Source organism: Anoplolepis gracilipes, chromosome 2 (assembly GCF_047496725.1).
Source record: "Anoplolepis gracilipes chromosome 2, ASM4749672v1, whole genome shotgun sequence".
NCBI lineage: Eukaryota > Metazoa > Arthropoda > Insecta > Hymenoptera > Formicidae > Anoplolepis > Anoplolepis gracilipes.
This window is the reverse complement of record NC_132971.1, coordinates 4,126,434-4,251,351: the sequence shown is the minus strand read 5'-3', so window position 1 is coordinate 4,251,351 and position 124,918 is coordinate 4,126,434. Positions and strand designations below refer to the sequence as shown.

Below are 124,918 nucleotides of genomic sequence, written 5' to 3'. Positions count from 1 at the left end.
ATTTTTGTGCGGTTTCAACAAATTAAAAAAAGTATATCGCGCGTATAAAACAATAGTTCCTGACGTCCCTTATAATCTGAGAGGAGGAGGAGGCCTAGGAGAGGCATCTTGCATCGGTGGAGCAACCCCAGGGTAAATATTATTTGTATATTAATTAATAAATGCCTTATACGAAAAAATTCGATTCTTTTAGTTGAATGATTTAATCAAAAGAAATTCAGAGATAAAGATTTTTGTATAAATCTTATAAAAGTTTCTATTTAAAAAGAAAAGTTTTTTTAATTTACAAAGTTATTCCATATTTATATATATCTGCTTATTATTGTACGCGTCAAATATAAATTTATTAAATATAATAATAAATTCTTTAATATTAATTATTTAAAATCGCTGCTATAATTTGGATTTTATTTTGTATGTTACAGATAACATAGCTTCAATATCAACAACTCCGCTGTTGCGCATCAGTGTCGGTGAGTGACAAAAAGCTTTTATTATATTTTAAAGCAACGAATTTATGTAGAGATTCTGGTAGATAGAGATGTACATTGTAGATAAATCCGTTGCTTTAACCCTCGGACGGCAGGCTAACGTATTTTAGTGAGTTCTGAGTCAATTTTAAATCATAGAAAAATTTCTTTTGTATCTTTATTATATGTAAGATAAAGTTTTATATTTTTTATTCATTTTTTTTAATAGTAAATTTTGTTAAGATAAAAAAGATATACATATAAATTGAAAGAAAAGGAAAAATTTTATTTTAGGAATAAGAATATGTAATATTTATTCCAATTTTATGCAAGACACGTATATAAAATGTATATGATGAATGAAATATACATAAATTATTTATTTTAATTATATATATGTATATATGAGTTTTATAAAACAATTTTAAAGATACAGATGTTAATAACCTGCCGACGGAGGGGTTAGCATATATGCTAATATATTTTATATACATCGAAAAAATTATATTCCCATCTTAAGAGTATTTTACTTATAATATCTTCTTTTAAAATAGATATCAAAAGAATTTTCTTAATATTAGTTTAAAGGAGAAATCTTCTAAAGAGTAGAGTAATTTTAGATATTCTTAACATGTAAGAATGTATATTATAAAATGGATATTTCTTTACCATTATATTATTTAATACTTAAGATCATTAATTACATTTTAATAATTACAAAAAAGCAATTTTATAAATTGTTGACATTGGCTATTTATTAAAACTTTGACAAGTTAAATATATGTATATATATATAAATATATATACATAAATAAATGAAGTGCTCTCTTAAATATAAATTAAGAACGATAAATAACAAACGGCCTTAGAGAGCAAACCTGTGTACTGATAAACGAGTTAAGTGATAATTATCAAACCATATAATTAATCGACAAAGTAAAATGTGTATTATAATTAATATCAAAAACTTCAACTTTATCATACATATGTCGTGAAATCACCAATGATAAATCTATAATATCACAATTATATATCGCACTATCGCATCATTACCTAATCTTATATTAAACGATAAATGTTTAGAGAGATTAAATTAACAATTAAATATAATTCGAGCGCGATAGTGCGATATATAATTGTGATATTATAGATTTATTATTGGTGATTTCACGACATATGTATGATAAAGTTGAAGTTTTTGATATTAATTATAATACATTTTACTTTGTCGATTAATTATATGGTTTGTTAATTATCACCTAACTCATTTATCAGTACACAGGTTTGCTCTCTAAGGCCGTTTGTTATTTATCGTTCTTAATAAATATATATATATATATATATATATATATATATATATACATAGTTTTACTTAATTTATATAAGATATGTCAAAAAAGTATTATGTAAAGAAAGAAATATTCTCGTTTATTAAGAATATATCTATAAGGAGAGTTTATAAAAGCATATATTTCGAGAATATAATTTTTTCGGTATATACATGATTATATTATCTTTTGCGACTTTAAACGACTGAATGACGTACAACGCGTCTAGAAAACGATTATAATATCGTACGATCCTAAACAAATATAGGTCGTCTTATTTGCCGGCGATAATAATTAACCGGCAATAGGAAGAAATTATTTTTCTTCTTTGATCTCTGGCTAAAAATCGAGTCAGAATGAATATGGCCAGGAGCAACAAAGACAGGTCCACCTGGCTAGAAAAGTACGTGGTCAAATACTGGCCATAATGCGCGTAATGAAATCACCCCGCGCCCTCGTTACCCGGCCAACACTCGCCGGAAGCTGCCGTTCGGCGAACACCAGCCGGACAATGGGCAGAGGCGTAGAGCGCCCATTTTTAATCATATCCAAGCGCTCTACGAGCCTCGAGCAACGACTAAGTCCTTTCCGCTCCTGGCCATCTTGTCGGCCACCTGAACGAACCGACGAAACCGCGCCCCGCGAGAAGTCGCCAACCGCGATCCACCCGCGGATCCATACCCGAATCGATACGCGCCGGCATAGATCGATCGGTCAGTCCGCCCCGCTACACGACCACGATCAGCGATACACACAACACCCACACGCACACGCACCTAAAGCGTACGTTCACGCCGGCCCCACCCACACGCACACACACATTAACACACACGACACTTGTAGTATATGATAGGTATTTATAATAAATTAATTTAACATACGAACTACCGATCTTGTCTCGAAACCAACCCTGTAATCCCGGCTATATGCGCTCGCGAAGACACGCTCGCAAGAACGCGTTACATACGTAAAAGGTATATGTAATCGTGAATTACCAAATCTCGCGTTATCGCGAATTCCTGATTAGGACTTCTCAAATTTGGTTTTATCAGATTTTTGCTTGTATAGTCAGCAAGAAATAAAAAAATAACAAAATAAAAATATAATAAAGTAGGAAAACAAAATTATAATAAAATTATAGGAAAATTAAATTAAATTAAAAATTAAATTATAATAAAATAAAATTTTATAAATAAAATTATAATAAAATAAAATAAAATTTAAAATTAATTTAAATTAAGTTTTAATATAAAATCAAATTAATTTATAAAAAAGAAATTACTGTAAAATTTTGTAAGTTGCGCGAAATTGAACAAACATACACAATAATACGAAATTTATTGAATTAACATGATTCGATAAAAATTCAATTTTGATGATGAAGTAACCTTTAATATTAATAACAGTTAAAGGGTGTTTTTCAGCAAGTAACACAGGCGACGCAGTGTCCATTAGTGTGAGGGAGAACATTCGTTGTGTCTCACTTACACTAATGGACACTGTGTCGTCTGTGTCGTTTGCTGGAAAACGCCCATAGTTATTAAATATTAACCTTTTATTCTCGAAATTTGTCAGTCGCGCTTTTAATATTGATATCGATCGCACAAAAATATAAGTATATTCTAAAGTAAAATATTACAAAGTTTAGAATTAAATATTACTAATCGCGTACAAGTATGTCAATTGTATAATCGGCATTAATTAACATTAATTAATAAAGCTTCTTTTCCCGAAATTAATATATCAAACGTCCTGCTTAGTTGTTACAGAAAGTGTCTCGCATCAACTTTTTTATTAGTAATACAAGAATTTATACGATTATAAATATTTAGCGGCCTTTTTTAGCTCTAATGCTTTAGCTATATAAATTAAAATGCTTGTCAAGTAAAAATTAAAACTTTAATTTCTATTTTATCTTTTTTAAAATAATATGTATATAATGAGAATTAATGTAATTTTTACGATTATGACAGCGAACACGATAATTCGGACAATTTTTACTTAAATAAGTAAAAAATTAACATTTTTCTCTAATTAAAAAAATTTTGTATGTTTACATATCATATATATATATATATCTGATCTTTATTTCATTTAATTGAATCTATCGATATCTGAAAGTTTATTATTGTATTTGTAGAACAATATAATACTATAAATTATTAAATTGTTGAAAGAAAATTTTTTTTTCATATAAAATAAGTTTTAATTTATAAAATGTAGAATGTAAAAATAGCGTTGAATAAAAGAAAAAGAATTACAAAAAATCAAGATATTATTGGCAAAATTAGAATATTGACAATATTTACTTGGTTATTTGATATTAAAAGTAAATTATTGCCAGTGTGGAGAAATAACAAATTATTTTTAGATAAAAGTGAATAAGTAAAATGTGTTAATAAATTTTGTGGACATAGCACGGATCGCAACCAAAACTGTGCATATTATGCGTTATCCATTGAGAACATTCGTGGACATTGGCTATGTAGTTCAATGTTCACGGTTTTATGTCCACAGAGGGCGTATCGCTTTCACGGATTACATAAAACCGGGCCGTGGCGTCTCTCAGGCTTTTCTCTGGTCTCTGGCATGAATGCAAATTTATACGCGACGTAAAACGTTCGCTACTTGTATGTACAATGTACATACAACACCATTGACCAACCAACAACCGATAGGACGATAAATATCAAAAGTGTTTAAATACAACAATTAATCTTTCTTTATTCATTCTTGTTATGTTTTCATATAAATCGAATAAAAATATGAATTATATCTCTCCCGCGGTGCGAGAGAAAATGAATGACAAAAATATAAGTTGCGAGTGCGAAGAAAATGCAAGTTGCGAGTGCGGAGAAAATGCAAGTTGCGAGTGCGAAGAAAATGCACGAGTGTCATTGTTGGATCTCCCAGTCGAGGTTTGTGGGAAAGGAGGCCAATTTTATTTCTGCCATACGCGAAATTCGCTCTTCTTTGTTGTCATTGTCAATGTTCCATTTCCAATCGTTTGTCGATTATCGATGTAGTAAAGTGTTAAATAAGTGATATGTGTGATCTCTTCTTTCTTCTCTCTCTTTTGAGTATTTATTTTATTTTATGTGTGTGTGTGTGTGTGTGTGTGTTTAATTTTATATCAGACTAATTTATTCATATATTATTCAATTTATTTATGCTACGTTTCAGATATTCCTGCATATATGTTCCTTTTTAAAGGCGTCAACATTAGTACACAGTTTAAGCCTAGTATGCAAACAGTTCTATCTTATTTTAAAGGATGACTCATTATGGAAAGCGCGAATTAATCATACATGGCGAGATGCTAGCTACCCGCTTTTGCGTCCTGGTTAGCTCAAATTGATAATATTACTTATTACTTTGCAGGACTAGTTATGTTTGTAACTATTTTTATAAATAAATAGTACTGTCTACATAATTATTTTATTTTAGTTTTATAGTAAAAGTGACATATAATTTCAGCAAAGCCTGATAAACTGTTTTGGAAATTGTCATGCATTGCGATTGAGAAACAAAAAGCACTATGGGCACGAAAGGAATATTCTATGGTGAAAATATTACATAAGCAAAACAGCACAGTAGATGCTTTATTATTGATGCACGTAAGTAACAATATTTAAGCATCTTTAGATATCTCTTCATAAAAATTATAATATGACTCTAATGTACAGGGTGGTACTGCTTATATTGCTGGTGCGAGAGATCGCAGTCTTACTTATAGAAAATTTACAAAAGACACTGGATTCTGTAACATAGATTCTGCACATAATGGATGGATTTGGGATTTGACAACAATAGACAACATTATCTACAGTTGTAGTTGGGATCAGAGTGTGAAATCATGGGTGCTTACTGATAGCGGTCTTTTGCAGCAGAAAACTTATAAGACGTACATAATAACAAAATGTTGATCTTCTCATAATGAAACAACTGAGCTAGAAGAATAATTTCCATTTCTATAAAAAAGAATTGTATCTTTATTTTATTTATTCAAGTATAAATACTGCAAACTGCTTATCAAACAGAAAACTGATATAATTCTAAAATTTATTTATTCTATTAATTACAGTTCTTGCAATTTCCTATTACTATTTTGTGTACATTTTTTAACATGAAAAAAAAACTTCCAGTGTATCAGGTGCACTGCTTTGTGTGTCATCATGTCCAGAACAGGCTCTGTTCGCAACTGGTTCATATATGAGGACAGTATTCGTCTTTGATTCGAGATCGGGAGAAAAGCCGATTAAACAATATCGACCGCATGGAGGAGCTGTTATTAAACTGGCAATGAATTCCGAATACATCTTGTCTGCGAGCGAGGACAAAACGGTGTCTGTTTGGGATCAAAGAGCCGGACGAACTATGAAATATATCACAGTAATATTACTTACGTATTTCAACACATTAAGAAACAAAAATATATATGATATCAAGTAACAGATGTTTTGTAGATTCCAGGCGAAGCATTTCCCATGTGCATGAATGTACAACAAGACTGTATTTGCGTTGGAGATAGTATCGCTAAGTTACATGTATTAAATCCAAAAAATGACTTTGAATTAGTAAAATCTTATTCTACTGGACATACAAAAGGGATAACGGGAGTGCGTTTGACGCACGGAAATCTGATAACAAGTTCCAAAGATGGCACTGTTAGAATTTTGAGTCCTACGGATCCACCGAAATTCATGGCTACTTTATATTCATCTTTTGGAGAGATTGCAAGAGTAAGTATTACACATTATATAGAAAGTATTGTCAAAAAGGAAAAAGTCATTATATGCCTTTGCGTCAAATGTAAAATAAAGTTTGAATACAAATTTCTATTTACACTTACATTTTGCAATCAGGTTTTGTCTATGAAATATTAGCGAATTTTTTATGAAATCTTTTACAATGTACTTTAATTTATGATATTTAATGTCGATGTTATAATAAAAATCTGGGTTGGGCATTTATCCATAAACTATAATAGTCTATACCTGTGCGTAAACAATGAAAATTATGTGTAACTTGTAATCTATACAATATAGCCTATGAAAGACTTTTTTTATATTTTGTTTTTCATATTATATGCTTTAAAGTAAACATAACAATTTCTTCTTAAATTAACTAAAATCACATATATAAATACATTAACTATTTTATATTATAATCACTTTTTTACATTCTGACATCTAATTTATAATAGCTTATATAGTTTACATTATCGTTAATAAAGTTTATGTTAACAATATATACACAAGACGTAACAATTCGTTTAGACATAATTTTCAAATCTAGAACAGAATCCTGACAAAAATATATTTATTATATTTTTTATTATAACATCATATATATGTAATTTAATTTTTAAATCGTTTTAAATAATGTATGAAGATTTTTTTTCTTGCACTATATAATTCTTACATGGCTCTTATTTGCCAGTTTTATTAGCATATTATATTTTTTATGATAATACAATTTTCATTTTACAGATGGATTACCAAAATGACGTTCTTGCGATATCTGGAAGTGAAATCGCAATATATCGGCCAATAAATAATGTGTTCAATAAATAAAATTAATTAATTGATAATTTCTATAAGCATTCTATAAGTGTTATATAGATAAATTATTTTCATATATTTATTTGCATCAAGACATATATATATATATATATATATATATATATATATATATAATGCGTGCGCGATTTCAGTCTATAATATAATATATATTGTTCCAAATTTAGAAATACTTGATTTGATGAAAATATTCATATATATATATATATATATATATATATATACACAAAGGTTTTTTATTTAATAGAAACATATTTAAATATCTCGAATTTTTTTATTACATTACCTTTGTATTACATTATTATATTACTTTAATATGTTATTTGTTTGTAAACTTTATGACAAAATTATTTGGATGTAATTTATTTCCTCTGCTCGAATATCCGACAATCGTCTATAAAATTTAAAAATAGAATTTATAATCGAATAATTCTATTTCTATTCATTAAAAAAAAATCATTTTTTTCAAATTATTATCTTTTCATGTTTATTCGTGAGATTATTGCAAGAGTTCTTAAATTTGAACTTTTCCAGACGTCACGTGACGTGTCGTTCAATGTTCATGCGATGCAATTTCAAGTGATTCATGTAGCATTTTTCATAATTCGCTGTGTGTTGTGTCTGCGCCGGTTATTGTGCGTATTTTATGCAAACGAGCTTAGCAAACCCAGTTTACGATCACGCGTGTGCGTAAATTCGCAATTTCGCGATCGGGTTAGTCATTTATTCTGTTCGCTTCATCGCAGTTTATTTCTGAAAGAGCCAAATGAGTTCGTGATCGCGAGCGAAGAGGTTAGTGCTTGCCAACGTGATGGCGCCAAATTCGTGATCGATAATGTTAAATTTAAATCGTCGATAATATCGTAAAATAAAATTGATTCTTCGAAAACACGATAGAAAAAGATAACAGCAAGTTTCTTCGTGGTGCAGCGGAATTTCTTGTTGAATTGGTGGCATTGCCAAGATAAACGGTGAGTTTTGAAATTTACTCAAATAAAAAATAAACATTTTGAATGTGTAACGAAAAATACATATTAATATGTAACAAAACTCTAAGAAAATAATAATTTACAATGTCTAACACATATATTCTTGACAAAAGAAAATTAAAATATAAAACACTTATATGTAATACAAATAAATAAAAATGCTATCGTAATTACAAGGAGAGGGAAAGGGGAGGAAAAACATGACGTTTACAGTAAAATCTGTAATAATGACATTTGATTCACCCGTTTATTCACGCAAAACAAGAATAGACTTAGATATTCGTGTCGTTTAATTGTACTGATGTGTATACATCTGTCCATATACATACAATATCGCGCGTTATACGCATCTTCGAAATGCATATACGAAATGCGCGTGTATACATTACACACACATTTTACATATTATATGTATATATAATATAATTTTACATTAATTGTGGATAGGATACGATTCCTCAGCCCTTTCTCATCTTCATTCTCGTATGCTCGAATTTAACAGTTGCGCGTATGTACGTATACTGAGTATACGTGTATGAGTATTTTCTTTTACATTATATTTTCTGGACTAGCGCGTACTACATGACACGCATGCCTGTCTGTATATTTTAATATGTCCGTGTGTATATCGTCGTATTCCCACGTGTATAGATAAATCAACATCTAAATGCACGCGCGTGCGTGCTATCGTCATTTACACAAGTGAATAAAAAAAAAAGAAAAATTATCTAGCGAAAGTCATGTTTCGTAAAAGTGTATCGTCTGCTCACGTGTTGCGTGTCCTTTCGTACCGGAAAGAAAGAAAAAAAAAAAAAAGCAGAATAACTAGAAACACATCCGCAGAGACACGCACGCAGCTTTCCCCGCGCACATCTACAAATGACGCGAATCGCGCGCGTGATTGCAGCTTATATTATTCGCATCGACAGGTGCGAAACGGGAAGCGTTCGTTACACATGATATGCGTCTCGCGAAGCGGTTGATTAATGTTCTCAAAGGACTCACGAACTTTCAACGTTCAGTCAATGTTCGTTTCGCGATCTTTCCTCCCAGAAACTTCCTACTTTACGAAGAGACTTTAAAAATATATGACATTTTTACGGAATTAGAAGTACTTCTGTCAGGATGCAATAAAATATACATATGAAAAAATGTGAGAAATATTCTCTACGAGACAAGTATCATACGCGCAGGTATGTACTGTATTTTTTCAATTTTATAAATATATTAATATACATATAATTATGACATTTACAAATGACAAAACTTTAAAGATTCGCACCTGTCAATGCTGCTATGCACAATTGCGTGCGTCATTCGAACGATTTATTTACGTTGCATAAATAAGAATGCTGATTCTCTCAGATGTACTTTAGAATCAGGTCGGCTTCGGAGTAAGCACTTCAGAGTATAAAAGTCAAAATTGCACGATGTATATATATTGTTTTTTTAGCAAATAACGTGGACTGTACGAAAGATCCAAAGTAACGTTATTTAAATAACATATGTTAAATAAGTAATATTTGTTTTTTTTTTTTGGCATAAATAATATATGAATTTTTAATTCTTTTTGCAATATCCAACAGGCGCACACACACACATATATTCATATACACATGAATGTAAAATAAATGCAATCATTGTAAAATAAGTAGATGACAGAGTACTTATATAAATCTGAGCCTTGCTTCAAAGTATGCGAATTTCCGAAGCCAGACCTGAAGATCGCAAAGATGGAATGATTTCAATACTGATTTTGGAATGGTTCGTGATTCTCTCTCGGTCGGAGTGGCGATGATGTCGTAGAGCACGGCGAGATTTTCGTGACGCACGTTTTAAAAATCAAGACAGACATGTACAGAAGAAATCAGGCTGCAGGTTTAGTCTTGCTATAAAGCCGATTAGTTTTAATTTTAATTCGGTCAATCTTTCTCGTATCGTCTCTCTGTCTCTCCTCTCCTCTTCTCTCCCGGAAGAAGAATTAGAAGAATATTAAAATCTCTGTATCTTTCTAGATCTGTCTGTAGTCTACAAATTCAATTATAATCTTATTTTTGTTTCCATATGGTTTTTTTTTATTTTTGAAATAATGTGTTTGAAAGTTTATTCCTTCAAAGTTTAGTAATTCTACTGACAATTAGGCAAAATTTCTCGAAATTTTGACGGTTTTCCACGTATAAAAATCATTCTTCTGTACTCGTCTTGCCTTCGTGGTAGATAAGTAGTCTCTGATCGGATCGACTTTCCCCCCTGGGGTTGTTTTGCACATCGTACACTCGGGCAATCATCCAATTGGACGTGGCTTTGAGGACGCGCTTGCTTCCCCGCCGCGCCCGTTGCTCTCTCGGTTAGATACCCGCGCTAATACTTTTGCTTCGTTTTATAGGTCGCTTATATAACTTAAGAACGTGAAAAAATAAATAAATACTACGCGTTTTATGCGCAACCGGCTCCGTCCATGAACCGCCGAACAATCACGAAGGAAGAGACTACTGTAAAACGTTTGCGATGTTGTCTGTATTTAGCAAATAAATTACACAGAGACCTCTTTATTTCTTTTTCTCTCTCGAATGACATTATTGAGAATGTGCACGCGCAAAATATGCACGCATATTCGACTCACGTAATTAAATATTGTTGAACATTGCCAGTGTCTCTTCCATTGTGCTGTCAGTGCGTTCACCCGGGCGGAGACGTCGCGATATAAATTGCAATAATAACAACAATAATTCTACTATATGACATCATAATATTAATAATAATAACGCGGTCGATTTTATAACCAGTGGTCCTTTGACCTGCTCTCGCTCTCTCGCTCTCGCTCTCTCTCTCTCTCTCTCTCTCTCTCTCTCTCTCTCTCTCTCTCTCTCTCTCTCTCTCTCTCTCTCTCTCTCTCTCTCTCTCTCACACACACACACACACACACACACACACACACACACACACACACACACACACACACACACACACACACACACACACACACACACACACACACACACACACACACACACACACACACACACACACACACACACACACACCCTTGCTTCAAAAAAAATACTTAAAAAAAAGAGGATAATCTTGTCATTTTAACTAAATTCACGCGTTTATTTTTTTGCTAATTTTTTTTTCTATACGTTACCAATGTGTCCCCGTTATGCAATTTTTTCCACAGATTCCCCGATTTAGGCAGCTATCAATATCCTCTTCGTCTATCACGCGCACGTCATCTATATAAACGACTAAAGGCCCAATCTAACTAAACGAATAGATGAAGGATGGCGATAAAAATATAATCGTAGCATATATAATAATAATCGAATAATAATAATAATAATAATAATAGTAATAATAATAAAAATAATCTAATAATAATAATAATAATAATATAGAATACTACCGTTATTACTATAGTGATGAATGACGACGATTAATGATTAATGATTAATCGAATTAAAACGAGTGCGTTGTGCGCGAGAGCACAGATATTTTGTCGACTAGAATTCGTATGGATTCTGTGTGTATGTGTATGTGTGTTTGCTTGTTTGTTGTATAACTCAATCGTATCGTCTCGCTTCTCATGTCTCGTTATTTAATATGTTATTGTTTAACTTCGTTCTCCATCGTGTCTAGCAACGACGCGACTCACCGCGAAAGATCGCCGAATCTTTCTTCCACGAATTCTCTTATTCATGCTCTCATCGCACTGCGCGAATATTCGCCGATGTTAACAGAACGATATCCAGCTTTCTACTCACAGTTAGGTACTAAAATCACATATTGAATCGATAAACGAAATCGCACGTCCCAAATGCAATCAGAAAATCTTCTTCCGCATGTCTTCTTATACCTCATGAATATCGTAAGAGTCGAAGATCATTCTCGAATATTCTTCCAGATGACACAATTCGCAAATTTCTCTTTGAAATTCGCAAAATGATGACGATCGGCGCATCAGAATCCTTTCATCGTTCTCCTCTTTCGAGACAGGAATTCCGTCGATCTCCTTCTTGATTTTACAATATATTCGTGTGTGTACCGCGTGATGTTTCTCCTTCGTGGTGCGGCATGTCGTTGCTTTGACTATGTCCCGTTTACTTCTTGCGACCTAGGTACTCGACCATCTCTTGCAACCTTTCCTTCTCATCCTCAAGCAGCAGCGCTTGGATGCAGCTCGTGAAGTATTGTGTGCTGAAGCAGTCTTGCCTATAGCGAGGACAAAAATTAAGAATAGAAAGATCGATTAGTCTATTAATAGCTGCAGAGTAATCACCGACGTTCTCGGTGTCAGGTGTGAGGCATTATTCACGGACCTGTTCGGGTCTCCGATAGAATTTTGAGTCAGACAACGTGAAGAAAAATTTTACGTTAATTTCAAAACTTTCTAAGTGAATTTATATTGATGTAGCCTCAATATATATTTAGCATACTTGATCGCATCTTTATTTATAAATCTTCAAAGATAGAATAAGAGTTTCAAATTTTATTTAAACAGTTTAAAAATTTTACATATAATATATAACGTGATATATAATGTTTTCGGGCGAAAGAAATGAACAGGTCTGCGAGTTAGCAATTGTTAGTACATAGGTAAATATCGGGAATGTGTATGGAAAGGTATCGATTGTTTCGCACTCTACGTAATATCAAGAATTATACAGCACAAATAGAGTGCGAATTGTTTTGGATTGAAAAATCGTAAAAACATTCAAAAATATTAAAAACTGCAAAATCACTGATGATATCATCACCTAGAAAAAAGTATTCTTACATCGATCCGCCGTTTTCTCTTTCAATCAGCCTGAAAAAACGACGTTGCAAAAAAAACCAACGAGTCGCAAAAAGTGTTGCATCAAAATGTAAAACAACATTTGCTTGTAAACTCGCCGCCGAAAAAGAGCCCAAAATCGTCATCGACGCAAAGGCAAAAATTCACGTCAGGATGGATGAAGTCGGAATGTACGAGATGATGCTAAATATTACATCGCTAGCAGTGCTGCATTTTTGTAAAATTAAATTAAACAAATGTATATGTTTTAAAATGGATGTTACATCTATATTTTATATTAATTTTCCAAAATTTATAAACTTTTATGATATCTGATTCGCTAAGATTCTTTAAGAAGACGCAAAGTTTGCATGCATATAATTTTATAGACTGTGACAAATTCTAAATGCATCGTTTCGACATTTCATCCTTCTCTATATTGCAGCATTGCTCGCTAATACAAGATTACGCAGAATTACCTAATTTCTCATACTCATTATCTCGATGTGAAGATACTATAATACGCGCGAGTATTCGTCCAGGGGATGGCGTTAAAAATGCAACGCAAATATAATTAAAAGAAATTACAAAGAGGAATAATAAAAAAAAATTAAAACAATAAATAAGTATAAATTCAATCAATTCGTGACATCTGTTTCTTATATCCAACACTTCAATTTCTTTCTTGAATTACTAATATATACATTCGAAATGTGTTTGCTAGATATTTTCCTAATTAAAATTAATTTTAATTGCATTTTTATTCGATTTTTAATTGCGTTTTTATATTGCCGCTTATTATCAATCGTTTGTTTGAAGCATTTGTACATACGACTTTCGATCAAAACATATTGTGATTTACGAAACCAATTTCAATCGTTTAATTATGTATGCACAATTTTTACACACTCATTATATATCGTGTAATAAGAGAAAAGGACGCGCCAATTTTTTTTTCAAATTTTACTTTGTAAATATAACATACATTTAATTTGCACGAAGATTGTGCAAACAAATCGGAAATTTCCGAGTAATATATCGGGACGAGAGCAGATGAGGAAGGATAATGTGGAAGAGCAAGCGGACACGGTTAGTTCTTTATATTTGCGAAAAGCGGAAAAAAGAAAAGGGTGCATAAAAGGAAAAATCATAAACTAAAGAGAAAAGGCTACCTAAACCCCCGGATCGGCTCCGTGGAGTTGCTTGATCCACATTTGGATCTTTCCGACTTCGTCCGTCAGCAACAGGACATCTAAGCATCCTTTGAAATAGTCCGTGGTGAAACATTCCTTCCTGCGAAAAGTTAAAAGGAAAAAGAATACGTGAATTATTTTATAATACAATAAGGATTGATTTCATAAGCAGCAGCTCGTAGACTGGAAATCCTGAAAAAATATTCTGGAAACGTGATATCACACTCATTGTTAATAAATGAATTCCAATCGTTTTACGATTGAATTGCGACTATGAAAGGATAGATACATCAATCAAAAATTGCCTCAAAATTTTATACAAATCTTAAAACGTCTACAATTTATTATAATTAAAGTATATTAATAATAATTTAATATTTTGTTTTCACAATATTAAATTTTCTTGTGCTCTTCCTATATAAAAAAAAATCAATAGCATTTAAAAATTCAATTTCAACATTAATTTCTATCTTTCAGAAAATAAAAATACATACAGATACGATACTTTCATACATTTGGGGCAAAAATTCAATTGTTATTTAAACCGATAATTCACCGATGCATCTGCCCTTTCTCGCCATCGTTGATTTTTTCGAAAGGGCGAATTTGTTTTCAAATACAGCGTTGCTGTAAATGCATTCGTGTTAGCCCGTCAATCCACCCCTTTTTCACGTTGTAATCCCACTTGCTGTCGTGCAATAGCTCTTACGCGACAGCCGTTAAGCGGCTCGGTACAAACGGCAGGTAGCAACGGATGTACGTTGGCATTCGCTCGTACGAGCTATAAATAGAAGAGAAATCTCATTCCATTTCGATACGCGTGCCGACATGTGTGGTGTACGCGCGCGTATGTGGCAGTATCGAGAGCGAAGCACGTGTTCGCACAAAGGTATATGTATATCCGTGCATCTACCTTGGCCGTTGTTCACCGATATTTTTCAAGGTAGAAATTACACGGTGGAAGTCGAGTTCGCGAAATTATTTCGTTGCTTACACACGGAAGCTTTTCCTCCATGAATTTTAACCCGTGGGATAAACTTTGTACATTATATAGAAGATGAGAACGTTTTAGGAAACCTACACCTAATTTGGTTTTCTTTATATTTGCTCATTCACCGGAATTTCGGAGATTAAACATAAAATATGTATTAACTAATCTGTCTTCGCTGGAATCGTGAGAGAAATTTTTTTAGAAAATAATGAAAAAAAGAATATCTTCATAAATGGATTTCACAAAAAAAAAAAAAAAAAAAAATAAAAAATATCGGAGAGATTGATGATCTTTGATTATCAATTAATTGAGTCTCTGAATAAACTGCAAATATTTATATTCGAGTTAGATAATAACATGATAATATATTATTCAATTATTAACAATAATCACAAAACTTTTTATTTCTGTGAAATTGTAATAATTCTTTTTTACAAAATCAAAGTTTTTATATTTCACTTTTTCTACACTAGAACTTTAATGATTTCTCCGTTCTTAATTAAAGATATCATTTATCTATCCGGATTTATTTTTTCGAATCAATTTTAAAACATATTAATAAAAAATATTTGTCGCGTCTGAACCGAAGATCAAATAGCCTTATTTTAAATTTCTTTCAATCTCAAGATTATCTAGTTTCTATGATTTACATTATTACAAATGATAATCTCTCATCTCATGAATGGAACTCATCTTCTAATGTTTTGTGCTCCAAATTGCTACATAGTAACGTAGCTAATACAACAGCACGTGCGGATTTTATCTGTCAATCATTATTGCATAGGAACATTATCAGGGATAATTAGACGTACTTGCAAAGCATGTGCAATTGCGGTTCCCGGAATAGGTTGTAGCAGTCTTCGCAGATACGATCCAGACGAGCAAAGATACTTTTGTCGTATACGCCCTTGCACTGGATGTCGAAGAACGACCTTTTGCCTAGCGGATGGGCGTTGAGAGTGGCGGCGTCTGCGCCCAGGCCGATGCAAGAGGAGATCAGCAAGAACGTCAGCGACCACGTGAGAACAGACAGCAAGAACGGGCAGGTCGTGGACGACGACCTCGACGACGACGACGGCGTCGACGTTGATGAAAGTAGCGTCGAACACGAGGAATGATACACGGCTGACGGATACATCGCAAACTCGTCGTTGGACGATGACGATTGGCCGTTTTGCTCTCGATGCATCATCTGAAAAAAAAAAGTACCCAAAGTCATTAAAGATACCGTAATTTTCCTTATATTTTTTACTTTCCTAATCGTGTAATAGAGGTGTGAAAAAGATATCACAGATCCTTTGAAGGAATTTTTTATTATATTCATCAGATTTTAGAGTTATTGTATTTCTCTCGTGACACGAAAAAATGAGATATAAATATGTTTTCAAATCTATTTGTTGGACATTAAAATCTTAGCGACACTAATCCATAAAAATGCTACCCCCGTTAAAGCTAATTGTATGCTCCTTACAAATTTCACACTTACTAAATGTGTTACAACAGAAAGAGAATTTTCATGTACAACTTGCTTACTGACACCTGCTGCTAGTAGCTCCATATTTATAGAGATTGCACTATTTACTTCTGTACACCTGTCCGAATTATTGGTATGATTGATAGATAACGAAAAAATATAGATTTTCTCTTCGTTTAATATCAGATAAAATTTTATTTATGTTTACATCATATTTTGCATTATTATTATGGAAAACTATTATAGACATAGAGTCATTGCAATTAATATATCTGAAAATTTAAGTTGTAGAAATAATTACAGAGGGAGATGAAGAGTGACTGTTAATATTTTTTTTATATATAATATCATTTTTTATTAATTTCAACGAGCATTTTTCATTTTGATTAGTTGCATTTAATTTCGTGTATCATATTATTAAAAAAAGAAGATATACACATGTATATTTATATTTTTTTAATTTAAACACTTTTTTTACGTGATATTTAAAAGATAGGTAAAAGTATAAACTCATACGCGACTAATTAAACGTCACAACAAAATAGTTCACTTTTTTCTTGATGAGAAACAAGAATAGTAAATTAAAACGATAAATTCCAGTTATTCCAAATGTAATCTACATATTCTTCGTACAGCTAAAGAATTATTTGCGGTTTCAAAGAGTGTATTTACTTCCGTCGTGATTTCCAAGAACCGGTTCTCTCTGGTGACGAAAGTGCGAGCGCCGTCCAAAATAGATATCTTAGTTAAATAAAGTTGTCTTGTTAGTTAAATAAAGTGCTCTCTTAAAACGTCCTATAAGAAAGGTGAATGGGCCTGAGTTGAGCGGCTCACGCACGTGTATCTGTGGGGCGTCAAATAATAAATCATAGTTTTAGTGCCGACGTCAGATCGCTCAGCATAAGAAATGACTTTTCGAGTTCTTTCAAGAAATCTCTTCACATTTTCCTTTGCATTCCTCTTTCATTTTCTATTCCCTTCAATTAGGCCGATATCACGCTCGTAACAGAACAACACGAAATCATTCGAAATGACGCCTTTAAAAGTTCCACTTGAGAGAAATCGAAAATGTGACTTTGCGCACATTGTTTAGACGCGAAGGCGAGATCGCTTGTTTTATGAACGTAAAAGATGAACACACGTACACATTTGGATATATCGATATACCTCCCGTCACCTTTTCATCCTCCCTTTTCTGACTTGCATACACAAAGTTGAGATGTAAAGCAACTCTTAACCAGTCCTACAGCAGTCGCTGTGAATGGACCACACGCAGGGTAGGCCCCACCTGTAAACGTCCTCAACCGACAACTTCATTAACCGGGGTTCCAGCGCACGATCCACCGCGAGAGGGGAGGGGGGGGGGTCTACCTTCCTTTCTCACTCTCTTTCTTCTCGTCCTCTCCCGACTTCCCTCTCTTACTCTTTCTCTCTCTTCGTCCGGGTATCATCGTACCATCGCCGTCTCATCTCCCGCCTTTCTTCCTCATCCCATCGCCACCTGCACACACGAAGAGAGCGAGCGTTTCGCCCGGTTCTTCTTTTTTCGGAACATAATCACCGCTCCCGGGTGGGATCTTATTTTTAGCCGCCAGGACGATTCTTGGAACTCTCTGGCAACCGCTCTCCTCTATATATCGGCGCCTCCACCTGGTAATTGGCCGTAGGCCGATAATTTGCCCCCAAAGTCGTCCGGATCCCGAGATCGTTAAGACTCTCCTCTCTTTGTATCTCTCGTTTTCTCTTTCTCTCTGTCTCTCTTCCTGCATAAGGATTTGCAAAGGCCTCCGCGAGAGAGAATACGTTCCGAGATCTGTCTCGTTCTTTTTTCTCGGAACGGATACGTCCGGTGTGAATCAAGATCAGCGGCGTCGTATCAAAGAAACCCGGACGATTCTCTCCGTCTCTTTCTCTTGAATTCTACTTAATTGATTTTGCGAACACGAATCCGTCGGTCACCGCAGTTATCGCGTAATGGCAATGGTTCAACTAGGATTGCCAGGTGAAAGTAAATTATTTGTATGCCCAAGAGACAAATGTTATATCTTATATCTTAGTATTTACTTCATCAATTTACATGTCTAGTATTCTTATGGTCTTCCATCTTAAAATATTTATATGATATGGGATTTCTTAAAGATGTATAAAAGATGTAGAAAATATTGTTGATTTTTAATCAGAATTTTATATAACAGTATAAGTATTAAATAAAAAATATATTAAAACTTATATTAAAAATTATCAATCCAATAATATCGTTCTAAATAGCAACTAACAAACGCGATTCATATCGTTAATATTTAAAACAAGGTTTTTTATCTAAAAAATATTGCGTATATTTTATCTACATCTCGGATTTTTTTTTCCTGTATCAAAGTGAGAAAAAGATGGAATCGTGGTTTCGCCGTAATCGTATAAAAATCCCTTTACTTATCCTTACGCTCGTTTCATCTTTGCCTCGGTAAACCGATCGAAATTACACGCGTGAGAAAATCTGGGGAATCGCGACGACGAGCAACACCAGAGAGCGCGTAAAGACGTCATAAATTAGACCCAGTTGCACCGGTACATTTTAAAGGGGACTCAATTCTTTTGCTCTCTTGGCCCCGATTCGGTAACAGCGAGGAACACCCGACGCGACGGCCGGATTTAAGCCCACGGGGCTTCTTTCTTTCTCTCTCTTATTTTAAATTTCGCGATGCATTGACAACCGGACCACACAGAGACATAAAATGCGTCAATATATGCGTTGCTCCGACGCGATTCCGCGCGGGCCGATAATTGAGTCGGCTTATATAAAGAAACGGTACAACGCGTACAGGGTGGAGGAGGATTCCGGTTGGACCTCGATCCCACGAGGCGAGAGACGGAGTATTCGACTTACTTACAGGCAGATTACATTATACTTTTGCATTGGTCAGCGTAGAAACCGCAGGCCATTTCGCGAGTGTCCGTGTCTCGACGTGTAAGTAATGGCGCTTTTTAACCGGCTAATATTTACGCGGCTTATAATCGCCGCACGATAACACATTGCACCGTAATTTACACAGCGGAATCGGTTAGCGGCTAATAAAATAAGATAATAAAATGGAGTCCTTTAACCGACGCGTTCGCGAGAAACAACGACGTTCCTTAGAAATTTGGCTTAAAATTTTCATCAAAAGCTCGTTTTGACATAAAATCAGACTTTTAAGAATTAATTAATTAAGAGTAGAGCTCTTGTTATAATTTAAGTTGCATATATTTATAGTTTTTATAAACAAAGTTGAATTGCATTCTTGGAATTAATAATATTAAATTAATTATTGAATTAATTACTGAATTAATAATATTAAAATAAAATATACGTATCGATTTATATAAAACGATTAACTAGGATAACACCCGCAAAAACGTACTTTGCAAGACTCGTAGAATCATTGTTGTGTCGGGACGACAGCATCTCGATTGTCTTTCCCGTGAAAAATCGTCGCTATATTTAGATTAAGCGATCTGTGGGCGTAACAGACATCAGGTCAATACGAATCATACACGTATTTGGCTCACTATAGAGATTACGCGTGTAATCCAAACGCGAGGAGGATTAATAGCCGTTTTAATATCACAGAACAAAATAAAATATCGAGCTATCATATCACATATGATATTTCATTTTTTATATATTCACAATATAAAGTATAGTAAAGATAATATTCTATAGTTTTATTAACAAGTTTTTTACTCTGGAATAAAGTACATATTTTTTAAATTTCATATTTTGTCTGATATAGTTGATTGATCTTTACAACCATGATTAGAATTGTCATTCTAGGGTAAAAATTAAGAATTAGCTAATACCTTTTCATATATTTAAATTGATAATAAAAAAATGAAATAAAACTATCGTTAGAGAGAAAGAGGGAGAGAGAGAAAATACAATAGATATATAAAATCGCGTTTCTCTGGAATCCAACTGGAGATCCAAAAGGATCAAACAAGAACAGACAAGGAATAGACAAGATTGAATCTTCGATGTTATAAATGTTATCGGTATTCTAGACAAGCTCATTTTTCTCTGTAGATGCAATTTCAGATTAGATCATAGGAGAAAGATTCACACATGCGTCGCATGTAAAGGAAGGTGAAATACGCAGAGGGTGGTATTGTGCAAGGCGGACAAGCACGGAAAGAGAGAAAGGGAGAAGCAAAGAGCATGTAAGCGTGCCGAGGTGTGCGCGGAGAGTTGCATGAGGGAAGAAAAAGTCAATGGAGACCAGTTGCTCGATAGGTGAGGTCTTTCCTCGGCTCGGCCACGCACAGGTGTGCAATCTGCGAAGTTCCTTTGGCAAAAAGCCACACGCTTGCTTCGGCACTTTGCCCCGCGGCAGCTCGTTCGCACACGATGTACAGGGTGTCTCGCAGCGATCGCGCTGTCTTCGAAAAAATGTGGAAATTTGAGCCTAAAAATTAGGCGCGGTAAAATGATTAGTGTCAGCTAGGATTTTTTAACCTCTGTCTGTGTTATATGTCCGTAAATATATAAATGTTTCATTGGGGTATAACATTGTTCACATTTCGATTTCTAATTTTTCGAAAAATGTATGCACGACGCATTTAAATCACGCATTGCTAAAAAAATATATACTTTGTTCGATACTCAGTCAGAGTCAATCTTAACGTGGGCATAAATGACAAGCGTTGTTTCGCAGAAAGAATATTGTGGGATTGTGTCGGAATTTGTGGAATTATTTGATGCTCCAAAAAGAAAACTAATACAGTTCGCAAAGCAATGTGATACACGAATCCTTGCAATTTTCTAATTATTTTCAAATTATTAAAAAGCGAAATATTTATTTCTCAAATTCTAATTTTGAAATAATGTGTCTCGTAATATACTTATTACACAATTGACATTATAGCTTATCTCTCTCTCTCTCTCTCTCTCTCTCTCTGCGACAATTTTTTTTCTTTTAAGAGATCGATCAATCGATTTAGTTTTAATTTCTCGCATATCTCGTTAGTGGAGTTTCTAGTTATTTCGATTATTGTACAACGACGTCCAATTAGTGCGGCGCGTTAATAAGATCGTCACGCGTCTAATTTCTTCACGCGCACGGTTCTCGAATTCTCCTCTACAGCCTTTTATCCAAAAGCGGTATGCATCGCAACGCATCCAAAAGACGGTTCTCGAGGGCGAATGGTTCCTGCATATCGCGCGCCGGTCTGAAAAATCCGGAACCATTCGCACCGAATCCTAATCTCAATCCCCAATCGCTCGACCCGAGTCAACGACCTACACTTGCTGGGGCCTGGCTCGTTTCACGTCGCGGTGACATTAAGAGGATCGGTGCTTCAGGTAGGCAAACATGCGTGTACATGCGTGGCCGTCATTACCTCGCAAGAGAAAGAGAGGGAGAGAGAGAAGGAGATGTAAAAACGGGAAACAGCGTACATTGAAAGAGCGGTGACTTTACAAAGTCACCGTTCGCCAGCGGGGTCTTCCGCAAAAAAGCACCGCGGCAAGGAGGATAAGAAGAAGCAGCGAAACGCGTGCAATTACCAAAACGCGCTCTCGGGGCCCCTCGGGGAGAAGACGAAGAGCGTCCGCGTGTCCTACACGCTCGAGGGCAACGAGGAAACGAGCCTGGGGAGCAGCCAAAGAGAGAGAAAGAAAGATGAGAGATGGGAGGGGAAGCCGCACGGCGGTATCGTTAGATATATCGGCTCTCCTCGCCAGGTGGTCCTTTTCTCGTGCCGGATGACTCAATCCCATGAGGAGTTGCCGGACGAGCTCTCGCGAGGGGCCCCCGCTATAAGGCCCCCGCTATAAGGCCCCCGTGAGACCCCTTCGTGTATGCACTCGCGCGGCAGTTTGCGATACACATACACGAGCACGGATATACGCATTACAGTGGATACTGTTGTAGCCGGGCGGTATACATCGTGTGTCCCACGTTGAACCGCGTACTCATACATCGCTCGACAGTAATGACTCGCACACGGCAAAATTATCTCAGCCGGAGATAGTTTTGTCGGAGGTATCCCTCGGAAAGCCTGTCATTGAAATACGAAATTTAAACTCGAATCAATGATGCGAAACGGACTTGAAAGTTTTAAGTCCGAATTAAGTCACATTCTTGCGGAATAGACCTATAGGTAATTTTAACCGCATTTGCAAATTTTTCAAATGTTACAGGGTATCAATTATATGACGTTAGTACAAAATTATTGTATTTAATGAAACTTTTAATTGAGGTCTTACTAATCAAACTATAAAAATACGAAAATTTAATGTTACGAGTATACAAATGATTTGCTAATTTTTTTATTACGCGCTATATCCAATTTGTTCGTACATTTTCTTCTTACATAACTTAAATTTTTTTGAAACATCATAATTATCGTACGTCATAAAATAATTCCTACAAAAATATCTACCGAAATTGCATAAAACGTCTTAAATATCTAATACAACGAGATCCACAAGACATTAGCGTCTATATCACGACATATGCCACATACACGCGTGCCGCGCGCGTCGAGACGCACGCGCGTACCAGTCTATGGAAGAATTGTGGTTTTTACACACATGTGCGCGCGGACAGGAGAGAGAATGAAACGTGGGGTGAGATGGGGAAGAAAAGGAATGAGAAAAACGAGAAAGAGAGATCAAGATGCCGAGAGAGCGAACAAGGGAAGGGAGATGAGAGGAGGGGCGGGCCCTCTAATTAGGCGGTCGGCCGCCACCGCCGCCGGTGTACCATGTATACCACATAACATATGCCATGTGATATGTGTGCTACACACACGCTATATACCGTTCAGAAGCGGGAGAGACGGAGATGAAAATACCGAGAGAGAGGGCGGCGGAACGAGGAGAACTCGGGGAGGGGAAAAAAGAAAAAGGGACGAGGCGGGCTGTAAATCAAGCGGCAACGAGGCACTCTCCTTCTCTCCGAGGCCCCACCGCGATCTCTGACGTTTGCGGACCTACCTGCCTACCATCCCGCGTGCGCGCGCGTGTGCGTGAATAATAACGCGCGTATGTAAAAAGCCCACCGTCGTGTTTCTTCCCACTGTGATTCGGGCCCCTCGATGCGAGCCCAAAGCGGTGTCGACGGTATCGCCACCAATGATTTTCTCGGTGAAAAACATGTTATTAGAGAGGGATCTCTTTGATCCTCTTCGCCAGAGGCATCACGCGGTGTTCTTCTACACAGGGTGGTTTCGAAGCTGTTACGTTTGTTTTCTTACACGCCGGTAACGAGAGTGTCAATCGTAACCGGGGAGGGGGGGGGGGAGACGTAACAAGATAAGAAACAGCCGAAGGATTTGCCGGAAGGAAATTATTTAATTTGAGAGAGAGAGAGAGAGAGAGAGAGAGAGAGAGAGAGAGAGAGGATGTACTTAAATCTGGACTATTCTGTAATCTTATGCTATGTAACTATTATATATGTAAGCACCTACTACGAGAATTTCTCCAAAAAGAAATATCACGAAGGTATCATTATCGACTACCTTGATTAACTGTCAGAGTACCCGAGTCCAAGTATAAAACACCGCCAAGATCCGTACTATCTATATTTTAATATAACATTTTGTTTATCAATTTAATCTTGTGTGGCAATTCGTATTACTTTTATTTTCTACTTTCACCGCGATATAATGCAGTTTATTAGCAACCATTTATTTTCTTTTTTTACAATAAGCACGAATAAAAGATATTTTCACCTTAAGAACACTCCTACGAATGTGCAATCTATCTGTGCTATATAATTCCACACTTTATGCATTTTTAATCGTCAACATGACTGAAATTATTAAAACATTAGTGTTGGGAGGAGATCACAAATCGTATGCACGTTGCGTAAAAAAGTACCTCTGACAAAGAGAAGAATTTTGAAGACCTAACCCATGGCGAAGTCCGAGGGGGAAGGGTTCCATCGAGGCCACCTCCAATCATTTTCGTGGAAACGAGTCTCAGGGGGGAAAAAAGGCGAACCGTTTTGTTAACCACCATCGTGCGAGAGAGCAGGCGGCACTGTCAGAATCAATGACGGCAATCGCGCCTGCGGTAATTATATAAGGATGGTTCTATCGGCCTTTGCCGACCTTTGTACGTTGATTAAATGCTAAGCAATTCCGATCGACGCGGCGCACTTTCAAGTCCATTAAATCGAATGTGAAATTTTTCACGCGAGATACATTCGCGACGCCTTCGACTCCCGCGAGATCCTCGATGGAGCAACGATTTATCTTCCAGTCGCCTCCGGCTTCCCTTGCGCCTTTGTAATTAGCGACGATGATGTTACTTTCTGATATTAGGTTCGAAGTTGTATCTCTGCGATCGAGACAGCAAATCTTGATATCATCGAGAAAAAGAGAAATTTTTTCAGGCGTAAAAAAGAGTGGAATAGAAAAATAATACATAAACATATGTGTGACATAAAGTACTTAAACTGAATTACTGACAGTACAATGCTAGTCCCAGTTTTACAATAATATATTTTATAAATCAGTAATATCATCTCTACATGTGAATGTTACTCGACTGTCACTAATTAAAATTCATACCGCCCATCGAGCATTGCGTCTAATGAAACAGGAGATTCATGACGTTCGTCCCTGCATGACTTTATTGTTAAAAGCGATTCAAGGCTGACAAGTAGAAACGACACCGTATTATTAAAGTCATTACACAAAAATTAACATACACAATAGAGGTATAATCCATGTCCTCCGTGAAGTCCGTCACACGTTTGTGATAATAACCAAATTTCCTTATAATAATAGCAAAAAGCATAAAATATATCGAATGCAAGTTGAATGAAAGTCACATCAGAAGATATTCTTTTGAGCGTAATTATTCTTTTCATCCACAGTCATATTTTTTAGCACATAATAAATAATAATACATTTTCAAAATTTGTTCCGAAAGTATACATAAAAAATGACTTTAAAGTCTTTTCTTTACGTAACGTTTTCGTCATCTAATCTTTATAAAACCGGATAATCTCCTTGCGTAATCGTATCTGGTAAATCAGATCGGCAATCGACAACTCGGTTATAAAGGCGGCAACGTGTGAAATACATTCGCGCTTGCATACAATAGGTGTCCAGTAAATGTCCGTCATATGTCAAGTCAATAACCATATTTCTCGTCGTTGGCGCGGTCGGGACACGACCGGTCTCCGTCGCATGCGGCAACATTATCAATTCAAATGGACGTTTTTATCTCTGCCGCCGATATCTCAATTAATTACTAACCGCGCGAACCTCATGGCTGTAGCTCATGCTCGAGACTTAAAGAGCGGTTTGTTCGACTCTTTCTTTCTCGCGCTTATAAATCAAGTGTCTTGAGGGACTGCGGTCTTCACGGTTTCCCACTTTTTCTTAGAAAAACTCGTTCCCTCCGCGAAACTACTGATTTATTCAATAATTCAACATGATCTATAAAAGTAAATCTTTTATCATAAAGATCCTTTATATTGTACTTTTCTTTGTGAATATATAACAATTATATGAACAAATTCTTCTATCTTCATCCTCTATCTAATTCTTTTCAAAGAAACAATTTGTACACGACTTTTCTTTCTCCGAAGGGTACCATTATACGTTATATTTCATCATGCGTGAAAGCAAGAGAGGCCTTCGCACCCCCGATGCGCGCTTATCAGCCAGTATCGATCTTCGATCCTATTCTTCGTTTTCATTTCTGTTTTTTTTTTTTTCTTTTTTTTTTTTCACGATTCTCGAACGCGAATCTCCGTTCTCGGCGCGCAATGCAACGGAATTAATGAGCGCACCTGTGAACCGCGCGCGCACGATGTATGTGACGCACGTAGCAGCGGCGGTGGGCTCACACGCGCGTGCACTCGTGAAGGAATGCTCAACAGGTGTGCCGCCGACCCCTGCGCGCGCTCACGCCCTTCCTTCGCTCGCGTTGCGTGCACGTGTGTACGTAATCGCGCTACGCATGTGTAAGTCGCTATACACCCGTCATCACCGACCCCGGGCATTCGTCCGCATCCTCGCCTAGATCTTTAATTTCTTTGCGCGGAAGATTGGAATCCTCCGTGTTCCTTCGTTGGAAAACGTGGAATTCATATAGAAATTTAATTACGACAGAATGATTCAATATTTTTCACTTAAATAGAATAATTTAAAGTGTTATATTAAGTTTTTTTTTTTAATGTATCGCATGTATTGTTTTAGAGAATATAGATTGCTTTTTCACAGCTGTTTTTCGGCTTTGCTGAAAAGTGAAGATTTTACTGTATTGTTGTATTTTCTTTTTTAATGATTGAAAGGTTCGTCCTATTTGTATGATGCGAAGAGATTGATTTTTGTGCGAGCCGTGCACAAAACGAAGCGTTGTGCGTACACGCAGTCTCTCGTCGCAACGCGAGAACGGGTGCAACGAACCTCTCTCCATGCCGCAGTCGCTTCGTCGTGAAGAGGCGACGCGAAAGAAGCGAAACACTAGCCGAAACATATTGTACATTATAGCGATCGATCCGGTTGCATGATTCGCAATTAGAAAGGTGCTTGACAAAAAAAATCATCCGTATCATTTTCCCTCTCCCCACACATCGCTCGCTCGCATACTCTCTTATCTTTTGACGACATCTTACTTCTGTCAAGTGCGATAAATCTTATAACAGCTCCATGAAATCCGTTTTTAGCTTGCAAACTCATAAATCCGATTTAAATAATTATAATGTTCGAAATGATAATTGATAATTAATCTTTAAAACAAAAATAACATTCTTTAATAATATAAAAAAAAAATAATTTAAAAAATATCTTGAAACATAATGTAATATCTGTTACTCTACTATTGATTGAAAATTTTTATCGACAAGGCCGGTTCACTCTTTGCGTCTCGCCACTCTGCACTTGAGCAGCCTCTAAGGCGAGACTTTCTACCATCGAACTCTGGCGAGTTCTAGATCGAGCATGCAGCATGCACCATGCATACATCGGCAACAGAGAGCCTTCTGTCTTTCTGCGCGTCGTGCACGCGGCGTGAATACGTCAAGAGAGGAGGAAGGACCGAGTAAATCTCCGCGCGATTTATTTACACACAGTCTCCAGAGAGTTGCCCCTAGCATGCGCGTCAGCATCGCGCAGAAAGAAGCATTAACCCCGTTGCGTGTTGCGAGCTAATCATGTTCTTATCAGCGGCGGTATTCTGTACGCGCGTTTGTTGATATATGATATTAATAACACCCGCGTCACGTGAGAAAGTAACAGTATTAGATATTGATATGATTTCGGAAATGTATATGGCAAATTCGGTAAAATAATAATACATTACTCATCGACTATATTTGGTACAATAATATATTATTATTAATATATATTATAATATATTATTACTTACCGAATATATTACTCATAAAAATAATTTAATTTCAAAAATATTAAATACGTTAAATATAGGATGATAAAATATATCCTTTTCATCCGAATACACAAGCTTTTAATTTCTTAATTTAGAAATTTAGGATTTTAAAATGTCGTTTCGTCAAATGATCGATTCGACTGCTGGTTCTTGTCATCATAGTAATAGCGAAAGAATGCACATATTATCTTCCGTATTTAGGGCAGAAGCGGAGTTGTTGGCTGCATCTCTCTATCGTATCAATTTTTTCTCATTCCATTCGTAGTGCATGTTTGTTACACGCACGCTAAAATATTGCTATCGTCAGTGAAAATGGGCAATCAGGGAGAATGGAGGAACATTATCTTACGTAGAAGCTTAGAAAGATCGCTTCCTAGATGATGCACACCGCTGTAATTTACTACAAAAATTCTTATGATAGATGTGAGAGCGCAGATAGGTGATGATCTTGAGAGAAGGCTACAATAACATATCTTGCTGTTACTTTAATATTTTCATTTCATATTCCAAAGGACATTGTTGATGTATGATGGTTTGCGAAGAGATATTCGCGAGAATATGATTAGCCCGTGAAGATTTATTATTCTGAAGAAAATAAAAATGTCCCAACAAAGTTTCCAGATTTCCGGCGAATTTTATCGTAACAAACTCGGAAAACTTTCATTTCCAGTTGTCGGACGTGCTTAAAAAAAATTGGACGGCAAGAAATATTTAACATGTAAAAAAGAATAAAAGAAAAAACTGATTAACGAGTTCCATTTGTTGCAATAAAAAATGAGAGAATCTATGACTACTTAGAACGAGGTCTTTTCACGTGTTCATATATTTTTTATAGTTTAATTTTTTTTTCTTTATATTTGTTATGAAACACTCTATAGCATTTTTAGTCCGAAGACAGTAACTCTAGATGGCAGCAGGACGACCCGACGAGAGAAACGCACGACCGGACGGACCCCTCTACGTGCGAGGGGGACCATACCGCATCCACGCTGATACCACCACCACGACCATTACTACTACTTCACGGCGGTCAAAGTAGTGGGGTATACTGGTGTCCCGGCAGACAGCTTGGCGTCCTACGGTTCGCATTACGAGAAACCGTAGCCTTTCTCCGTCTCTTTCGCCCCCTCACGCTTCGTACCCCGTCGTTCGCGGTACCGGATCTTTTGCGCGCTCGCGCTCTTGACTCGCGGGCTTCGCTCATCGACTCGGTTTCTCCCCGAAGGGAGCATTATCTCTAGCCCTTTCGCTCCGATTTCTCGCTCGATTCTCACCGTGCGATTTAAATCTCGCGTATATTTCACCTTATATTGGCAACGTGTGACGGAGTCTACTTGATTATAAAAATTTATTTTGATCTAAAAACACGTGTTATATGTGTGTACTTTAGATAATTTGAAAGATTAATATTCGAGAATTGTTCTGTTATTATTATTTCATGGAACGTTTTTTAATAATTAAAGTATTATAATAAAATTAGAATATAAAATAAAGTCTATATTTTAATTTTTTTTTTAGCAAGACACTATGTTAAGACTTTGTCTTTATGATTGAGGAAAGCAGCAAGACGATTCTATGGTTGATTATCCGAGTATTATCATGAGAATATTTTGAATGCTCGCGATAAGCTAAAAAGACATTGAGTGCGTGCCATTCATGAACGTTTGGCGTCATTTAACACATTTTAGAAAAGAAGTCAGTTTTTTCTTTTTTTTTTGCTCTCTTTTTTCAAGAACGAGAGGTCCCGCTCAATTTCGAGAATTGACTCACTACGCACACGTGTATTGTCAACTGTCAACTGATGTATCTGGGTCGAAGAGCATCGCGCGCGATATTTAAATAAATAATATATATGTAATAATAAAAAAAAATCTTTGATAGATATTCTTTTTATTCCGAGTTTGTATTTCTCTTTAGGCGGTAAGACGCCAACTGTCGAGATCCAAGAATAAATCTATCGCGAGAGTAATCCGAGCGGAGGTAAAAGCGATCGATCCAAGCGATCGAGCTCGCTCGTGCGTAGAGGACGGACGTGAGAATACGGGTGCTCCCTTCGATATGTAATCTACGCCCGATCGTATGGCGGGATATCGAGACTCCCCGAGAAAGCTTAAAGTGGATAAATCACTCCAAGTTCTTCGACGAAATAAATAATTAATCGTAACGGGCAATACGCGCGCGAGATGTAGCCTGCGGGCAAGGCTGTTACCGTAATAGATTCCGTTTTTCGTTTTCAAAATGTGCGTTCGCGAACGATACTGATCGATGATCATTAATGTAAAATAGGGGAATGTAAAAATAATTTGCTTATACGACTACGCGCGTTGTGAGATCATCGAACGATTCTGATTCGAAATGTTCGCCTGGCGAGAAAATTAATAGGTTTGACGAGATCGATTTCTCGAAAACTGTGTGTTTAATTACGACCAACAATCTAGATGACAACTTATTAATTATTCTTTATAGATTGATGCATTATTAATTTATATATTTAATGTGCGAATTTACATACTTTTATATAAATATAGATTATATATATATATATTTGTTTTATTCATATTAGATTAATCACATCACTGAGAAGTTAGTCTTTGTGATTATATTGAATTTTGATTTCAATATCTCAACATTATGCTCATTACGTGTAACATTAATTCATTGTTTACTAATTTCTCCCTAGTACATTTCATATGATACGTGACTCCAATTACGCGTCACCTAATCGGAAGCGATAACTCGCATATCTCGATTACGTTTCACGGCCGTTTTCGCACGAGGGTCAATAACATCGCAACGAGTCCTCGATGCCTAAACATCTCGACGAGCGTTCTTTAGCAAGAACCTTGCCTCGAGCGGCAGCGTCGCGCGACTTAATGCAATTCTCGCGGCGCGGCTCAATTTGTAAAGCAAACCGTAAAACGACGCGCTACGCGCATTCCGTTCTCTTTAAATAGGCGGCTCTCGTGCGAGATGCCGATGTGCGTTAACATAAGTAAAGGACGCCGCGGTATTTGCGGATCTCCCTGAAGAAATGTCGGCGCTCGATGAAGCGGCGAGTGAGTGGCCTCCGGCCGCGAAAATTATGAAATTTCTCTCTCCCTCTCTCTCCCCCCGATCACGGGACTTTGCACGCAGACTTGATCGATCATAAGACTTTCCGTCGCGCTTCGCGTACCTTCGTGGATATTTACAGTATCCATGGACTCGGCCATGCCTCGTGCCTCGCCCGAAGACTTCTTAAATGTTGAAATTACGGCCTAGATATATCTGGAAGGTTGGGATATATTTTGTGTAAACAAAAGTGTCAATCTGATTCGATGTGTGGTAATAATGATTAATTTCTCAATAGAGTTAGAACGTTAATAAAGCGCAACAAATCATAAAAAACATTTTATCGCATGAATTTTAATATTTGTACGAATTAAGTGTCAATTAATATTAACGAATAGTATACGCTTTAATCCCAAAAATATCTGAATCTTTATTCCACAGCCAGTACAACCAATGTTATTTTAAAAAATATCTTTTTTCTTTGATACTTTATTTTTAACTTTGTAAAGTGGAACAATTGTTGATATTTTTAGAACAGACCGTGTAAATACAATCATATACTCAATCTCTTTTTTTAGGTAGACCCGTATGTTTAAGGAAGAATCCAAGTATATTGTAACTAATCACATATTTTTCCTGAAAGGCTTTATATAAACAATGGACACATTAGAGTTACATACTCTCTATCGTATTTCTAAATATTCTATCTCTATTTCAAAAAACGACCGGTTAAAAAAAATTGATTTTCAAGATCGAGGATTGACAGTAAGTAATGTGTAATTTAGTCAATTAAAAAAAAATTGATTACACATACTTGGAGCTTATGATTGTCCTTTTAGCAAAACCATCGAGTCAACGCACGTGTCAGATCCTAGATCTCCGAAATCGATGTTTTTAAGCGGTCGTTTTTTGAAATATGATAGAAAATTAATTATGTAACTCTAGTGTATCCATTATTTACATAAACTCTTTCAGGAAAAACATATGGTGGAATACTATATATTACGTTCTACAACGTAAAAATCACAGGATGAGCAACTTTGATGGAAAGCATGCCACAGGTGTCCTATCTGTTTCCTTCCCTTTTCCTCTCTTTTTCTCTGACGAGATTTATGCGCATCTCGGAAAGCGGATGGCGAAATTACCATATATAAGATTCAGAATCACAAGATACTGACTGCATCATGCAACAGCGAAAATCGCGGTTTCGTCGTTTCTTTAATTAATCACCGAATTGGAAAGTATATAGAAAGTAGTGATTCTTAACTGAACGGATGATTAATTAAAATTAATTTAGTTAAGAAATCTAAAGATTTTTATAGACTCAACTTTATAAAAATGACAATTTTGTACAAAAATTTTGTGTTATCTATAAATTTTACTTTTGTGTAGTTTATTGTAAAATTACTGCCTAATTATAATTACTGTATAGATGTAATTTTTTACGAACATTTCACTAGGTGTGTAATCAATTTCTTAATATATTTGCAAATAGAGAGAGAAAGATTGAAATTAATAAGCTTCGTAAATTTGAACCAGAAACGCTCTTAGTCTCTTTAAACTATCCGTGTCGGATTTGCCTGGGAACGCGAATTCTCCACACCTGTTAAAGCGTCACATCACATTGCCGCTGCATTTAGGCCGCGTTTAACGAGCGCTAGCTGCGCTACATCGTGAAAGAACACGCACGTGCAGATACGCACGTGTGCGTGTCGTCGAGTCATAAGTCGGCCTCACGTTTGGCCCTCGCCCGGCTGTGCGAGAGCAAAAGATTCTCTGAATGAACTCTAAAGATAGACCCGGCAACACATACGCCCTTCCCTTTCACCGTTTCGCTACGTCTTCTTCCTCGGTCTCTTCGGACGCTCTCCGCTTCCTGCCTCTCTTTGTCAGTACAAGCTTCCGCTGGATACAGCCAGGTCTATCAGTTGTTTTAATTCGAGCGTAAATTCTCGTATTCCGCGATAAAATACCAATCCATATAATCTCATTTAATCTGTGTTTGGGTAATTTAATATTTGATTAGTATTTTTTCTTAGTCGACTTAAGCAAAAAAACTAAATATTATCTTTTAAAAATATCAAATTTAATTTTCTTTTAAAAACGATATGTTCAAAAGTTTAATAAAAATATTATTTATTCTAAAATATTTTGCAGATATTATTTTAGTGAGAGTTAATGCAACAGTATATATTAGAAATAAAAATTGATTGTATTCGATTGTGTTGCGATTTCAAGTTTCGAAGATCCAAAAAATGATATAAACTAATATTTGAAATGAGAAATGTATTATATATAAAATAATTATTTATAACATTGTTAAGAAAATAAGAAAAGATAGATTTTGCATTATAACATATACTATCTCTAAAAATAGTATATTGTATGTGACTGATGATAACTCATAAGTAATGTAATTTCGTTCTTCTTGAAAATAATTTGCTTTAGCAATTTTCTAACTAATTGTAGGACGCAATGTCACTCGTTTCAAAATAGACTTCGAAATAACATATTTCCCTCTCTCTCTCTCCCGTATACAATCTATACAATCCCATGCTTTTTATCAATCATTAATTTAATTTAACAATCGAAATAAATTCACTCTCAACTTATCTTAAATTAAACATCGCTCTACTCTGTTTTCAAAATAAACGATTCTGATTATGTTACTTGTGCATGTAAACGATACACCGCATGAATTGGTGGCCTCATGTACAGAAAGATCGAGAGCGTTCTGTGCATGAACGGGGCTCCAACGCGAGGATCGTGACGCAATGGGGCCTAAAGCCCCCCTCGATTCTAAAAATTTCCCACGTAGCGTTTATGCTTCACGACTCTCCTGTCTTATATATTTTTTTTTTTTTTTTTTATGGTGACACCAAGAGAAAGATATTTTCGAGAAAACCGTGGGTAGGCGGGTCGGTCATTTTGTCGGTCTCGATTTTGATTGCGGGACCCACGACGGATCGATCCATCGCGGATGCAGAAAAAGACAGTTTCGTCCCGACGGTGAGAAACGCGTGGGCCGCGATAGAAGGACAAGGAGAACGAGTGACTGAAAAAGAACGAGGAGGCCACCGTCGCGTCGTGCGTGCATCTTGCTATCTTATTGTTAGCCGCAATCCACAATCGGTCACCTAGCATACCGTGTGTGTGTGTGTGTGTGTGGTGTGTATGTGCTTTCGCCTTTTTCTTTCTTTTTAAGGCTACTAAAGGCAAAGAAAAGAAATGTGTTTGCGTTCTAATATAAATATTGACTGCCCCTTAAAGAAAAGCTAATAGAATTAAATATATATAAATAGCCTTTATATCTCTCTATAAAAATTCTATCATTATGAACTGCATTTATTCTTTAATTGCAAACATTATCAGGTGAGAAAACTTTATAACGATGAGAAAATTTGGAAAAAATAAGTCTTCTTTTGCGTCGTTTTTTACTAATTTATTTATGAAATTATATTTATAGAATATGTAAAAATTATTTTTATAAATTAATTTATAAAAAAATTAGAAAAAATAACACAATATGGATTTACGTTTTGGGTCATAAGACATTATGATTGTATATGTACCATAGAAACAGAGGAATTAATGCAGAGATATTATTCGCCACCCTTGAATACGCTCTGGCGTCACACAAGTGCATAAAGGTCAAGTGCATGAGGGGTTAACTGTGCTCTTTAACACTTCAAATTACATGCTTACTATTTTAAGTGAAAGCATGTGTCGCAAAACGAGTTTTCCTCTATCCAAACATTATAATATATTTAATATTTTTAAAAACAATTTTCTCGATAAAATTCAAATTCGAAAAAAAATTGTGTGAAGTAAAAAATTTTACCTATTATTTAATTACGTAACTTTTTTGACACCTCACTTTGGAAAACTTAATTATATCAGAATAAAAGTTAAATTATGTATATCGAAATTAATAATAATGCTAATAAAAAATCAATTTTTTATTAGAAATTCGACACAAATTAATTTTTTACTTTTAATACATTTGCTTAAGACCTGTCTCTGAAGGAATAAAAAATCAAAAGATTAAAATAGCAAAAAGCAACGTATCATCGTCTATTTGACCACCTGTTTGCTTCCACTTCTCGGCTCGACTACAGGAAAACGTAAAAGCGCCGAATCTTTCTTACTGCCTTACTCTTCGTATTTCTTTCTTTCTCTGACACTTATTTTTTACTGCAGTACATTATTATATTATTATATTATTCTGTGTTTTCCCTTTTTTCTTATTTTTTCTTAAACATTGTTCTATATATGTCCTTGTTCTTAAAGGACTTGTTCTAAAATGTTAATTCTTTTTTCTTCCTTTCTCTTGTATTTTCCATAAAACCATATAATGGATATTAAGAATATTTCAATATCAAAGGCTTATGTTAGAAACTAGTGTGAATTCTCTCGACTCAATAATTGATTAGAACTTCCTAATTGTGAAATAGACTTTAGAAACTTTAAAAACGAGAAGTTTTCACATTATTTGTCAACTTTTATTATTTTAGAATATATATGCGATTAAGTTATAAAAAAATTCTTTGAAATTTATAAGTCACAGTTCAATAAGAGGGAAGAGCGAACAATTGAAATTTGTGGTATGCGTTCTCGCATTGCAATGGGTATTCGTATTCATCCTCGTATTGCAATCTATATACGTGCTGCCTTCACGTTATACACATCGTCAAAAATATAGCTTACAAACACATTATGTCAGGTATCACTGATAAGAATCGACATATGGATAGCAGCTAATATCGAGACGTTCTCCAATTTCGTTTTGCATCGTACAAGGATAATGTGCAACGGAACTTACTTTGTTATTCGCTTTCGGCCTCCTGCGACTTTATTTCGCGCTTCTGGGTCTTCTCGCACCTTTCACTGGTGTATGTCCAAAGAAATTAAGGTCCCTCTTTTACGCTTTGTCTCTTCTTACTATTGTTCTTCCTTTCGCGTCGGGGAACCGATGAATTAAAAATTTCCGTGTTCCCTCACTTTTGACACTCGCCGCCTCAATCTTACGATCGACACGCAATTCCGACGCGAACACTGGATCGATAAACGTGAAACTATTCTCGTATCTCGCACGGATATATCTCGTGAACGAAATCTCAAGTGTATTGTACGTGCGTGGAAAAAAAAAAAAAATCGGAGGATCGCGGATTCTATTGATGCGGCCGACTGTGTGCCGTCTTATCAACGTATGCTGTCTCTTACACGAGTCGACAGTCGTCTCTCCCTTTTTATCTTTCCCTCCTTGTACACACGGTATCCGTATATGTAAAACGTATCATACGACTCTCACGCGGTACGCGATACTGCGGCGCTATATAAACGCGTGCGTATATATAGTAGTAGTAGTAGTAGTAGTAATGTACTGGTGTAGTAGTAGTAGTAGTAGTAGTGTGGTGATGGTGTGGTGGTGGTGGTGGTGGTAGTAGTGGTAGTGGTGGTAGTGGTGGTGGTGGTAGTAGAGTATAGTAGCGGCGGTGGCGGCGGCGGGTAACAGAGATGCGTCGTCTCGCGTAGAGGCTCGAGCTAACATTAACTAGCGCGGACTGCAGTCGCTTATAATATGGCCCGGCCGCGAACCAATGGGATCCCTCGCTCCTTGCCAGACCCCCACCGACCCCCCCGGGCCCTCCGGCCCCCTCCTCTCTACTGTATCTCCGTCGTTCTCGGATCCCCCTCGCGCTGGCTCAATCGCCCTCCTCCCTCCCCTTACCCCCTCATCCTTTTCCTCCTCCTCCACCGACACCGCCGTCGTCGCTGTCGCTGCTCTTTCGTTCCTCTCTCGTCTCTGCGCGCACCCTTCCTTGCTACGTCCACTCTCCCTCCGTCCTCCGTCCACCGTCGTGAAAGAGCCAAGACCCCCCGCGTGTTATTCCCGATTGTCGTTCCTCCTTCGCTCTCTCGTCTCTGCGCTTGCATGCGCAAAGAGTCTCTCTCTCGCTCTCTCTTTCTCTCTTTCACTGTCCGGATTCTCGTACCACACACGCTTTTTCTTTCTCTTCGTTCTTCTTCCTTTTTCTTTCTCTCTCGGCTGTCTTCTTTCGCGTATATACTTCCTCTTTATCCTATCACTGTGTCTTTGTCGATCCTATTGGTCTTTCTTCTTTCTTATCTACGGGGCCACTAGCCTATGTTGACAGAGAAAGAGAGAGACAGAGAGAGAGAAACGATGAGAGCAGATCGACAGGGACAGAAAAAGAGAGAGGGAACAAGGGGGACCGACTTGTGGCGGCTCTCAACATGGGTCGGGGACCCGGAACGAGCGCGAACCTTTAGAGTGCTAGAGAACGCGGTTATGCGAGCGCGAATAGCGAGTTGTTTAACGCTATAGTAACGAAAGAGTCCTCAAAAAAAACAAAAGTATCCTCAGAGACAGAAATGCAGTTACTTCCTTCCGGATCGTAATTTCGACGATTCCTCGAAAGTTCCGGAAGTTATTTATGAGATACACGTTTGCAGAAAAGAAATGTAAATGTCTCCTGTCCCCAACTTATGCTGAAGTAGATTAGATTGTTTCCTTAGAAGTCTTGATCTATTCTTTTTGCGACATTTGTGTTTGTAATTACAAAGTAATTATAATTTTCTTTAACTTAACGATTTATACCGCAAACTTAACAAATATTTTTTCTCGATTGATATCATTATGTTTCTAACGAGCTAATTAATTACCAATGTATCTCAATTATGTAAAGTGTCGAAACAAATTGGCAAAGAACGATAAAATATGCATAAATATGTACTTTTGAAAAAGTCAAAATCAACTGTAGAGCAGTGTTTTCTATTATATAGATAAAGTTATCTAGGTAATCATTTAGATGAAGCAATTGTTATACCTCATTTTTATCTAGATAATAAATCGAATATATTCTCTATATCTATATCTTATTGTTAGATAGTAAAATGGATTATCTGTCTTAAATTATTTAACATGATTTTGCAAATCAACAAAATTCTGTCCTTAATAAGCACTTTATAATTTTAATATGTTGGTTCTTCATAAGTGAATCATTCAGTATATTTATAGTATACATTAAGTCAATAGTGTCAGATTCGAAAACAGTATGCTAATGTTTTGTATTATACGATTGTAATGTTTTCATTTTTTCCTTAATTATATTTTTCAAAACAACGTTATCTTAAAATCTAGATGTTTTATAATTTTATCTATTATCTAGATAAACTTGAAATAAATCAGCTTCATCTGATCTGAGATAAAATATGTTTTATCTTTATCTAGATGACTTCAATGTTATCTACGTGAAATACTGAACATAAAGATGCAATATAATAATTGATATAAGAATCGTACTGCGATTAAAATACTATTATAAAATTCCATTATGCAACAGCGTAATGCTCCAATAATTATATTACGTGAAGAATGACTCAAGCGGAAAAATGACTCGTGTAAATCTCGTGGGTGTAAACTCGTTTAACGTATTTGAAAAAAATTAGAAATGTTGTTTTATGGATTGAAAAAAATATGTCAAAAAAAATATATATATGTATTTATTTACACATATATATATATATATATATATATATATATATATATATATAATTTCTTAATATTATACCTATCCTTGTAAAATCCTTGTAAAATCATTAAATATCTTGTGAATCTTATATAATATATTTTAACAATTTTTAAGATGTCAAAAGATTCAGGCTATAATTATAAATACATTTAAACATTTCACGAAAGAGAGGAAAAAAGAGAGAAATAGTGAGAGAAAAAAAAGAGAGAGAACAGAGTAAGAAATAATTGGTTTTCCTGGCGCAACTGTAACGAGCATTTAATTTAAAAAATTTGGTATAGACTGAAAGAAAGACAGCTATTTACGATTTATTTTGGTGAAGAGTAAGCATAAAAATTTAGACGACCATGGTATTTAGGACTCCAACCGCTCCAAGCGTTTCACGCAAACTCGTTCGACGGTTGCATCAACCAAGCAGAGACAACTGTCATAGCCGTAGCGGCTATTAAGAGTGTCGTACATAATGACACGGTGTCCCCCCTACTGTTTTTTCTTTCCTCTGTCCCCTTCGGTTCAAAGCAAGGAAAAAAATTCCAGCGGCGTGAGCAATTACTATCCGCCTCTTCATTTATCTAATTGAGATAGGTACTGCATTTTCATTCATGATAATTGTTTTTGGAACCGGTTCATGTCGTCTCATGAAGGATACAATGAAAATAACAATAAAGTAATCAATCATCAATAAATACGAGCCGATACTCTTGAGCATGGAGAAACACAATATCTGCAGAAAAATATTGGCCATTACACGTGTTGCGTGACATAAGTTATGTAATCAAGTCAATTATTGTTTCATATCTAATTCTTAATTGATGCACGAAGAAAAGTATTTATTATTGTAATGAACCTACGTTCGCGAAAATCATTAAATTTTGTTAGCCTTGAATAAGATTACTCGGCGACATGTTGATAGGTCAACCTTGTTGAAAATTCAATTTAATACGCTCGACGTACTTACGTATACCGGTATAATAGTGGGTGCACCTTGATTTATGTATTGTTGCATATAATCGTCGGTTATTTCTGGTCCGTGGCGTGCCTGAGATAAGGCTGATAGAGATAAAGTTTCATTGTAGCTTAAGGTCGATAACTCGTGACGACGAGTTACGAGAAGTATGATAAAAGTGTAGCGCAGGCATAGAACTGAAAGGGAAAATGACGCGCGAGAACGAGTTTTCGGATCGAGTCATAGAGTGACAGCCAATAACGAACAAGTTTTGCATACGAGCAGAAAGATAAGGCGATAAGGAGGTTTATTATGAAACATACAATCAAGTCTGACCAATTTCCCATGTCCGGGAATATCGGTAACGAATGTGCGTAGCACTTTTCTATATTTATCAGTATCGTCACACATAGACTTTTCAAAAAAATATAAATTTCAATCTCTTCTTGTTTCAACAAAATATTTTAATTTCATTTACAGATTTAATTATAATTAAAATTAATTAAAGAATGTTGTAAACATATTTATATTCTATTAATTGAAAGTTAAAATCGACTGAAATTTTAAGAATACAAATGATTATTTTTAATTTTTGCTATTAAAACTCCCTAAAAATAGCAATGCGAGTTATTCTTTTCGAATAACAATACATGAAAGAAATGTATTTTTGTACTCATTTGTTCGGCAACTGTATTGATTGTAATAGTCTGAACAGTCACATATACATAAATGCACAACACAAATCGTGCGTTTCAAACTCAACCGAGTACTTTCCCAGTCAGCTTTTACGTCGGTCGCTTTCGCGTTTGTCTTAAACGACGCATTTGTAAGCGTGTCTCAAACAGATCCGTCGCGGAATTAATAGATTCTTAAGGGCTACTTCCCTTTCCTCAATCGTTTAATTGTCGAAAATCGGCTAACTTTCAATTTCATCGAAACTTTTTACAGCGAGTCTGAAGTCGTTCTGCGAATAAAAGTACGTCATATAATGATTTGATTTCGTTTCAGATTTTCTTATAAGTAAATATTGCGTGGATGTTTTATAAATAAATTCGACAAATTGAAAAAATCCCCTTCAGTGATGCGTCTATTTTAGTTATAACGCTCCTCTTTGAAAAATACGGAAGATGATGAATTTATTAGGATGACGATGCAACGGATGCGACGTATGCAGCATTTAATCATGTGCGATGTTTGTTATTAATGCGATGAATAACGGTCATGTGAAATCAGATAAATCGCGCAAACATTCAATATTTCTGGAAACTTGTAAGAATATCATACTCGTACCCGCGCGAGATTCACCAGCATCGATCTGTCGATCAATCTCAGCGAGAGACGCACCAATGGCATCGTGTAGCCAATTATGCGCTAGCGTATTTTCCAGGATCATAATTTTTTAAATCTTTTTTGCATCATCGTATGATAAGAAGTTGCGTAACGTTATGCTACGTGTCGAGAAAAGCTTGCACGAATGATTCACTTAACTAAATTGCTGCGTAATGGCGGGGAATCTTAATTAAGCGCAATTACGCTATACTCGGTAAGTGTAGCGGCCGATAATTCCATTTTATATGAAAACTGTGAACGACGATATAGTGGAAAATAAATTTCCGAGAGCTGTATTTTATATATAAATCCGATATGAGTCAAAACGATGAACGTCTTTGTCTTGAGGAATTTACTCGGAATCACTTCTTATGCGTAATTAATTAAGGTCCAGCATATTCTAGCTATATTCTAGAATCTAGAAATAGAAGTCTGCAGATAGTTATTTGTTGAAACAGCTTAGGATATTTGTAGGCACTTTTTCACATTACTCGAGTTTGTGAGTATCGAAGCAAAGCAAAATCAATTTGTTTGGATTATTTGATGCAAAATGCAAAAATTAATATTTTGGACAAATATTAATTATTAATTATAATTTACTGGCTTGATTTTGATTAAAAATAATTTATTTATGTCCTGCGATTTGTAACTCGTGATAATATCTACATGCATGTCCATTACAAATGGCAGCACATACATAAATCGATTATCTTTAATCAAACTCATTCAAATAATGCGATAAATAAAGAGAATAATTTTTTATTATATAGTTGTAAATAAAATGTCATGTCCGAATATCGTGACATTAATACGTTTATGAAACGTTGGGCGCGCAGCGAGAGGGAAAAGGCTCACAAACACACGTCTATATATTCAATCTCGTAAAACGCGTTCGCGAGAATGATAAATTATACTGATGTGACTCCTCGGTCATTTGCAGATCAATTTTTTGCTGACAATCGTTTCTCTTATTATGATGAATGTATGCACGTAATCAGAGGAAAATTACTATCTACAAAAAATTGACAAATAGTGAAATAACATTATACTCTAATATATCGCGCATACTGATTGTATCGACAGTCATTCACATTGATTATGAAATAAATTTAATTCATGGATTTGATTTAGAGATGATCGATTTAAAAGATAACCAAGAAAAGCGTGCTTTTACTTTTTCAAAAATAACAAAACTTTAAAAAGCATGTATAAGAATCAGCATATATGATTACGACACCCTGTATTAACCCACGAACGCGGAACCTAATCGATTCATGTATCAACGCATTGATTGCCTCATCCTTGCGATGAAAAACAGCAGCGGATAACTGTATTTCAAGTTTCCTGCGATTTCTCGTTACTTGAAGGTACCGCTATAATACATTGCTAATACTAATTAATTAAATTATAGAAAATTAAAAATATTTTAAAACTGCACTTTAAATAAACTAGCAATAAGACTTTGCATTTAGAAATTGCTATCAATTTAATTAATCGATTTATTAATGATTCGTTTGCACAACATTCTTGAAATAACCTTAAAATTAATTGATGGAAGATCTCTATAATATAATAAAATTAATTATGTGACTGCAAGATTTAACTAATATGCATCAATCGTACTATCAAAATTTAAGCAGACTAACAAACTGAAATTACCAATTAAAATTTAAAATAATAAAATGAACTAAAATTTACAGGTATACATATAGTGTATATATGTATATGCAATACATACACGCAAACGTACATGTGCGTCTGTTAATTTCGTGCATAATTAACAAATAAATTTCGCTCTGTAAAATTTATTTCATGTAAAGTGACATACACATAAACTGTTCGATGATATAAATAATAAGTGACGATCAGTTCGATCGATTCATCAATTTATTATTTCGCTAATGTTACGCGGCAAATCGATTATGGATATGATCCTTATCTCGACTTCCTCCTTCGCCAATAACGGCAATAAGGAAGGAATATCGCGGCCGCGACTATCTTCGTTCGAGACCTTCTACAGCGCGTTAACCCGAGCTGGTAGGGTTTATTCTGGCGACAAGGTTGAAGAGATCGATGAGACATAAAAATAAAGTATCAACAGTATGAGATAAGATATGTCTGCAAGATCTTGCCGTATAAAAATCATTGTAAACGCAAAAAATGAACATTTCAAATTAAACATCTTTTCTGTAAATAAATTTGATTATTTTGGAAAATGCTTAAAAATTTGCATTATCGAGAATGTAGAATTTATTTTGGCGACAAATGATATTAAAGAGATCGATTCGAATATAAAAATATGAAAATACAAGATAAACGAAAAAATATATAAGAAATAAAATATATCATAGATCCGACGAGTGTAAAATTTGTTGTAAACGTTAAAAGTAATTAAAAATACACTTTTCATTTTGAATTAATTTCAAAAATCATGAATATCGCTATGTATGATATAATTTGCGAAAATTATTGACCTCAATGTAATTTTTGACGAAAATCATTTGTTTCTTTTTTCAAAGAAAATTATTTTTCTTTAACTGGTGGCCCTTCTTTTATAAGACTTTGTATTTTTCACGATTGTTTATTGAACTGAAATCGTTCCGTCCTCACCTTGTTTGAGATCATAGCCGCACATATATCGGCGGACGAGAACGGTGAGAGGCTCGGCTGCGGCAAGAAAGCGTTCCAACAGGATCGCACAAACGTGTATGTACAATCGCCAGGAGAAAGATTCCTGTATACGAGGCAAGATTCAACCAGGTCCCAATTCAGGTTGGGTTGCCACGTGCTTCCTCGCGTGCACGCGTTTCTTTCACTTTTCCTCGATCTTACTCACTCCCCCCCCTCGTCCGGTCCAACCCGTTCTCACTCTCGGAATACTCGTGTATAACGTCATGAACTTAGGGCCCGAGGGGGTTCGTTCACATAATCATCAGCGTGCGCACTTTTTCACTTGGTTGTTTCACGGCGATCTCGACGAATCGTGCGCAGATCTCATCGTTTCCCAGAGAAAAAGAGTCACGTGACGCGTAGTTTCCCGTCACTCTTCAATTTTCCATTCGCGAGGATATTTCTCGAATTATTGTACAACATAGGGAGAAATTGCGCGATCGATCTCCTGTTTATAACGTATCGATATTTGTCGCTCTCCATATCGTTTTCCGCTGCTATTTTTTCATTCGCTTCGTTCACCGAATCCGGAATTTGGGTTTACAATCGACTTTTGCATTGAAAAAGCTCGTTCATAATTTCCAAAAATATAAATAAAGCTAAAATTGCGTAGTCTTTCCACGAATCAGAAAGAGATTTTAAGACTGTAAAACTATCATCTGAATCTGTCAAAAACTTTGACAATTGACTTCGTCGAATCGTTCACGCATAGGGAAGAACCTTCGTATCGGGGACCGTGCACGAGTCCGGACTCTCTGTGATGGATTAATAATGTCCGTATCCGTGCTAGTCAGAGCGGTCGGTCACGCCGATTTTCTCACGCTCACAAAGCGTGTACGCGCGCGCGCGCGCGCGCGCGGATCACGTAGCACGCAAAGAATTTAATTTAAATTCGCCTTTAAAATTAAGAAACGCAAGTAATCGTGCGTAATGTTTGTAATGCCTCGTACGGACGCTCGTTCCAGAATATTTCACGAGACGTGTTTTGTTCTCTCGTAGAACTTTTAAGTGTACTTTGTTTTCGTCAACGTTGAAAACAAATTCGCGTAAGGAAGAATTTCAAGAATCTCGAAGGAATTCACTTCTGTTGCGAGAATCTTCGCAACTTCCACAAATGCTGACGAACACTAGCTCTTTTCGATTTTCTGTCTTCTCGCGAATCACCTCTTTTTCGGTCTCTTTAAAATTTTGCAGATTTTACAATCATAGAAATTTGGAATCTCGTAGATTCACGAAAATGTATCATCGAATCTTTACAAAGACTGATTTGAGTATCTCGAGAGAATTCAAAGATCTTTCTTCTGTTTAACGTGACGTGACGTAATAAAAATTCCCAAACATGTGTAACTTCTGACAGTTCCACAAACTTCGATCACACTCAGGTCAAACTCTGCATTAGAAAATAAAGAGAGCTGCATAAAGCGTGTCTCGTGCACGTGAACAATTTCCAAGAGTTTGTATATCTAGGAAGGCCTCGATATCTTTGACGTCATATATGTATAAGAATTCCGAGACACGTGATTCGACGGCTGGCGAACGATATAGAAGAAACAATATATATTCGCTTTCGATGATCACATCGAATGCGAGCTGGTCGAGACACAGGAGAGACTCAGCGCCCGCGACGAACACTACTGACGGCTTTATCCGTTATCATGTAGGGTCCTGCATCGGAGAGTATACGAGCTTAGGTCGCGGGCTCTCTCTCTTCTCCTCTCGCATGATGTGTTCCCGGTAGGTACAGGGCACTTAACACAGTTAAACGGACGGACCCTCCCGCTGGTGTGTGCCAGGCGACGTGACAGGCGACGCGTTACGCGCCCAGCTTCCGCGAATAGCTTCTGTGCCAGACGGCCGGCCTGGATCTCTGTTCGTGCTATTCCACGAAAAATCAGAAGTGTGCCATACCGTCTCGACAACGATGGAATTTTGGGAGGGGAGCTTGTTTATTTATTTGGCCGTGAAAAAAAAAAGAGAGAGAGAGAGAGAGAGAGAGAGAGAGAGAGAGAGAGAGAGAGAGAAAAGAGACTCAAAAGGATATATTTCGAGTTGAATAATGTAAACATAGAAGTTATTTTGTTATTACGCACTTTTATAGCGACAAATGAACAGGCATCGATGAACGACTGCTAAATCTATTCTTTTTTATTTTCATACCTAATCTAACATTAAAATTATTATCATTTTTTTTCATATTATGTATGATAAAAACTTAATTATTTGCTAGAAGTTTATTCGTGATACATTTTGTTATTACTAATTTTTAATAATTCCAAATAAATTCATATAGTAAAGTTTTAAAATGTGATTGACTATTTTCAAAGTTTTCCCTTTCAATTTCAATTACTTTGCCATAATGTAAATAAAATTCAATAAAACTTTATCAAAACGAATGACTTTACATGTTTTACACATCATTATACATCAATTTTAATTATCTGTATAATAATTAATATTCTCGATGAAGAAAATACCACGATGTCCGTATAAAAATTTGACCTTGTTGTTTAATTCGGCGATTCACGATTTCGCATACTTACTTTCATAAAAAATATCGTAAGATAACGGAGAAAAGGAATCGTCGTATACATTCAGAGAATCTGAATCAAGGTGGTCCAACTTTCCGACTGGAGGGAACGGATGCTCGCAGTGGTGAGCGACCGCTAAACAACATGGGCAGGAAACTATCATATGGCAGTGAATCATGTGTACATTACAGACGATGATCTCGCAAGTCGGAAGATGCGCATATGAGAGAAAGAGAGAGATGGATATAGGCACAGCGAGATTCAAGCACGGGATACAAGCAATTCATTCATCAATGATTTATCCAAAAGGGAATACTCGTGAGCTTGATTCAGCGCGCTTCTAGAAAACAGGAAGATATATCAGCCAGATGCCATCTCTCAGCGAACTCTTCTGGGTTAAGCTTTTCCGCGAGAGATGGTACACACTTCTATGACAATATTACCGCGATTCATCGTCTCGTTTCAAACGTTTGGCTTAAAATTATCTTGCAACAGACGTGATGAATTTCTAATAGTATTCCTATAATATAAATGACTTAAAAACGCGTAAATATTTATATTAACGATTAAATGAATTTATTGAAATTATATATTGGTGATCATAGGCGCCGATTTCAGAGAGGGCAGAGCACTTTTCGCCCCCCCCCCCCCCAATAATTTTGACCTTTTTTTTAATTGTTTAACAAATAATAATTAAAATAATTTTTTATCATGGCAATAAAAACTGATCTTTATTTACACGCAACTTTTCATTATCTTTAATGTACATTTTTTTTCTTGTTTTTGTCTTCCTAAGTATTATAAAGAATGTATAAAAAAGTAATCATTTTAAATGTTTGCGTCTTGCCCCCCCCCCCCTCCATCCCCATATTTGTTTCAAGTCGGCGCCTATGTTGGAGATTAAATATTTATTTGAATCTAAATAAATTTAGATAACTGTTTAATTGTTTCGTAATAACATTTCAAAATTAAAGATAGCGATAGTAGCGAAACGTGATGATGATTAAGAATCTCTCCGCCATTATTACAAAATCTAATGATGAAAATATACTTCCACTATCATCATCGATGATTCCTTTGGGCTTACGTTTTTGCCTGCACTGAGGGGAAGGTGGACCGATACACTCACGATCAGAGTGGATATACGTATGTACAATACATATGAGGACAGAGATGCCGAAGGTGGCGGCGGCAGTTGCGGAGGAGAAGGAGAGCGAGAGAGAATTTCCTTTTGCAGCCTATGCGGCGGCGGGTAGAACGCTATAAATAACCTGACAGCCTCCCTGAGAACGGAAAGTAGCTCGCCTTCGAGTTCCGTAACGAATTCCCGGGATTACTTTCTGGATCAGTGGCCGCTCTCGTGAGCGCGGTTCTCCGCCGTCGATTAATGAGTCGATCGAGATTCAAGTCTAAATCGCGGATGTATATTCGATGAATCGAGTATCGTCGCGTAAAGATTGAACGTAATCCAAAAATTTATATCAAAAACATTATCAGACAAACAAGATAATACATCATATGTTAATATTTTGCCTGTCATGTGTTATACGCATAGAAATAATAATTGCCTGTATTTCCTTGAGAATTCCTTGGTGATTATAATGATAACTTTCACTTATAACATTTGTATTCATTGAAATTTAAATAATTGAAATTAAGCAAAGTGTAAGATCTTTAATCACAGATCCAAATATCTTTCAAGGAAATGCAAGTGCGATTTGTATGATTAATATCATTGTCAATTAAAATATTAATTATATAGAGAGGATAAATTCATATTTTTTTTGAATTAAAGCATTAAATAAATCGATATAAAAAATATATTTAAATTTTTCATTCAATTAATTTTATTGTGTAGACACATAGCAATATTGTTCAAAAGGAAAATGAATTAATTACCATGGTCCTTGAAAATCTCATGTTATTAATAGAAACCGTTTAATAGAAAAAGAGTTCCGGGGGCATGAGCGGGAAGAAACGCGGATGAACACCTGCACGTGGGAGCGTGCCTCGGAACTATGTATCTTTTTACCGAGATCAGCAATACGCGGAAGAGAATTATCTGCTCAACGTAATTCGAAGACAGTGAGAGAGTTTGAGCCGTGCGTGCGTCCAGAGTGAGTGAGAGCTCGCTCACGTGCCAGAGAGAATCGGCGAAAGGGAGTCGCGTTCGTCTCTCCGCGTTTGTCGCAATGTCGAAACGTTACGCCGATAACGCGTGCCCCCATTTACTTTGGAAACGAATTTATGTAGAAAGTTGGAATGTACATTTTATTTATTACCGTATTTAAAAACGCCAACTCCTTTGTAGCTATTATATTATATAAGAAGTTGTTTGTTTAGGAATTATTTGGAGTCTCCCTGTTTTAACAAAACAAAACCTATTAAAGCCATGTGCTATTTGAAAATAATTTTTATTAACTAATTTAATGATAACTTGTGAATTGGATCTTATTTTTGTACATGTTTATTTTATTTTCAATTTCGCGGATAAGAATCAACAGGATAATAGTTTTCTGAAACTAATTAATTCCACATAGGACACAAATTTTTTTCTTAATATCACACCAAGTATAAATAAATTCGAGATTAAATTTTAATATATATCTTTCTTATCCCTCTTAAAAATCTACGATTTTTTTCATGAGAGTCTTATTACTCTTTTTCTATTTTATATTAAAATTCTACTTGCGTTTTTCTCTGTAAGATAGATTGACTATCGCGTTTCTTCTTTCAAACCATTCGATAATTATTGGATTATTGAACAATGGGTAACATTAAATAATTTTTAATGCGATACAGCACAGTACAACATTATGACGAAATTATTAAGATCTTTATTATCGAATAAAGTCGGTTCTCTTTCGATTGTTTTGATGTGCTCACTTGACTTCAGTGATACCGCGTGTACATGTATTTGTATGTCACGATATATTTATACGTATAAAATTGATACATATACATTGCATATCTTGGCTCATTGAAGCTACCGCAAGTTATCGCTCTGTAACCCACGCGTAATCAACGTTCTTGAATAACTGAAATGATAAGCACGAGTGTATCGTCGTTTATCGCGTATTTAATTAAAACCATTAGCGACAATATTTATCATTCATAAATATTCACAGTTTAAGAGCGTCAATTTAATTGATTTTCTTGATCTATAGGCTTATTTCTTGATAAGAGAGATCTCTTTTTCAACACTTATATTTATTTATACATACTTGGAATTTAATTCCAAGTTTATAAAATCATAATAAAAGTTTTTATCATTAAACTAACTAGAATACAAATTAATTACATATATAAATAAATAAAAAATCGCAATAATAATCTGTTTGACGATTTTACTACGAAGAGATTATCTTTACTTTCACCGAAAGTTTTTCATAAAAGTTTGATATAGTGAAAAATATATCAAAAAGTTAAAAAACGTATAATATTCAAACAGGCAATGTTGGGTATTTTCTTACCGCTTAAATTACAAATAAAACTCAATCTTTTCTTTGTTCGAAGCCACTGTCAACGGGTCAAGATCACGCCGGCATGACGTCGTTAATGACGATGGACATGCATCTTAAAGCTATAAATTCCGCGCGACGAAATCAAGACCAGGGTCCTGGCATCGCGTGACGACTCGACGATTATCGCGATTAGATGGAGTATAGTAAAAATATCCAAATCATGAATATTCTACATTCCAAAATATAATCTCATTGTCAGATTACAAATGCGTATATTTAATAAATAGCGAAATAAGCAACATTACATATAAGGTACATTTTTGCTCTTTAATAAAATACAATGACAAATATATCTGTATTTAATAGCAAATACATAGTAAAAAAATAAAAAAAAACAAAAATCCCAGATATAAATGTTTGTAAAAAAATAACTAAAGACATTTATTCTATTCGTATTATGGAGTTATGTGATTATTTGCTCATCTATGTCGAATATTATATTATATGGTCGAAATTGTATCGTTACGATCAATCAAGTTTTTTGTTACCGAAAGAACTACGCAATGGCATAGCTTTGTCCATGTTAGATTGACGGTAGTATACGAACGGTCCGTTCCGCTCGATCGAACACGGACATTTAATTCGCGTGCCTGAACGTTTCTGAATGTTCCTACATTGAACTTCGCGAAGAATCGAGAAACGACGCACGTACGTTGCTTTCGCAAGTGAGCGAAATGCCATACTATAAAGTGCAGATAACGTAATGGTCAACGGCCCGAGCGCAATTTTGTCGGAGAGACTGCGCGACAGAAACTCGGTCGCGTTCGCCGGTCGTGCACGCCTTGCGAAAGAGATTGTCAAGTCGCGCTTTGACATTTTTCGCGCGCTGACGAAACCGCTTGTTCTAGCGTGCGCTCGCTACCGAAATACATTCCTCTTCTGCGCAGCATCATTGTGCAGGTGCGTTACATCGCGTCGCCTCGTACTTTAGCCAAGGTAACATAAGCTGAAGCCGAAGTGATGACGGGATACGGTTTGTCGGACGGTCGAGCCCTCCCGTCGTCATCGACGCAACGTCGATGCAACGCCGTCATTGCAACGACGCAATGACGAAGTCGCGTGACGAAGTCGAAGTCAATCGTATCGGCGATCGTAAAAGTCGCGAAGTCAAAGTCCGTTGTCTCTCGTGTTATCATCATGCAGCGCGATTCATTCAGAACTTCGCTTATTATGCAGCGAGCGTGTATCGAGATACGCGCCGCAGAAATGACATGTGTGCGTTTCTATTATGCAGTAAAAATGTAGTATATCTATATGTCTCAACATATTTAATTTTTGATACTTTAGATTTCATTGAAGATTGCGACGCTTTGTAATCAATACGATATAAATTGCACTCTTATGATTATTCGAGACACAAGAAATATAAAGATGAAAGTTCTGTGAGAAAACTAGCATTTTTTCTACCTTATCTATAATTTTTGTTATTATTCTTTAAATAATTTTTAAAGTCATTTTTAAATTTATTACATCGACTTTTATCTTGCGCATCGAAATTCCTTCTTAAGAAAAATTTAATTGTACGTCATCTTTTTCTCAGGTTTGATCAAAGAAATATTATCCTGTAAATATTCTACATGTTACAAAAGAGATGTTACTTTTTTTTACATTTATTATTTTATAACATTTATTGCGATGGAATAAAAATATATGTTTTTTTTCTATTTTCTTTTTTTGGAAATGTACTTTTTTTAATTTTTATGCTAATCATGTTCTGTGTGAGAAATATTTTTCTGACGACATTCAAAAAACGAGATTGCATCGAAGTAGCAGCAATTTTTTCTCAACATTATTTATAAAATAATACAGGGAAATCAAGACTCTGCAGTATTTATAAAATAATACAGGGAAATCAAGACCAGGTCTCGCGTGCGGACGCGATTCGAGCAGGCAACGTGCCTGTAGCCTTTCGTCGGATTCCTCGTGATATCATTCTCGCGCGACCGTGCCAAGAAGCAATTGAGGCGAATTAAACGAACAATTAGGCGAGCCCGGGGCCTCGGGCAGACAGCTGGACGCACCGAGAGAGAGAGACTTGTCGACCGATGCATCGGCGCTCGCATAAATTTTTACGCGCCAAATAAATTCTATGCACTCGTGATCTTATCTTAATCTCTAGATAATCAAATGAACAATTTGAGTGATTAAAAATATCAAATTGAAATAATCAATACAACTGATATTAATACGATCTCTTCGCGATAATCGCGAAGATCAGAATGTAAGTTATTTTATTTTACTTGATTTTTTTTCTTGTAGCTTAGTTCGAAGTTTTGTACAAAATGTTGATGTTCTTGGTTTCGAACAGTAAGCTCGAAAATTATTAAGTGAAAAGAGAAAGAGATACCCTCGCTACGTACACCCATGTCGCATGCTCACACCCGGGTCTAAAGACGATCGCGCGATTCTTTCGTCCGTCGACGCGATCTCATTTCGTTGGCTACGTCATTCGAGCGACAATGGAATCGCGCAATTTCATTTTCTTCTTACTGCTAGTTTGCGACGCGTTACTTTGCGGTTCGCTTAAATCGCGACCGAGCAATTCTGCCGCGTGCTTGCGTTTAAGCGATTCTCCGAAAGCTGCCGTAAATATACGCATTTTCTTTAGGGTCAAGACACCATGAAAGAATAAGATATGAGGAAAGAAAGCAATATGTAAAAGACTAATCTGTATAAATCATATATTTTTATGCTTGTCGTAACTTATTTCTGAATAATTTTAATTAGTTTTCTGTGTCAAAAACACACACACTTATTTTATCTTTTAATCATTTCATTGTTCGATTATATTTTATTTAATGTGTGTGTTATTACATTTTATTTTTTATCTTTATATGTATACTTTGGTCGATTTTTACACACTATATTCCACTTTTACTCGCAATAAGATCAATGTTTCTATTCAAACTTAACACGATAACTAACATCATTTATTCGAGAAATTTTGCATTTCTGGATAAGACGTCGAAAAGTTCTAATGGAAAGTGTCGCGCACGTGCATCAGATACTATCGTGCAAAACGCGATGTGATGAATAACAATATTTATAAGTCTCAAGTTCTATATATACATTAGATATCATTCTTACATACTATTAAAAGAAATGTTACACGAAATTTTCAGTACAATTTAATCATTCGGTCGAAATATATCCAAGTGTTTAGAAATATGTACTCGATTTTTTTCACTTTAAATCTAACTCATTATTTATAGAATTGTTTTTCAAATAACTGCATATCTTGCGTAATTCTTTTCAATCAGAAAATACACCAGCATGAACATGCACGACGTAACATTCGTAATGATGCAATGAAATGCGTCGGGAGGAGCATAAGAGTCACGCGAGTCAACGATTGTACCCCGGATTATTGTCGGCATCTCGTGATTCAGTTTCCATTGACATGCGCGCGACCGGTTTCGTAAGATTTGCAGATGATTGTGGTCGCGATTGTCAGAAAGTGCGCCTCGGCAAATACACAATCCATTAATAAAAACCATTGACATACGATCATATACAAACGTAATAGCCTTTTTATTGATAATGAATATGACAAGTAGCTCGCGCTGTTGTAATGTGCGCGTTCCGTGCATGGTGCACCGCGTGTGACCTGAATTGTTTATGCAGATACGGCCGTCATGCATTAAACCTCTGCGAGAGTAATTTATACAGATAAAGAAAAAACTGCTTTTTGCCTACTTTCTGTCTTTTCTAAATAACTTTTTTATTCAAGGAAAAATAAAGTTAATTTGCAAATGTGTAAGATATAATTCTGAATTCTACAACACAATACTTTTGCAAATAAAAAATGATCCTTTATCGTAGAGAAACTGTTTTGAATCTGCAGGCGCATGAAGACATCTTGAATTCATAATACTAAATGAATAATGAAGAAATACCAGTGGTGTTTTTACTCGAAAATTCATTGTTAAGCAAAATTCGTTACTATCATTCGATTTTTGCTTATGTTGCCTTGAAATGCATTAGTGAATATAATTGAAATAATTTATTAAAGTAAATGTAATTTTATTTTTCAAAAATCTATTTATTAAGCAAATTTAAACTTTAATTAATATTTAAAGTATTTTACTTTATATTTTATTTTAAAGTACTAAATTTTAATTAAATTTACTTAAATTAATTTTGAAAATTTTATTTAATTAAATATATTTTAAGTATTTTATATTCCATTAAAAAAATTAAATTTAATTCCGATATTTTTCAACCGGTAATTCACTGCATATATTCTAAAATATACAAATGTGAGACACGTACCATGTTAGATCCTTCCGACGAATGCTCGATCTCTCGATGGTTTCACGCAAAAGTTATTCCTTGATCACGTCTCTCGATCGTGTCTGGCGTCCTTCTGATCCTTGCGTCGCGGCGCATCGCGTCTAATATACACCTCTCTACGGGGTGTCCGCGGTGTTTGTGCCTCCTTCCGCGTCTTCGCCCCCGCGTGTATCTCGTCAACGATCGCGTTATCATCACCTTCTTACCACACATGTACCGATCCAACCCCCACGCTGTCGTCACTACCACTATTGCTATCGTCGCGTCGCGAGGATGCCCTAATTGTGCGATCCGAACAGAAATAGAGTCTGCAATCTTCCGAGTAATAAGTAGCCACCGTCTACACTTTCCTTCTTACGTCGTTGTCAAGAGCAAGCCTGTTGATCTCTCTTTTTTCATCCCTCGCAGCATCTGTTTTTTTCCCGTCCTTTCGGAAGACGCGCGTGTTGTTTCCCGCATCCTCCTCTCGTCGATTTACTTAATTTACCCGCACAATGATCCTTTAATACCCACGGCGTTCGTAATGCAGTGGATGTAACCTTTTACATACATAAAGGCAATTACGTTATACGCGGATAATCAGGCAATTTTAGGGCACACGTGGAGACCAACCGATGTCACACAGCAAAATTGTGCTCCACGTGCCAGCGCGCCGTGGGATGACGCGTGTTCACATCGATAACAATTTTCATGAATGGAGCTAGCGAATGACAGATATTAACAAAGAGTTGCGAGATTAACGAAGCCATGCCGACACGTGAGCTGTAAAATGATCGTAGTATTTGCGATGCATAGAAGCTGTACGTGTCCTGAAAAAAAATATATTTTTTACAAATAATACATATTTATGTAGACGCAATACATATACAAATAGAGAGAGAGAGAGAGAGAGAGAGAGAGAGAGAGAGAGAGAGAGAGAGAGAGAGAGAAAATATACAGTGTACAGAAATCTGTATACTTTGGTCAATCGTGTGTGTATTATGACCCTACATGTTTTTTCAACAGCTGATGATATGTCTGCTCTGTAATCGAGATTCATGCTCATTAGTTGTATGATGTAAACTAAATCCATTTATTCAACGTTGATTGAATAGCATGTGCTCCTTCAAATCTGGCGAATCAATTTTTTATTCAATCTTTGACGCGCTCGTAGCGCCATTATTATTACTTTTACAAAAATGTGTATACAGAATGAATAGGTTTGAGTGTTTCAAAAAATTTGGAGTAAAATTAGATTTTAAATTTATGAGCTATGAATCTGTCTCTAAAGTTATTTGACAAATTATATACGAGCATGGAATAATCAGCAGTTGGCAGTGTCTTTTAAAAAAGACTAAAAATTCTGGAAAAATAATAAGTTATTGAAGAATATATTTATATATGCATGCTTTATTTGAGAGAGAGAGAGAGAGAGAGAGAGTCTGATGACATTTCTCACGAATTTACTTTCGCCGAAAAATTTGTGTAAAAGTAAGCTGCGAGAATCGTTTATGAATCTTTAGCAATTGTTTTCTGACGTCATAATAAAACGATTGACGTAAGTGTCGACGTAGTAGGTTCTTAAGGAATGCGGGTTTACATAAGCTCATTTCTCGATCACGCGATTGGTAGGAAACAATCGAGAGATGATAGAGTGAAAAAGATATTTCGGTTTCTTTAATTAATCGATAATTAATTGACCATTTTTGCGCGTAATGTACTTCAATTTTTATAAAAATATTCTTCTAACAATAAGCTGCAGTTTCTACAGATTAGTACGAGACGACGGATCTTGCATATTGGAGAAATATACAACGTTCGCGTTTATTAATATCTAATAACACACGAGGCTGAACGTGATAATTCGATTCGATTAAAGTGAGAAAATAAAAGTTCTTCGAATTAGCACTCGTTCGATAAATGTAGAAATAACTATGGACTTTGCACTAATAGCACTCAGCCATTTTTCTCGGAGATTCTGTTTTTCTCAGGGATTGAAGTCTAGAACGGCCCATGCCAATATAGAATGTTAAGATTAAAGTAAGATTAAAAAAAAAAAAAAACATAATAATCTTTGGGCAGATAATTCGGAGATGTTGCAGAGATTTAGAAAAATTATATTTAATCGAAAATGCCTACAAAAGATCGTGAAAAACATAGATATATGCTCTGAATTTAAAATATATAATATTTCGATCTTATTTACATTCTCATATTACAAGTATTATGTATTTCGAAACGGTGTATATTTATTATTATGAACGCTACATTCGAACGTGAATCGAATCATTCTCTTCGCGTGTCCTCGCCGTTTCTGCGATACATCGCGGAGAAGATTCCGTTCGTAGCCACGCGGTGAAATCGCGAAGCGAGTCTTCGCAGGCACGAGGCCGAGACTCCTCAGTACCGCGTGAATTGTATGAATTCATCGCACGGAAAGCCTTTCCAATTCTTGGCGTGTTTCTGTACTAGCGGCATGTGCCGCTTCTCGCGGCCGCGAGTACACACTCTGCAAGCAGCTGCTAACTAGCACTCGAGGTGTCGAGATTCTCTGCGCGCGCGTTTGCCGCCCTCGCAAACTGCAAGAAAATTTTTCCAAGGACGGTATATAAATATATATGCTGGCCGTTACGATTAAATATTACTCGTATAATTGCGTAAGTAAATTTTATAGTAGACTGCTTTAATGTTCCTTAAAGATAATAACCATCATTTTTCATTGTATGATATTTCCTGGAGTGCTGACTGTCATTATTCGCGTCTGTTTCTGCAGGAAACCTTTTTTCTTTAGAAAAAAACATTCGGATTTAGAATTGCACGTGCGTATTAATTTTGTTGGAGCGAAAGAAAGGCGCATTCCCCCCACGATAAAATTACTTGGAGAGTATATATAAATCGCCCGCGGTCGTTCCTCTATATATCTCATTATGGTAAATGAAAGTCCCTCTGATGGAGAGGGGTAGTTATACCTAGCGCGGAGCGATAGCTGCCATATGGGAAGCTTTTAGAAACGCATGCGAGTTATGCGCGAACTCGTCGCGCGTTACGTCGAAAGTCCAGTTTAATTCCCATTCACTCGCTAAGGCGCATATATTATATATACACATACGCACACGCACGCACACACACACAGGCATGATATAGCGTGCGATAAATTCGATGAACGCGCGGGCAAAATTAAAAATTCCACTCGCGCTGTTCTTGCGTTAAGAACGTGACAAACGACGCGCGTACAATCCATCGACGATGATGTAAAAATCGCCAGAATTACTGCCAGCCGGAAATCAGTGAAATATCGAAAAAAATTATTGGTTGATTAGTTATTCATGTGCAAGAAAAAGAGAGAGATTATCTTGAGTTTATCATCTTGAGTCTACGACGTTTTCTTACACAGCGAACGAATACTCGCGCTTACTCTGTACTCTGATGTTACACAGGAATGTATATATTTTCTTTATCATGTAGAAAGCCAGGTTGTACGAGGAGTTATGTGCTAATCCTATTGCAAACGAAGTAACCGATCGCTAATAAGTAGCATTGCAATGCCATCGTTGTACGGTACTTGTACACGCGACGACTACTATCAGATGCAAACGACATGTGTAAATATTAATAGCTCTTTCATGTGTTGGAGAACTTCTAACTCTATAATTAGTCAACTCTAGTGGACTAACAATAAGTCCAGCGACCACGTGCTCTAATAATTATTTATTAGGTTATTGACCTTGATTAATTGTAAGCCGAATTATCGCGGAGCGACATGAAAAGATGGACACTGTTTCTCTTTAAATTATAGTCCTAGATTTCCTGACTTGTTAGATACTTTCTTCAAAGGATGTTTTTTATAAATTATAATTTATAAAGAATATATAAAGAATATGTATTAAAAATATACACATATTTTCTTTATGGAAGACTAATCGTTAATATTATCAATTATATAAAAATTATAACAAACAGATGAGAAATTTATGTTGAACATTGTTGCAATCGACGTGTTTGGCATATCGAATATATCGTCGACATACAAAGACCAAGAGATCATTGCAGGCACTGTACCATGCGGTTATGTATGTATATGCGCGTACACAGGCTCTCGTTTTACTTGATTTCTGCCGCCGCTGCCACGCTGTCTAGGCGACTAGCTCGGGCTACGTCTCTCTCTTTCTCTCTCTTTCCAGTCATGCTCTTCCTTCCCTTCGCCTCGTTTGCTTCATTTCGTTCTCCTTATTTCGATTTACTTTGCTTCTCTTCTCGATGTCTTCTCTTCTCTGCATCTTCCAATCTTTTTTTTCTCCCTCTTTCCCTTCTCTTTTTCCTTTTTTCATTTTGTTTTCTTATATTTCTGTCTCATTTCTCTCTCTTTATTCTTACTTGTCCCTTTTGCCATATTCTTCTTTTTCTTCCCCCCCCCTGCTCCAATATTTTTTTTCCTCAACATCTCTTCTCTTAAAAATTTTCCTCAGACCGCTTGCCTTTCTACAGCGAACTTGTTTAAACTTCTTTGACGTCAATGATGATACTTTCTCAGCATCCACGGATATTAATTCCGTCTAAGAGTTTTAAAATTAAATAAATCTATGAATCTGAATATATTTTCAGCGATATTTAAAGTCATTTTGGTCAAACCTTAATAACTTAATTAGTGATTAATTTTATTGAATAATAAAATTGCCTATAGTAAAATTTCTAATTATATAAATTTGTTATCAATTTAATTTTTCGTCTTACCTATTGAACAACAAATAATTAATAATTTTATATTAACATATTAACAAAATAATATCAAGAAAATGTACACTATTCAATGGCTGATTAGAGTTGAAATGGCTCTTATTGTTAATGAGATTACTTTAGATTAATGTAGAAATATTTTGAAAAATGATCCCAAGAAAGTGTCCGCTGAGAGAACTTGTAGCATAAAGCAGCCAGTCACACCTCGAAGCAACTCTTCGAAGCGGCTCTTCTGTGTTCCTTCGGCCCTTCGTCTCTTTTTCCTTTTTTTCCCGACACTGGTTCGCCATCGCTCGTTTTCCGTTCGTTAAGATGCCGCGGCGAGAGCGTGGACGATTTCTCGGTAAGATAAGAACAAGAGTCCTCCTGCTCCTGCATCCTCACCTCGCACCTGCAAATCTCATTGTAAGACCCCTCTGTCCTCCGACCGGAGAGCGCACATCGTGGATACTCTCTAACACCTGGTGAGAGACCAGCTGGCGGCTGTGGTTCAGATGACGAAGGCCTCTTCGTTCTCGTTCCAGGCCGTTCTCCAATTCCAGTGCTCGCTGACGTAACATTAAAATCAAGGCCACCTGACGACATCAACCATATGAGTGTCAACACCAAGCACCGTTAATTATCTATTTTTAACTTCTTAGGCTAATAATTCGTTGTAATCTTGCTATATCAATTTTCTGGAAAGCATAAGGATGTGAAATTATCATTTAAAAATAATTATAAATGACAAAAATCATGTATAAGAAAATCAGAATTTAAGCTAAAAAAAGTTTAAGAAAAAATGTTGTTAAGAGTCTGTTGGATAATTAAATTTAATGCTCTTATTAAAATTGATCAAATTCAATAAATCAAGCTAATATACGTTTCTTCACGATCGACATTTAAATTTCCTGATGTCTTGTCTCTTAAAATAGGTTTCTTTCAATATAATGCGCGTGTATGATCTTTCACGATAAGAATTCCCGTTACTAATTACCAGAGAGGCATCGAACTCACCGATCGAGTGACGGAACGACAAATAGGTAGAGCCCCGATCTCAGTATTATATCGATGATTGCAAACTCTTTGAAGAATGGTTCAGCGAGAGGAGAAATGAAAAAAAAAACAAAACAAAAAAAATACTTTATCGAACATATCGTCAGTCAACGCGACCACTGTTCTCTCCGTCGAGTATCCGCGGTATTTCTGAACAATAGCCCATTATCGCGGTCCACGATGCGATCTTGTGTAAAACGTGGCAGGGAATATCGAAGATCTTATGCCAGAGGCATATCTTTTCTTTTCCTCTTCCTTTCTTTCTCGAATCAAATTGTGCCATATGCGAAATAGCAAGCGCACATTCTTATCTAAATTTATTTATCGTGCAAGTAACGAAGTATTTTACATTTCTCTATAGCTAATTTCTGTGCAATTAAGTGCAATAATTATTTATTATTTTAATTAAAGAAACAATAAATATTATGCATTACGACAATATTAATATGATATACAACTCGATTCACAATTAGCAATGACATTTTCCTGATAAATTATTCTTCTAATAAAGCTCAATAGAAAGATTTATGATAAAACTAAACCCTCAGAAATATTTGTTACATATCGTTGTATATTGTTTATTCTTCATTATTAATACATTGATATAAAATTCTTTTTTCTGGAATTATCCCGTGTACTCTTTCACGTCGCATCAAATATTTGTTAAATACTATTTAAACTTTTCAGCGAGTGTAACCGCGGAATCACGTCAGATGATTTATTTATTCGCAAATGTTCGTTGAGAAATTATTCCGGGATTGTCATATACATCGTCTTTACGTACTATTCGCGAACGATTGGCGAGTGTATCGTTAATTGAATTATGAAACTGTCGCAGTAATTATGTGAAAGTACATTTTCTGCTCGAGCGATCTAGAATCGAGAAAAGGGAAAAGAGAGAGTTTCGTCTCATAAAGAAACATTCGAGACATCGTGGCGACGACACGCGGCTATTTATGGATACTTTGCTGGAGGTGAGTATATTTGTCCTTGCGTATCAAGGCCTCGAATAATTTTTTTTAGGACTGCCGTGCGAGCTTTGCACTCGTTCCGCTGGACTCTTTCGACGCCTTCCTTACTGGCGGCTATCCTTGCAATGCCTTAAATTGTTTCTCTGAATTTTGTGATCGATATTTTCCGATTCATATAACTCCTTTCTTTCTCACCAGTTCGTAAGAATACCATAATTTTATCGGTGCTATTATTATTGGTCAGAAATGCAGAATAAATTATACAAACTTATATAAGAAACTTGAGACAGTTTTTGTAAAGAAAATATATATTTTCTTTTATTTTATTAAAATAATACGTATACATTCTTATCGTTATAAATTTGTTTTCCCCTGTCGTATATGTCTCGTTGAAAAATATCTGAAATTTGATTGAAAACGTTGATCAAAATTGTGTAAACTAATAAAAAAAAAAGATATATCGAAACAAAAGGATTAAAAGATAATAATTCAAATAGACGATAGAAAATTTCGAAAAACTTTGTAAAGAATAAATATCTATCGATTTCTTGGAATGTACACTATTTTTTTGAGAAGTCGATCGTCCGAGTGCTGGAAAGTAAGCGAACCGCTTCTCCGTCGAGAGCTTCTCTCTCGCTGGCAATGAGATCACGTTCCGCGATCAGCACGATAACGAGCTGCACGGTGGACCGTATGTTCCGAGGTGCCAAGCGGTCTACCGGTGCAAGACTCGGGCAAAAACTAGTCCAGTTTACCAGTCCCGGACACGCCCCAACGACTACTCCCCGCTAATATCTCTTCCTTTTGCCGATGCCGGCGATTTTCCATCCCGTCAACGAAAGAGTCCGATTTTTCGATTCATCGCGAAAGGAAGCCGATCCCGCGGCGATGAGAAGAAAACGAACGATCCCGCTTGATGATCGTCGAGTTAGCGCGATCTAACGTGTTTTCTGGACACGGTGGATCTAAGAATGACCTTGGGCCAGCGAATCATGATGACCTTAACACATCGTATATTTATATATAGCGCTGTTTTTTTTTATACAGATATATAAGAGGTACATGCTATTAATAGCACACAATTAGAAATTAATTTATATTTATATAATTTATATATTTACGTAAATTTTCACGGAAAAATTTTAAAATATCGCATACATTTATTACAATATTTTATATCATCTAATTATGTTACATTATATTAAAATATTTTATCATTGAATCGCAAAGATATTCATTTTATTTTGACAGATAAAATTTCATTATACTATGTATTTAATGTAAAAATTTAACGCGATGTTAAAACGCGGTAGTCAGACGAGAAAATGACTCTTTAAGACTTGTACGGAACAAAAATCGAACCCGAATGACCACTGCCAGCGGCCAGGTGACTACCGCTGACGATCGGCTTGTACTTATTAATTATCGCATAAATTGCGAACTCGGTGCAGAGAGGCCTGTTCCGCCGCGGCGGCGTTTGCGAAATCCGATTATCCTTGCAATGTTTTAGTAATTGAACGTGCGGCGAGGCAACGCGCGACTTAAATGGTACGGAAGACCATCGTTATTCGATCTAAGTCACGAGCAGAAAATTAGATAGCGGCACGCCGCCGCCGTCTTGCCGCGCTCGCAGTAGAACCGGTCAGTTATCGAACAGGCGCGGTGAGGACGTGCAAGGAGCACTTTGCGCTCCTCTCTTTCTCGCTTGCGCGTTTAAACATATAAAAGAATTACGGCGTGTAATGGAAAACGAGAGAAAATTGCAATGATTAATCACACATCGTTCGCAGATGCCTTGAAACGAGAGAGAATTATGTATGCAACTTATTCTATCACGGTATATATATATATATATTATATGTATATATTGAATGATTCGTGAAACTAAATGTTCAGGACTTGTGCGATTGTTTATGCTAAATCTACCGCGATAAAGAGACATTTATGATTTTTCGTATTTTTATAATGGATTTATCTCTTTCTTTTTTCTCCTAAATCTCGTATGCATTCGTCCTCTTTTATAGATTTCGCTAATGTTCGCTTAGACTTAATTGCGGCGATATCTTTTGCCAGAATTAGTTTGTTAATTAGGCGTTTATCTAGCGTTTCGCCGAAATTATAAATGAACCACACATTCGTGATTCATTAAGTGACGAGACTGGTGCGTAAGAATTTTCGAGAAGAAAGGGATACAGCATAAATTTATATGTCCATTAGGCTGACCAGTCTGTTATCGTTGTATTATATTTTATTCTAGGGATTGTGAATAATAGCCAACAATTTAATTTAATGACAATTATCATGAAAGAAAAATGTCGTCACGAATATTTCATGAATAAAATCTTGTTTTAACTTTCTTAATATTACTAATTAAAGAAATATTAAAATATTATATTACAACGCGTTATTAATTGATACCCTCGAATTGATGAACTTCGATCTTTTTCAACACAACAAATTTACGTTACATTGCCCTTTTATACATGGTTGCCGATGCATCCTTACGTAGATTCGCAGTGTATATCCTGTATCGCGAACGGTCAATACACAAGCAGAAGAAGAAGAGACACACGCACGAGAGGACCGGATAGTCGGCAATCTTCATTGAAGATCGGCTGGCAAGCGGTCGCACGGCCATCATCGTCAGGAGAGGGAGGAAGCAAGAAGAAAAGAACGCAGAAGTCGATCGGGAAGAGCCACTGGGCGGATTCGAAGAGAACACCATGAAGTCCAAAGAGTTACGAGAATCCGATCAACGAGATATTTAGATATTTTTATGTGTGAATACACTGTATTATTGAAAGAAATCAAACTATATATATATACGTGACAAAAATGACACAGTTCTAGTCTTCAAAAAATAAAGAGATATATTATATAGCTTGTTTTATATAGAGGTGTATAATAAAAATGTAATGAAGATTATTTTAAGAGGATGAGAGATGTTTAATTTTGACAACCTTGACATTCTTGTCTGCGATGTTACCTGGATAGGCCTCTGCAGCTGCTAAACACCTAGAACAAAAACACGGTCGGGTCCTTCGATTCATCTTTAGAAGACGCGCGTTGACGCAGTTCGCGCACGCGTGTTTTTTCTCAACTGTAGAATTCTTTCATTCCCATCTAGACGTCTATAATTGGCGCCGACTTCTTTTAGTACTGACTCTATTCCATATACGTATTATATGTCATCATCTCATCATAGGCTCTTCAAACATCTGCGTTCTGTCTGTTGTCGCGTTTATTTTTGGACGTCCCGTTCTCTTTCCTCTTGCCTTCTTATAGCATTTTTTTCTTTTTTTTTTTTTATTTTTGCGACACGTGCCGCTAAACCAGTTACCTACTAGCGTTCTAAGAAAACCGGGCCTTCTAATACGTCACATGCTTACAAAAATGTGACATATTATTCGATCTTGGCGTTTTTGCACTGACCTCTTCTCTTTTTATCGTGCATATGTTTCGTTGTTTCTGCTGACTCACGACTATTTTCAGCGCTTTTTTATGATCCTAGAGGAAGACTTTCCTGCATCGTGCTCCACTTTGACTCCAAGACACGGACAGCTAAGCAAAAATTGCGACGGATTTTAACCGTCTTTAACACTTTGAGATATATTTCTCTTTTTAATATCAAAGAAATCTGAAATATTCCTGAGACGACGACTTCTAAAACAATGTAAATGACAAATTTTATTTAATGGCTTTAATTTAAGAATATTGTTACTAATTAGTATATAATGCAATTTTTACAATGATTAATAATAATATAACAATTAGATAATATGACACATTAGCTGAAAAAGTAGTAGCTTAAAAAGGTGAGATAAATAATTGCAAATAAAAAATGCAAACTGTGTTATATAAATGAGCTTTTGTAATTCTGTAGTTAAATAAGACATATTCTTAAAATTCCGTCATTTTTTAGGCTAAGGTCATAGGAATCCTGCTTTTTACAGCATTACATGACATTTACAGAGGGATACTGGAGCTCGCGCAAGCGATACGGACGCATATGTCATTTTTGATTCCGTCAGGTCTTGAACTCCTGATCTCGTTTTTTTTTCAATCTATTGCGCGTGTATAAATTCTTGATTATGCGGCGATATAATCTTATCTTTTTCTCTTCTATTTTTTTTCTCTCTTAAGTGTCAGACTTTTTTCTATCTCGAATATTGCGATTTTATGGTACCGCGTTCATGACAATTAACCCTTTCACCGCTAAATTGTGTGATGGATAAAACAGCTTGCTTTAGAGAACAGTCTCAATGTTTGATCGCTCAATATTTCTTCATTGCTACACGCACTGTTAGTTATGTGTAACACAGCTGTTATATTAATACACGTATATCATATACTGATTGGCTACACATGCAAAGATTAAATAAAGCTCAGTTATGTAAAGTATCTCATTATCTCATAATAAATTTTAATAATTTTAATAACGTAAGTTTATTTTTGGTGAGAATTACCGAGATATTTTTACGAGCTTTCTGCCAAAATTTTATTTGCAATGCAAAAATAATATTTTCAAATAAAATTATATTTCTCCGGAAATTGTACATCTTAAAAAAATTTAAGATGGTAAATGTTTTGCCATATTTAAATAAATATAATAATATAATATTTAACTATGTAAATGATATACATGTGTTTATTTTAAAACACATATGTTCATATATATATATATATATATATATATATATATATATATATATATATAAGCTGTTTCGCATTAAAACATATTAACTATGTCAATTTAAAAAATATGTTCGTGCTTCTTTTAACTCGGACATTATTAAAAAACTGAGATACTCCAATTTTTTATGTGCAGCATCGTTGAAAAAAGATGGACACTCCAAGGAGCGCACTTTTACTGCACTCGCCGATCGATAAAGATCCACGAATCATACCACGAGGAAGTTCTGGCATCTCGATCTCAAAAAATTGGATACTGATGCACGGTACTGCATTAAGTTCGATTATTGACAAGTCTCATGCAATATCGAGTTTCATCACGAGTTTGGTACCAGGAGAACTCACGATCGCACCTAAGGAACTCGCGCCTGAATTGAAATTTCGTGTCTATCGTGATCTAGAGGTCAACGATGATTCCCGATCGGGCAATTATTCGCACGTTCAGAAGCATCTCGGCAACGTCGTGGCCGCTTGGAAGTGTCCGCTGCTGACAAAGACCTTTGACGAGTTCTTTGAAACGTGGAACTTCCCTAAATCGTCGCTCAAGTTCGATCGATCTCTACGACCGATCTACCTGCTCGTCTTTATCACTGATTCCAACAGAAAATCAATTGTGAAAATTCCAACAATTAAACAAGCTCTTTCTTGTCTGCTGGATCAGACTCTGCGGAATCCCATCCGCGGATCGTCCGTGGAAATCGAGTCCACGCCCTTTGGCAATCCCGTGTTCATCAGCTCGATCGCACGCGGTGTCATCAGCAACGTCGTCGGCGACGAGGGCTGCGTCATCATGACGGACGCGTACGCATTTCCCGGTAGCGAGGGTGGTCCCGTCTACTACGTCATCCCACCGGACTGGTAATTACGGCGACTCTTAGAATTCTCGGACATGTTTATTTAGAAACTCTCTTTACTCAAAAGGCATCCTTGAATCTTTCTACTGTCAAAAGACTAATGGAATATATTATTATTTCCACTCTATTTTAAGCTCAAGTACATGCAGAGGGTACAAATATGTGTAAATTTTCTTTGAGAAGTTTTAGATTCGAAATGCTCTCTTTGCAAACTTTTGATAGAGGTCATTAATTGATGATCAAATCAATAACTTTTATTATTTTATCGTGTTTAAATTTTTGTACATGAATATTTTTATAGCAAGCGTCGAATTATCAACGGGATGGTGATCGCGCCGTTAAGTTGGTGTCGCGGAGAATGGGTGGATTATACCTTTGCCGCCAATCTTGCTCCGTGTTTGCTCAACATTTTACGGAAGAAAGACCTTCGTTGTCCTTCGATCATAAGTCGCCAGGAAGATGGTCTGTCAATATAAATGTTATTATTTCTGTTCCTTTTGGAATACAAGAGATAAAATCTTTATCTTTTTTTCTGACATAGAAGCATTTGATAGAGGCGTCGTGCTTGTTAGATGTGGAATTAATTGGGGCACGGGCGTCCTCGTGGACAAGAATACTGGAACATTCCTGACATGCTCGCACGTTGTCGCCGAGGTAAAATTAAAGAAGAATTTTAGAAATTTATACGAAAACGTAATAGAAAAGTATATATATTTCCATATATATTTACATAAAAACAAAAAAATACAAAGTACATCTTAGCGCGTGACATATTGTGCAATAAGCTCAGCATGTGGCAATGATATTATCACGCAATAGCAAATAGATAACTTTTTATGTGCGACAAAATTATAGCCGAGTCAAAATAAATTCCGATAGGCGCCAGAAAGGGAGATATCAATCGTAATGAGCACAGACCAGACCAATTCACGTACGTGGGCGAAACTGTTGTATAGAACTCCGGAGAATCAGCCTTACGACGTGGCTATATTGAGGGTGAAACCACAAGATATAGATCCCTTATTGAGATCGATACGATTGTCCCGTGCTCCGGTTGTAAAAGGTGAGTATTACGCATTTTTTTATTATTTTTTTTTTATTCAATTTCAATATTTGAAAATAATATATTAGTTTCAATAATTTTGATCGAATTAAATTATTAGAGCACTTTAAATTATTAGAACGACAGGTCGAAGTTTATTCTCATAGCTTTTCTCAATGAGAAGAAATTAGCGATATATCCAGCAGCGTGTTAAACGGTTTCCTGGCGCTTCAACGCCAGGAACATTGACCTTCTTCTATATCAGGATAGAAATAACGTATAATTGCGAAAAAATTGGGTCAATTGATCGTCGTTAATGGTGAAATTGATATTTGGCCTCCTTCTTCTAACTTGGAAACCGACACATAAATCATCCATTTACTCGATCGCAATAAAAGTCTGATTACCACGTGTTACTATAAAAATTTTGCTTTAATTGATATGTTTATCACAAATTACGGTGGGAAATTTTTAAAAGTCTTCGTTTTACGAGTGAAAACGGAATTACATAATAATGTCTGAATTATTATCTCATTATTAAAGCAAATCATTTACTAAAGCTACTAATCGTCCACAGGTGTAACCTCTTCCGGTTCTATTATTTTTTTATTCTCACATACATTACCACTTTTTCTCTATTAATAATCTTTTTAATATGTAAAGAGTTAACAGTATTAGAATTTTAAATTTCTTATGGATAAAAATAAAACATATTTACAAAAAAAAAAAAAAAAAAAAAATAATAATATTTGTTAAAATAAGTTATATTAATTGTACAAACTTGCTTGTAGGCGAGCCGGTGGTGTCCGTGGGATTTCCGTTCTCCTCGTCCGTCCGGCCAACCATCAGCAGCGGCGTGATTTCCAAGTCGATGGACTGCGCGCTTTTGACAACTTGTTGCGCTCAGAGCGGTACCAGCGGCGGACCGATAGTCAGCCGCGCGACCGGCGAGATGCTGGGAATGATTGTGTGTAACGCGCTCTCCTCGGACGGTGCCGTGCTGTACCCGCGGATGAGCTTGGCGGTACCGGCCGCCGTGATGGACCGGCCCCTGCGGGAATACTTGCGCACTGACAGTCAGTAAACAAATCTAAATTGGCCACTGACGACGATCTAACGACTATATAATTTGGACGGTGCCTGGACTGTAAGCCTTCCGCGCCGCAGGGAACAAAAGGCTCTATTACAATAGAACCAAAGACCGAAATGCGATCCGAACAAATCTTAAATCCTTTCTGCAAATAAAGTATATTACATCATGAATAAGATATTAAACTATATATATATAGTTATTTTTCTTATGTATTTTCTAAGTCAATAATTATAAAATTAAAATTTATTAAACTAAAATATTTTAATTGTTCTATTCTTCGTTTTTTTCTCGATCTTGTTTTATTGAAATTGTAGAAGTGAATTTTTTTCTTGAATATTGAATTGAGATTTATCTTTTGGTTTTATTTTCGTTTCAGATCCTGACGTACTTCGAGCTTTCACATGTGACGACGCGATAGTGCGCAACGTTTGGAATTTCTATCCTTTACTGCCGTCCAAATTATGAAACAAAAACAATATTAATGAAATAAACTTATAAACTCGGTACATAAAACATATATATTTAAGTTCTAATAGTATGGTAGATTATTTTGTTATTTGATCCGCACTGTTCGAGCTATTTCTACTGCGACTATCATATTACACGGATAATATATTGGATTATTTGCATTGCAGAATATTTGTCTGTGAGTCATGGATCTGCCAATCTCGAACTCGACACGCTGTTGTGAACATAATCTCGCCTTCGAATCCTCATTGAATAACATACGCCATTGACCGAGTTTAATATAAAGAGAAAGTTTTTCGTGACATTAAGTCGTAGCGATCGGCATGCAAAACGACACGAGTCAACGATCCCTTCATATTTATGCTAAAGACTTTGCTAATGAATAATCTACATATATCGTGAATTTTTAAGCTATATTTAACGTTGGTGTACTTTAAAAAGGTTGCATTTTTCTATGCAGAAACTAATATATAATTTCTGCAAAATATTATTTAGATATATATCTAATATTTAGATACATAATATTCGTGATATGCTGATCTATCATAGTAAAATGTACACTATAATTTAAAGTGATTTGTAATAAATTATTTGTCGTATACGTGATTTTGAATCTCTTTTGAAATAGCTTATAGAATAATTCTCATAATATACTTGCTTCGCCATCTAGCAAATACTCGCATAACTAAAATTTCTCCGCAGCCTCTTTTAATCCACATTCGCTTCCTGTATTTTACTAAATGAAAAAGTTTTTCTAAATAATTTTAGCTTTGCTTATATCTCAAGAAAGCCATGCTCAAAATATGATTAAAAATTAAAATTGCCTTTAACATAAAGAATTTTGAAATAAATATTAATGTATATTGAACATAGATTTTATTTTATATTACGACACGAATTTAATACTAATTTAAATATATGACATTTAACTAGGCTATTGTAAATCACATAAAATTTGTCAATTCATATTAAGATAATATATATATTAAACATTATGCGGATCGATTGATTACGTAAGATTTTCAAGAAATTACGAAACATATAGTGAATTGTAATATATTTTTATTTTACCTTTCTTTCAATCAATTATAGCTAAATGACGCGATCACATAATATTGCCTTATACACTGCACTCGATGCTTACAAAAGAATCACACACGGTCAGACAATCGCAGGTAACGTTCGTGAAGAGTGCGAGATGATTGATAGTCGGAGATGGTAAAAAGCAATTGCAATTGATAAAGAGGGACTCATCGTGTAACACCGTTCCATGCTGTTCCGTTTGGTATAATATATACAAGTTCGAATGGCTTAAATGCTAGAAAATACGTAGTTACGTTATCACTTGTGATTTTTCTCTCGCTCTTAGTCTCTTTTTCTAAAATGCACGTAGGAAAAAACGGAGGAATCTACAACCTCGTGAATCTATAATTACGTCTTCGGGCATGATGTGATAAATATTTCGTCAACTCTATAATAGTAATTTTGTGTGTATTTTCTTTTACTTTCGCTCCTGTGAGACTGATAAACGTTTGATTAAAAAAAAAAGAAAAGACAAATAACGCTGGAGCAAATGCTCTGCCGGGTGAATCGTCAGATTACGAAGAGATACGTAATATCGTTAAATATATGTATATATAATATGTATATATATTAATATATATATAAATAGTACGATACATCCTTTACATTAGAATACAGATCATGTATATACATCATGGATGGAGTCTTCCGTAATAGTTATTGGAGCGTTGAAGAGTTTTTCTTAAATCTAAAAAATTATCTCCGCACGACATTTAATCTTAATGACTCCTATTGTCCTTATATAATCGATCTAATGATTTTCGATGCAAAAGTAAGAAAATAGCGTGTGTCCTGCTTGTTGTTTGCACGTAGTTTCACACACAAGGAGGATCACCTTAGAACGATACGACGATGTCCACTTTGATGAAAAGGACGGAGAAACGATAAGCAAGATTCGAAAGTTAAATCTAAGTGTTTAGTTTTATCTTATTGATATTCAACATGGCTGTTATGCCAGTTTTTGTAATTTTCAATACAAAATAATAGAGATGAAAATAATATTTCACTATGAGATTGATCGCACTACATGTATAGGACATTACAAAAATCGCATATTACTTAGTTATTGCGTAATGGTAACAATTTTTAAAAATGTTGAGATAAATTTTTATTTTCTAATTATATTTTACTGAACTCTCTTTTTATTTGGACAGAGATATATTTAATGAATTAAAAAAGATACGACTGGTGAGAATGCCTATGTTCGAGAGGCAGTATGCGAATCTTAAAACGACCTATACATCTTGTACATACTTTGGAATAAATGAAAAAAAAAAAATTTTTTTTAATTTCATTTTTTCATATGCTATAAAAAATTCACTCACACGACGATCTCAAAATCTCTAAGTACAAAAATAATATAAATTAACGCTATACACCTTCTAATTATCCTTCAAGAAAAATCTCAGGCCCTAATAATAATAAAGCAAATTAAAACTACTTGGAGATTCCGAGTTTTACTAGATTTCTTCCAGCGTTTTGCGATCACAATTTGGCGCATCAATGCCAACTATCACATGAAGACCGAGAGCATTCGTGTTTATATTACGGTCTTGAAAATTCTTTAAGAACGACTAGAATTCTTCCTTAGACTCGCAACGCTATTTTACTCTAATTCCGAAGTTTTTATTTTTCATACGCTCCTTTTGAAGAAAAGTAGCGAATTTTTCGTATTTAAAAGGGATCTTACGAGTTCTTAAAATTGTAATTTAACTGTTGAAATAATTGTTCGTATATTTCCAGGTTTGTTCCGTAGCTTTTTTTCTGTAGCACACCGAACCGATATGTACGAAAGTTCATTGTTGGTAACCATTTGGCGGATTCGGCGCTTCTTGGCTGTCTATACTGTAACCGGTAATACTATCTGGACTTTGAAGAGACGCCGCGTAGAGCGGGTTGATTGGCGTAGCGTTCGTGTCGAACTGGGTCGAGTCATAAACGCTGTGATTCTGCAAAGAAAGAAGAAAGAACATTCCGCTTTGCATTCCGAGACAGGCTTCCAATTAATCAGTCAATCCATTAATTAATTAAAAAAAATTACCGTGAAGCTAACATAACGCTGGTAATTAAATTCTGCAATAATTGAGCATTAAAGCATTATGTAATAACAAGACCTCGTGTCTCGCGTGTAATATTGCATTATTGAAGCACGGTGTAAACAGTGCGTTGCACATAAAATAGCGCTTGAAAGTATTTACAAGATTCTATTCGTGAAGAAGCAGCAGAGTGACATCGTTGCCAAGGGAAATTGCCCGAAGTTAGTGTAAATAAATGAAACCAAGTGCATTAACTACATCAATACGTTTAATTTTATATATACGATGTTTTTCTAAACATGCTAAGATATATTTACAGTTAAATAAAGCTTTCAAATGTCTTACCATATATGTTATAATGTGTATAATAATGTGTATATATAGGGATTAATAACTAATAAAATTATTAATGAAATTAAAATGTAAAACTTGGAAGAGTTATCCATGTACAGGTAGTAAATCATTGTAAATCGCGACACTACAATGATAAATTATTTACAAAGAAAATTCAGTTTGTGTATCTGAATCTTGAGAAAGATTAGGATCTTGTGTCTTGTTCTTTTTATGTTTCTCGAATTTTGGAGATGTTATAGATAACAAATAATCACTTAAGCCACCCGAATCTTCTTCCTTTGAATCATTTTTGTTCTTTCTGGTTGAACGAGGACTCGATCTAGGAAGTAATTGCTGCGTAATGTTCAAAGTATCAGATACACCAGGTAACGTGTCGTCTGAGCAGATTTTTAAAAATTCACTGTCTAAACGCGTCGTTAAATAACTCGGATGTACAGTAGCAGCGCTCTCTTGGAGCGCTAAATCATCGCTTATCTTTAATCGAGATTCTTGGAAATCTTTCCTTTCAATTTCGTGCGTACCGCTTTCCAAAATGGACTGTAAACTATTTTCTAGCGCTGGAACTTGAGGTATTTCCGAAAAGTTACTTTGTCGATGCGGAATGTTCTCGACTATAGCCGCGTGATCTATGGTTACGTTATCCAATACACCTTCTAAGCTACTTTTTCGCGTTTGAGAATACAGATTGACGTTACTGTCGATTGTTTTTGGTTTGTAAAGAAAATTACTAGCGGTATCGGGCGAGAAAAGCAAATTTGAAACGCTACTGGGACCGCCGTATTTAACATGCATTACAGAAACGGCTTTCCGACTCGAACTGGAAAATCTTAAATCCGGTACACTTTTTTGGGTATTGGATCTAATTAAAGGATAATCTGTCAATTCCGAGATATTCTTCTCTGTGCTAAGGTCTCTACCAAAACTTCTAATACCGGTTGTCGAGCGATATGACCTAATTGGTGAACCGAAGGTACTAGAGTCGCTATTTTTCGGATCTTTAGCTGATGTTAAGGAATAAAGAGAAGCTTCCTGCTTGGAGGATTTCAATGCTTGAGAATCATACAGCGGTATGTGAATAGAAGGAGTATGGACCTGATAGATGTAATCGCTGTCGGTTTTCAAGGATGAAAAACTCTGTTGATGCGGTAACGACACCGTATCTTCGTCCATTGCGTCATCCACTTGCGCTTTGTAAGAGAACATTATTGAAGGTTGTGAAACTCTAAAAAAAAAAATTTCCAAAATATATAATCCATATATAATTGTTCGAATTGGTAATTTATTAATACGTGTTGCAGTAGCTTACCCAAAGAATTCCGATAGGAATGTATGGTAAACCAAAGGAGTAAAAAGAGTTAAATACACTGCTGCTGTGAAGTCTACGATGCATAGTCCCACTGGATTTTGCGTGTAGTTTAGAAAACCTGCGCCAATTGATTGCACTAGATCCAATGTCGCTAGCGTTCCGGCATAAATGTAAAAGCTTTTCCGTGCTGCAACAAAAAACGTATACATATATAATAATCACAATCAAAGATGAAGCATTATATAATCTAGGGTAAGAACTGCTTACTAGGGAGTGCTAGGCGGTCCCGTAACCGTGTCCATGGCAGTATTAATATGAAGAGATATATCTAGAAGTGATATCGACATATTGATTAATTCAACGATATAAATTCATTTTCTAACAAAAAACAAAAATAACAGCGTACGCAAGCGTACCGTAGTAAAAACGAGACTGCTGCAAAACCAAAACATCATACCGCCGTGACCAAACACGTAAAAATCACGGCTGGGAATATGAAATGTATCATCTGGCAAAACTAATTCCAATGTTCCTTGAGTAATTGTGAATGCTAGTGCTATAAATGACGTAGCGAGCAACACTCTGCGAATACTAGAACGGCTGTCCAAGTGGCCTAAGTAGGAACGAAATAAAAATTGTATGTTAGCAAATACTGTGCATTCCCTTTTGCTCTTTGATTCTGAATATGTTCACTCACCAAATGCTAGACCAAATATAACTACACTCATCTCGGTAGATAGTAGAAAAAATCTCACTGTGACCCATAAAACCTTATCAGCCTTGCCTCCGACTGTTGCAGCTGCATTTACTGTCATCGACACTACACAGCGTATCACTGATATAACTACGTTACAAATAACAAGACCATAAAACGCTAAAAATATCGGACTACTCGTTGCACGTAACTTAAGCCTTGCTCTGTTGAATCGCATTGCGATGAATAAAAGGAACAAGAGATTTGGTATTAGAATAATGACATCCCATATTCGTACTCTGAAAGAAAAATGCAAAATAAAATTTGTCGAAGTAGATTGTATTATCTTGTCATATGATGAGTCATAACGTACCTTGAATCTTTGATTTCCTTATATAGAATGAGCTTGCAGAAATGCTCCTCGTCGTCAATCGCCGTACTTATGTTAGGAATCATAGTACTACTCAGATCATACGTATGTAACCAACTTTCAGACACTTCTTCCCTCTCGGCGCCGTACATTTCCTACCTTCTCGAGTATTGGGTCAGATTCTCCTCTTATAGTTTCACTGATGGAAAATAATTAACAAAATGAATGTCAAAACAATATAATCATAGTAACTTGCAACTTGATTGTTAGACCCCCAAAAAAATAGTTGAATAACTAACAATCTGTTGAGTCGACGATACGCAGTTTCTAAAGATCTCACGTTATTTTAAACAATCATTAAACATTACACTAGAAAATAAAATACGACAAAACAAAACAGTATTACACAACAAACATAACCTAAAATATTTTCGGAGTCACTGGCATCTTTGACATTTCACCCCGCGACGTGAAAGTGACGCGCGACGTAAACAGAAATCGAAACCGAGCTGGAGTATCTAAAACTTCCCTAACGAGGCAGGAATTTCACGACCGACGTTATGGAAAAATCGATAAATAGCATCCTATTGTGTGGCTGTCAAACGATCGCCTAACACAACGTCCAGCCTCGGACAACCGACTTACAATAATTGGATAGGACCGTTAATCAGTTTACCGAGCATGAAGACGTCGCTCTCATTTTTTCCCTGGTGCGCTTTTTCCAGCCAGCCGTGACAAACACCCGATGTGTGACGAACACGTACTTTGTAATTCTGCTTTCCACAGTGAGTATCTACGCTCTTCTTTCCCTTCCCTCTCCCTCTCACTCGCTTCGCTTGACGTCTCTTTGCTCTCTGTTTCTCTCTCTCACTCTCTCTCTCTCTCTCTCTCTCTCTATCTGTCTCTCTTTCCGTATCGTATCTTTCCCCACACGTCGTACGCTTCAATTGGCGTTTTACTACGAGATTCCAGTGATTCCAGTGTCCATTCAACTCGTCAGTGCTTTGCGCTTGTTCTTGCGGGGTTCGATTAATTTTGACGTTTAATTCGTACGGGCAGATACCGGAGAACGGAATTCTTAATCGCGACTATCGAAAGTTTGACGCGAAATCCGCGTGATTTCTGCATCCCCGATTAAATTTCACCTTGTAGAATCGCGCGACGTGAAAACGTAGCACCGTCCCGATGTTGACAGGTGACGCCACGGATTCACTACTCTCTCCTCGCGCACCTCTCTTTTTTTCCGCGTCGCATTAATTAATAAATGCGATATTTAATAAACGCGATATTTTCAGCTGTTTTAGCATAATGAGCACTTCTCGTGAAAAGAATAGGAGAAAAAGTAGTTATTTTAATTTGTTTAGAATCGAGGTTCATCGAACATGTGATTTGATGATATCCGAATAGGTTAGAGTAACGTCTAGAGTGACAGTAGTTCATTCAGTGATGTTAAGTTAGGCGGATTGTTTACCAGCGGGAAATACAAATCTTTTTATATAATAAACTTTTAATTATTGTTAGATAAACTTATGCTAATAATTTCGTCAATGATTATTTAATGAATGTAGCCTTAATTATAAATAAATTTGTACATATTTTTATCTAGGCTCTATTAATGAAAAAAGAATAATTGATGATTACTCCAATAATTTATTTAAAAATATTTACATAAGAATCTAGCCTTGCCAAATAATGGTGAAACATTTTTTATGTAAGAGGATTACAAGTATTGCTATTATTGTTGCGATGATTTCCATAACAGAGTGATTGACTGATTATGATAAATTATAGTTATCAAAATTATATATTGTGTCACAATGCATTTTTTTCAAGATTGATATTCAGATATGTAAGGCAGTAATAATGTAAATCACTTGTTTATAGGTCATAAATAAGAAAAATTATAAAAATATTATAAAAAAATCTGTTCCAAGCTTTATTACATACTTGTTATTGTTGACGATAAATATAAAAGATTTATTAGGTCGAAAAGTTGAATAGAGGATTTTAAATTACATTTACTTATTAATTACAATTATTATAATACGTATTGAGAATTTGAGTAAAAAAATTTTCATATTTCGAATACTTTATAAGTATATATATTTTTTTAAATTAACTGTACAATATTCTTGGCAAAATAATTAATGTCTCAAGTGAAAAGAAGTCAATTAAATAGATTTTAAAGAGATATTTCGAACAATTTGGCAGTCTTATTATGATAGGCAAAGATATAAGAACTGCTTCAGCAAATGTATAATAAGATTCCATATTAGATACAAAAGTGTTTATCTATTAATTATCGGTCTTTTTGGATTGCCGCAAAAACGTAAAATACCAAACAAGGTATTGAGGAACAATTACTAAAATGAAATGGCAAAACTTGAATGACTTTGTTGATCGTTTTATAAAAATCTGTGCTTACGTTTTATAAAATCTGTGACAACTCAAACATCATGGACGATATAATATGAATAATATTAAATATATTGAAATTATATATATGAAATAATGGTATAATTTTGAAAATTATAATTTAATAAAATGCTATTTTTTAAAGATTTAATCGATAAATATTAAAAAATTTATGAATGAATAAGATATTCTGTTTTTTTTCCTCTGCTTTATTCTTGTGTAATAAAAATTTATAGAACTATACATATAATAAAACGTAGACAAAATTATGATAGTTAAGAATATATAAGTTAATGATTATGTTTATATCACGACTATTCTATAATATTAATTAATTGTGATATTAATACGTAATAAGTATACTGCAGGTTTCGAGCGTTGATCTCAAGCACCGTTTTAATCTGTATTTAACACGAGACAAACACCTTGAAGTACCCAATGTGAAATGTGTTCCGGAGTCGCCAAATCTGCCTCGAAAACTAAACCAACACCGAGAGCATTTCGCCGGTTCAGTGTGGTATATACGGGAGTTTTAAACGTATTCTGCAACAAATATAAAAAATAATTATCTATATTCAATTTAATTTCATTTTATAACCATTGTAAATTATTATTCGAAGACGTGACTTGCTATTTGAATTTTTCGATTAAAGATAAATCATGAATAGCGTGATGTTTTTGATACCTGTAATTTCAATCTATGAATTTCAGTAGGTATGATTGTTAATATTGGCAGCTCCTCTATCAAAACTTTCGGATGCGATCTTTTCAAACGATGCTCTTCGACATCCCATCTGGCGCCTTCCAAATACAATCCGTACACATAACAGCCCTATTTATAAAAACGCAATGTATAAGAAAATAATTATTGACATTATAATAGTCTGTAATAAAACACGATAGAAAGAAAGACAAAAATATTTCATGGAGGAATTCACCTGATCGGGTCTTTCTTCTATGTCGTCAGGTTTAATGAATTTCGACACTGTCGTGTAAATGACAGAACGGTCGAGAGGCCAATTGTTTTTGCGACAAGCTATCTGAATCAAAGCTGCCAGATAAGTTTCTGGCACATGCAATCCGGACAACCAAAGTACCACGGGCTCGTTTGCGCCGGACTGACGGAAGTAGGGTATCATTCATCAAGATAGAATGAATCGAATAGGATAATTTGCATGCTCAATCTCTTACCCAATTAGTGTATTGGTCTATCCTTTTTTGAAAGTGGTCCATCCAACCGGCAAGATTCTTTCGTGTGTCTGGTGCGAATTTTGCCCATTCTTTGGGAAGAGTACCGTTATAAAGCGCTACGGAAATGTTTTCCAGCGTCATATCCATTCCGATTTCGCCGGCGATGGCCTAAAATTGAAGATGAAGCATTTATTTTTGTATACTAAAGTGTATTATAAATTCACTGAAGCTATAGCAAAAAGTTAAAGTTATATTAATATTATATAAAGTATAAGGAAAATATAAATTTCACAATTTGATAGAAAACTTAAAATTTGTCTCATTCTTTAATATATATAAATCTGTTAAATAAAAAGTAAAATCCCTAATAAAATGAGATTTATAAGAGTAAATAATGAAAATATTTTGTATGTGAGACTGTATTATTTGTATTGCTATATTTAAATTATGATAAATCATCGAATCTTGAAGATTAATTGCACGACCTTTCTCAGCTGATTCAATGTCCTCGTTATCGTTTTTATTAATTTGTTAAATCTTTTTAATTCTTGAAATAAGACAATTGCGGTTGGTGTTACAGCCACGCCGAAATTTTTCTTGACCTTGTTAATATCATATGCTGCAGGTATCTTGGCCGAGATCTCTTTCGCTATGTTATCGACGAATTCATCTTTGCTGACACCGCTAACGCTCACCGCTGAAAATTTAACAGTATGTTTTTAATATGGTATATCATTATGATTTATCAGAAAATGCAAGGCGACTTACACTTTTCATCCAAGCAAGCTATAAACAGTCATCAATTATAAAAAAATAAAAATTGATATTTCTATTAAATGAAATATTCTATTAAGTGAAATATATAACTTTCATAAACAAGAATTTTTAATTAATCTTTAATTAATAAATATTTTTTCATAAACAAGATAATTAATAATCTATTTTTACTACTTTTATCTTGAACTCAATCTTACAAAATCTTAAAATATTTTTAATAATAATAATCTTAAATAATACTTTAAATGTCCTCTTTTAACAGCATTTATAATAATAATAATAAACGATTATCACAATAAATATTAGAAACACATAATGTAAAATGAGAAAAAATGATTTATTATTCTTACCGACTTGTGGTTGCAGTTCAATGAGATGCCTCCACGTTCTCTTGACAGCTTCCGTAAAGTATCCGATCTCGGCATTCGGATGCAATCCAAACACTTCCGGAGTATTCACGAGAGGAAGTTCCTCGATGAATCGCAAATAATCGTCGCGATTTCCTTCCGGTGGTATCACGTACTCGACAGCATTCTTATAAAAGTAGAACGGTTGAAACTCGTCGAACAGAAAATCACCAAAATATTCGTCCATGTAGATGTAAGAGACGCGACGATCATAGCTGTCTATTACTCTTCCGCCGTACATTACCTAAATTATTTTTAAATACAAAAATAAATAATGCAAATTTATTTAAGAAATACTTTAAGCAGAATAGAAGAATGATCGGAATTGGAAAAGATCTTTAAAGGAAATAATTTAGATTGCAAACGTACCTCTCCAATTAGATACTTGAGGCTGTTCCACGGTACGTTAGACTCTTTTGTTGCAAGTGCTTTTGTCAAATAAGTATCCAGGATGGTAGTACATACGTTAAAATCTGATTCGTTGAAATCATACTTTATATTCCATCCAATTTTGCCATACCTTCTTCTCTCCTACGATGTATTTTAAGTGGTCCTTTTTAATAAAAATTCTACTGCATTATTAATTAAATGCATCACTTTTTTTAAATTTACCTGGCTAACCGCGTGATAGAAGGCTAGAACGTAAATTAAATGTTTGTAAAGAGGATGAGAACAACTTTCCAAAACCTGTGGTCGCATGTTGAAATACGTGCTCTGCAAGTTTAATTTCAACCCGCTCGGTGGTTCCGTTACCACTGTAAACTATTTGTTTTAGAACAGGATGTATAATAACAAAGTACAGTATTGTACCTTTTAATGATTGTTGCAATATTCCGATTGGAAAATTAGGAATAGGTTCCGTGGTGAGCCACAAGCGAAAGTCAGGATGAGGCTTTCCTATGTTCTCCACAAACTTTTCTAGATCTTTTGTAAAGGACAACAGTAGGTGGCAATTCTGGAGCATCAGCCATTGACCTCTCGTCATCGCTGTATCCAACAATTCCATTGCGATCTATTATATAAAAAAATATATTTTATATAAAAGTAACTTTTTTCGTAAATAATTTTAAAACGCAGAATATTAAACGCGGTTTCGAGTATATGAAATCATTTATCGTTACTTTATTATGTTTGTAAGTCATTATGTTAAACATAAATCTTATGAATCGAATTACATATGTTACGTTATCCTACCTTGTTTTGACTTTGACCGAGCGAGAGATATCTAAATTTTCCACCGCCACAGCCGTATCGATCAGCCAGCTTCATCAGCTCCGAAGTAGGATCCGAGCCTGGGCTTAAAAGGAAGACCACAGGCATGGTAGGCGTACTCTCCTCGAAAATCATATCGAAGCTTATGTGAGGCGGCGTGATGTACTGTTCACCCATAATATCGATAACGAAATTAATAATCCCGCGATAAACGCGATCCACGCGGAAGCAGCGGATTAGCATCAATTTCTCAAAGGACGTCAATCGCGTATTATATTCGCACGGGAGTTCGTCCGATTCCGGCGTATCTGAATCGTACCACTAAAACAAATATCAATTAGTTGATTAATTATCACACATTTCGAGAAAACTCCTATTTATTGCAAAATTTTTGTTTTGGTTTAAAAAAATAATTATTCGAATTTTCTCGTGTTTTTAAAATTTTGTTTTAAAAACGTGTTAAGTTTTTAAATAAAAAATTCTGTTTGTATCTTAATAATTATTTTCTATTATTATTTTTTTAGCTACCAATAATAACAAATAAAATTAAGTTGTTTGAATAATCGCCGGTCTCGAAATATTTACCTGCTTCCATTCATCCTCGTTATCTCGCAGCTCTTCTGGAAGCTGCGCGAATTGTTCTGGGAAATCGCTCGCTAGTTTAAGAATGTCTTCCCAGCCTGATTGCGGCAGCCATCTGGTAGGATTCAGTTGGGGTGATTTTTCCAAAGCCATGCTACCTTTGACGAAGAAGTCTAGCTGCTTCTGGTTCACATTGCCTACGCTCTTTTCTATTCTCAGACAAATTTGCAGAGAGAAGAGCAATTTGTGGCGCTGAAAGATGCCGGTACAACCGTAATCGTAGACTTTTTTTGTCAGCGTCGGAATAATGTTCTGCAATCGTTTAACGAGCACCGGATCCGGCAGCGATCTCTTAAGCGAGTGGATAAACACCTCGACGTAGCTGATCAGAGAATATTGATACATGGCGTTCACGATAGCCATATCGGCCAGCACGAAGAAGAGAATAGCACCTCGTTCAGCAACCGGACGATAGCCTTCGCGAAGTTTGTCTATGTCGGCCGAGGTGACCTCCGCAAGGAACAGCTTCGTCATCACCTCGTTGGCTCTGGACTTGATGTTCTCCAGAGTTTCGATCAGATCGATGTTGTCCACCATGTTACCTTGATCCGCGGCGATTTCGCGTAGGAGACTGTCTTCCAATTGTTGCAGCAAATTCTTGTTTTCGCTCGTTTCTAGAATCAACGTCTCCCGTTGCTCCTCGATGTCCGGTCTTTCGATTCTTACGACGACTGATAAAAGTTGATTCTCCAAACCCTGAAGAGAGATGTCTCAGGAGATTTTATTGTGTAATTTGATATTAGAATACTGACAATCTTTTGAAAGCTATAGAAATATTTTCACATCTCTGAATCTTTTTTTTTTCAACACACAATTATAATATAATAAATGTTACATGAATGTATGTATAACTATAATTTGATATTATTAATGTAACCATGTTATATATGTAATTAATTAAATTTAACTCACTGCTGTGGTGACCATATAATTGATAACAACTGCTTTGGCATACGCAGCCGGATCCAGCGTCGGATTAGTCATTTTGGTTGTCAGATACATACGAAATTTGAAATCATAATCTATCTCCTTATTACCGAGAATAACAAAAGTTCGTCCTGCAGCGGCTGCAACAAAAAACAAATTAATTTAATAAAATCAAATCTGTTTCTGTATTTCAGCGAATTGCGATTACTCTTATTTTGAATTTCAAAAACTTACTCTGTATATTTTTTGATAAGACATTGTCCAAGATGGGATCGATTTCGTCGACATCCTGGATAAGTATCGGTAAACCATATTTGACCGCCAATTCCACTTGCTTCAAGAAATCCGCGTCCGTGAAAGAAAGAATTTTCAAATTCTTCTTTTCTCTTTTTTTGATCCACTTCAGCGCTTGCTGTTGTGGATCGATGCAAAGCGGAAATCTGGATGCTTTTATGGTCAATATGCCGTTTTGCACGGACAGCTCGTCTGGTGGAAGACCTTCCGAGTTCCATCTTCAAGTTTGCATTAAATATTAGAAAGCATTTTCATCACACGATTTTTTATACAAATACATTTATTAAATAAAATGAAGTAACTGCATTTCTCTTGTGAGCAATTAATATTCTTCTTTTATTAATTTAAAAAGTTTAATATATATAATATTTCTAAAATTTTACTTTTGATCCGTACGTTAATATATGATGAAAACTTGATCAAATAACTGAATTAATATGAATGCATTTCACTTTACAATATTAAATGCTCTTACTTACGTGCTGATTTCAACGTCGTCGCTCAATTGAGTTTCGAGTTTAAAGGGCTTCGACAGAGGTAGATCTTTTTCCAGGATACTTCTTTGCCAGTCGCTGTACATTTCATTTCTGAATTCGTAGGAAAAGGGACCGCTATAAGCGAGGAATGCCGCTCCGAATAAGCAATTTCCCGTGATCTTTTCCATATCATCGTGCAAAACCGCTAGATCTTTCTGCCAACGTTCATTCTCGGAGGATAATCCGGAGATAAGCTTGTCGGCGGCCAGCAGACGTCGGTGCAGCAGGTCAGTTTCGTCCTGTAGTATATGTCGCTCGGTCATCGCTTCGTCGTATTTCTCATTCAGTTCCTCGATCGTTTTCTCCAATCGTTGTAACTCTCGTTCTTCCTTTTCTAACGCACGTCTGAGTTTCTCGGACTCTGTTTCAAGTACCTGAACTCTATCTATTTTCGGTTTCACCTGAAACAGTGAATTATCGACGTCAGAATATATCTATATTTGTATGTCTTAAAAATTATAAAGATTAGAACTTAAATATTCAACGATAAAGAGTAAGAAAAAAAAAAGATAAGAATTAACTCAACGTTTTAAAAAATTAAATCGATTAAAGTGTACGAAATTGGATAAGTACCTCTTTATAAACATCGCAATAATCCAAAACGGCGAAGACAAATTTGTACAAGCCGTATCCCGCTTTGCTGATGAACTGCATTTGATCCAGCTTGTCTGTCTTCTTCAAATGCGCCCGTACTGCTTGCTGCTGTTTCAGAGTGATCTGGTCGCAGTTCATCTCCTGTAAATTTCTTACAAATCCCGGATCGCTCATCATTCCCTTCGCTCCTTTCCAGGACACATCTTTGACGCCATAAAGCATCGCGACGCATTCCGAAACGATCTGCACCGGCTCGGGCGGAGTGGCAAAGGATCTGAATTATCATTGTCAATTCTTTAGCGAGTTTCAAGTTTGGTTGTCTCCGTTTGAGTCTTTTATTTAAGCGTCTTTCTTAATTCAATATTAATTTTTAATTCAATATTAAATATTTTGGTACGAGAGTATTTCTCCTCTTAAAAATTAATTCTAAATGATAATTACCTTATCTCCGTGATATCAGCTTTCTCGAGTTCGCCCAGTGCAAGTCTGGCCGCGTTGAGAGCCGGTTCAGCCTCCGCTAATGCTTTCTTGGCCTCTGTTTCTTCCTTGGTGATCATCTTCTTCTTGTCCTCAATTTCCTTTCTTTTCTCCTCGCTCAGATTTTTCTTTTCTATCGCAATATCCGTGCTTTCGCCAATGGACGCAAGCAGCTGCTCACAGTTCTTCGTTTGATCGGCCACTTTGACCCTTTGCACGGCCAGAATTTCGTGCAGTTTAATCAAAGTCACTGATGCCTCTGCGATTTTCTGCAATCCTAATTAAAATATTTATTGGAAAATCTATTCAACATGAAATTGTGTTCTCTTATTTTAAGAGATGTGACAAGTAATTTCTTGACATTGAACTTGAAAAAGATTTAAAATTAAATTCAAACATTAAACTTAGACATTAATAAATTAAATTCAGAAATTAAACTTAGACATTAGTAAAAAATATATAGACATAATAAAATAAAAAGTTTATAAGAAAATTAAGTAGTTACCTCCGGAAAGACGCGCACGGTGAGAATTTATGAAGTTCTTCTTTTTCGTCAGTAGCTTTAAATAAGTATTGATAAAATCCAGGAAATGCTTCGGAGTAACGTAATTTCGTCTCTTCAGCTTCGTCGCGAAATCCACCGTGTATTGCAATACGGATGTGTGTACGTACACGATGTGGCTTACAATCATCTCCCTGTATTCCTGTGGCACGATCGGATTCTGGAAGAAAGAATTTCGCATTTAAATTTTTTTTCGTTGAATGTTCTATTGCAGTCACTTACGTCTCTGAGAAGAACGTTCGCCACAGCGACCAAGGCCTGTTGCGGCCACGGAAACATCCAATCCACAGTGGTGTTATTAATCAAGCCCGGATAATTGCGGCATCGTGTCCGCAAAGCGTCGCCCGACGGACTCATCGCCAACGCTATTCGCAAATTCGCGATGCACGTTTTAACGAAGTACGACCAGACGCTCTTTCTAAAATCGAAAATAGATTAGACATATGCTTTTCAAAAAATTCGATCAAAGATTCAAGAATAAATAAAAGGACATTAATCACTTTGCGATATCAAAGCCCGCTTTAACCGCCGCGTCTCTGCAGGAAGTGACTATCGCGTCTCTCTCTTCATCGTTGAAGAGAGCCGGTACGGAACTTGCTGTCAGCATGTTGTTCACCAGTTCGAGGAAGTCCTCGTTCTTAATGTGAGCGGACGTAAACATGAACACGACCTTTTTATTGTTCACGCCGACCATGTTATACAGGCTCTTCATGTCCTCGCGGAAGAATGTCTCGTTGTAGCCGCGACTCAGGACGATCTGGAAGAATTGATAACCGGCGGCGAAGGATGCTAACTTTATCACGGATTTTTTACCGCTACCGCCAGTACCGACGACAAGCACGTGGCCGCGATGCATCCGAAGTGCACGATGCACTCTGGTAAGGTGCTCGAGCGCATCGTTAAAAAGGACCATATGTAGTTTGGTTCTATTTTTCTCGTTGTACTCATCGAAGATCTGGATATAGCACGAGATTTTCAAGATTATACAGTTCTTTGTAAATGTAATATTGTAATCGAATTACATTGCAAATTGCTACATGTAAAAAGATAATTAAATTCGAAGCAAAAGAACGAACTTCCAAGAATAAGCTGTAAACCGCCTCGTAGTCTAATAGATCCTCGTAAAATCTAGGCTCATCCTCGTTGCAAGCGTTTCTGAAATCACCGTAGAGCATCGGGTCTCGTAAACTATACTGTATCACTTCTGGCTCTAATTCCCAATAATTTTGTATCTTTTCCTTCAACTGATCGATGACGAAATTCTCGTCCTAGAAACACGAAACTATTTACGAGTGAAGGTTTAATCAACACTAAAGAAAAAAATAAAAAGTTTATTACCTGAACGCTGATCAGACGATCACATATAACTCTGGTAACCTCGTTCCTCCAGAGTCTAACGAATTGTTTTATGCCTGGATAGAAGTTAGAATGACTCTGAAGGAGTCCAGCCATGATCCTCGAAAGATCACGCGTGTTGAAAATGTAATGGAACTTGGACGGCGTTGGTAGTAACTCTTTTCTAACTGTCTGAATAGCATCACATGTTATTGACATTTTATTATAATAAATATTTGTTGCAAAATTACCTCGTAAAGTTCCAACATTAATTGTACGAGTCCGTTTGCGATAGATTGAACTTTCTCCGAAAACGTTTGCAGATGACCGGACAGAATGCTCGTGTAAATATAATTGAGAGTCTCGATCGATGGGAAAGTCACGTTGTAAACCGAGAACATCGAGATAAATCGTGGATCGACTTCATTCCTGCCACCGCCGGGTTTTCCCATAGCGGCTAAATAATCTGTCTCATAATTTCATAATTATTAAGATACTATATTGCAAGAAAATATAAAATTTTTAGTATTGGCATAATAAAATGATAAAAAAATAACGTTTCATTAAATCGCTGAAAAAAAGTTACCATAAAATTGCGAAAAGAACGATATTACTTTTGGAATATTCTGTATGACAGTACTCACAAATATCTTTCATATATTTCCAATTCAAATCACGTCCGCGATCGTAAAAGCCACCTCTTTCGAACAGCAGTTTAAGGAGCGCGATGGGTTGTTGAGTTCCATAAGTATCTACGATTGGCATGTTCATGTCATCGATGAAGATGACTAATTTTTTCCCAGGCGGTGGTCCGAATATTTCTCTTGATCTTTTCTCCACTGCCGATTCGATATTCTTCTGCAGGTCCATTGAGCTGGTTCTCGATGAGAAGTTAATTAAAAGTTGCTCCTACTTGGCGTTATGACAAGTTGTTAAATGTAGTAAATTATTATAAATAATAGAGAGATCTTCTATACACATATTTTAATTTATATACATTATATTTTATTGGAAAATATTATTTAAATAAAATGCAATGTGAATAATTGTGGAATTTATCTTGTCAATATTGTTTTCTCACTCACGTATTTCTCGGGGTGTAAATTTCTCAGAAACTCATGAATAATGGCCGTCTTCGAAGTACCAGTTTCTCCGACCAATAATACCGGTCTCTGTAGATGGCTCATGAGATTTATGAACCATGTGGTACGTAAAGTGTCGATCGTTTGCACTAGGATATCCGAAAAAGTTTTTTGTCCATCATGAAAGTATGTCGGTACCAACCATTTCCACGCCATCCAAACTTTTCTCTTGACATCCAATACATAATCGTATATAGTTGGAAATGATACGGGTATATATCCTGGTGTAACATACATATACAATAAACGCACATTTATGTTGTAAATTCAAGATAATATGAAAAAATTTATGTACACAAAAAAATGGAAGTAAATGTAATAATTAATTTATCATTTTTATCATTTTTAAAATTATATTTGTGAATTTTGTTTAATACAATGTAATTTTGGTTAACTTACTAATGGTTGCCGGCTTGGCGGGTGTATCTTGGATTAGCATAAGTCCAGAAATCTTCTTCATGTATTCATCAAAATTGGGGCGTGCGTTGTCTACAATAGACGCGCCGAAAGACCAGTAACACGCTTGAATGTACATCGCCTCCAGGAATTCCTCTTTTGACATTAGCAAAATGTCCTCTTCCTCTTGAGTAATTTCCGTGGATTTTTTATCCGCTAATTCGTCTTTTAATAACAGCAAGCCATCAAACATGTAGCAGAATTGAGTTACCTTAAAAAACCGATGCAAAAAATACTATTCGTATAATGGATGAGAGAAAACTGATGTGTATAATTAATAGTAAAATTTAAGATAAGTTTCAACTTTTCGTCTGCAAATACGGATTAATCAATAGTCGATTAGCGAGTTTAGTTACCATATTGAGGTCAGTTTGTGGTATGATCATCCGAAGCGGTTCGACCGCCTGAAGGCCTAACATTCCGTTGATGATGAGATTGACCGAGCCGTGCACGTATTTCTCACACATTTTGTGGAAAAAATCTTGGTCTGTTTTGTCCTTAGCTTGTATCCACTTGTCCATGTATGGCTGATAGCCTAGGTTCTTCGGGTCAACGTAAACCATACCTGCTCTCGATACTGTTGCAGGCGAAGCGTATTGTAAGTCGCCTACCTTGAGCATCGAAAGCAAATAATTATCCAAATAAATATGTTTAAATCATATAATTTTATTTTTTAATTTATTATATATATTTAATAAAAATAATTTAAAATAAATAATTACGTCTATAATTAATTAAATTGAATTTAATTAATTTAATTTTAATTATTAAAAGAAAATCAGAAAACATATATAATTATTCTTACAATAATTTATTTCAAAATTAATTTAATACTAAGTCACAAATTGAAAAATTTACGTTATTGTTTTTATATAAAAATAATCGTATAAATAATTTTGCGAATAATACTTTTAAATAAATTTTTTCAAACTTATCTCACACATGGTCGATATCTACGTTAAGTTACCTCGAAGAGCAGACTGCAATGATTCTGCATTTTGATTCTCTCTTGATTAGCCAGAGTCAAGAGCTTGTTGTCATCCATAACCGAATTCATGTTTTCAACCCATAGTGCATCGACATCGCCGTCGAAAAGTATGTATTTGCGTTCCTCTTTATCGGAATCTAAAGGTCGATTGATTTCGCGAAAGATATTGCTCAAGAGGCCGTCCGTCCAATCACGCGTCGTAGGATTCAACATTCCATACAATTCAATGACGGTGCAAGCCTTGGTCAATTTAAAAAACACGATGATTTAAAGAACAGTAAAACTTAATTTATCATTATTGCAATCAATTGTCGTACCTTGGGATTCAGAATGTATAGTTTCGTAGGTTTACCGAGATGTGTTTGTGCCCTGCATAGCGTTTCAATTACTACTGTCTTACCGCCACCGGTAGGACCGATGAGCATCGTCGAATGTCTAATCATCATCACCTCGTATAATTGAATGACTTTGTCAACCTAATTGCGAACATTAGTTTAATTTATTAATTTATTAATTTATTAAATTGCAATAAAAAATTGTAAAAAAAATAAAAACATGAAAAATGGCATTACTTGCTCAGGTAAAACGATGTATTCGTACTTTTCCAGTACTGCTTCAACCGCTTCATTAAAGTCCAGGTAACGTACTCTGGGACAATCCATATCCGGAAAGAGGTCCTTAATCAAACCCAAAAAGAGCGGCACATCATCGTATATGAACTTAGGTAAATTCATGTCTCTGAGAGCTCTCATCAGTACGAGGTTCTCGGGCAAGTCACCGGAAATTCTCTTCAGCTGGCCAGCCATGTTGAGGACGGACTTGAGGGCCCTCAAGCCGAAGTCATAGTGCGTTTGTTTGCTCAGCTGTTCGCTCGCGAGCTTGTAGAGAACCGTCATTTTTTTAGCGAGTTGCTTCGCTGTCAGAAAACCAGCACTGAAGAGCTTGATTTGGCAGATTAGTTCGTTGTCGGGCACTATGCAAACCACCGGTCTGAAGAAGATCTTGACAGACTCCGGTAATTCTGTACGACCAGCATATCCTGGATTCATGGTGATGAAAATTCCCACTTTCGAATTCAGCACGATGTCTTGGCCTTCAAACTTTCGGAGAACGTTGTGTTTCGTAATAAAAATGTAGTAGGAATACGACGAGAAATTTATATTTGTTGATATAATTGAGAAATTAACATAATTAAATTTCGTAAAAATATATGTATATTAAAAAAGCTGAGAATAATATATGGACTTAAATACATTTTCAAAGCGAAGACGAAATTTAGAATATTGTGAATTACATAACTGCCATTATTTCCATAATACTATTAGACAAGCAACTAGAACGGCTCTCTTTGTTAAAATTATTCAATATTCATGCGAGTGTACCGTAAATCTGTGAGCTTTAACTTGTAGCGCCGAGCGTATAGTTTGCAATTGAGTTGAGATAACTGAGAGAACGGAGCTATCGATACGATTGAATTCGTCGAAGCAACCCCATGCTCCGCATTGAGCCAGACCACCTAGAGTCTTCCCGATCGCGATATAATCCATCCCTTCTCCGCAATTAGTGACAACACATAACAGACCCAGGGCTTTCGCTAAATCTTTGACTGTCTCAGTCTTGCCGGTACCAGCAGGTCCTTAGAATTAAAAATCAAAATATTTGTTGGAACAAAACTATCTATTAAAAAATGCATTAAATAGTACAAATTAAAAGTATTGAATTTGTTCTAAGATTTTTGAGAATTATTCAACGTTTTATTCCTCCTTTTTCTATTTTTGCAGCTTTGAATTATAATTCTAAATTTATTTTTTTCTCTCGCAATAAATTTTACTACGTTTAAAATAAATGAAAAGTCATCATATATATTTAGCTCATGCTCAAGAAATTTGCAATTGTGCCATGCATACGCTTCACATACCCGCTGGAGCACCGCCTAAATGCATCGAGAGAGCTTGCGTGATCGTAAGATATATCCTGTCTGTCAGAGGCGTAATGACCAATCTGCCATTGAGGCCCATGTACTCGTAACCATATTCGAAAGTGCCTGTGCATTGGTTCATCCATACATTGTCCAGATCATGAACCCAATAAAATCTGTACATATACAAGAATAATTAAATTACAAATGCATCATGTAAAAAATGTTTCGCCCAAATATTTATTAATAAAGAATGTTAAACATATTTATTAATCTTATTTAAAATCTAATATATTTATAATTATATCGGAGACTACAATTATTTTACTAATTGTAAGAAATGATAAACTACCTCAACTGACTTTCCCATTCGAATTCTGTGGGATCTATAATGCTGTCCCTAACAAAAATCTCGATAATGTCACGAATGTGCACGTCGATGGTTAGAACCATGTCGATCTTCTTTCTATCGTTATTCGTAAGTATATCGCTACCCATCAGTGTCACCACTTCGTCTAGTTGATCGTTGAGTTGTTGTAAATACTATATACAAGGAAGAAATATATTCTTTTGTTCGCAAACGTAAAAAAATTTATTTATGATTTTTTATATTACCTCCTTCATAGCTCGTTTATTTCCTTGAGATATTTTATCAAAAACGTTTTCCACTTCTGCGGTCCACCATATCTGATTGGCAGTGAGAACCATCATTCCTTGAAATTCAAGTATCCACTTCGTTCTTGGTCTTTGCATCTGCGTTTATGATTATATATTTAGTTATCGTTTTTGTTATAAAATTCGCCCTGATATTTTTCTCGTCTATATCTCTTTAGGGGGGTAAGGGGGGGGGGGGTTTGTAAAATTCTCAAAAATGAGAATAATAATCTTGGTAAAATACATCAAGAGAAAAATATGTGCCCTGTGCACTCATCAATTTCGCAGAAAAAATTATTTTCTGCGAAATTGACGCATCAACATTCGCGTTGGCTCTTATTCGCCAATTTCCTAGTTATTTGTTTGTTATAAAAAGAATTCTGAGAATTATAATCTATCAAGAAGTTTTAATTTTTCAATTAGTTATCACACTTTTTTATATAAATATAACTTTTTCCGTTATAATAACTTTAATACATTAAAGATTAACAGTAACGAATATAATTATATAATTATAGACGTTTTACTGAGAAAAAAATCTATGCGAAATAAATAAAAATAATATACAATAATTTAATATAAACCTTTCCGTAATTGTAGATCGCCTTCTTTGTCAAATATCGATTCGATCTCTTCATTTCCTCGAGAGTAAGACCCATCCAGATTTCAATGTTATGCTCCGTAGTTACGGGATTTATAAATTCCATAATTTCTCTCTCACAAGATATGAGAGCTGTCACCATCAATCTGTCTGCGTTATCAGGCACTAGTTTGAGCTTATCGAGATTATCGAACATCTTTCCAATGTGTTCTTGGATGATAGTGGGAATATTGCTACCGAGAATGCTCAATAATTCATCGTCACTAATAAAGCTGAATCTCGGGAATATAAGGCGTTTATTGCGCAGGTATTTCTGTGAGGGATTTTTGACACTTCTCGAGGGCCGCTATCATGGTTTCGAATTCATCTTTTCGGCCTAAACACAATTATAGATATACAGCACAATTTAATACATAATTTACTTAATTTTTTAAAATGCATGTTAATTATTTTGATTTAATTTAACTGTATTGTATATAATTAATTTGCGCGAATTTCACAAATACCATAAATCGTGCAACATTCTAAGACATTGCGTCTCTTTGACGTGTCATTCATGATTTTTTTAAAGGCTTGATCAATGTCATCAAATTTTTTCGTTTCATCCGGTAACTGAAGCCGGATGTCGCCACCCACGAAGATACCCTCAAGATACATCCACTTTCGCTGCAGTTCCACCCACACCTTCAGAACTTCAGAGATCGTGTGCATCGTGTGTTCCCATTTCTGAACGACGTTGAGAAACGGTCCGATAAATTGCGAAGCCGCCATGCTGTGCACGGTCAGCATATTGTCCTCCAGTACCAGATTCAATTCGTCGAGTGATCCAAGAATAAAGCCACGATCCTCCGTACCTGATAATAAATATAATCAACGATCGTAGAATTTTGCACGCTTTATTTGTAATTGTAATAATGTATAATTTATTTATAATTATATAATAATATACATATATATATATATATATATATGTATAATAAAAATATAGTTTCGCTTTTAAATAATTAAAAAATACCTTTATAATATTTCACGATGTTGAATTCCATAGACTTCCATACTTCCGCTAATTCTTTTACGCCTCTTTCGATCGCAAGCTCTTTCACGGCATTTATCACAATATCTTGGGCGATGTCTTGGTATTTTCCTAACTCCATAGCGAACATATTTTCTAAGGTAAATCTGAAATAATCCGATAATTGTATTTGTATTTTTATATATTTAAATTAAACAACATGATAAAAAGCTTACCCCTCTATCGTAAGACATTTTCGTTGCATCTTTTTTTTTTGTATTAAAAAATGTCTATATATTATTAATTATATTTTTAAAAATTAATTATCAAACTTATGCATTCGAGAATAAGTTTACACTGGCCACTAATAATTGATTATGTCACAAGAATCTATGAAAAACAAACACGTATAATCTAAAAAAATTATGAAATAATATAATATATGCAATGTACATTAGTTCATTTATAAAAAATTAGATTAAACATTTCTTTTTACCTATTATTACAACATACATCTTCAAAAAACCGTTTTAAAATAGTATTTACTATATATTATAAGTAATTAAATATTAAAAAAAAAACGTGGCTAGACAAAGATATATAAAAGCCATATAAAATTTGTAAATATTACAATAAATTGCATATTGTACAGTAATAAATAATGCATACATATGTATATTCAGTAAATATTTAAATGTAATAAAAAATAAAAAATGCACTCCTAATTATTTATCGCTACATATTTACGCGTAATAAAGTCTAACTAATATAACAATCATCCATATTCGTTATTAATTTTTCGCAATTAAAATCGCACTCTACCGAGCTGTCTATTTAAGTCCGCACGTATAATTAATGCTCGCGTAATTATTCATCATCCGCACACCTGTCCGGGTCCATATCAAAATATTGTCCGGTTCTTCTCATCAGCTCTTGCCAGTGTCTTTCACGCATAGCTTCGTTCTTCAGTTCGATGAAGAGCGGCACTGAATTTTTGAAGTTTTTCATATTGGCGTTCAAGGCATGACCGACGTTCATATCCCTGATAGATTTCGGCAGTAGTCGAAGCTCTCTGATGAAGTGTTCCATACCCTCGATGAGCTGCTGGGGATTCAAGTTCACCCAGAGAGTCTCCGCCCAGACCTCTCGCGCACTTCTCTGGTGTTTGTAGAGATCATACAACACTTCCATGTTCTCGTAATCTGTCTTGACTTTCAGGAAAGTTGAGTAATCGGTGGACGGCAGATCAAACAGGGTTTCGTACGTTATTAGATTCAAACGTCTTTCTTCATATTTGCTGATCTGTTTGCCATATTCCTGTAAATAACCGAAAAAAAACTAAATGTCATGGGTGATAATTGTGCTTTCTCATAAAAGAAATTATTCAATCTTTCTAAAAAAAATTCAGAAAAGACAAGAGTTAAAGAGAATTTCAGATGATAGTACTTTTCAGAATGCAAATTATTTCTTTTTTTTAAACGTACATTCATTTTCTTCAATCCAAGCTCCAGGTCATCCCCGGTGCTTCCGGGACCATTTGTCTCGAAATCTTCGCTAAATTTCGTAGTTTCATCTAAGAACTGTTGGATTTGAGCCTCGATCATTTCGGCAAATTTGTCGATAGTACTTTCCAGGGTCGAAGCTCTATAAAATGCTCCAAGGTACAAGGACTCCCAACTGCGTTGCAACGCGTATGCCATCTCTTCGTCCGATGCAGAGAACTCAATCGCATGAGTGCGCATTGTTTGAAAACATTCCTGATAAGAAAGATATTGCACCTCAGCTTGGATCGCCATATTTCTCACGTCGGTGATCGCCTGCATGATGGACATGAAACGATCCAATCCAGTGACCACCAGCTCGATTTCGCCGCGAAAAATGTCGATCTGAGTTTTTAACTGATTTATAGCCTGCATAGTGTCGGACAGAAGATAATTCCCTAAAACCTGTTTCCATTCTTTCGCTTGACACTCGATATTTGATAAGAGCGGTGTCAAGTTGAGCCTTTGAAAAGAGAAAAAAATTTAAATTAAAACAGAAAATGACAGAAAAACATAGATAATAATTTAAAAAGCGAAAAGTATGATTTCAATTACATTTTGAGAGACGAAGAGAGTATGAATAAAAAAATCTATTGTTAATTGCAATATAAATTAAAAAAAAATTTTTATCATTAAATATAAATATAAAATTTCACATTTTCATTAGAATAGCGTTGTAAATTGTTGATACCGCTTTACCGTACACTGCTTATGTCGTAGTAAGATGACATATCTTGCAGTTCCTCTAGAATGTTTTCGTAAAACGTGAATTTTTCGTCGTATTGTACAACTGTGGGTTTTGTCGCCGCAAATTTCTCACAAACGAGATTCTTATCGAACGACCACAAATTGCTGTATTTCTTCCATCTGTACAAATATTGCCAACATTCCATCGAGATTTTGTGCGCCGTGTCCTGAACTACTCTTATAAATTCATTAACTATCTGTGAATATTTAGAATAGTTTTAAATTGAAAAAAATAAATACTATATTATACTTGTAATTATTTGCTTAAATATTTAATACTCTGTTAGAGTAATATAAAATATATTTAGCATTTATTTACTCAACTCGGACACTCATCACATCCTCGAAGAAACTAAAAAGAACCAAGTCCTCTGAAAATTCTGTTCTTTGTGGTTTACATTCTAAGCAAGTTCCATTCATCCATCTCGAGAATCCTTTTAAACTTTCCAGTAGATCTCGCACGTCCTGACAAATGATGTTGTAGATCTCTCCGGGTGCTGGGCGTAATATTACTTCGGACGCCATTAATATTGCGTCTACTTGGAAAATCGGCTTAGTGCTGTTTAACATTTTATTTAGAACCTCCATGTTTCTTACCATACACCTAGAAAATAAAAGATATTATAAATATAAGATATATAAATATACCAATTAAATAATGGTATATTTTAATATAATAAATTTATTATTTACTAATAAGAGAAATTACGTACATTATAAAGGCAGCGAAAATTTTCTTCTCATATTTTTCATACAAGAGCTGCATGGCTGGGCTTTTTCCGGTAGCAGTACCTAGCACCAAGCTTTCCAATTTTATAAGCATCGGACTGATTGATTGGTAAGCTTTTAACATCAACGATACCAGCTCGGACCTTCGATTTTTTATTTCCATAAAATAAGTCTACAAGAAAAAAAGAAATTATATATTGCAATTAACGAATAATTCTATTTTTATAATATGTGTAAACAAAAAAAACATCTATCACTTATAAATTATTTTTGATATTTCAAATTACATTATTTAATCTTTATCAGCGATATTTTTGATATTTAAATATTATAAATTTATTTCTTTTTATTATTGCAACTTGATCTATTTATATTATCGTAAAAATTTGATTGATTTACTATCACTATAAGAAAAAATTTAAGTTTTGTCTTAAAAAAAATAATAATTCTATTGATTTTGAATCTACATAAGAACATTTTTTTTAGGAAAATAAAATTTATAATAAAATATACTTTGCATGGCAAGAGAATCTCTGATTCAGCGATTTCTTTCTTCCTAGAAAATAGATGATATGATTGTAGTTCAGAATTAATTCGATTGTCAAGCTCTTTCTTTATTTGTTCGACTTGATTGATGATAGAATTCAAGTTCTTCAATATTCTATTACAGGCTGCCGCGTAATCCGAAATGCTTAAAGAGTTCCAATTAAATCGCGTCACACCAGGCTGAATGTGCTTTTCGACATCCTGCAGAGTTTGTTTCAACAACTGTACGTCCGCTTTGTCCAATGTCTCCAGGATGTTGTTGTACTGATCGATCATCTTTCCGATGGCGTCGATGTCCGTTCTCAATCGATTCTTCTGAATTCCGACGTCTCTGACAGTCGCGGGCAACTCAAAGCCCAATTGTTCCATCAGTTCCGCCTCTCTGATTATCTCGAAGACTTCCCAGTCGAAGTTGACCTGAAAACGTAGTTGACATTCCAGCAAAATGGCGCCACTCATAAACTCCTTCCAGCTAATCTTCGCACGGGCGTCATGCTTCTCGGAAGATACAGTGGAGCTTTTGCCTGCTTCTTTCAACGACGATACTTTGGTGTCGGTTTTCCCTTCCGGACGCGGCTGAACCGTAGAAACGATTCTAGAGCTTGCGATACTCTCGATCTCCGCGCTAAGTTTCGATATTATGACGCCGTCGGGTCTCACTGGAGATTCACGCGGAGTTGACAGAATGGAACCCATGTTTTTGCTCCTCGTCTTCGATATTAGATGAACTAGTCCTTGAAGATCCTTCGTGGCTTGTTGTTCATCCGGGAAAGTCAGAGTAGCTGGAGGATCCCGTTCGACGCGCACTATCCTCAAGATGCTCTTTTTCATGATGGTAGTTACTGTCAGTACCGCCTTGTCGAGCCACGTATTGAACTTCGTTTTCTCGAACTCTTTCAGCTGCTTCGCGAGATCGTAGTACTGGCTAAACGCCAGAATCTTCGGCTCGCTGTGCTTCAATTCAAGCATTTCCTGGAAGATCAACACTGGCCTACGCAATCTGTGGAATAGCTGCCTTACCCAAAAGATTGCTCCCGCCATCGGCGGATGATACGTCAGTAACGGCGGATGTCGTTTGCCACGGGTATATATATTTTCCACGATGTTGATCTCTTTGCTAAACTGCTGCATAATTACGTCGAATTTGCGTAATAGCTGTTCTTGAATAGCAGCACGGGTTTTTATATTCTTGAATTTGAGTAACATCTCTAGCGCGTTCTCGGCACTGATCAACACTGTGAAACATTCGTCGATATAGAACTTGGCCTGATCCTCCAGAAACGTCACTTGCTCGTAGAACCACGCGGTCATGGCCTCCCAGTTTTCCTTATTGAATACATTGAAAATATCGAAGTCGGCCTCCTCGATAGGCACTACCAGCGCGTCCACTCGTTTTACCACAGCGTCGATCTGTGCCGGATCATTTATGATAGATTTGAGATAGGGTCCAAAAATGTTGTAGAAATCCTGCAACACGCCAGCAATCTTGTACAGGTCGCTGCACACTTCGGCGATGTACTCTGTGTTTTGAAAGAGGCGTTTCTGATCGAATTCCCAACGAATTCCCTTTCCTGACAGTTCGATATCCAATCGAGTCTTCAAGTACGATCGTTTCCATTGTCTCAACATCGAGCTGGCTGCACTCGTCTTTTTTAGAATTTCTTCTAGAGGTTTCTTGAATAGTAAAACGATAGCCAAGTTATGCTTAACGTTTTCACAGAGTTGCCATGATATCCGGTCTACCAGCTGCATCATTTTCTCTTCTCGGCAGTAATAACTAGATAACACCCAGAGCATTCTCAGTCCCTCCATCAACGAAGGTATGCACTCTTCTATAGATTCGAATGAATCCGATTCGGTAATCAACTGCAATTTTAATAAAAATATATATAGCCAATAAATATTATTAAAATATTTGCCTAAATTTTTCATCAATTCGTTTTTTGGAACAAAAATTTAATTTACTTTCTTAATAAACATTTAATGTTTAACATTATATAATTTTTGAATATAGTTGAATGAAAAATTTAAAAATTCTATTATTACTAAAATTAAATATAAAATGAAAATTAATTGATTTCTAAATTTCATTTCTAAAGCTCGATTGGTAAAAAGTTTTTATTTTATATTTTTAACTTGAAAAAAAACGTCTGGAAGTTCTACAAAAAATTCCAATTGATCTAAGACTACATCTACAAAAATTTTTCGAGTGTATTTTACTAACATTACATTATTATAAATCAGAATCTCTTTATAATGTTACCTTGAAATATCTCATCAGAGTTTGAATAAATTTATTGTTGTCTCTGGCTTCGACGTAGTGTTTCCATAGTTCCGTTCGGAAATATTGAAAACTCGAGGCAATCGGCGAGCGTATTTGTTCAAGAAGATCGAGGATTCTTTTAACGATGGACATTTTCAATTGTTCAACCAACATTGTTAATCCAGTCTCGCAATCATGCCAATATTGATATTCCGCTATTGGTCCTTTCCCTGGAAGCACTTTGCTTACGTATGACTCCATTACCTACACAATAATTACACAATAATTAAACAAATTTTTAAAGATTGATTTAAAATCATTTACAAATAAATAATTAACTATTTCTTTAAATAGGTAATATATTTTAAATAGACAATAATAAATGTTTCCTTAATTTGGTTATTTCTAATTATTTAGTCAATATTTCAGGACACTATATATTAAATAATAAATAATGTATAATAAATAATTCAAAATTGTAAAGAGATCACCCAAGTGTGAGAAAAATGAATTGAAATACCAACCTTCTGTATATGTTTTTCCCATAACATAATTACTTCTTCCATTTGTTCGACGATATCTTTATTCTTTAACAACATATCATCTGTTATTGCAGGATCGTTGAGCTCTGGAATTTTCGGCATTGTCAGCAAAATATCGCCTTCAATATGCTCCAACGTTCTATGGCATCAAAATCAAAAACATAAAGCTATTAATAAAAGGAAAGGAAATTTGCTGTTAAAAATAGATAATAATAGATGCAATATTTTTATCAATTTTTGAAAATAAAATAATACTAACGATTCTGTAATCTCGATCATATTGTTGAGATAATCTAAAATGTCTTTCTTGACTTGCTCGATCATTGGCTGTCTCATTTCCCTCGCACTGACCGATCTGCTGGATTCCGATATAGATACATCGAATCTTTTGTTTCTCAAACTTGGCTTTTTTCTGATTCTCGATCTGTCATCTTGTGAGATTGATTCTTCATCATTCTCCTTTTTTCTTGCTGGCAGATCTTGTTTGGATATTAATAAAAATGGTTTTAAAAAAAGAGATGGTCGTCTCAGCACCGATTTCTTTAGAAAAGAATAAAATTTATTCGTTAATAGTCTATCGATTTTGATTATTGTATTTATATGAAATAAAATTAAAAATTATATTTTAAGTAACAATTTTATATAGATTATATATGATAACTTTTAAAATAGATAGTGTTTTTACGTAGTAGAATTTCGGTACTTGCTAGCGTGGATTTTTCAATATGTACTCACCGCTTCGACGTCTACCGTCTTTCTTTTTTCATCATCAGCTTGCGGCTCGCAAAAATCTGGTCCTCTGAATTGATTTTCCACTAATGGTTTAAATACCTAGTGTTTCATTTTCCACACATTATTGAATTATTATCTATCAGCTTTATATAACATAAGACAACACAAAAACTTAGCCCAAAATACACGAAAAAATATTCCAAAACTTATTATGTTTTTTAAAACAAAAATAATTTTTAAAGTTTTGCAAACAATTAAATACTTTAAAAAATCTGGAATTTATCCTTAAAAAAAGACAAATTAATAGTTATTTAAACATGCAACGCTACAATTTCGCTTGCATTGTATTGAAATATAGGTTGTAAGTTATGAAAGGATTATTGACATATAATCGGAAAAGAGAATATTACTAGAATTAATTGTGATTAGATTGGACAATCCTTACATTAACCAGTATTTTATTCAAGGAAGCCAAGAATCTGCTGTTCAGAGAGCCGACCACCACGTAATTCGTGATCTCATTGAGACACTCTTCGTAGGTATCGAAAGAAGGTATACCCTCATCACTGGTGCGCATGAAGTAGAAGAACGTGATGTCCTGCAGGTCAGTTCTGTTTCCATCTATCTGGCCGCATATCATGTGAAGCGCCGGTACCTGACAAACTTTCTCCACCAATTTCTGCAATTGCCACAAATAACGTTCTTTATGATCGATTTCACTCAACACTAATTTGCTTTTTTTTAACTACGATTGATCGATTACTTATTCCTTTTAAGAACCAGCAAGAGACAAGAAAACTAAGATTAATCGATATTGGTGAAATTAATTCAAAGTTAAAATTAATCAATCATTGATTTTTGCTTTCGCGGTAAATCTTGATGAAATCTTATTTATTTTTTCATTCGTGAAATTAATTGAATTAAGTAAGATATAGAATAATGCTAAAAAACATTATTTAATAAGCTTTTTATTTAATAACTATATTAACCTTAGTTAGAATATATTTATCTTCTTCTCCAGGCGGTGGTGTAAAAACGGAACTATCTAGAAATATAAATTATTATTATTGTTATTATTATTATTCATGTCATATATTTTTAAAACAAATCTATATTTACAGATGTAACTTACCAATAGGAGCACTTTTTGAATCTCCTTTTTTTCTAGAATAAGTAGAAGGATCACCGCTACCGTTCTGTTCTCCTTCGTCTTCGTCGTCTTCTTCTTCTTCTTCTTCTTCGCTAGATTCTGGTATACTAGGAGTATGCAAGGTACTGGTGCTCAGTGCCATGCGACTAGTAACTGGACTCACTTTACCGGTCATGGCTTTACCTTTTTTACCTTTTTTTGCGAGTTTTTTATCTTTTTTCTTCTTGTCATCATAAAGTTTCTCTACTTTTCCTAACATTATCAAAAAATATCGTTAAACAAATTTACTTTTCTTTCTTCGATTAAAACATTTATCGAAAGTATTAAATGGTATATTAATCCTAAGATTGTTTTTACTTTAAAAATTCTACAAAGGAAAAAGAGAAACATGAAGAGAAGAAATATAAGGAGAAATTAAAATAAGAAGCAAAAAATAAAATATCGCATGCTTTCTTTATGCATGTTGCAATAAGATGCGTTCGTATATGAAACTAATACGTGATTTTCAGGTGCGGAACTTAATCCTTATCAAATAACACAACGTAACAAAACTTTTTGTCGTTTATTCAATTGAATAGTAATAACTATTTTGCATGTTTAAATTTATATGTATTAACATATTAATACATTAATATTAAAATTGTGCTACTACGTGAAATTATATGCATAATGCAATTTTTTTTGCAAGAAATGCAATGTTAAAGATTGCGAAATTTTTACCAGGAGCACTTTTGGTTAACCTTCTGCTTTTCGAGGTAAATGCTGTCAATGCTGTTATTTTTACACGCTGACCTAAAGTCACATTCATCGTATATCGAGATCACATTATTTGCTACCATAACATTTTCTATTAACTTTTAAATATAGTTATTTTACAAGGAGCGTTTCAGATTTAGAAGCTTAATAACAAAATTTATGGTTGAAAAGAGACCTGATAACCTAATAAACCTGACACACCCCTTTGTAAGCTTAACCTCCCTATAAAAGCACGTTTAAAGCTTACTTTCCTCCCATACTGAGATTTCCTCCTGAAATACTTCACTGACGTAAGTTTTGTAGAAGAAAATTATTTTTTTCTCCAGATCCGTTACTCCGTATAAATCTAATATAAGAAAGTTGAGCAACTTGTCTTCGAAGTGCCGATTATTCGCCTAATAATAAAAAATAATCATATATAATCTCGACTAATCTTTAAATTATTTACTATTAAGAACGATTAATTACATTAATAAGATTGTCGAAAAGATGTTCCTGATCAGTCAGTCCGAGGAACTTTAATACCCTGTCGCGAATCCATCTTATTCTAATTAAATCGAATAATAAATTTATTTAATAAATTTCATGGAAAAGGCAAGTTTTTTATATCGATGATGAGAGATGTCAATATGTCAATATTAATTAATACCTACCGATAGTCCATGTGCGCGATGGACGGTTTATCCTCGTCTTTAGTGGCTGAATTTTCTTCTTCCTCTTCTTTTCTTTCATCTTTTTTATAATCATCATTCTCCATATTATCAATGAATTCTAAAATTTCTTTGCTAATATTATTTTCTCTTAAGGAATTATATCATTTTTCAAAAATAAAGTTTATAATGTAGAGAGAATAACCTGATCTTTAATTACTTCAAAATAATATATACAGGATCGTACTTGACAATTTATTTTCTCTCTATTTTATACGCGTAACATTTCATTTTATTTCCTTAAAGTTATCTCTTTTGAAGATTAATACTATTTTATTTATACAACCGATAAAAGATAGAGAAATCGTCACTGTAAATAACTATTTTACAGAATACTTCTCGACGATATGCACACTCTTGACTTGATTGAATCGTCTACGAGAAATATCGGATAGTGAATAAGTTTGACGCCGTCGTCATGGTGAAACGCTTTCTCGGTGTAAAAGTAGGATATATAAGGTAAGCGAGTATTTATTGATTACACAATGAAATTTGTATAACGAGAAAGAATTTGTATTTAAAAAGAATACAATGTGGCATTTTCTAGATTAAATGAGACACCCAGAGAAAAAAAATATTCATAATGTTTACGTATGTCTCTTGCATACATATCAAATGCACAAATTGTTATACATATACAATATACTATCCTTCTCCTCCATACATGAGCAAGAAATGTATGAAACGTTATTAACATTCATCGAAGCCTATTGTATCACGATTAAATCAGTAATAAAATCCACTTTACAATTTCTGTAATGTCTTAATTATATATGTTAACAATAGAAAATATATATTTGGACGTGAAAAGAAAATAATTACACACTATAAGGATCATTATATTATTTTTTTTATCATATTATCATTAAATAATTCTAATCTTGTGATTAATAGACACTATAAATTAATGAGACTTTAAATGTGTGTATACTTACTATTTATTTACTTTAATCATTTATTTATTTTACCCATTGTTAGATGTTCTATCAAATCAAACTTATATACTTTTACTTTATATATCGATCAATATTAAAAAATATATCGTTATATTCTATAATACAGACATCAACAGCTGAATTCATTTTCTCTCATTTAATATATTAATTTTCATCGTTAATATATTATTTTTTAATCTTTAATATATTATTTTTTTTTAATCTTTAATATATTATTCTAATTATAATTTTATAGAAGCTCAATTATATTATAATTAATTAATGCTGATAAAACTAATCAGCCAAGAAAGATAATTTTATATAATCTTTTAATCTTTAATTCTTGAGATATTTTTTAAGTATCTTTCGAGATCTCATGCTGTTCGAGGCTCAAAGTTTCATTTTTTGGAGCTTCGTTTGTTAGTTGCACACTGGGTCCGTTCTTGTCACTTTCATCATTGCGTTCATCGATCAATCCTTCAAGAATTGCCTGAACGTATTCCTCGCGACCTTCGTTGGTATCAAAAGAAAAACCAAGAGAAGGAACAAACTCGGTCTCGAAGATGGTTTTCACAGATTCCGTTGTCGTTGTCATAATCGATTCCTGCGTCGTCGTCGTTGTTGTTCCCGTTGTAGATGACGTTAAACTTTCCTCTCCAGCTTCGCTGGTTACATGCTTGCTCTCTTCTACAGGCAAACCAGTCTCAAAGTCCAAACTCCTTTGCACTTGTGGCAAATCGAAAACGAGTGGTCCAGCACGGATCAAATTACCACGATACAGAGGCTGTCCAAAATTTTCCGTCAATTGTTCCAGGATTTCCTCCTTTTGAACCGGTCGAGTGATTTTATTTTCTGCTTTTGATTGACTCGTCTTCTGTTTTGTTGCATTGTTGGAATTTACTTTAGAGGAATCATCAGAAGGCGGCTTGAGAGCAACGTTAATAGGAATCCTCGAAGTGTCTTCAAAAGAAGATACTTTGAAATCTGCATTTCCAATTGATATTTTGGTTTCGAACAGTGGACTTGACGTAACGAATGATGGTTCGTTGAGATCCAGATTCACCGATGTTTTCGGCTTGGCAATATTCACGGATGTTTCTAAAGCATCGAAGGACTTTACGTTTTTGAACGGCGTTCTGGTTTGAGAACGAAACAATAGCGGACTCGTCGTAACATCTGGTTGTTCATCAAGGTCTAGATTAAACGAATCCCTTAACTCGGGATCACTACGTAAATCTTTCGCGGAGAATGGTCGCGGCAATCGATCCAGTTTTAATAATTCAGCCATCAGCTGAAGGAGATTCAGCATACTCATATTTGAATTTGATTGCTTGAATTGATTGATTGTATCATCGACAATCGCGGAAAAATTGTTGTCTTTATTGTTTAAAGACTCGTGACTAGCATCGTGAAATTTCGAAATGTTAGTAATAGCGACTTCGTCCACCGGTTCGATCGACTTAATGATTTCAAAGTCATCATCTAACTCGTCTTTCAGAAACAGAACCAGATTGTTGGTGTTGTGTGATTAATCGACTAATAAAATCATCAGTCGTCGTCTCCAAGTCTTCGTCTCTCTTGACTGTAAAGGATATATACGGAGAATTATGTTTATCAATCGTCTCCTCGATCTGCTTTAAAGATCCTGGATGGATCGAGCGCGATAGATTATTCTCTGTTGCGTTCTTTTTAATTTTTTCTTCAGAAACGTTGATGTCTAGCACGCTTTTCGGTATAACTGTCTTCAAGTTTGATCTCTCTACATCGACATTACTGTCGATAGTAATCGGAGATTGTGTTGTAGAAGTCAAAGATTCGGAAATAAATGTCACCGAATTTCCCGGCTTACTCGTACTACTTGAAGAGATCAAACGTTCTAAAATCCTCGGGGTTGCTTTTCCACCGATCGAGACTGTTCTCGCTTCTACACTCGGCGTGGAAATCGCAACATTTGGAGCAATTACTGCAGAGTTCGTCTCGCAATGTTTCCCTTGTTTGTCAGACGTTGAAGAGTAGCATGGCAATCTGGAATTCGGTCTGGAGTCTACTTGAGCCTTGACAGCGTCTCTGATAGTGAACTGGAATCCTGTGTTATACTCTATTGGGATCTCTGTCTCACTTGTCGAGGAGTTTTGCGTCTTTTGCGAGTCTATGTTTTCTGTGCGATCAGATTGTGTTGTATATGAGTGTTCATTCGGCGGGACGAAATCACCAAAACCGTCGTTGTAATCAACGATCGGCGGAACAATATCAGTCGCGGGAATATTAACAATCGCTCGTTCATGTGACGTGGAAACGAGCCATGGGATGGAAGTAGATACTTCAGGTTGAACAGTTAAATGAACCCCTAAGTTAGGCGTCTCCGAAAAATCTGCGTAATCGACCAGCGACTGTTCTTCAATGTTAAATATCGATGATCGATCTTGATTGTTTGTAATGGCTGTGTCAGAAAATCGTGGAATTTCGGTGTTTGTCAATTCAGGATTCCAAGGAGTTTTGGAACTGTCGTCGATCGTTGTATGCGTCTCTTCGGGAACGTTGATGAAAAAACTTTCTACTGGAGGCCTCAAAAATCGCGCTGGTTGAGGAATCTCGAAATTATAGTTTAATCTGGATATGGAATTGTCATTGGAATTGGAAGTCGATCTGGTCGACGTTTTGTTCTGGTCCACGGTTATATGGCTGTCATTAAATGAAGAACGAACGATATTATTGTAAATCTTGTCATCGCTTCTTTTAGTGGTACTTATCGTAGATTTCGCAGTCGCCGAAATGGTTGATGCTTGCGCAGCATTAACATTTTGTTGCCGTTTTCTCAGCAGCGGAGTCGTCTTATCGCCAAAGTTTCTCGTGTACGTCGTCTCCTCGAAACTCTTCGTTGAGCTCGTGGTATCTTCTTCCGTCGATTGATTATATTTCGTCTCGTTGAAAATATCCGACTTCTTCAGGGTCTGTGACGAGTTCACGTCTTGTTCTTTCTCGTACGATCCCGAAGAATGATTTAGAATTGTCTGCGATGGAATAGAAGTCATCAGGCTTTCTCGCTCGTTCTTTACAGGATTTTGATTCTGTATAATAATCCTACTGAGTGGATTATTCAATGCTTGAGCGATTCCGATGCTGTCCTTTGTTTCAATATCTTCCAAACTATCCTCGCTATCGGGTTTGATTATCGGCCTGTCGTTCTGCTGTCTAAATATCTCTACATCTTTATCAATCGTGTCAGTCACGTTGATCCTGAAATTCGTCTGCGACTTTTCCTCAAAGTTGAAATTGGTTTGGTCATTTCCAGAGCGAATGCCGTTGTTTTTTTCATTACCTCGATCCGTTCCTGGTGACGAGGCACTCTCTGATTTTTTCGGAGCCTTATATCTCGTTTCTCTTTCTTTTAAATCAGTACTTTTCACCTCTTCATTCTGCCGAGTAATCGTGGGAGGAGTCACAGGAGTCTTGCTATGCGCATAAAGATGATCGGAGCTGTCCATTATCAAATCCAACTTGCTGTATGCTAGCGTGGAAGGTCGATAGGTCGTCGGCACTGTAGGCGAATAGAATCTTCGAGTGGTGGTAGTAACAGTAGGGACAGTAGGCGCGTAGGAAGTCTGTAAATGATTGGCGAATCTGCTGTCGGGTGTACGATAATTGTCCTGGAACTCATTATTGCCGATCTGATCCTGATAATCGTGTCGAATAATCAGAGAAGCATGGTAAGGCGATTGGTCTTTATTTTCAAAGTGCAATTTGCCTTGATGATACACAGAATTTATGCTTTTTTGCTGTTGGTGATCGTAATTGAAGAGTCGCCGCTCGTCCCGATGAGAATCCTTCAATCCGCTCGGCAAATCGTTTTTGATCGCGTCGACGGCAGCGTAATTTGTGATCCTGTGGAATCCTCCGGGCAAAAAACCCATCACAATTCTGCCATTAAGTGCGGAATAATCAATGATCCTGGCACCGCTATCAGGATCCACTAGACCGTCCTTAGTAACTTCTTCCGCAGAAGACTGCAAGCTAATCATCGCATACGCATTGCGGATCATCTCGTCGTCATCAATCTGGTAGCTATCGCGGTTTTTTTCGAGATATCTGTTGCTGGAGGAACAGTCGACCTTGGTCCACCAATCGCAAGTCAGCAATTTTTGGCTGAAAGTCGAACCGATCGGGCACAGAAAGGAGGATACCAACACGTCATGGCACACGTGGAAAACCTGACAGCCGGCCGCTTCGTCGGCGTAATACCCTGTTGAACAATGACAAACAAGTTTCTTGTGATTCTATTCATCTTTCCTTTTTAGAGAAAGTTCGTAATTTTTTCACATCTGATATAATTTCTTAAAAATATCGAAATAATGAAATCATAAAATTTGAAAAACGGATAAAAAATATTGTATAATAATAAAATTAATATATACATTGCTAAGATAAAATAAACATTAGAGAGCGACAAAAGCGAATAACTTACGCTTTAATGTAACCACATTATAATTAATTAAGAACAATTTAAAAGCAAAAGTGAAAAAACTTCAATTGCAGATATAAAAATAAAAAATTATTTAAAATTTACTTTTTTAATTTTGGAAGTAATATAGGAATAGTAAAACTATGGCAATATGATAAGATAAAATAATACCTATTAGAAACTTATTAAGATTAGAAATTTGTTATGTATTTGCGTTATGACAAATACTTAAATTTCATAGCACTTATGTAACGATTTTACATAGACCCACAGTGTGCAAAGTTGTTTTTCTGACTTCATCTTTCTCTTAGATTATCTAATGTTTGCGGTTAGCATAGTCAGAGCACTAAGTTAAAGTAATACAACAACAGCGTAGAAAATTAAATCGAATTAAATATTCGCTGTATGTCATCAAACGATAATGACAATATACGATAATAACGGTAACGATAATAATTCTTCGGTGCATCTGCTTAATTCATTAAGAAATCGATAATAACAAGTTTGATTCTGACATAATTCTTACATTAGAAAACGAAATCAAGTTATACATTATCAAACAAAATAAAGTTACATTAATTTTATTTTATAAAATCTCAATTTTTGTATATATATATATATATATATATATATATATAATTTATAACAAAAAGTATAAATTTATACATTTTAATATAATATAAATAATATAATATAAAATTAATATAATATAAAGTTAATATTGTATAAAGTTTAGAAATTCATAAATAATTATAAAATTAAATAGAAAAAATGAGGCCTTTGTTTTAATACATTTTAATAAATTAAGAAAAAATATATGGTCAGTGAAAATCGCCACATTGTCTATGTATTGTCTTATCGCATCTTATCGGTATTAATTAAGTTAACGAACTTTCTGAAAATTAATCGAGTGCCTCTAAATTAGCAGTCTCCGAAGCACATATTGATACGCTTGCGAGAAAGAAATCGATTGCATTGTTTATTATATTAGCAATTAGTGAAATCTATCCCATCTCGCTATATCTTATTACCGTTTATGTAGCGAATCTAATTGCTTCCTCGCGCAAGATAATCCGTATTATATCCGTATTTAAAAATATCATAATCACACAAAAATCTAGTTGAACAAAAGTATTCAACTGAATTTTTTGAATTTAATATTGAATCCATAAAAAAATCTTTTCGAGATTTCAAAACCTTATGTAATACAAACTTAGAAATGTTTTGCACTTTAGAAGAAAAATAATTTTATGCATAATTTACGCATAACGCATAATAATAATCAAAAGGGTATGTGATGAGGCATGCGATGTAATTTATTCATATATATGTACTTACCACGTGAGCGTCCTTCACAAGTAAATCCTGTCTGAGGTAATGTCGTGTAGGCGGGATAGTCGACGCCTGGCTCACCTGGCACATTTTTTCTGATGTCAGATAGATCTACAAAATACAAGCAGATTCATCTCTTCAGATAGCAAAGATTAAATTACGTACCTAGAAACCATTTTTAATTTGACGAGCTGTCTAGAGAATTAATGAGAAATGCCTATTTCTTTATGATTTATAAGTGTCGAAAAGTTTACATAATTTTTCATAACACACAGATAATTATTTATAAATTTACAAAAAATGCATGTATAAAATTCCAAAAATTAAATATCTTTAATTCACAACCATCACATATTTATCGCATTAGATAATATAATGAGATCGATAATTAATGCGTCATCTCTATTTAGATAATAAAGTATGTATAATTTTTTCACGTATAATTAAAAAAAAGAGAAAAAGAATATGTCGTTAAGTATCTACTAGACACACCGAGTTCCATCATTACTAACCAAGGTCGTAGAAAATAGGCCGCGATGATCATGTCTATGATATTTAAATCTTTGCCCGTGTTCGGACAGATAATGTCTTGTAACTTGTATCCATATAATCAGCAAGATTTTACATGACCTATTCGACTCTCGCCTTTCATATAAATATTATACTCCGCCTTTCTCATGAGCGATAATCCACTCGTTATATTGAACGATTAATATTCACATATGCATCTATCTACGTATATTTATAATTGCGATTAAAAAGATGTTTGTAATGTCAATCTGAGTACATATAACGAGAGGATAGTTTTACGAGAGTAAAAGAATAAATTAGTTAAAAAATTACAGTTATATAATGAAGTAAAGTTTTAACTCATAATTACCATAAAATTATGTCATCAAAAATATTTTGTAATTATCGAAGATGCGTCAACATCCACTTTCATCATTGCGCGTAGGTTTAGTTTAAAGATAACTATCCTACGCCTCATATATATGTATATTGTAATGTACAAAGAAAATAATTACGAAATGTAAAAGTGAATAAAGCAGTGTCCACATCTTGATCTTAACTAGGAAATTTCATTGCCTATTAAAGGATAGTCACAAAGAAGAATGAAAGATCAAAGAAGCGTAATTTTCAAATAGATTATAAAGTTCAGAGATACTTGGAGGGATGTGTCGAAGGATCCCGAAATCGTAAGATTAATGGTTCTTAGAGTTCACGGATAGAAATTGATCCTCAATGAAGAATGATAAATGACCACTTACCTGTCACATAATCGTATGGATCGTATTCGCCGCCCGCGGATCCGTAGCTGTCGAATGATCCGTCCTCGTTCGGATCGAAATATTTCCTGCAAAAAGTAAACGGTTTAATCAATTCGCAACATAATCAAGTTTAAGGAAGAGACCGCTTCGTGGGGAACATACCTTCCTCTACTTCCGTCAATCGCTCTGCGTGACAGGAAGCTCCTCCGCGGAATTTCATGTTCAAGACTTCGCTCGACCGTGTTGTACAAGACCGCCGTCACGAGACCTACATGGAGAATACCCATAGATCATTCACAGAAGAAAGTACTTGAATGAATATTATAGATTATGCGAAAAGGAGTTTTACTATAAAAGAGGAAGATAAAAAAAATATCTTACTATAAAAAATATAAATGTAATATTATATAATTATATATTATTTAATATTGTTGAAAATTAAAATAATTTAAATAAAATGAATAAAATAAAATAAATTTAATTAATTAAATTAATTAAATGCGTTAGAAATATAATACACATTTTTTTATAAAAAAGGAGACACATTTAAAAATTAAAATCTACTTAAGTTTTTGCTAATAAACAAGAAAAAATGTCTTGATGTGTTTTTGTGGTTTTCATCTAGTGTTAAGTCTGCGAGTTTTGATTGTTTGAGAATACATAATGCCGTAGAGGCGTGCGATTATGCCGATCGCTGTGAATATCGTTCGATTTGGGTTTCGTAATCGAAAGAGCGTGGCGTGAAAGGTCGCTCGGGACATCAAAGATCGTCTCCACTGTTGCACTTTTGAGGCCAAGCTAAAATTCGATTTGCGCTCCACAATCGATTAGACAAGGTAAGCCCGTAATTCACGATTGACCATGAACGATTATTCTCGTCACGACTGCACATCAGGTCAGCGGTTGACCCCGAAGAACCTCCAAGAGACTTGCACGAGAGTAACGACGAGCGGTCTCTTTGCTCGATCTCTAACGCGGCAAACAAGTTTGATTCTATCTCGTAATTCATATTTGCGCTTAGAACGATGCTGAGCTATGCATCGGACGATGTTATTATCATAGTCGCGATAATTTCACATTTCCCGCAACTCAGTAAAATCGAATTTTCTCTGAAAAGGCAAGACGGTAGATGCTTATGTGATAGATGCATCTCAAAGAGCGCAACTCTAGATAATTGTCATTGCTTTATATAATACAATTATATAATTATATAACGTTATTTGACATTACGCAATGTAGTATAAGATAAATATGATTCGAGGGCTCTCACTGACCGTTCGAATGGTCAGTAATGAAAAGATGATGAATTTTCTCGACTGTATAACGCACTATTCTATCCTCTGACTTTTCTCTTTGGATTAAATGCAAGTAAAAACTCGATATTGAAAGAATTAAAATTAACTGCCGAGTCTAGTCGATCGGATCTTTTGTTAGAATTATTTGTCTCAAAAAATTGCACATTTTATATATAGTATAATAATGCTAAATATTATATTAAAAATGTTTTCATTGTTTCAAAAGCATTAATTTTTTTCTTCTTCAATAATATGTAGAGAAGTCAAAGTGTTTACGATTTTGTTGTATAATTGTACGTGTACGAGTTGTAACGCATAGCTCAAATAATGCACTATTATATGCTTGTCATAAACCCATCAAGGATTCAATGTCTATAATTTCGTTGTTATTACTCATAACAGTCAGCAATACGTGAAATCTTTTGAAAGGCCGACAGTCTAGTGTTCTTGAATACACGTGCTCTCCGATTGTGTCTGCCATTTTCAGCGTCATCAATGACATTAAAAAGACGCAAAGGCCACGTAGAATGAGCACGACAAAGACCAGTGGTCGTGATAGAGCGTGCTTACTCTCCTAGTGTTACAAATTGCTCAATGAGCCCATGAATTATTTCCCGTTCGACTCATCGTGTCATTATACGGCCAGATAATTCGAAAAAAAGGTATGCATGACCTTCTATGAGAGAATGCATCGAAATGCGGCAAAAGAAGCCGAGTAATTAGCAACGTCAGTTTCTGATGGCGAAAGTCTTCTCGACATTCTTTTAATATCCCCACGTCACTCGAGATAAATCGGATTTCGCAAATTAATATTTAAATTTATTCTGAACAATTGATTTTACAAATATTATATTAATATTGAATTAATACATTAATATATTATAATATATTAATATTATATTAATTTGTTAAACATTTGTTGGTCATCTGTAAAAAATATAAAATTTGGAATTTTGAGATAGAATAAGTTAGAAACGAATAAAGGATATCTGTAATTAAATGTGTTATGCGTTATATGTAGTTATAATAAAATTATATTTTTTGATGAACTTTCTATTGATTTAATTTTATTGTATTCTATTGATGTAATTTTTTATAATACTTTATAATAACTTTTACATTTAAATATCTTGAAATCAAAATTAATTATATTAAAAATTTATTTTTATTACTTATTTACATACATTTTATTACATTTCTTATATCTCTATATGTTAATTCATCTAAATATTAATAAAAGCAAAGATATATAATTAAAATCAAGTTACTATATTAATATTGTAATAAGGATATTTCAATTGTAAACTATTTTTTCGAAAAGTTATTAAAAATACTCGAGATCGATAAATCTGCATAAAGGGTACAGAAATTTCATTTGACAGTAGTCAATGAATCCATGTGATATTATTGGTGTTCATCACGAGCTACACGTTCAAGAGCGTTAACTCAAAATGCCAATGTATTTCACGCACAGGCAATAAATTGTTCACAGTAATTAAGAAGATTTACACGGCACGTTTATAAATGGATGCATGTCGAATTGTTGAAATCGTGACAAAAAAAAACCGTGTAATAAGTCTGATGTGCAAGGCTTTGGGATACCTACGTCATAAAATCCTCTTTATTTATGAGCATATTATTTTAGCGATGTGTTCTTACCAGCATTGCGTAAAACGTCATCTCAAGTTTACATGAATGGACTGTCGCGGCGAACGTAGATGAGCGGTCTCTTTAATTATAACGCGCGCATGGTGATTGATTAAGACTGCTACCGGCGAGAACGTGTGAAGCAGCGTGAGAGATTGAGCGTTATATAATGTGCGAGATGTTACGGATAGAGGAAGAAGAAGAGGCATTTAAAATCTTTATATAAATTATAATATAAATATCACATGAGATTTTAGTTTTATCTTACGATTAATTAAGGGTTACGTCAAAAACCCGACATGTCTATTTACAGTAATGATAGTTTATTTTATCGTTGTAAATATTATTATTTAAAACTTTAAAGTAAAAATTGAAGTAAATTGTATATAATAAAGAAATCAAAATCTTTGGTTAAATATTGATTTAAATATATAATTAAAATTATGTACTTACAGAAACTGCCACGAAGTTGTTTCTTACCTTTTTCATCGATCCAATATAATCCAATATAATCGAATTGAATGGCAAATTATAGCATTCATATATAATAATATATGACACGCAATTAAATAATTATTATTTAATTGCGTGTTATTTAATAATTATAAAGCAACGTCATACTAATTGACAAAGTATTTAATAAATTATCGATTATCAGGGATTATGTTTAATGACTAAAATATATAATCATTTGTAAATTAATTTATACTTTATACAGAACACATTTAAAATGTTACAAGAATAAAATTGTTTTAGAGCAGACTGTTTTGTGTTACATATAGTCGCGATTGTTGTAAAATTTTATCATGAGTCATTGGCCGAGTCATTGGTCGAGTTCCCATCGACATAACTAAAATTCACGATCTCCGGCAAGCGCTTTCATTATTTTGCCGGCGTTTAAAATTGTGATTCCGACATGTACGTCGCCGTCGTTAAGAAATTACATATTCAATCTTGATCGATAAAAGCCCGCGTTCGATTAACATACGTATAGCTTGTGTTATATACGGTCTGCGGTTGTAAACTAACAGGCGATTTAAATAAAGGAACAGCGGGTGGTCGAAGAGGATATTTCGCATCACTATCACTCGTGTGATCGGCGCACAATAGATCGACTCCGTGGGAACCCGTTCAGACTCCCCCACACACGTGGACACTTACACAGAGTGGACAGGGTAATTTTTGGCATTTTGTCGCGGCAGACGGGGGCTCCGATTACGCTCGTCCACCGTGAAAAGCAACGGCGGATGCGCTGCGCACCTTCGACGCGGTCCCTTCGACTCGACTCTGACTCTCGGCTCTTCCTCTCGACCGGGACCCGTCGCGTCTCCTCGCCGGCCGGCGCGGTAGGGATCCCATAAGATCGTGGGACCTCTTGCCTTTCTTCTTCTCGCGGGGGCCTCTCACCTGCGCCTATCTACGGGCCATCCCTCGCGCGAGGAGGAATTCCGCGCGAGTCGCGCCTTTCGCCGGAATCTCTCCACACGTTCAGGAGGATCCAGTTCCTCCGCTTTAAAGACGGACGAATTAACAATCCCGATGATCAATGCAAATTAAATTTTCTCTGTCCTCAAGTGGTCGAATATATACACAACACGTCGTTTAAAGTCACGAATATTGGTTATCTAGTTGTAGCTTTAATGCCTTGACTATTTCATTAGCTGTCATTAATCGAGAATCTATTAGGTATTTAGTACTGGCTCGCGCATTGTACGCGAAATTAAAAATAAATTCTTTGGATAAAACTTTCATTATGTTACGCGATCCATAAATATTTTCATTTAAGTCGTCGATGTTCCTGGATATAGAAAGCGAAGTTATATCGCATCCATGAAGACTTAAAGTCGATATGTGCACGTGGAAAGCTACTTGTAATTGAAATAAGGCGACACGCGTTATATAAGTTCGATGACATTGCCTCGATTCGCATACACACGTGACCGTTTTCGCCTTTTGCATAACCGGCGATCTCTCTCCCACTTTCGGCTTTCCTCTTCGAAGCGCGAAGTGACCGCGGCTGCAATAAGTCTATAAACACGCTATTTTCACCCAGTGTGTGTGACTTTTCGAGGCCACGCGGGTCGCCTCTCGCTCATATACTCGACATACTAGTTAACGCTAGCGATCGGTATCTTAATTAAACGAGCGCTTGCGTGACCCTCGCCTAAAGCGCGTTGAAGCTTTTTTGTTTAATTAAATTTTTTTACGATAGGAAGGAGAGGCACTTCGTAGCAAACCCCAGGCGCTAAAATTAGAGCATACATTTCGTCGACACATGCGGTACATTACGCGTGCAAGGCACTGCGGAAAGTAGACAGTCTGACAGATATACGAGATACACAGGCTATCCTTCAGGCCTTAATGTTAATAACAGATTTTTTATGCTTAAACCAGACATCAAGTTTTAACACGTGTTTTATGTACAGATATTTAAATTTAATATATAGTCCTTACATATAAGATAATAAAAAAAAAAATTTTTATTATATTTTATATTTATTTTCAACGTTCTAGAAATTATTATTTCTTTTGTAAATTTATTATTGAATGATTTTATATCGAATTATATAAGTGATGCTTATTTTTCTCTAAAATAATTGATAAGATAAAAATGATATTTTAGAGGATTAATTTCTCGTTTGAAGAGACTTACGTTCCCAGTAATGACGCGAGAGTGAATCCGTGCCTGCCGCGAAACGTTACGTGAAGCCGGTCAGTGGGTATACGCGCATTGCATTCTCACGTAACAGCAGCGGGATGCTGATGGATGGTAAGATGCTCGCGCACACGTCCCTTTCGCCCGCTTCTCACCGTCGCGTCGGTCAGGGGACTTGTGGCAAAACGGCAAGCGCAATCATTTACGATAACCATGCGCTTTCATGCAGAACGGTACCGTTGTAACGCACAAGCCGCGTAATGGCAAAAAGGCTTATTGTGCGTCTTACGTCACGTTGTGCTCTTGCAAATGCATATGTATACATATCATATATTGGTAGCAAGGCGAAATGCTCGTTTACATAAAGCTCAAACTCGCCGCTTCTCGAAGATGAAATCCCCTGATGATTTTTCCGCGTCTTACGAAACTCTAATGAAAACTTGGATAAATTGTATCTTGGCAAAATTGACCGTACTTTGCATTTAATTCGAGCATCTCATGCGTGTTATTACTCGACATAAAATCTGAAATACATTCAAAATAACGATATATAATATGCACTTACTCTTTATTTTATAATTTATAAAATTACTTGCCAAACTTAACATTTTCGAAATAAGCATAAAATGTAAGTACTTTCCGAGCATGACGTTTGTTGTTTATGAAATGATTCATTATTGTACATAACAAATCGAACAAATGAGAAAGCATTAGACAGACTCGATTTATTCAAGTCTTATATTCAGCCGAGAAAAGTTGTTCAAGGATATATTATGGATCACGCAGGACATTGTACTGTGACGTTAATGGAATTGCAACCGACAATATGACAAGGTGGTTAAGTGGCTAGCCGCATATAAGCCCGACGACCTAAACCGCAGGAAACGAGGGACATTAGAATGTCTGAAACAAGAGGTTTTCTTATCCTATAAAACCAGGTAGCGATAGCGGAGGCGAAAGATAGGAAAAAAGTCCTTTCGCCAAGGATGATGGTGATTGGTCTGTCTGTAACGGTCTCGTCAAGGATAGAATTTATTAACGTTCGTTAGCGCGCTCCTGTATACGCGTTTACTTATGCAAATCAAAAAGATGCCGATATTTGCTCAGGCAAGTATTATTATTGACTTTCATCGGCATGACCCTGTTTACAACTCACGTATATATAAACTCAGTAGGCTTGAAAGGGAAGTTCCATGGAGACTTTCTTCGCTGAGAAGTCGTAAGTAAATCGAAAGCAAAATATCATCGCGATATGCAACTCCTTTTTTGTGTTTTGACACCATATCTAGTTAGTAATAAAATCAAGATGTTAAAATGATAATCAATTCTTTTGCTTAATTCATTAATTAAATTTAATTAAAACAATGACTAATTATATTAAGTGAATTTACAATTTAAAAGCAATCTAATTATATTTTCCTTTAAAAAACACTCATGTTAATATATTTAAGTTTTTTTATATACATTACACACGTACGCGTATGTGTGTGTGTGTTTTTGTGTGTAATATAATTGTTTTAGAAATAATATAAAAACTCTTTAAAGAGAAATTAATTAAATAATTAAATTAATTAAATTATATTTTTCAGCTGCACACATACATATATACACATTTATACACATAGATATACAAATAGAATAGTCAGTTTCCTTTGCAATCATCCCAAATAAATTATTAAAGATATAACGAAAAAGCGATATTCGACAAAATTTGAACGGTCTTGCGAGAATTATGTGTTTGCGCAGATTACGATCGAGTAGGATATGTTTACGGTGCGTAAGTATCTTAACGAGCTGTGATGAATCAAGAAACTCGTGTAATGATCCATCGACTAATTTCATGATTCGATATAATTATCGATACCATTACGTCCAAGATGTTTTCCCCGCTGAAGGCAGACTGCGTTTGCCATAAGTTAACGTAAATTTCACAATTTCCGCTCTCTTGTGAAAGCGCTCATCGCATGGCGAAGCCAATGAAGTAATAGAGATCTCTGGTTCAAAATCATTTGCCTTTAATTAGATCAGTATCAAATAAGGTAAGAAAAAACGAAGATACGCGAGTTTTTGTACTTAAAGAAGATTTGATGCACTCATTACGTTGGGTTATTCAGCTTATTGTTAGATGCAATCATTAGATTTTGAAATCATCTTGTGAAGTAATATTAATGTATCTATATTGTAATATTATAGAATCAAATCTTTATCGGTTCAAATATAAATTTCATGATAACTTATCTGTTTTCCATATATAAATAATTATATAAATAATATATAAATAATTTAACATTTGTTTAGAAAGATTTATTGCAAAATAATTGATATATATATAAATTTATAATATGCTAGGCAAAATTGTTTTCCTTTTTATATGTAATACTTTTCTTACGAGAAATTTAGATATATATATATACATATTTCTTGTACAAGAGATATATAAAAAAAAAATAATTCTGTCTTTGCAAATGTAATTTTTGAAAAAAGAATTGAAAAAAATTTTAATATATCATAAATTTTTTCGTAAAATTGTATAAACTTCTTTTTATATATATGAGCTTTTTGCAATAATATGTACTTTCTATTCTCGCTCGTTGATTAGGCACTCCTTTAGAGACGCAATTAACGCAGGTGTAATAGCTTGCTGTCAACGTCCGTGAAGCGTGTCAAAAAATTGGCCGCACTCTCGTGTTCTTCCGGGTAGAGGCTGAACGTATCCCTCGGATTGTAATTGAAATAGCACACAAATATATATACCGCTTAAATACAAATATCATAAGATCATGAGAACAAATTGGATAAAGATTATGGCTCTTAGAAACTGAAAAGAACTCATCGGTCCTGCATTCCAAGTGGAAATCTGTTATTACGTTGTCACGATTCTATCAGCGATACAATTATTAGACGATAATATCGTACGCGAATGCAGTGGATCGAAATAATTACCGCGATATTTTTCGCGTTTTGCTGTAATTTGTAATTGAAGGAGTGAAGGGTTTGGCAATACATGACATGTAATGAACAACATAATTTCTATACTCTTATAGAAATTATATTTATAAAAATTTATTTTATTTCAAGAGTTCTATATTTAATATATCTAGACGCATATAGGGCGTTTTAATTGCTCAATATCTTTTTCATTTCTCGAGTAATTGAAATAAAATTTTCTTTACGCCTGTATAGTAATATAATTTATTTTTCTCATGTATCATTTATTTATTTTCTCAGTAATTTATTTATTTATTTATTTAGTTATATTTTTCATTAATTTGGGTTAACCTTCTATACAATGTTACAGAAAGAAATATATAATATAATAATATTTATATTATATTTACGTATCACACTTTATTACACTGTCCATTCACTAATAAAAAAATATAAATATAATTCTTAATTTATTTCTTACACAATTATTAGCGTTATAAATCATATGCATTTGCGCAATATTGTTTATGTTCTTCCATTTTTATGACCGCCTGGAAAGCAATCTTTCGCAAGCCATTCTATTTCCGAACTTTATGTGGACGACTTTCTATCAGACCCACCTTCTTGACCCGTGCCAGTTCTCGAGCTGACAAAGAAAAAATGGCTCTTCAAGATAAGATTCGGATACCTATGACATAAAAGAAGAAATCTTAATCCTTGCAATAAATTTCGAAACGTAATAAAGTGACATGTAATTTTTTAAATCAATTTATATAAATTTTAAATTTTAATTATACTAAAATAATATAGATAAGTTTTAAAATTTTGAAAAATATTTATTTCTTTGGAAAATGTCTTAGAATTAAAAATATTAGAAGATGTCTTAATATAAATTACACAAGTATATTGAGTTTAGAGAGATAAACTTAATAATGCGACACAATTCACGTATTTTTTTAAGAATAAAAGATTTAAAAAATTTAATAGATATTATATATTAAAAAATAATTTATATGTGGAATTCGCTGTATCTGCAACGCGAAAAATTAAGTTTGCACGTGTGTCAAGAAGCTTAATTATTTGTGCGCTCATTCCAGTCTCGACTTTAGACTAATAAATAAAATACCTCTTGAACTTTCGACATTTCTAAAAGTTTACCCGGTCTGCCAAGAGCAATATCCAATCGTTATCATTATTGAGATGTAAGTAATAGTTTGTAAAAACTTGGATACTTTCTATATTAAAATATGAAAAGAAAGACGAAGACATTAAGTGGCAAAATAAAATAAACAATTATTGCTTAAAATTTTGAGTCAAGATTGTTGGATTATTTGTTCACATTTATAAGAATATATGTTCTTATCCGAACAATAAACAATTTTATCATGAAATTTTCTATTTTTAAAGAGTGATATTTATATATTTTTTATTATTATGAAGACATAATAATCAATATTTTATGTTTTTGATGTACTTAAGTATTTTCAAGCAAGAAAAATAAAAGTTGATAATAGTAAATGTTATACAAATACATGTATACATTTACTGTTTATATTCTATTACAATGCTATAAATATATAAGAATAAATCATAGTAAATAATAATAGAGAAAATTATTTTCTTGATTTTTTATAAATATTAGTAATTATTAATTTCTCGTTATAGTAACGTATTTATAAAATATGTCGATATAAAATATAAACTCTCTGTTTAAGTATATATTTCGAATATATATTAATTTATATTACTATTTATATTTTTATTTTATCTATAAATAAAATAATAATAAATATTTTAATTTTAATAACTTTTATTTAAGTAGCATTTTACTCTATATGTAATTATAAAATAAATTCTTATTTTTCTTTTTTATAAAATGTTTAACTAAGATATCATAGGAAACTGTAAAGCTATATTAAATGTATAAAGCATGTTTAGGTTGATACTCGCAACGCCAGATGGTGCAATAAGTTTGATGCAGCCAAATGCTCTGTAACAATTTTATATACGTAATTCTTTAAAAATGATTCACTCTTTATAAATGATAAGAAACCACATGTAGCTATTTATATATATGCATAATCTTGTAATTATTCTAAGTATAATATAATATAAAAATTTTTTAGGTTTAAAATGTAAAATAATATATTGAATACTTTCTATATTTCTTGCGATTCTCTATATACTATTCACTATATATGTTTCATTAGAGAAGTTAAAAAATCTAATGATTTTTTGATATTTTATATCATCTTTTGCATAAGTTTTAATTTTTAATGTACTTTATATTAGAGTAATCAATTTTTTTTCTGCGATTCCACTAAATGTGACTATGTGGTAACTACATATAAAGAAAGTGCAATAATTACAATGATGTACAAAGTTCGGATCAGTGGATAAAGCCAGTCGCAAACCTGTCGCAACGATTGCACTTTGTACATTCGGCACAAAGGCATTCTATAGGATTGAGAGTCGAAAACGACAGAACTGGTCTTGAATTATCTATTCGTCTATTAGTCTTATCTTGAAAGCACACAATTGACTTTAAACAGATGATAGGGAAACGAACGCGACATTGGAAGAATTTCAGTCGGTTTAAATAATTATCTTTTTCGATTCCAATCGATCACTATATACAATCAAACGATATTACTATGATACTTGAACAGCCACGTGCGTTATCTGTCAGACACGCGTTTCTTTTATACTTGGCAACTAACACGCAATCAAAAACAATTAATTGTCTATTTAAAAATCCATGAGTCATTGACTAATTTATAACATAAATTTTTACTTTTATTTTATTTGATTAAAATTAATAAGATATAATAAGATTGTTGTTAATGATATTATTAAATAGTCCCGCGTAGAAAAACAAAACATTTACATAGGTAATAGAAAAAAAATTTTAAAGGTAATTATAGATAATATTATGTTATATAGATGTTTCTTTCAAACATATTTAAAAATTAAAGATATATCCACATGTTAAGAGAACAAAAATATCAGCTAACAAGATAAAAATTTTATGCATAAAAAAAACACATTTTAATCAAACTAATCTGAAATATAATCAATTGAATGAAATGAAATAACTCACAAATCACAATGAGTTTTTATTGAATCGTTCAATAGTATTCTAAAAATATAAACAACAACCATTTGATAAATTTCGTGTGCAAATTGGATAAAATTCTCGTAGATTCGATTTATCTCGGAGACAAATAAAACGATTCGGGGAAAAAACTCGGTGCAATCACATTCGATCGACGAGCGGCAATTTGTTGGCCGTGATCCCCCTCCATCGTCAAACTTTGCCGCTTTATTGCGCAATCGACGAAGAAGAAACTAACTCGCTGAACTTGTCGCAGATTCTCGTGCACGTGGACCAGGATGACTCACATAATTTATGAGCGAGGAAAGCTTCTCTTCCGGAAGTAACTCAATCCTCCTCCCCGCGGCATCGATTCCAGCCGTCTCTCCACTCTAAAGTTCGCGATCCGCAACATGACTCATAGTAACACTCTGTTACGAGATTCATTTCAAGGTCATCGATCCGCCCACCGAATGAGAATATCGTGCAACCGAAATGTTCATTGTTGAAAAAAACGGACATCGGAAAAATGAAAAATTTCCTAAAAATATCAGAAGATTATTTAATTATATTTTACTGTCTCTAGCTTTTCCTCTTTCTTTCAAATGTAACATAAATATAATGTATATAATGTAATATTAATAACAATGATAAACATTATAATAATACAACAAGTAAGAAATAATATAATAAAAAATAGTAGAGTAATCTTACTCGAAATTGTTAAAAAAAATTTATTTAAATAAAATTAAGAACTCTCTTTTGTGTGTGATTTATTTCTCACAATATTATTTCAATTCTTAAATTTGCGTGCATTAATATAAATATAAATTCAAGATTAATAAAATAATAATAAATTATATGTATAATTATAATATATCATAAAATAATAAATTTTTTATATATACACAAATAGATTAATAAGCAAAAAAATAATAAATTTGTTATTAGTGTTTCAGTTTTCTTCAATATGGCTATTTAATAGTCATCACATTTTTTCTCTCGCACATAAGATATTATTCAAGAGGATTATCTCTATACCTTTGCCGTTTCTCGAACAATATGCGATACTCATCTTACTGTACGGTATTCTTAAGTTCACCGTGTTCTTCTCGGGTAAACGCGCGCAGCTTGAGTCCAGTAGGGTAAGGCGCAGGTTAAAACTTAAAGGCGACCTAGAAACCGAGTGCAGCAGCAACAGGTGGTGGCAGGTAGGCGACTCGGGGGGATGGCGGCGCGCGCGCGACTCGGTGACTCATGGGGTTGCTCCGAGAATGTTGATCGCTCCTCGCAATCCCCGCCGTCTTTACCTGGATGACTCACATACCAGTCGACACACACAACACACGCGCATTCTTACCGCTCGAGGAAATATGTGGACCTACTTTTTGTCGAACGCCCGCTCATTCAGACGGATCTCTCTCCCCCCTTGCTAAACTGGTCAAACGTATTCAATGGAAACCCCCGTTGGTCTCTTACTTAAAAAGGTGTCTGACATTCGATGCGGGCAGGACATTCTTTCGTAGATCCTGGAATGTAACATTTATAAGATTAGTTTCTTTTTAACTCATGAAATGCTGGTGAGAAAATATACAATGAAAACTTTCGAGAGAGATTAGAAAAAGATAATTCACATAAATCAGCTGTTCGCATATTAGAGATAAATTTTCCAATTAAAATTAAATAATTGATTTGGAAAAGGAGAATATCATTTTTATATAACTTTTTATATAACTCTTTTTTTTTTTTTTTTGCACGTTACATTGTAGATATGTTTTCAAAAGTTTAATTTTCTGTTACGAATTTATTGTTACGATGTTTCCAATCAATAGAGTCACACATAATCTACATATGACTTATACGAATTGCAGCAAACATTTCCTGACAGAAATAATCAAACATGCTTATGACAGTTACATACACGCGTATCGATTGACAATACATGGCGATACACGATTCAATGACTAGTAGCACACTTAAAGAAAAAAGTGAATAGTCGATGAAATTATATAACTACATATCAAACAACGAAGTAGCACGCATGTATTAAAACACACATGTACATGCAAGTGACGTTTTTTTATGTCACGTATCATTTTCAGGCAAAATGACGAAATAAAATCAATCATTAAGATTACTCGGTTTGAAATAAAAAATCTAAAACATACATTTTTAGCAAAAATCTTCGATTATAGAAAACAGAAAACGCGAGATTTATACTAATTGTAAGATTCTCGTTTGTGAATGAAAACGGTGATTCGGAAATTGATACAGTCCATTGAACGCGCCGGTGTGTTCATAATGATTTTCACAGAAGTCAGGTGGAGTGTGAATGAAATACCATTGTAGTATACTACACGAGCCATCACTCGCGACTTCTGAGAAAATTTCATTCAGTATCTGTTCGTGATCTACGGTGGACTGGTGTCATAACGCTGCTAGTTCCGGCTTCCAGCGATGATTCACGAGATACTTGAACAGCGAGTTCGAGAAATCGATCTTCCGGGAAGCGCACGAAACATGTAAGATTTTATCAATCAAAGCAGGTCGTTCACAAAGTCATATATTAAATAATAAACCATTTTTCGAAATATATTATTATTCTTATAAGAATTAGTTTTTTATGCTCATTATGCCAATTTTGTTTAATATTAAT

The 124,918-nt window shown here is 35.0% G+C and overlaps 8 protein-coding genes across 15 annotated transcripts; 2 read left to right on the top strand and 6 right to left on the bottom strand.

The window, feature by feature from the left end:
* The first annotated feature begins 4,385 nt into the window (after positions 1-4,385).
* On the top strand, positions 4,386-7,472 carry LOC140663109 (F-box/WD repeat-containing protein 9). Its single transcript, XM_072887013.1, has 7 exons — positions 4,386-4,716; positions 4,982-5,141; positions 5,276-5,415; positions 5,485-5,702; positions 5,944-6,190; positions 6,265-6,540; positions 7,291-7,472. The coding sequence occupies exons 1-7, from the start codon at positions 4,537-4,539 to the stop codon at positions 7,372-7,374; spliced, it is 1,305 nt and encodes a 434-aa protein (XP_072743114.1). The 5' UTR covers positions 4,386-4,536; the 3' UTR covers positions 7,375-7,472.
* A 375-nt stretch (positions 7,473-7,847) lies between these two features.
* LOC140663108 (peroxisomal leader peptide-processing protease-like) lies at positions 7,848-69,459 on the top strand. 2 transcript variants are annotated; one of them, XM_072887012.1, is made up of 8 exons: positions 7,848-8,351; positions 65,629-66,350; positions 66,648-66,808; positions 66,891-67,000; positions 67,226-67,409; positions 68,180-68,464; positions 68,858-68,984; positions 69,117-69,459. In XM_072887012.1, exons 2-7 carry the CDS (start codon positions 65,644-65,646, stop codon positions 68,944-68,946), a joined length of 1,536 nt encoding a protein of 511 aa, XP_072743113.1. In that variant the 5' UTR covers positions 7,848-8,351; positions 65,629-65,643; the 3' UTR covers positions 68,947-68,984; positions 69,117-69,459. The 2 variants fall into 2 exon arrangements, with proteins under 2 accessions (XP_072743113.1, XP_072743112.1); XM_072887011.1 differs by having other exon boundaries at positions 7,850-8,351; positions 66,888-67,000; positions 69,117-69,457.
* Positions 8,602-54,150, bottom strand: Itp (ion transport peptide). 6 transcript variants are annotated; one of them, XR_012046220.1, is made up of 5 exons: positions 43,677-45,711; positions 16,137-16,516; positions 14,313-14,433; positions 12,223-12,578; positions 8,602-12,139 (listed from the first exon to the last, which is right to left on the bottom strand). XR_012046220.1 is itself a non-coding variant. In XM_072887016.1 (4 exons), exons 1-3 carry the CDS (start codon positions 54,061-54,063, stop codon positions 14,313-14,315), a joined length of 504 nt encoding a protein of 167 aa, XP_072743117.1. In that variant the 5' UTR covers positions 54,064-54,150; the 3' UTR covers positions 8,602-12,578. The 6 variants fall into 6 exon arrangements, 4 of the variants coding, with proteins under 4 accessions (XP_072743117.1, XP_072743115.1, XP_072743118.1 ...); XM_072887016.1 differs by lacking the exon at positions 43,677-45,711 and adding an exon at positions 54,061-54,150 and having other exon boundaries at positions 8,602-12,578; XM_072887014.1 differs by having other exon boundaries at positions 8,602-12,578.
* A 530-nt stretch (positions 69,460-69,989) lies between the features above and the next one.
* On the bottom strand, positions 69,990-76,184 carry LOC140663107 (transmembrane protein adipocyte-associated 1 homolog). Of its 2 annotated transcripts, XM_072887009.1 has the most exons (8): positions 75,469-76,176; positions 74,796-74,991; positions 74,426-74,721; positions 74,145-74,341; positions 73,996-74,056; positions 73,729-73,915; positions 73,515-73,644; positions 69,990-71,981 (listed from the first exon to the last, which is right to left on the bottom strand). In XM_072887009.1, the coding sequence occupies exons 2-8, from the start codon at positions 74,942-74,944 to the stop codon at positions 71,829-71,831; spliced, it is 1,173 nt and encodes a 390-aa protein (XP_072743110.1). In that variant the 5' UTR covers positions 74,945-74,991; positions 75,469-76,176; the 3' UTR covers positions 69,990-71,828. The 2 variants fall into 2 exon arrangements, with proteins under 2 accessions (XP_072743110.1, XP_072743109.1); XM_072887008.1 differs by lacking the exon at positions 69,990-71,981 and having other exon boundaries at positions 72,021-73,644; positions 75,469-76,184.
* A 1,419-nt stretch (positions 76,185-77,603) lies between these two features.
* On the bottom strand, positions 77,604-99,005 carry LOC140676364 (dynein axonemal heavy chain 10-like). The gene is given in 44 exon segments (XM_072911332.1): positions 77,604-77,750; positions 77,893-78,039; positions 78,146-78,325; positions 78,399-78,566; positions 78,884-79,095; positions 79,526-79,826; positions 79,952-80,113; positions 80,195-80,337; positions 80,393-80,594; positions 80,777-81,115; positions 81,380-82,132; positions 82,349-82,503; positions 82,598-82,875; positions 83,137-83,594; positions 83,767-84,061; positions 84,229-84,541; positions 84,770-84,986; positions 85,049-85,244; positions 85,327-85,781; positions 85,903-86,055; positions 86,057-86,353; positions 86,413-86,627; positions 86,806-87,070; positions 87,247-87,524; positions 87,703-87,970; positions 88,116-88,370; positions 88,727-88,987; positions 89,065-89,223; positions 89,320-89,847; positions 90,130-90,383; positions 90,666-90,841; positions 91,018-91,208; positions 91,281-91,418; positions 91,904-92,230; positions 92,232-92,296; positions 92,427-92,774; positions 92,936-93,099; positions 93,819-94,249; positions 94,417-94,936; positions 95,173-95,417; positions 95,545-95,824; positions 95,934-96,121; positions 96,463-98,361; positions 98,759-99,005. Coding segments are annotated over 44 exon segments (13,200 nt in total). The 5' UTR covers positions 98,933-99,005.
* LOC140663218 (uncharacterized) lies at positions 98,952-101,990 on the bottom strand. Its single transcript, XM_072887225.1, has 8 exons — positions 101,903-101,990; positions 101,165-101,434; positions 101,022-101,077; positions 100,478-100,711; positions 100,036-100,131; positions 99,560-99,840; positions 99,279-99,439; positions 98,952-99,022 (listed from the first exon to the last, which is right to left on the bottom strand). The coding sequence occupies exons 1-8, from the start codon at positions 101,988-101,990 to the stop codon at positions 98,952-98,954; spliced, it is 1,257 nt and encodes a 418-aa protein (XP_072743326.1).
* Positions 101,991-102,174: 184 nt separating this feature from the next.
* LOC140663217 (uncharacterized) lies at positions 102,175-102,832 on the bottom strand. The gene is made up of 4 exons (XM_072887224.1): positions 102,794-102,832; positions 102,592-102,709; positions 102,407-102,485; positions 102,175-102,333 (listed from the first exon to the last, which is right to left on the bottom strand). The coding sequence occupies exons 2-4, from the start codon at positions 102,693-102,695 to the stop codon at positions 102,175-102,177; spliced, it is 342 nt and encodes a 113-aa protein (XP_072743325.1). The 5' UTR covers positions 102,696-102,709; positions 102,794-102,832.
* Positions 102,833-103,843: 1,011 nt separating this feature from the next.
* Positions 103,844-114,882, bottom strand: LOC140676365 (uncharacterized). The gene is made up of 6 exons (XM_072911333.1): positions 114,746-114,882; positions 110,805-110,910; positions 110,643-110,728; positions 109,381-109,485; positions 105,200-107,823; positions 103,844-105,078 (listed from the first exon to the last, which is right to left on the bottom strand). Exons 1-6 carry the CDS (start codon positions 114,771-114,773, stop codon positions 103,939-103,941), a joined length of 4,089 nt encoding a protein of 1,362 aa, XP_072767434.1. The 5' UTR covers positions 114,774-114,882; the 3' UTR covers positions 103,844-103,938.
* Between the last annotated feature and the right edge of the window lie 10,036 nt (positions 114,883-124,918).

Excerpts from the sequence above, each read along its gene's own strand:
- LOC140663217 (XM_072887224.1), bottom strand. The coding sequence starts at position 102,695 with ATGGAGAATGATGATTATAAAAAAGATGAAAGAAAAGAAGAGGAAGAA. Across the intron at positions 102,486-102,591 it reads ATCGCGCACATGGACTATCG|AATAAGATGGATTCGCGACA; the intron begins GTAGGTATTAAT and ends CGATTTAATTAG. Across the intron at positions 102,334-102,406 it reads TTTTCGACAATCTTATTAAT|GCGAATAATCGGCACTTCGA; the intron begins GTAATTAATCGT and ends TTTTATTATTAG.
- LOC140663109 (XM_072887013.1), top strand. The coding sequence starts at position 4,537 with ATGTTTTCATATAAATCGAATAAAAATATGAATTATATCTCTCCCGCG. Across the intron at positions 5,703-5,943 it reads CAGCAGAAAACTTATAAGAC|TGTATCAGGTGCACTGCTTT; the intron begins GTACATAATAAC and ends AAAAACTTCCAG. Across the intron at positions 6,191-6,264 it reads GAACTATGAAATATATCACA|ATTCCAGGCGAAGCATTTCC; the intron begins GTAATATTACTT and ends GATGTTTTGTAG.
- LOC140663107 (XM_072887008.1), bottom strand. The coding sequence starts at position 74,944 with ATGTACGGCGCCGAGAGGGAAGAAGTGTCTGAAAGTTGGTTACATACG. Across the intron at positions 74,342-74,425 it reads TATATTTGGTCTAGCATTTG|GCCACTTGGACAGCCGTTCT; the intron begins GTGAGTGAACAT and ends GTTCCTACTTAG. Across the intron at positions 73,916-73,995 it reads GGACCGCCTAGCACTCCCTA|CACGGAAAAGCTTTTACATT; the intron begins GTAAGCAGTTCT and ends TTTTTGTTGCAG.
- LOC140663108 (XM_072887011.1), top strand. The coding sequence starts at position 65,644 with ATGGACACTCCAAGGAGCGCACTTTTACTGCACTCGCCGATCGATAAA. Across the intron at positions 66,351-66,647 it reads TACGTCATCCCACCGGACTG|CAAGCGTCGAATTATCAACG; the intron begins GTAATTACGGCG and ends ATATTTTTATAG. Across the intron at positions 68,465-68,857 it reads GGAATACTTGCGCACTGACA|ATCCTGACGTACTTCGAGCT; the intron begins GTCAGTAAACAA and ends TTTTCGTTTCAG.
- LOC140663218 (XM_072887225.1), bottom strand. The coding sequence starts at position 101,990 with ATGAATGTGACTTTAGGTCAGCGTGTAAAAATAACAGCATTGACAGCA. Across the intron at positions 101,435-101,902 it reads GTTAACCAAAAGTGCTCCTG|GAAAAGTAGAGAAACTTTAT; the intron begins GTAAAAATTTCG and ends TGATAATGTTAG. Across the intron at positions 100,132-100,477 it reads TGAATAAAATACTGGTTAAT|GTATTTAAACCATTAGTGGA; the intron begins GTAAGGATTGTC and ends ATGAAACACTAG.
- LOC140676365 (XM_072911333.1), bottom strand. The coding sequence starts at position 114,773 with ATGCCAAAAATTACCCTGTCCACTCTGT. Across the intron at positions 110,911-114,745 it reads AATTACCCTGTCCACTCTGT|GTCTCGTGACGGCGGTCTTG; the intron begins GTAAGTGTCCAC and ends TTCTCCATGTAG. Across the intron at positions 109,486-110,642 it reads TCCATACGATTATGTGACAG|ATCTATCTGACATCAGAAAA; the intron begins GTAAGTGGTCAT and ends TGTATTTTGTAG.
- Itp (XM_072887014.1), bottom strand. Across the intron at positions 14,434-16,136 it reads CAATTGCACATGCTTTGCAA|GAAGGAATGTTTCACCACGG; the intron begins GTACGTCTAATT and ends AACTTTTCGCAG.